This window comes from Diceros bicornis, chromosome 8, assembly GCF_020826845.1.
Source record: "Diceros bicornis minor isolate mBicDic1 chromosome 8, mDicBic1.mat.cur, whole genome shotgun sequence".
NCBI classification, from domain to species: domain Eukaryota; kingdom Metazoa; phylum Chordata; class Mammalia; order Perissodactyla; family Rhinocerotidae; genus Diceros; species Diceros bicornis.
The window spans coordinates 81822974-81967152 of record NC_080747.1 but is presented as its reverse complement, the minus strand read 5'-3'; the positions used below and the strand labels follow the sequence as shown (position 1 = coordinate 81967152).

Genomic DNA, 144179 nt, shown 5'->3' with positions numbered 1-144179 from the left:
CTGCAGTTCAGCTGACCAGACTGAGTGACCAGGGCAGATCACAGGCAGGTGGCCCGTGGCTGCGGGGCAGCCAGGGCAGAGCACAGGGGTCTCAGATTACACAGCCCTTAACCCCCAAATGGTGGCGACAGGTGGAAACAGCAACCAGATAATTCCAGAACGAGAAAAAACAAAGCGAATAGAGGAAGCACAATGCAAAGGTACATTAAATTGCCAGACCAGAAGGAAAATGACAAGCACCCAGAAGTCAACCCTGAAGGCACAGAAATCCATAACCTAAATGACAGAGAATTCAAAATAGCTATCATAAAAACGCTAAACTAAATATAAGAAAACACAGATAAACAATTGAACGAGATAAGGAGTTTCTTCACAAAAGAAATTGAAATCATAAAGAAAAACCAATCAGTACTGATGGAGATGAAGAACACAATGGGGGAGATAAAGGAGAATCTGGAATTGTTAAAGAACAGAGCTGACAATATGGAGGAAAGAATTAGCATTATAGAGGATAGGAATACAGATATGCTCCAGATGGAGGAGGAGAGAGAACTAAGACTAAAAAGAAATGAAGAAAGTCTCCGAGAAATATCTGACTCAATTAGGAAATGTATCATAAGAATTATAGGTATTCCTGAGGGAAAAGAGAGGGAAAGAGGAACAGAGAGCCTATTCAAGGAAATAATAGCTGAGAACTTCCCAAATCTGGGGAAGGAGCAGGAAATACCAGTAAGTGAAGCCAATAGGTCACCTAAATATGTCAACAGACAAAGGCCCACTGCACGGCATATACTGGTAAGGCTGGCCAAAGTCAATGACAAAGAAACAATATTAAGGGCAGCTAGACAAAAACTAAAAATAAGATACAAAGGATCTCCCATCAGGCTCTCAGCAGATTTCTCAACAGAAACTTTACAGGCTAGGAGAGACTGGAATGATATATTCAAAATACTGAAAGACAAAAAGTTTCAGCCACGAATACTCTGTCCAGCAAAAATATCCTTCAAATATGATGGAGAAATAATAACATTCTCAGATAAACAAAAGCTAAGGGAGTTCATGGCCACGAGAACCCCACTACAAGAAATGCTTAAGAAGGCCCTCATTCCTGAAAAAAAGAAGAGAAAAGGAATACAAAGCTTGGAGCAAGGAGAAAAATAGGTAGACAAAATCAGAAAAATAGTAGATCTTTACCGGAATAGGTTAGCAATCACTTAAATACCAAAATCAAAGATCAAAGGAAGGAAAACACCAAAAATAAATACAACCTCATCACTCTAAACACACACTCATAACACAAGATAGAATAAGTTGTAACAAGAATAAGTTAGAAGGGGAAGAGGAAAGAGATCGAATTGACTTAGTATAAGGAAATAAGAGGCCATCAGATAATGGACTATCTCATGTAAAAGACTTTTTCTACAAACCTCAAGGTAACCACTAAACAAATAATCAAAACAAAATCACATATGATAAATAAAGAGAAAACTAGAAGAGTCATAAGACAGAAAACCAAACTGAATTGGCAGTCCAAAACACATGGGACAAGAAACAAAGGAAATGCAAAAGAACCAGAAAATAAGTGACAAAACAGCAACATTAAGCCTCATATATCAATAATTACTCTAAATGTAAACAGATTGAACTCTCCAATCAAAAGATATAGAGTGGCAGGATGGATTAAAAAGTAAGACCCAAAAATATGCTGCCTCCAGGAAACACATCTCAGCTCTAAATACAAGCACAGCTCAGAGTGAAAGGATGGAAGACAGTACTCCAAGCTAATGGCAAACAAGAGAAAACAGGTGTTGCCATACTCATATCAGACAAAGCAGATTTCAAGATAAAACAGGTTAGGAGAGACAAACAAGGGCAATATATAATGATAAAAGGGACACTCCACCAAGAAGACATATCAATTATAAATATATATGCACCCAACATAGGAGCACCAAAGTACATAAAGCAACTATTAACAAACCTACAAGGAGATATTAACAACAACACAATAATAGTAGAGGATCTTAATACCCCACTTACCTCAATGGATAGATCATCCAGACAAAACGTCAATAAAGAAACAGTAGACTTAAATGAAAAACTGGACGAGATGGACCTAGTAGACATATACAGAGCACTCCATCCAAAAACAGCTGACCACACATTCTTCTCAAGTGCGCATGGAACATTCTCAAAGATAAACCATATGTTGGGAAATAAAGCAAACCTCAACAAATTTAAGAAGATTGAAATCATAACAAGCATCTTTTCAGACCATAATGCTATGAAACTGGAAATCAACTATGAGAAAAAAACAGGGAAAGTGACAAAGATGTGGAGAATAAACAACATGCTACTGAACAACCAATGGATCATTGAAGAAATTAAAGGAGAAATCAAAAAATATCTGGAAACAAACCAAAATGAAAATATGCCATACCAAATCATATAGGATGCAGCAAAAGCGGTCCTGAGAGGGAAACTCATAGTGATACAAGCCCACCTTAACAAACAAGAAAAAGCCCAAATAAGCAACCTTAAATTACACCTAACAGAACTAGAAAAAGAACAAACAAAGCCCAAAGTCAGCAGAAGGAGAGAAATAATAAAAATCAGAGCAGAAATAAATGAAATTGAGACCAAAAAAACAGTAGAAAGGATTCATGAAACAAACAGTTGGTTCTTTGAGAAGATAAACAAAATTGACAAACCCTTAGCCAGACTTACTAAGAAAAAAAGAGAAAAAGCTCAAATAAATAAAATCAGAAATGAAAGAGGAGAAATTACAACAGATACCACAGAAATACAAAGGATTATAAGAGAATACTATGAAAAACTATATGCCAACAAATTGGACAATCTAGAAGAAATGGATAAATTCTTAGACTCATACAACCTCCCAAAACTGAACCAAGAAGAAATGGATAATCTGAATAGACCAATCACAAGTAAAGAGATTGAAATAGTAATCAAAAACCTCCCAAAAAATAGAAGTCCAGGACCAGATGGCTTCTCCGGTGAATTTTACGAAACATTCAAAGAATCCTTCTCAAACTATTCCAAAAATAGAGGAAGATGGAACACTTCCTAACTCATTCTATGAGGCCAACATCACCCTGATACCAAAGCCAGACAAAGACAATACAAAGAAGGAAAATTACAGGCCAATATCGCTGATGAACATAGATGCAAAAATCCTCAACAAAATATTGGCAAACCGAATACAGCAACACATTAAAAAGATCATACACCATGATCAAGCAGGATGTATACCAGGGATGCAGGGATGGTTCAACATCTGCAAATCAATCAACGTGATACACCATATCAACAAAACGAAGAATAAAAACCACATGGTCATATCAATAGATGCAGAGAAGGCATTTGACAAGATCCAACATCCATTTATGATAATAACTCTTAACAAAATGGGTATAGAAGGAAAGTACCTCAACATAATAAAGGCTATTTATGGCAAACCCACAGCCAACATCATACTCAATGGGGAAAGGCCGAAAGCCATTCCTCTGAGAACAGGAACGAGACAAGGCTGCCCATTCTCACCACTCTTATTCAACATAGTACTGGAGGTTTTGGCCAGAGCAATTAAGCAAGAAAAAGGAATAAAGGAATCCAAATAGGCAATAAAAAAGTGAAACTCTCACTATTTGCAGATGACATGATTTTATATATAGAAAACCCTAAAGAATCCTTTGGAAAACTATAAGAAATAATCAACTACTACACCAAAGTCACAGGGTATAAAATCAGTCTACAAAAATCAGTTGCATTTATGTATGCTAATAACGAACTAACAGAAAGAGAGCTCAAAAAAACAATACCATTTACATTTGCATCAAAAAGAATAAAATATCTAGGAATAAATCTTACCGAGGAGGTGAAAGACCTATACAATGAAAACTACAAGACATTATTGAAAGAAATCGATGATGACATAAAGAAATGGAAAGACATCCCATGCACATGGATTGGAATAACAAACATAGTTAAAATGTCTATATTACCTAAAGCAATCTACAGATTCAATGCAATCCCAATCAGAATCCCAATGACATTCTTCACGGAAATAGAACAAAGAATACTAAAATTCATATGGGGCAACAAAAGACCCCGAATTGATAAAGCAATCCTGAGAAAAAAGAACAAAGCTGGAGGCATCAGAATCTCTGACTTCAAAACATACTACAAAGCAATAGTAATCAAAACAGAGTGATACTGGTACAAAAACAGACACACAGATCAATGGAACAGAATTGAAAGCCCAGAAATAAAACCACACATATACGGACAGCTAATTTTCGACAAAGGAGCTAAGAACATACAATGGAGAAAGGAAAGTCTCTTCAATAAATGGTGTTGGGAAAACTGGACAGCCACATGCAAAAGAATGAAAGGGGACCATCTGCTATCCCCACTCACAAAAATTAACTCAAAATGGATCAAAGACCTGAAGGTGAGACCTGAAACTATAAAACTCATAGAAGAAAATATAGGTAACACACTATTTGACATTGGTCATAAAGGAATCTATTCAGATGCCATGCCTACTCAGACTAGGGAAACTAAAGAAAAAATAAGCAAGTGGGACTTCATCAGATTAAAGAGCTTCTACAAGACAAATGAAACCAGGATCAAAATGAACAGACAACCCACCAGCTGGGAGAAAATATTTGCAAAACATATATCTGACAAGAGGTTAATCTCCATAATATATAAAGAACTCACACAACTGAACAACAAATAAACAAACAACCTGGTCAAAAAATGGGCAGAGGAAATGAACAGATACTTCTCCAAAGAAGATATACAGATGGCCAATAGGCACATGAAAAGATGTTCAACATCACTAATCATCAGGGAAATGCAAATCAAAACAACACTAAGATATCACCTCACGCCTGTTAGAATGGCAATAATCACCAAGACAAAAAGCAACAAACATTGGAGAGGATGTGGAGAAACAGGAACACTGATACACAGCTGGTGGGAATGCAAACTGGTGCAGCCTTTATGGAAAACAGTATGGAGATTCCTCAAAAAATTAAAAATAGAAATACCCTATGATCCAGCTATCCCACTACTGGGAGTCTATCCAACAAACCTGAAATCAACAATCCAAAGAGGCTGAGTCACCCCCATGTTCATTGCAGCATTATTCACTATAGCCAAGAGGTGGAAGCAACCTAAATGTCCCTCGACTGATGATTGGATCAAGAAGATGTGGTGTATATATATACAATGGAATACTACTCAGCCATAAAAAAAGACAAAATTGTCCCATTTGCAACAACATGGATGGACCTGGAGGGTATTATGTTAAGTGAAATACGCCAGAAAGAGAAAGACAAACACCGTATGATCTCACTCATATGTGGAATATAAACCAACACATGGACAGAGAAAGCTGTATTGTGGTTACCAGGAACAATGGGGGTAGGGGGTGGGCACAAGGGCTGAAGGGAGACGTGTATATGGTGATGGACAAACAAAAATGTACAAGCAAAATTTCACAATGTTATAAACTATTAAGACATCAATAAAAATAAATTAAAAAGAAAAAAAAGAGACTTAAGAGGCCGAATGCAATGTGTGGACCTAAAAGAATCTTTATATTTTTGAGATACATACTAAAATTTCTGCAGATGAAATAGTAATGTCTGGAATTTACTTCCAAACAGTCCAATGACAGTAGAATAGCTGCTGGTGTAGGGAGGCGGGCAATAGATGAAACTAGATCAGCCATGAGTTAATAGCTGCTGAAGCTGGGAGATGGCTACATGGAGATTCACTATGTTACTCTTTCTACTTTTATGTGTGTTTGAGTTTTCCATAATAAAATTTTTTTGAGAACTAATACATGTAAAGCCCTTAAAAGAGTTTTTGGCACATAAAAAGTATTCATTAAAAAGTTTATTATTGGGGCCGGCCCCATGACTTAGCAGTTAAGTGTGTGTGCTCCGCTACTGGCGGCCTGGGTTTGGACCCCAGGGGCGCACCGACGCACCGCTTGTCCGGCCATGCTGAGGCGGTGTCCCACATACAGCAACTAGCAGGATGTGCAACTACGACATACAACTGTCTACTGGGGCTTTGGGGAGAAAAGGGGGAAGACAAAAGGAGGAAGATTGGCAAAAGATGTTAGCTCAGGGCCAGTCTTCCTCAGCAAAAAGAGGACGATTGGCATGGACGTTAGCTCAGGGCTGATCTTCCTCACAAAAAAAAAAAAAGTTTACTATTATCATTATTATTTTTAGACCACTTCTGACTACATATTTAGGTGAAGAGTCTCAAGTCATTTTCTCAATTTTTCCATCTCATAGAATTGTCACAACAAATATATAATGCCTAACATTTTTTTCAGGAAAGTAATCAGTGGTCCATTTATTTTCTGTTTCTAGTATCTTTTTTTTTTTTCCTAGTCTAGACAAAAGTCCTGTTGTTGATCAAGAACTAATGGAAGACAAAACTAGCAGGTTTACCTGCAAAGGAAAATCAATTTACCATTTCATGGGGATCAGTGCTTTCTCTCAGTACACTGTAGTGTCAGATAAAAATCTTGCCAAAATCGATGATGATGCAAATTTAGAAAGAGTTTGTCTGCTTGGATGTGGGTTTTCAACTGGCTATGGAGCTGCACTCAACAACGCCAAGGTAAAATGCTTAATCACTATGCTGTGGAGAAGAGAAGTTACTAGGAGGCAGTGTGATAAAACAGAGAAGAGTTATCTTCAAACCCCGGCTCTGTCATTTATTACCCCTGTAATTTTAGGCAAGTTATTTAACCTCTCTACTCCTACCTCTTTATGATAATATCCACTACAAATAGTTGTGGGGATCACTAAATCATAAGTAAGACATCTGGCCCAGTGGCTGGCACCCAGTTCAGGTTAATTTCTTTTCCTACACTAGATTATAGTATAGTTATACTATACTATAACACTATTATACTATATATTATTATACTATAATCTAATTATAGGACAGTTAGATTATAGACCATCTCTGATTTAAAAATAGCCTGCTTAAATATGTCCCCTAATTATGAACACTCATCAGGGGTTGCAGACCCAGGCAAGAGACAAGAGAAGCTAGAGCAATTCCCACCCGTCTCCATACAGCCACCCCTCCTTTCTCCCTGAGGCTGCAGATTCCTCTCCCTCAAACTGTACTAATTCATCTCTGCTTCTCATCCTATCCCTTTGCGGCTTCAAAAGAGGGTCTCAGGGGCCGGCCCCGTGGCTTAGTGGTTAGGTGCGCGCGCTCCGCTGCTGGCGGCCCAGGTTCTGATCCCGGGCGCGCACCGACGCACCGCTTCACTGGCCACGCTGAGGCCGTGTCCCACATACAGCAACTAGAAGGATGTGCAGCTATGACATACAACTATCTGTTGGGGCTTTGGGGGTAAAATAAATAAATAAAATCTTTAAAAAAAAAAAAAAAAAGAGGGTCTCAGATGGCAGCCCTGATGGGCAAGATGAGTCCCTGGAATCCCATGTTAGCATTATATGCTTTTACAAAGCTGTTTAACTGAGAGGCTAGAGAAATGTCGATACCACTTGGATGCCTCAAACCACCTCCTTATTTAAACTTCCTTGACATTAGTCTTCGTCCTTTGACTCCACACAGTAAAATGCAACCAGAGTGGTCTCTCCAAACAACAAATCTGAAGATTTCACCCCATTTTCATTATTAACCTTTTCTGTCAGTATGCTACAGTATTTGTCACTTCCTGTTGGAAACCTGCTCCAGCCTCGGGCATGCAATCGGTACCCCTCCAGTTTTTCCCAAAGTGTTTATGTTTATCCCTGTCTTCCGTCTTATCACGCTATTGAGAAATTTTCTATTTATTTATCCTTCCTATTAGACTATTTTCTCCTTGAGGGCAAGAACTCTGTCTTGTTCATAATGGTATCTCCAGAGCCTAGCCCTGTGCCTGGCACATAGTAGGAGCTTGACAATTTTTCAGTGAATGAATAAATAAAGCTAGGTTCCTATGCAACCCTTAAGACATCTTGGTGAGGCTTGGTCCTCGATTTTGCAATACAAAAATTCCTTTTTATCAGGTTACCTAGAGATGTTCAATGTCAAGGAAACAAAGTCACCCTAACGAAGATAAGAGGCTCACCTAGTAGCCAGAATATCAAGGTACGACGTTTTTTTGAGAATTACACTGGCCAAGCAGACAGAAGTGCTACTCTTGGCCATCAGCATATTATCTCCCTCTAAAAATTCATTTATTCATTCATTCATTCATCAATAAAAATTAAGAAACTGTATGAGAAGCCAAACTACAATCTACAGGCTCCCGGAGGAAGGGTGTTGTTAGTTGGGTGGAGTTAACAGTTGATGTGACCTTGGCAGTCAAGGCACAGTCTCCTCTAGATAGCATTGGAGACTCAGGGAAGAATTATTACTCTTTGGGCCACACATACACCCCTTTTCTGGACTCCATGCAGACTATCATCTTCTACTACTATAATCTTTCTTCAGAGATATTAACACTAAAGATTCAGCTGTAATTTTCTTTTAAATCTAGTCAAAGTTGACCTAAATTCCCAGAACCTGTTCTTCCCACTATGAGGAACAGCTAAAGCCCTATGAGATGCTCAGAGATGAGAAATGAATCTGACAGGAACAAGTTAGGGGAAGCGAAGTATCAGTAATTCTAGCCAAAGGGCAAGAGCCTTAATATAGAGCCTGAGAATCCAGCTACTGTGAACAACATTGCTGCAATGGGCAAATGCATTTCCACTTTCAAGGAGACTTAGAGGCAAACTTTTTAACACAGTCTCAGGAGAAGTATGTTTGGAAATATAGTAAATATATGCTACGACATTATAGTAAATAGTACATAGTGTATATAGAACAATATTCTGAGTATTTACAAAATATATTTTTTATTTCCCCTGAGCAGCAGAAGCCAGTATATGCATGCCTAATACCATGTATAAATTAAAGTAAGAGGTGTGCATTCTCTCTCTTCCTTAGTAATTTTGCTTCCAATTTAGAATGTATCAATATTTCTCTTGGGCAGATTTTCTCTTTCCCTTTTGTTTATGCTTTAATTCTAACTGTTTCCCATCATCATTAGAAAATATTGATTAAGCATCTCTCTGTGTGTAGTTTTTGCCACTATACCACTCTACAGAATCACATATTCCTGTTACAGCAGCTTTCCTTACTATCTTGTATATTAAGTTTCTACTTAATTCGATGCAATGAACATTTAGTAAAGACCCAACATACAGAAGACTCCTTGATAGCAATGTGGAAGATGAAAAGTCTCTGCCTTAAAGAACTTACACTCTTTTAAAGAAACACACACACACAAAATCAAACAATCAAGGAGATTAAAAATTACGTGATATAGAGAAAGCAAAAATGGTGGGCACTAATTTCTGATTAAAAAATCAAGAAAAGTTTCATGGGGAGAGTGACATTTCAGTCAGGCCTAGAAGTATAGGTAATATTTTAATTAAAGGAAACTGGTGAAAATTACACCAGGCTGAGGGAACAGCATGAACTAAGGCACGAGGAAAGGAAAGTGCAACAGTTTGTTGCAGCTGTAGTATCAGGAATACTGTGGAGATGACATTGGAAGGTAATGGGAGCCAAATAATAAAAACCCTCCAATGCCATGCAAAGAAATTTGGACTTCATTCCATTTAAATGAATTGATGATTTGGGATGATGAAGTAAGTTAATTCACGTTTAGAGTAATACTAGTGGACATTCAAAATCGACTACTGTATTAACGTAACCAAATAAGGCCTATTAGAAATATAGATATCAAATATCTATTAAATTCTATCTATAAAAAAAGGAAATCAATAAACTCTTTAAAATGTGTGGGCTTTAGGGGCCAGCCCGGTGGCGCAAGCGGTTAAGTGCGCGCGCTCCGCTGCAGCGGCCGGGGGTTCGCTGGTTCGGATCCCGGGCGCGCACCGACGCACTGCTTGGCAAGCCATGCTGTGGCGGCGTCCCATATAAAGTGGAGGAAGATGGGCACAGATGTTAGCCCAGGGCCGTCTTCCTCAGCAAAAAAAGAGGAGGATTGGCGGATGTTAGCACAGGGCTGATCTCCTCACAAAAAAAAAAAAAAAAAAATGTGTAGGCTTTAGAATTTTGTTCTGATAACACTCAAGGGAAAGAGAAAACAAGGGAATGATTTTCATTTGGGTTTGCTCCTCAGGAACGAGTCTCCAAATTTAGTGACTTAGCCATCCACCTTGGCAGATTTCCCCCAATGGCTATATCATTTAGTTTTATGATAGGCAGTCTTATTTATATGTTCCTGCCCACACCTTGCTCTGTCCCTTAAAAAAAAAAAAAAAAAAAGTGCTACTGGCTGCTTTAAAAGTTAATTTATGACTTTCCTGCCTGCAGGTCACCCCTGGTTCTACTTGCGCGATCTTCGGCTTAGGAGGCGTCGGTCTCTCTGCTATAACGGGTTGTAAAGTGGCAGGAGCTTCCAGAATCATAGCTATTGACATCAACAGTGAGAAGTTTACAAAGGCCAAAGCCCTTGGAGCCACTGACTGCCTCAATCCTAGAGACCTAGATAAACCCGTCCAGAAGGTCATCATTGAAATGACCAAAGGAGGAGTGGATTTTGCCCTTGACTGTGCGGGTGGATCTGAAACCATGGTATGTACATTTTTTATAAGAGTATATAATAAATAATATTTACTAACATTAATAAACATTGACAATATGTATATAAATGTATTTTTATGTTATATTTAATAATATATTTATATATGTATATAAATTATATATTTCGATAATAAGCAATATTTAATAACATAGTAGATATTATACATCATATAGTATATTGTAGTTAATCATTTATTAATAAAGATTACTGATTCCTACTTAATATTAATGTTGTTAATATTTCTGCAGTTTTCAGTATGTTAAAAAACATACACACACACTGCAAAATTAAAAAGTCAATCTCTTTTTCCTAAGCACTGCAATTGTATATCACTCAGATTTCTCCTTGTCTCAGGACAGCTGCATAATTTGCAGGGCCCTTCTGAGCATGGCCCTGAGCCACCCCCTGCTTGCTGCCCTCGAAGCAGCCCATCTATTCTACTCCAGACTGTGGGGCAAGTTACTTGCCGGAGTGCCCAGCCTTATACGCCAGCCAATATTCACCTAACGCACATTTGCTCAAAGACACTAAGTAGTGTTTTGTTTTGCTTTTTAATGAAATAACCAAAGAATTCATCAACTAATGGTGTGTCTGTGGATTCCTCTTATTTCCTCAGTGCGAGCTGTGAAGTAGCTATGGCACTATTCCCTTCTATTTACACCTTCACTCAGCCTGGCTCCTAAAACCCTCCTCTAGGGAAGGTATAAAGAATAAAATTCTGTATTCAGCCATGAGCAGGCTTCGCTGGTTCTTGCCCTTGGTTCTCACCTGACTGATTCATTCCCCAGAAGAGTATAGAGACCAGGAAGAGCTGCTGAGAGCAGCAGGCTGCAGTTCCTGGGTCTCTCCCCCTCAGAATGACTTCCTTGTAATACGTAGAACTGTGTAAAAGAGGATCTGGCAGGTAATGAGCACTCGATAAATGTTAGCTGTTACTGCAAGTTCACGCGTGGGCCACCCCTTGTCCTGCACGGCTTGCCTGTGTTCACAGCTGCAGGCCCTGCCTTCTCAATGGTCGGGGGCACTTGCAGCCTGCAAAGTGCCACACCCATTCCTCCACTTCCCACAGCTCAAATTTTTTACAAACATCAAAATTCAGCCTATTTATCTTACTTTTCTAGTACAGAGATTCTCAAAACTGGCCACGCTTGAGAAGTACCTGGGGAGCTGTTATTGTTTAGTACCAATGAAGGGGCCATACCCCAGGATATTCTCATGAGTTGGGGCCTGGGTACCAATATTTTTTACAAGTTTCTCAAGTTGAGAACCGCTGATCTAAAACTTGGCAGGTTCTGTTATTAACTGATTTATTATACCCAGAAATGCACTTTAAATTATGGAATAGAATTACCCTAGAGAATCCAAATAAAAAGAAGGAATTTATTTGATCACAAAAAAATGAGCTACCTACACTTCCACCAAAAGTTTCCATCATTAGAGAGAGCTAAATTTCTGGGCAGTAGAGAAGATTCCAGTAATGGGTATAAATTTGATTTCAGTGACCTCTAATGCTCTAAGGCAGCCTAAAGAACCCAACGGAACAATTAGAAAGTTACGATAATTGACAATTGTATAAGGTGTTCAGAATTAAAAGTAATTCTCATCAAAAGTTATCAGAGGCTTCTAAATAAAACCCTGTATTTGTAACCATTTTAACTAAGTCATCATTATGTAAGCTAATTCCTTGCTTGGAGCAAAGCTCAGAAATGTAGAAAAGGCAACAAGAAAAACATTTAAAAAAAAAAACAAGAGTTAATATAAGCAGCTACCTTAAGGTGACAAGTAGCACCTGTGGTCTTTCCCCCTCTCCATGGATCTCTCTATACAGTATAAATAAAAATGTTTCTGCCATATAAAAAGTGCAGAAAGTAGAACAGTTTCTATTTAGAAACATTAGGAGTTCTCAAAACAATAAACACATATTCAAATAAAAAATTCAAAACACACTCTAAAAGTTCTAGGTCATTGCATCTTCCATCACTTTTAAGACAGAGAGAGAAGAGGGAGAGAATTTACTGTACTTCACATTGCTCCTTTCATACAGTGATCAGTGATGAAAAGGAGCCACGCTTCCTATTTGCGACTTTTGTAAAAGGAAAAATTGCCCCAACAGGTCAGAACCAAGTTGACCGCTGACAGTGATATGGGACAAAGTTTACACTTTTTTTCTATAATATTAGTCTCAAAAGATTTTAAATATTCATCTATGTACCACAGGACTTCAGTGTGGAATTACCATCCATAAGTTTATATCTTTCTCAAACTTATTTACATTTTCAATCCTTGGCATTTTTATATTAATCCTAAACTTGCAGTAGGTTAACATAACAATGTTTTCTCTTTCTCTCATGCAAAGAAGTGAAAATGAAAAAAATGAAACTCCCCTGCACCACTGTCTTCCATGCGGTGACTCAGCAATCAAGGAAGTTCAAACTTGTGGCTTCACAATCTCAACATGAGGTCAACTTGGTTGTTACAGCAGAAGGGACAGCTGGCCGGTTGTTCACTGGTTCTTCTGTTTTGGCTAGGAGATGACACACATCACTTCTGCCCGTAGTCCATTGGCCAGAATCAGTCACATGACTCTACCTAACTGCAAGAGAGCTCGGAAACGTAGGGAAGCAGATCAAATATTTGATGAGCAGCAGTCAGTGTCATTTTCTGTTTAACAGTATTGCCCTCTGTTTTAAACAGCATTTCCTTTTATTTATCCTACGTTGAGATCTACTAAGTTTACAGTGTGTACCTCATTTCCTAGGATACAGTGAATACTTATTCACCCTTTCTTCATGACTTTAAAGATTGTGACCGTATGCCCCTGGAATTGCAAATATTTTAGTATATACCCATGGTAGATCATTGAAAACTTGTTGATTAGAGTTTAAAATGTCCTCCATAAATATTTACTGACTTCACATATTTTTATGTTTCTTGATATACAATGATATACATTCTAGGTTCAGCATAACTATGGTATTAAACAGGGTAAAATAATATGTTTTGTTTCTTTTCAATATCTTTTTTGAGGAAGCTGAAATATTTATTGAATGTTCTATCTGAAACAAAACACTGGAGCCTCAAGTCTCAATCTACAATACTATGACCTCATTAGCTTGAATCTCATTATCTTATATGCAGAGTTGTATAAATTTTCCCTAAAGCATTGTTACATACCCACACTAGAATTCATATTCTACTTTTCTACTTGCCCAGCTAGTCTTTTTTGTTTGACCTTCCAGAGAGCAGCCCTGGACTGCACAAAAGTAGGTGGGGGATCATGTACTTTCATTGGAGTAGCCGTTGGTGACAAAGGATTGACTATTTCTCCACTGGAGCTAATAATGGGCCGTACTATAAATGGAACAACCTTTGGTGGTCAGTTTTTTTTTCTTTTAATTTTCTCCATAATACAGTCATGTGTCACTTAATGACAGGGGTACATTCTTGGAAGTGTGTCGTTAGGCGATTTCATCATTGTGCAAACATCATAGAGTGTACTTTCACAAACCTAGATTGTACAGCCTACTACACACCCAGGCTACATGATACTAATCTTATGGGACCACCACTTATGCAGTCCATTGTTGACTGAAACATGGTTATGTGGGGCATGACTATAGTACTCAAATTCTTATAATGAAGATTATTGAAAGGAAAGGAATATAATTTGTTGTTTAAATATTGAGTGTCTAGAACACCTCTAAAGACTACATAAAAGCTATTCTATTAAGTACTTGAAAGTAAACAGAGTTTGTAGAGAAGGATAACTACAATTTGCAAATTGAAATTCAATTTGCATTAAAATTAACTAACACAGAGGAACAAAGTTAAACTTTGACCAAATTGAGATAATTCCTTATTTAGAAATAGAAAATAATCTTGAATTTCTTTCATGAGGAAAAATTTTTAAATAGACTAAAAGTACAGAAAATTAAAGATGGGAGGGGTAATCTATTTGAAGCAACCCAAATCTGACCTAATAATTTCATTCATTCAACAAACACTGATTAAACTACCTGTTCATGCACCTTGTCTTTATTAGGCATTTTGATTAAATTGCAGGTTGGAAAGGTGTCGATTCTGTCCCAAAGCTGGTTACTGACTACAAGAATAAGAAATTTGATCTGGATGTATTGGTGACCCACACCCTGCCTTTTGACAAAATCAACGAGGCATTTGACCTTATGCACCAAGGAAAAAGGTAAATTACCAAACAGATGAGTGAGTGGTTTGAAAAACCTTTATGATGATTCTATTCTTATTTGCTGTTAAGAAATAACTAGTTTGTCTTTTATGATGCTTTCCACATTATTAGAGGTACTAGACATGCTTAAAAGATTAAATAATGGCCATTTGGAAAAAAAGAAAAGCTTCTACTCTATTTCCATAATGTACACTGCCATTCACTGTTCCAACATAGAGTGGTGGTATAAACTGACACATTTTCTCTTCAACAAACAATTGTTAACTCAGTTGGGGCTGCTCCCTAGAAAGAGAGGTTTCTATAGTATAATGTCAGGTCCCTCTCGTACAATATAGCCCTGGGTCTGGAATCATTATGCTCTGCGATTGACCCAGAGTGTCCACTCCAGGCTGTTCATTATCAGAACCAGGTGAAAACCATGGAGAAGGGAGCAGGAGTGGCAGGTGTCAGATCTAAAAGTATGCCCCAACTCTCTTCTCTTGCTTTGTCGTGTGTCTGCTATAAGATACATTCTATCCACAATTTAGCTATATCATGCTGCCTTGGCATAGACCCTGAGAACTGACTTACAGAAACGTCCCAATTAAGGGATTTCTAGCGGTTGAGGAGTGGGTAAGACTAGGATCAATGATTTTGGTTAAGATGATCAAGCACAGCCTTGGTCAATAGAAGCAAAGGGCAAAAACATCAGCAACAATGTTGCACAGAAAAGATGCAGGACAAAAAAGCAACAACAACAAAAAAGAAGACCACAAAAGAGAGGGGGAAAAACCTAAAGTTAAATGACAGGAGTTTGAAGCAGAGAATAAATGTTGCAAAAGAAGAAAATAGGTCCACTGTGTGAGGACCCAGGCTATTTCATGGGGAGGAAATCTAAGAAAACATCCCTACTGAAATGAACTCCATAATTTGCAAACATGTTAGCTACAACATATCAAAAAGAAGTTCAATAAAGAAATAAGCTATTCTTTAAGCTACACTATCTCCTAAGTAGTATATAACCCCCACAATATCTTGCACGATCTCAATGTCCCCATAAGCAGTAGTCCTCAAGTTAGGAGTTGGGTTGGGGTTTGGGGCCTCAGATTGGCGCTCGTAGCCTCTCCACCACTACCCCCTTTCCCCTAGAGTTCTCAGTCATGGAATATACTCACAAGGAGTACAAAGTGGCAGCCAAACGGCAAATGTTGCATTACTTTATTAATAGCTGGGCAAGTCTCCCATGCTCTTTAAGTAGGCCTGGTAATCAGTGGTAGAATGGAGGCCGAGGACTGGACACCGGAATGAGGCCTCCTACTCCCTTTCTGGCCCGCTGAGAAAACCACCTGACTGCGCACACAGATGGAAAGGTGGACAACAGAGAAGGCAGAGGATGGGCCTCCCTGGGGGTGCTTACCATATGGGTACAGGAAGCACAGCTGAGAATAGGCCCTCCTACCAGACCGACTGCATAGAAGCAACTAAGTGGAGGCTGGGGATGGGACACAATGACCAGCTGGCTTATTAAGGTACAGTGACCCTGACTCACGGTGAGGAAAAGACACAGGGTCTCCCTGCACAGTCCCTGGTGAAGAATAGAATTGTGCATGGCAACCTATTGATGCCAGGGATTCCACGACTCCAGCAGTAAGGCCTGAAATAAGGAATTCTCTGTCCTTGAGGCCCATCCCCTCTTTGCTTCTCCTTGTTGAAGGAGTTATCCAGGAGTAGGAATATTTGGGTTCTCAGAAAGTAGCATCCCAGGACACCAACCCTCTTTGGAAGCCCCGTTTGCCCTTGGCTACAGGAGAGCCAAGAGCAATGACTAGTCCATGGTGGAAACTTTGCTACAACCCTGGCATGCTTACTTCTCCACAGAACCGCTGGGCAACAAGGACCTCGCCCAGGGTCAAGTGAGGGTCCCCAATTTTCCCCCAGCTCACTAGAACTATATGGAAAGTATTATTAATGCCATGAATGAAAGAGGATGACAAGATAAAAGAAATTAGGCTTACCAAAGTGGGCATCTATAAAAAAAGATTAAAACAAATCCTGAAACAAAAAAACAAAAATTATTTGTGGGTTTTGGTTAAATTGATCATGAAAATTATACTGATTATTGTTTTATTATTATTAACAGCATTCGGACAGTCCTGATCTTTTGAAGACACCAGGAACAATTTGGAATACTATCTGACTGACTCTGAACCTGTCTGGTTAATTTGATACGATGAAGCAAGGATCACCCAGAGTTTAAACAAATATCTACAGTTAACATCTCAAAATCAAATAGCTATAAAGATTACAGCACTTGTATCCATAAAATACATTTAACATTAATATGCCCTATGTTAAATAACTATGATAACTGATATGTTTATGAATAGAATCATATGATGTTTCAGAATTGTTTAAAACTAGTTCTGTAGAGATGGGTGTGGGGAATGAAGGGTAATAAATAAAACTAGATTCGTTATATGTGTATAATTTTTAAGGTTGGGTGAGAAACATATGGGATTTCATTATACTGTTCTCTCTACTTTTGTATGCGTTTAAAATTTTCCATAATAAAAAGATTTTTACTAGAAAAAATCACTATTATATATATGTACATAAGATACATATCTTTAAACTATACATATCGTTTATGTACATAATGATACTATGTAATTTCTAAATTTCAATAAGCTACAACCTACTCCTTTAAAAAGCTGCTAAATAATTTCCTTTTTAACATCTGTTAATTTCTTTTCTCTTAGCCCCACTTGACCACTGTGAACAATAATCATAAGAAGTGGAATATCAGAAGCTATATAAATGAATATATATATAAAGATTTTTTAAAAATCTATATATTCTCAAATTTTGATCTTTATTAAATAATTGCCTTTTTCACCTTTGATAATTATCACAACATATAATGTTTATAGCTTTACAGAGTTTAATGATCTGTAATTTGCACTGAATAATCTATTTTTCATAGTCCACTAAAAGTGACAAAGAGCAATGTACTTATAAAAGTAATGTGGTAAGTAAAAATGTTTATAGTTACAAGATTTAACAGATAATAAGATTTATATGAAAAGAAAAATGAGAGTTTTCAAACTATTATACTCATCGATGCTACAATGGACATTTTAAGGATAAGACAGATAATTATTTGGATCAGAGTAACAAAGACTAGCTCTCAGCATAATTTCTGAAACCCACCAGTTTTTTAAAAAAATGTTTACCACATGTTGAACTCTGAGAGAAGATAAACTTCTCTGCCGCTTTGGCTGAGGGAGGCAGTGATATCTCAAAGTAGAAACTTATATTTCTTTTTACTTAAGATTCTCTTTCATTAGAAACGGAAGCCAGTTGATTGTCTGTAAATGCTCCCTTTGTCGGCACTGCAGGGAACAGGATGCACTCCACAGGTGGCTGGCCTTCCTCCTGCCGTTCCCTGCATCAGTTTCTCCTCATCCCCTCCCCTCTTCTCCTCAGCTTCCTCGAACTTCCCCAGGTCAGCTTGCGACCCCCTCCTTTTCAGATCCTGGCAGCCACAAAGCTGTTCTTCTTCCTGAACAGCTTAATGTCTTTATTGAGATTTTAACACATGCTGCTGCCACTTAGTTTTCCAAGTATATGTTTGTAACTCCTAGAAGACAGAACAATCTTTGAATCTATCCCTCCATCTATTAAAGATGTCCCATAAATATGTTGCTGGATATCAAGGTTTATCCTAAGTATCCAAATAGTTTATATTAGCCCTTTTTTTATATATATATAATTTTTTTTCCCCCCAAAGCCCCAGTAGCTAGTTGTATGTCATAGTTGCACATCCTTCTAGGTGATGTATGTGGGATGTGGCCTCAGCATGGCTGGACAAGCAGTGCGCCGGTGCGCGCCTGGGATCTGAACCCAGGCCGCCAGCAGCAGAGCGTGCACACTTAACCGCTAAGCCACGGGGCCGACCCTATATTAGCCCTTTTGAATGAAATGTTTCCCAAACATTTTCTATGCTCTCTTGTTTCCTAGAGAATTGCAAATCTAATCCTAATAACTCAGATAGTTATTCTGGGCATTCATTTTGATGCTAAACTGTGAACCAGTAATTTCTCTCTCTCTCCCTCCCTCCCTCCCTCTCTCTCTCTCTAATCACTGCTGCAGTCAGTGTCCCTGCCTCTAACAGTCTTCTAATTTTCCATGTCTGGTTCTGTGATTTGGGGGAAAAAAAAAAACATCAACTCATTATTCTTAACAAGGCTGTTAGAATTATTTATAAAATCAGTGAAAACCCAGAATGATGTGTATGGGTTTTTTTTTTTTTTTTTTTTTGGTTTGGTTTTTTTGTGTTTTGTTTTTTAGTGTATGGGGTTTAAAGCTTAACCTTGATCATTCCTTCAGCAGGAGAGGGCTTTTTTCTCATCCATGCATCCAGTTGAAACGCCTAATAAATGTAATTACAGTATAAATTTTCAAAATGTACACTTAATGCCTAAGTTACCCAGATATATCTCTCTTAAAATGAGAAATGAATGCAGAATCTTTATACAATACTCCAGAAACAAAATCATGTACCAATAACACATTTGGCAACATGTAGAAAACTTCCACTTAAAAACTATACTCTAAAGACATAAAAAAAAAAAATCTGCGAACTACTGACAGTTGTCTGCTTTCCCCAAAGGCTCTCACATTCATTCATTTTTAAAATGTTACTTTTTGAAACACTCAAGGCAACACAAGTTAAAGTATTTCTAGGGCGTCAAGCCACTGAAACAAAACTGGAATGGAAATTGACCCCTCCAAAGGAAAAAAAATTATTTGAAAGGTTTGGAGTCTCTAACATAAGATATATAAGTCTTTTCTTTTTAATTTTTTAATAATTTTTTGGTCTGAAATTATTAAAAATATTTAAAGAATGCCAAATAATAGCATGAACAATACTTGAATTTAGAAGGCAATACAATCTGAGAAGGAAAAAAACTGCAGTTTTAAGATACATTCACTGTCTCCTCAAAAGTCTTAGACTGTCATTGTTTTCTAAATGTTACTGCAGCGCCCTCTGGTGGGTTTTTTTTTAACATTTTCCATCTCTTAGATCCTATTTTCTTTTTTTTCCTCTCTCTTTTTTTCTCTTCTTTTTTTTCTTTTTTTTTAATTGCAGTAACTTTGGTGTATAACATTATATACATTTCGGTGTACATCACTGTATTTTTATTTCTGTCTAGATTACATCATGTTCACCACCCAAAGATAAATTAGAATCCATCACCACACACCTATGCCTAATCATCCTTTTCTCCCTGCTCCCTCCCTCCTTCCCCTCTGGTAACGACCAATCCAATCTCTGTCTCTATGTGATTGTTTGTTGTTGTTTTTATCTCCTATTTATGAGTGAGATCATATGGTACTTGACTTTCTCCCTCTGACTTATTTCACGTAGCGTAATACCCTCAATGTCCATCCATGTTGTCACAAATGGCTGGATTTCATCTTTTTTATGGCTGAGTAGTATTTCATTGTGTATATATACCACAGCTTCTTTATCCATTCATCCCTGTTGGGCACTTAGATTGTTTCCAAGTCTTGCCTATTGTGAATAATGCCGCAATGAACAGAGGGGTGCATGTATCTTTACGCATTCATGTTTTCATGTTCTTTGGATAAATACCCAGCAGTGGAATAGCTGGATCATATGGTAGTTCTATTCTTAATTTTGTGTGTGTGTGTGTGTGAGGAAGATCAGCCCTGAGCTAACATCTGCCAATCCTCCTCTTTTTTTGTTGAGGAAGACTGGCCCTGGGCTAACATCTGTGCCCATCTTCCTCCACTTTATATGGGATGCCGCCACATCATGGATTGACAAGCAGTGCGTCAGTGCACGCCCGGGATCTGAACCTCAGGCCTCTGCAGCAGAGCATGCGCACTTAACCACTATGGCACCGGGCCAGCCCCTCTATTCTTAATTTTTTTGAGGATTCTCCATATTGTTTCCCATAGTGGCTGCACCAGTTTGCATTCCCACTAGCAGTGTATGAGAGTTCCCTTTTCTCCATATCCTCTCCAACACTTGCTGTTTCCTGTCTTGTTTATTATAGCCATTCTGACAGGCATGATGTGATATCTCATTGTAGTTTTGATTTGCATTTCCCTAATAACTAGTGATGTTGAACATCTTTTCATGTGTCTGTTGGCCATCTGTATATCTTCTTTGGAGAAATGTCTGTTCAGAGCTTTTGCCCATTTTTTTAATTGGGTTGTTAGTTTTTTTGTTGTTGAGATGTATGAGTTCTTTATATATTTTGGAGATTAAGCCCTTATCAGATGTATGGTTTGCAAATATCTTCACCCAGTTGTTAGATTGTCTTCTTGTTTTTTTGATGGTTTCCTTTGCTGTGCAGAAGCTTTTTAGTTTGGTGTAGTCCCATTTGTTTATTTTTTCTATTGTTTCCCTTGACAGGTCAGACGTGGTACATGAAAATATGTTGCTAAGACTGATGTCGAAGAGCGTGCTGCCTATGTTTTCTTCTAGAAGTTTCATGGTTTCAGGTCTTACATTCAAGTCTTTAATCCATTTCCAGTCAATTTTTGTGTATGGAGTAAGATAATGGTCTACTTTTGTTCTTTTGCATGTGGCTGTCCAGTTTTCCCAACACCATTCATTGAAGAGAATTTCCTTTCTCCATTGTATGTTCTTGGCTCCCTTTTCAAAGATTAGCTGTCCATAGATGTGTGGGTTTATTTCTGTGCTTTTGATTCTGTTCCATTGATCTGTGTGTCTATTTTTGTGCCAGTACCATGCTGTTTTGGTTACTATAGCTTTGTAGTATATTTTGAAATCAGGAAGTGTGATACCTCCAGCTTTGCTCTTCTTTTTTCTCAGGATTGCTTTGGCTATTTGGGGTCTTTTGTTGTTCCATAAATAAACAGTTCCATAAATAAAAATCCATAAAGTTTAGGATTCTTTGTTCCATTTCTGTGAAAATTGTTGTTGGGACTTTGATAGGGATTGCATTGAATCTATAGATTGCTGTAGAAGTATGGACATTTTAACTATGTTAATTCCTCCAATCCAAGAGCATGAAATATCTTTCCATTTCTTTGTGTCTTCTTCAATTTCTTTCAACAATGTTTTATAGTTTTCAGTGTACAGATCTTTCACTTCTTTCATTAAGTTTATTCCTAGGTATTTTATTCTTTTTGTTGCAATTGTAAATGAGATTGTATTCTTAATTTCTGTTTCTGCTACTTCATTGTTAGTGTATAGAAATGCAACTGATTTTTGTATGTTGATTTTGTATCCTGCAACTTTACTGTATTCATTTATCATTTCTAAAAGGTTTTGGTGGATTCTTTAAGGTTTACTATATATAAAATTATGCCATCTGCAAATAATGACAGTTTCACTTCTTCCTTTCCAATTTGGATCCCTTTTATTTCTTTTTCTTGCCTGATTGCTCTGGCTAGGACTGCCAATACTATGTTAAATAGGAGTGGTGACAGTGGGCATCCTTGTCTGGTTCCTGTTCTTAGAGGGATAGCTTTTAGTTTTTCACAAATGAGAATGATATTAGCTGTGGGTTTGTCATATATGGCCTTTATTATGTTGAGGTACTTTCCTTCTATACACACTTTATTCAGAGTTTTTATCATAAATGGATGCTGTATCTTGTCAAATGCTTTCTCTGCATCTATTGAGATGATCATGTGATTTTTTTATTCTTCATTCTGTTAATGTGATGTATCACATTGATTGATTTGCGGATGTTGAGCCATCCCTGCATCCTTGGGATAAATCCCATTTGATCACAGTGTATGAGCTTTTTAATGTACTGTTGTATTTGATTTGCTAGTATTTTGTTGAGGATTTTTGCAATGATGTTCATCAGTGATATTGGCCTGTAATTTTCTTTTTTTGTGTGTTGTCCTTCTCTGGCTTTGGTATCAGGATAATGTTGGCCTTGTAGAGTGAGTTGGGAAGCTTCCCCTCCTCTTCAATTTTTTGGAAGAGTTTGAGAAGGACAGGTATTAAGTCTTCTTTGAAGGTTTGGTAGAATTATCCAGGGAAGCCATCTGGTCCCGGACTTCTATTTTGGGGGAGGTTTTTGATTACTGTTTCGATCTCCCTACTGGTGATTGATCTACTCAAATTCTCTACTTCTTCTTAATTCAGTTTTGGAAGGTTGTATGATTCTAAGAATTTATCCACTTCTTCTAGATTATCCAATTTGTTGGCACATAGCTTTTCGTAGTATTGTCCTATAGTCTTGTATTTCTGAGGTGTCCGTAGTAATTTCTCCTCTTTCACTTCTGGTTTTATTTATTTGAGCCTTCTCTCTTTTTTTCTTGGTGAGTCTAGCTAAAGGTTTGTCAATTTTGTTTATCCTTTCAAAGAACCAGCTCTTCATTTCATTGATTTTTTTTCTATTATCTTTTTAGACTCTATTTTATTTATTTCCACTCTGATTTTTATTATTTCCTTCCTTATACTGATTTGGGGCTTTGCTTTTTCTTCTTATTCCAGTTCCTTTAGGTGCACTGTTAGGTTGTTTATTTCAGATTTCCCTTGTTTGTTGAGGTAGGCCTATATTGCTATAAACTTCCCTCTTAGAACCACTTTTGCTGTATGCCATAAATTTTGGCATGTCGTATTTTCATTTTCATTCATCTCCAGGTATTTTTTATTCCTTCCTTGAATTCTTCATTGACCCAATCATTTTTCAATAGCATTTTGTTTAACCTCCACATATTTGTAGCTGTTCCGATTTTCTTCTCCTGTAGTTGATTTCTGGTTTCACACCATTCTGGTCAGAAAAGATGCCTGGTTTTATTTGAATCTTCTTAAATTTATTGTGACTTGTTTGGGGGCCTAATGTGTGATCTATCCTGGAGAATGTTCCATGTGGATTTGAAAAGAATATGTATTCTGCAGTTTTTGGATGGAATGTTCTGTATATATCTACTAAGTCCATCTGGTCTAATGTGTCATTTTAAGGCCAATGTTTCCTTACTTATCTTCTCTTGGGATGATCTATCTACTGGTGTAAGTGGACTGTTAAAGTCTGCTATTATTGTGTTGCCATCTCTTTCTCCTTTCATGTCTGTTAATAATTGTTTTATATATTTAGGTGCTCCTATGTTGGGTGCATAGATATTTACAAGTGTTATATGCTCTTGTTGAATTGTTCCCTTTATCATTATGTAGTGCCCTTCTTTGTTCCCTTGTTACAATTTTTGTTTTAAAGTCTCCTTTGTCTGATATAAGTGTTGCTACCCCAGCTTTCTTTTCATTGCCAATTGCATGTAGTATCTTTTTCCATCCCTTCACTTTCAGTTTGTGAGTGTCTTTAGGTCTGAAGTGTGTCTCTTGTAAGCAGCATATATATGGGTCTTGTTTTTTTATCCAATCGGCCACCCTAAGCCTTTTTATTGGAACATTTAGTCCGTTGACATTTAAAGTAGTTATTGATAGTGTGTACTTATTGCCATTTTGTTACTTTTTTTCTGGGTATTTTAGTAGTTCTTCTCTGTTCCTTTCTTCTTCTCTTGTCTCTTCCCTTGTGGTTTGATAATTTTCTTTAGTATTATGTTTGGGTTCCTTTCTCTTAATTTTTTGTGTATTTATTATAGGTTTCTGGTTTGTGATTACCATGACGTTCATATATAATAACCTACATATATAGAAATCTATATTAAGTTGATGGTCTCTTGCTAAAAGCTCTATTCTTTTACTCCCTTCCTCCCACATTTTATGTTTTTGATATCACATCTAACTTCTTTTTTGGGCATGTGTATCCATTACCCTCTTATCATGGAAATAGATAATTTTAGTACTTTTGTCTTTTGACTTTCATATTAGCTTCATAGGTGGTTGATCATCTACCTTTACTGTATATTGGCCTTTACCAGAGATTTTGCTTTTGTTTTTGTTGTTGTTGTTTTGGAGGGTTTTTTTGGATAATTTTCTTATTCCTATTTGTGATCTTTTCTTTTCCACTTAATTCCCTTTAGCATTTCTTGTAAGGCTAGTTTGTTGGTAATAAAACTCCTTGAGTTTTTGCTTGTTGGGAAAATCTTTATCTCTCCTTCCATTCTGAATGATAACCTTGCCGGATAGGGTATTCTTGGCTGTAGGTTTTTTCCTTTCATCATTTTAAATATATCATGCCACTCCCTTCTAGCCTGTAAGATTTTTGCTGAGAAGTCAGCTGATGGCCTTAGGGAGTTTCCTTCGTATGTAACTTGCCTTTCTCTTTCGGTTTTTAGGATTCTCTCTTCATCTTTAATTCTTGACATTTAATTATAACATGTCTTGGTGTGGGACTCTTTGGGTTTATCTTGTTTGGTGCTCTCTGTGCTTCCTGTACCTGGATGTCTGTTTCCTTCCTTAGGTTAGGGTAGTTTTCAGCTATTATTTCGTCAAATATGTTCTCTGCTCCTTTGTCTCTCTCTTCTCCTTCTGGGACACCTATAATATGGTTGTTAGTGAGCTTGATGTTGTCCCAGAGGTCCCTTAGACTGTCCTCGTTCTTTTTAATTCCTTTTTCTTTTATCTGTTCAGCTTGGGTGATTTTCTCTAGTTGTGTCTCTGGCTCACTGATCCATTCTTCTGTATCATCCACTCTGCTGTTGATTGCCTCTAGTGAATTTCTCATTTCCATTACTGTGTTCTTCATTTCTGGTTTGTTCTTTTTTATATTTTCCAATTCTTTGTTGAAGTTCTCACTGAGTTCATCCATTCTTCTCCCAAGATCAGTGAGCATCCTTATCAATATTATTTGTATTCTTTGTCAGGTAGATTGTTTACCTCTGTTTCATTTAGTTCTTTTTCTAAGGATTTGTCCTGTCCCCTTATTTGGAACATATTCTTTTGTCTCCTAATTTTGCCTCTTTCTCTGTGCTTATATCTATGTATTAAGTAGATCAGCTACATCTCCCGATCTTAGAGAGGTGGCCTTATGTGAGAGACGCCTTATGAGGCCCAGCAGTGTGCTTCCCTCTCGTCGCCAGTTCCAATTGTTTCAGGATTGTTCCCTGTGTGGGCTACGTGTGTCCTTCTGTTGTGGCAGGGCTGTTCTTGCTGCAGGTGCCTGGGGAGGCTAGGCTGCTCCCCTGGCTGTCTGGTTGTAATACTCAGCTGTGTGTGGCTCTATGGTCCCTTCAGTCACTTATCGGGCATGGGGAGCCCCAGCACAGTTAGCTGCGAGGTCTAATAGCACATTCCTATTGCAGTTTTTCTGTTAAGTGAGTAGGCCACCAGCATGGCTGGTTGCTAAGCTCAGGGGATTACAATTGCTGTTGGCCTCCAGCCTGCAAGGCTATCGTCAGCTCTCTCAGGCATGCAGGTGAATGGGGCCAGCCCCAGGCATGGGAGCACCCAATGGTTTTAGGCATTGGAAGATAGGGTCCAATCCCTATGTGGCTGTTTGAGACGCACAAGTCTGCTGCAGCTGACAAGCCCCACCACCTGCAGGCTCACACACCCCATCAATGTAGTCCTGCCCCATGAGCACACCCTTACCCACTGAAGCAGACCCAGTTGCCCCACTGCAGAGGCCCCACACACTCCACCAATGCAGGCCCGCCCTTTGCATGTGTCCTGCCCCACAGAGGTGGACTCACTTGCCTGGCTGCAGAGGTTCCAGACACCCCACCTAAGCAAGCTGACAAGTAGCCCGAGGGCCTGCTGGTGAGCAGGGCCAGTCCCTACAGAGGGCTGCCTGCCCTGGCTGAGCTGGATTAAATCAGTGCTCTAGTGCAGGGGGTAGATCCCTGCACTAACAGGCCAGGGAAAGAACTCCAATGGTGTCTGCCAGCATCTGTCAGCATGTCTGTACTAGGTCACAATAATGACTGTCACCAATGTCTCAGGCCCTGGGGAGGTGGTCCCAGCCTAGGCAGGTCTCACCTCTCACCGAAATGCACCCAGAGCCTATCATGTGAGTGTCCTTTCACCAAAGGACTGTGCACTTCTCTTTCTGGTGATATTAGGTTGCTTTCCAAAACGTGTAAATTTGTGTGTGGGCCCTTTAAGAGCAGGCTCGTTTTCCCCCTTATGTCCAGCAGCTTTCTGGGGTATTCCCCCTTGTTGTTAATAGCCAACAAAGACAGATATTATGATACTTGTCTCAGTTGTGCTGAGTCCAAAAGCTGCTTATTTTGGTAAAGCTCTCCTGCTCAGATCCCCCACTCCTCCAGGAAAGGCTTCATACCTTAAGATTGCTCCCAGCTCGCCGTGGAGCACCATGGCTAGAAGGTGGCTTTTTCCTCTCTATAAAGGAATTTCTGCCTCTTCCACCTCAGTCAGCACTGTCCCTTGTTGTAGGAGTTCTTTTTATCCACTTTTCAGTTCTCTCTCAGGGGTAATTGTTCCAAAAGTAGTTGTAAATTTGTTGTGTCAATCGGAGGAGGTGAGTTCAGAGTCCACCTACACCACCATCTTGACATCAGATCATATTGTTTGAATTTTAAATATCTAACTTTTTAATCAATTAGAATTTACTTTTGCATGTGGAATAAAGTGACAAATCAATTTAGTTTTCATATTTCTAGACACTTGTCCCAACATCACTTATTGAATAATTCATCCATGCTCAATAGCTGAATAGGCTTCCTTAGGGCACAATAGATTCTTATATGAAATAGGATCAATTTATGAGTATCAAAAGCAAAATTTCTTAGACAAATTTTTCTCAAGCTTGTGCTACATTTTATTAACTTTCTACAAGGGCACCAGCAAGGTGACCCAAACAAGTGTGTCCGTATAAAAATGGAGGGGTTATATGGCAGAAGACAGAACGCTTACATAAGCAAATCGCTTATTTTTAAGAAAGATTTCATTCATTTTACAAGGTCATAAAAACATCATGTCTGTATCAGCTGTTACAAAAGTATGTAGTGGGATGGTCCATTATCCTAGGTGCTAGCATTAAGCTTTTCTGGTATGTTTTAGAATGATTTTGTCAGTTAATAAATCATTGATATTTTGATGAGAGTTATATTAAACCATTTATTTGGCTTCTGAGACTCCAAATGCTCCCAGGGTCTCTCCTATTTTACTAGCTGCCTCCTTTCAGTCTTCTCTGCTGGATCTTCTTCCTTGTCCCAAACTCTAAATGTTGGTGAGCCCCAGGGATCTCTAGCCTCCATAGATGAGCTCATCCAATCCACTGGCTTTACATTCCATCTATCTGCTGATGGCCTGAGAAGTTGAGTTTTAGATTCATAGCAACTGCCTGCTCAACATCTCCACTTGGAGTCTGATAGACATTTCAAACTTAACATGTTCAAAACACAGCTCTGGATTTCAATCCCGCAACTCCTGCTCCTTTCCCAGTCTTCCCTACGTCAGTAACTAACACTGTGATCCAACCAGTTGCTTCAACACAAAACCTAGGGGCCAATCTTGATTCTTCTCTTTCTTTCTACCTCTTACCCAACCCATCAGCAAATCTTTTAGGTATATCTCCAAAATATATCTGGAATCCACTTCTGATTCCTCTACCCCTACTACCCTAGTACAAGCCTATTTTTTCCAGTCTCAATTATTGAAATAGCCTCCTAACTACTCTTACAATTTTCCCCCCACTTCTACCCTGTCTATTCTCAGCACTGAGACAAGACAAATCTTTTTAAAAATGTAATTAGTGGGGCCAACCCGGTGGCATAGTGATTAAGTTCACGTGCTACACTTCGGCAGCCCGGGGTTCACAGTTTCAGATCCCAGACGCAGACCGACACACCGCTCATCAAGCCATGCTGTGGCGGCATCCCACATACAAAATAGAGGAGGATTGGCACAGATGTTAGCTCAGGGACAATCTTCCTCAAGCAAAAAGAGGGAGATTGGCAACAGGTGTTAGGTCAGGGCCAACCTTCCTTACCAAAAAAAAAACAATGTCATTAGATCACATCCTCACCTGATCAAAATCTTCCAATGGCTACCATCAGACTTAGGACAAAACTTGAAACCCAAAGTCTTTATATGGTCTACAAGGCCCTATATGATCAGCCCACATTACCTCTGTCCTCATCTCCTACTGTCCTCAGTCTCCACTTCACTCACTCTGCTTCAGCAACACCAAATTACTTGTTGTTCCTAGAACGCATCAAGCATGTTTCCATGTCTAGGTCTTTGCATTTGCTGCTCCCTCTGCAAGAAACACTATTCCTGCAGACAGCCACGTGGCTCTGTGTTACACTTTATTCAAATATCTGCCCAAATGTTACTTCCTCAGAAGCCTTTCCTGATCACCCTATTCTAAACAGCATCCCCTCCTTTCATTCTCTAGCTCTTAACCCTGTTTTATTTTTATTCAAAGCACATACCAGTACCTGACATTATAGTATAGTAAGGTTTTATTTGTCTGGTGTGTCAACTCCATAAGAATCTAAACACCATGTGGGCAGAGTCTTTGTGGTATTCACTGCCCATATGGTTATCCTAGTACCTAGAATTTTGGTAGGCATATAGTAAGTGCTCCATAAATACTCATTGAATGTCTTGATTAAACCTATGTTATTTTGAAAATATTTAAGTACTTATATTTCTTTCTGCTCAGGAAGACAGTATATTTTTCCATTTTCTTAAACTTTAATGAATATATCTCAATAAAATTTTGCTCTTTTCTTTGAATAGATGAAAGACATTATGCATTAAGGCTACTTCTAAGATGTTTTATATTTTTTCTTGCTACTGTGTGTGGGCTGTCTGTATTCATTTTTTCTCACAACTCTCTCAAATCTTTTTTAGACCATTTCAAAGCTTTTCAAAATCTTTATAAACTATTTCAAATGTTTATACATATTTATATACATTTATATTTATTACATATATTTATATATATTACATATTTATATTGAAAAGTTTCTAGCTGATTATTTCAATTATATTGGAACGCTTTTAATTTCTGTTTATCTTACATTCATCCCATTGTGTTTAATCAATTTTTAAATTATATCTTTGGACTTATATGATTTCATCCCAAAATAAATATCACTTTATCTCTTTATTATTAATAATATACCTTCAATTTTGTTTCACATCTTATTGCATTAGCCATAACTTTCAGAACAATATTAAATAATATTCCTTCTTTTGTACATATTCTTAATGGGGATATAACTAATGTTTTACTATTAAATATAATGCTGGCTGCTAGTTTTAATCTTAAACTTTTTCTTACATTAAGGAAATATTTTCTTCTATTTCTACTCTTAAAATAATGTTATTAGGCATTGATGTTGAATCTTATCAAATAAATTTTAAGCATCTATACAAGCAATTTTTTTTTTGTATTTGATGTAATAATTTGATGTATTATATTAATAGCTCTCCTATTATTTAATGATTCCTACCTCCCTAAAATAAATTAGCTGACTATGGTGGCTTATTCCTTTATATACTGCATAATGCAACTTGTTTTGCAAAGTTGTTGTCATTTTCTGTCTCTCGATATGTACTGCTGGGTATTTTAATTCAGAGTGTTCTTGCTGCTCTTTCTTCCCTGTCCTGTCTACCTGCCCTTTCACTATTACTACCAACCCTTATTATTACTGGCCAGTAGATAATAGGAAGGAAGCCATTACTTCTGCTTCAGTCTTGCCTCAAAAACGAAAATAGCCCTGTCATCTTCTTAATGAGTAAAAAGGACCAAGTGGTGACCATCTACAGAGGAGGGGCCCCATCCAGCTGGGTTAGCAGGACGTCACCTTCTCTTATAGAGAAAAGCCGGTCGAGCCTCCCCTCGACATTTGCTAATGGGAGCTGCCATGTGTGGAGAGCCTTTTCTTGTGTCAGGCACCTTGCATGTTTCATCTCATCAGACTTCACACTAATCCTAGGAACTGGATAGTAATATTCATTTTACAGGTGGGGAAACTAAAGCAGGGAAGGGTTAAATAATCTGAACCAGCTCCAACAGCTATTGGGCGGCAGAGCTGGAATTTAAACAGGGCTCTCTGACTCCCAAGTCCACTCTCTTTCCAGACAGTGACAAGGCTCACAGGGCAGCAGAGCTCTGAAGGAGCAACAGCTCAGTAAAGGGGATAAGATATTGCCATAGACCACCACCCTACAAGACAGGATATAATGACTGCCATAAAAGAGGTCAAGTACAATGTTTTCCATTGTGCTTCAGAGTCACTTGGAGAGCTCTGGAGAGCCTTTAGGAAGGAGGTGGCATAGAATGGGGAGGGGGTCTTCTAGGCCGAGAGAGCAGCAAGGGTGAAGGCACATAATCAGGAAAGCACAGGACATGATTACAAAAGAAAGAGCAATGCTCTTTGGTGGGTGGATTGTGTTCATGCCGCTGTGTAATTGAAGATGAGCCTGGAAACTTAGATTGGGTTCCTATTGTGGAACCTAAATGATAGATGAAGGGATTTGTTTTGAAAGGGTAGGCAGCAGGAACCATGGCAGTTATTCAAACAAGGGGCTATCAAACTCAGATTAGTGTGGATCAAAGAGGGTAAGGATGGGAGAATGAGACCCCTGTAGGCGGCTATAAACAACACAGACAAGAAATCAAGGGAGCCTGGTTTGAAGAGTAGCAGTAGGAAGGGAAAGCTGGGACCTGATTTAGGATCAGAGACAGGGGTAGGTTTGTCAAATCTGCGCAGATAGGATGCTGGGAGCACAGGGAGTGGCAGAATCAAAGATGCCTTCAGGTCACTGGGAGCCTGAGACCCTGGGAGAAGGTTTGTGTGGCTACCAGATGGAGTGATATTGGAGGCAAGGCTGGCAGGTGGCCAAAGAGCTGCTGAGACACCCAGATGGAAGGCAGTTGCTTCTAGAGAGTTTGATTTGTAGTTATCCGCCTAAAAATGATAACTGATATTGTCAGAGGTCATTAACGTCTTTTAAGAGGATGGAGAAAAAGAGAGAGAATAACAACTTTCATTTTTATCATAGTTAACATTTTACAAAGTACTTTCCTATGCATTATTCCATCTGATTCTCCAACGTTTTCACTGAAGCATAGCTTCTTGAGGGCAGGGCCGTTTTTCACACTCTTTGAGTGCCTTGCAGATAGCAGGCCTTCCAGCAACGCACTCTGTTAGGCAGGCAGGGAAGAATTTATTACCTCATTGAAAGAATCACGTGTTATAGATACTATTTTTCTGACTTGCTTATGAGAATCTTCATAAGATTCATCTTCATAAGCAAGTCAGAAAAATCTTGAAGAGTCATAGAATCTTCAAGCTGAACATTATCTTAAGGATGGATGGTAACAGGCAGAGGAATGTCCTTATTCTTAGCAGATACTTGCTGAAGTCAGGGGTGAATTTCATGAGACATGCAACTTCCTTTAAAATGGCTCATCAAAAAGTGTGTGTGTGCACTCACGCGCGAGACAGAAAGTAAACATGACAAAAAATATTAATTGGTACATCTAGGTGAAGGACATAGAGGTGTTCATTGTCCTGTTTTTCAAATTTTGAAATTGAGAAAGTTTTCAAAATAAAAAGTTGGGTCAAGAAAGATGGATGGTTTCCGATTCCAAATTCAATAAGTAAATTACTTTTTAAAAATATGCCTAAGAGCTGGTCAGTCAAACATGGGTTAAACACCCTCACAGGCCAATTTTTTTCCTTATAATTAAAGCCAAGGTCTGCCTCCCTAGTCCTGCTCTCTGGAGCATCACAGAGTAACCTCAGGCCCTGTGACAGTTGAAAACAGCTGACATAACCCCTTCTCCCCTACCACCGTGGCCTCTTTATTCCTAATTAAATATCTCTAAGCATACTTTAATTCAATATTCCACATGCATTCTGAAGAATACACTTATTCTGAATAATATACCAGTAAATGCAAGCTGTTTTATATACTCTTTAGTCAGTCATCTCCATTGTTGACAAATATTGAGCTTTATAAAATCCCAAAATATTTCCTTTCTGGAATGCTATTAAACCAGATTACTCTTATTCTACCACTCTAAACCCAAGGACAGACCGTGTATCTTTTCTGAAGTTTCAAGGTCTCTTTAGAAGGAAATTATAAGTAAATAAGGCATTTAATAATATAGAAAAAATTATATCCTTATTTTATTATTATTAAATAACATTTATAACCCCTTTCTCCATTTCTGCCAATAAAATTCTGTTCTATAGGCCTGCTTATAATGTAGCTAATAAAATTTTAGAACCTGACCTTAAAAATGAAAGTCCTTATAATTAACCAAAGGAGTTTGAGAAAGAGATGTCCCTTCTTGTAGCTATGAAAAGAGAAACTCAATTCTGCATCATAAGCTGCTTCAAAAAACCTGGCTTGATAAGGTATTAAGAGTGTTTCCAAGGATATAAATTTGTGCTCCTTAGCAATATGCAGACATGTGAATATTCCTAACTGTTCCTAGAATGTCTTCTGTTTTTTGTTAAAAAGAAATTCATTGTGTGTTAATATAAATGTTATTTGAACCACAAGGTCTTATAAGACTCCAAAGGCTTTAGAAAGTGTTGCCTTGTCCTGTGAAAATAACCTCCAAGAGGAATCTGCAATTCTGATGGTCTTACTGATAAGGTTTCAATCTGGTAATAATATTGTAATTGACATCTCTATATTTCTAAGCAGTCTTTTAATTTTTCTTCCAAATTAGAATTATTAGCACTTTCCTTTTCTTCCACATACATAACATGGAATTAACTATTCTATAATAATGTAATAATTAAAAGCCTATGCCATTGCTATATTTAATTTTTTTAATCTGAGAGTCTGAATCTATGTTTCATTTATATTAATAAATCCATGGATGATGATACAAGGAAAAGCATATCAGATAGGGAAAACCACACTAGATCCTGAATAAGGGTGGATCCCAATGACAACAAATTTCTGCCTCCTCCATGAAGAAAGGGACCCAATGTAATCAATCTGTCACAGAGTGGCTGCCTAGTCTCCCTTAGGTATTGTACCATATTGGGGACCCAGGGTTGGTAGGTGCTGCTATCAATCTGGGCATTCAGCAGTGGCAGAGCCAGAATAGTCTTGATAAGGAATGTCTCTGCTGTTGGGCCCATGGTCACCCTATGGCCATTACATTTATAAGCCCACTGAGTAAGCACTTGGGTGGCCTACTGAACAACATCCCCAGGATGGATCACCTTGTTCACCTGATTATTGTCAATCTTTTCAAAAATCAGACCTTGTGGTGAGATTCACTTGGAATATAAGTATCCTCACACTCAGTGCCCATCATGTAAGGTCCATCCACATTTATCTCTTTTCCTTACTACCAATCTTACAACCTCATTCCTTCAAAGTCCCTGATCATCTGACCAAATCATTAATTACTGTCTATTAATGGCTGTAGATCCATACCTCAGGCCATTTCATTCCTGTCAAAGAGGACTCAAAGAGATATAATGCTTGAAGTTCTGTACTTCAGCAAGATTTACCAAGTCTACCCCTACCAACTGCCAGAATATTGTGCAAAGCATTGGAAACCAAGCTGAAATTCTCTTCCTCCTCTATGAGCTGATCATAGGAAATCTCCCCAAGGGATGGAAGTGCATTAGGAGTGTGAGACAATTGCTCAGGCAATTTACTGTGCCTTCAGGATCTGCTTTGGTCCAGTCCTACATACATCACTTCCACTTGATAATGCCATCTTCCTGGGCATGTCTAGCCTTATAATTCTGTGGATCAAATAATACCCAGTTCATGGTGAGAAACTCAGATGGCGTGATCACCTAGTGTCCCATGGTCAGGCATTTTTAATCAGAACAAGGACTGAAGAGAGCATGACTTTGCTCTAAAACTCCAGGTTCTCCACCATGATTCTACTATTGGAGCTTGCCACAGGCTCCAGACAACATCCTGCCATGACACTTAAAAAACATTCTGTCCATAAAAGGAAAGTATGCAAGTCACCCCACAGTAGTCTAGACCAGCTGGGGAGACTCCTGCTTTAGGCTCTACTCAAAACTGGCAGTTTTTCAGGTCACACTATAAACGAGAGATGGAGTTGCCCACACTGGTTGCCTACTCAGTAGCCATTCCTCAGTTCTCTCTTACAAACAGAACCCCAATTTTATTCAAGAATCAGGCAATAATGAGCTCAGGGAAGGTGGGACTCTCCCTCAGCTCCAGGAGTTAAACCATAACTGGTCTAATCCCATTCCCCTTTGCTAGTGACTGATTTGGGTAGACACATGATTCCATTCTGGTGAGTGAGACATGGGGGGGAAGTCTGCTGTGGGACTCTGGGGAGAAATTTCCCTCTTGATTTAAAAAAAAGAGGGTGGGGAGGGTAAAGAGAAGACCTTTTCCTTCCTGCCTTTGGATGTTGTCATGTAAGGACATGACAGGCTGGAGCTGGCATCTTGCAACCACGATGGAAAAGACAAGGGAATGGCAGAGACGCTGAACTCTAGGTTAGAGCCCTGACATTACTGAGCAGCAGAATTTACCCACCCCCCTCTAGACTTTTGGTTATATGAGATAATATCATGTGATATTAATATAATCATAATTACAATTAATCATTTCTTTTAATTAATATAATAAACCAAATTAAGATAACTGGGTTATGTTAGATATTTATTATTTTTCTTAAAGATTTCTTTTTTTTTTTTGCTGGAGCTAACACCTACACCAATCTTCCTCTGAGCTAACATCTGTGCCAATCTTCCTCTGTTTTTTAGTATGTGGGCCATCAGCACAATATGGCTGCTAACAGAGCAGTGTAGGCCCATGTGGGGAACCAAACCTGGCCCGCAGAAACAAACCACGCCGAACTTAACCACCTAGGCCACTGGGCCAGCCCTAGCCTTAAATTTTTTATTTATTTTTTATTAAATTTTTATTTCCAGATTCCAAAGAAAGCATTTTAAGCTTTTTGAGTGGTTTTCTTCTCTTGGCTTCAGATGAGGGGGAGGTGCTTCCATCACTTTTACCAGGAGGTGGGAAGGGCATTTATGGCACACCGACAACTCTCTCCAAAGAAATTCTCCCTCCCAACCATTTCCACCCTTCCCCATGAATTCTTTGCCCTCTCTTATGAAGTTCAGAGATAGGAGATGAGCTAATGCTGGCAGAAGAAATTTTCTTAGCATGCCCTACATAAGGTAGTCGAGTACCTTGCCTTATAAAGTGGTGATAATTTTGGGATCTATATTGCTTGGCCTTGGAGTTCTTAGCCAAAATTGAGACAATATAAAAAGTCCCATCTTAATTTCCCGTTACATTTAATCATGAAATTATATCTTGTACTTCTCCAGCCTGTCAGGTTTTCCAGAGTCCCAGAGTCTCCAAAGTTCCTGTCAGGAAAAGATATGCTCAGGTTACTTACAATAACGGATAACTTACAATAAAATTACTACAATAAAATTACTACAAAAAAATAAGGAAAATTTACTTCTTCAGGATCAAAGAGACACCCTGAAGAGTCTCCGACCTCCCAATTCTGTGATATGTGTTGGTCTTGAAAAGTAACAGGAAAAATTGCACAATTCAGATCTGCAGCTGCAAACTAGATGTCCATCTCTTCTGTATGCCATGTGTATGTGTGCTTTCCCAAGAGAAAGGGTTTGATAGTTTCAATACCTCTCAGTACAAAACCTCAGTATTTAATAGAATTAGTACCAACCACTTCTGGCTCCCTCATGTTCAACCTATCTGTGGCTGCTTTCAGCTCAGACAGTTTCCTGTTCCAATTCACGGGGACTACAGCAGTGGCCCTCTCTACCTCTCTAATGGAGTATGTACCCAAGCAATGTCAAATAGCGCTGGAAAAAAACAAAAGCCAGTTCTGCTCAAAACGTAGCAGACATTTTTGGCTTCATGAACTTTTCCTTCAATTCATTCAGTACTTGTGAGTTCTGTGAAATATGCTTCAACTTTCTGAAATCTATATGATTATGTCTAGTGTATACATACTTGTCTGTTACAAAGTCTAAAACACCAAGTCATTTTCACCTAATGAGTCCTTCAGTTCAAAATAAGCTATTGATATGATCAAATGATTTTTCTTCTTTAGCCTGTTGATATGATGGATCACATTAATTGATTTTCAAATGTTGAACCAGCATTGCATACCTGGGATAAACCCCACTTGGTCATGTTGGATTCAATTTGCTAATATTTTGTTGAGGACTTCTGCATCTAGGTTCATTAGAGATATTGGTCTGTAGTTTTCTTATAATGGCTTGTCTGATTTTGGTATTAGGGTAAGCTGGCCTCATGGGATGAATTAGTAAGTATCTATCTCCCTTGGCTTCTATTTTCTGGAAAAGACTGTAGATAATTGGTATTAATTTCTTCCTTAAATTGTTGGTAGATTTCGTCAGTGAACCCATCTGAGCCCAGTGCTTTTCGTTTTGGAAGGCTATTAACTGCTGAGTCAATTTCTTTAATACATATAGGCCTATTCAAATGGTCTATTTTTTCTTGTGTGAGTTTTGGACAGATTGTATATTTCAAGAAATTGTCCATTTGATCTGGGTTATCAAATTTGTGGGCATAAAGATGTTCACAGTATTACTTTATCATCCTTTGGATGTCCATGGGATCTGCAGTGATGTCCTTTTTTTATTTCTGATTAGCAATTGCATTCCTCTCTTTTTTTCTTAATTAGCCTGGCTAGAGGCTTATCAACTTCATTGATCTTTTCAAAGAACCAGCTTGTGGTTTTGTTGATTTTCTCTACTGATTTCCTTCTTTCAATTTCATTGATTTGTATTTTAAATTTTATCACTTCTTTCTTCTGCTTACTTTGGATTCAACGTGCTCTTCTTTTTCTACTTTCCTAATGTATAAGATTAGATGATTGATTTTAGATCTTTCTTCTTTTCCAACATATGCATTCAATGCTATAAATTTCCCTCTAAGCACTCCTTTTGCTACATCCCACAAATTTTGTTGTGTTTTCAATTTCATTAGGTTCCAATATTTTTTAATTTCTTTTGAGATTTCTTCTTTGACCTATGTGTTATTTAGAAGTGTGTGGTTTAATCTCATAAATTTTCAGATTTCCCAGCTATCGTTCTGCTATTGATTTCTAGTTTAATTCCATTGTGGTCAGAGAGCATACATTATATGACTTTTATTCTTTTAAATTTGTTAAGGTGTGTTTTGTAGCCCAGAATGTGGTCTATCTTGCTAGATGGTCCATGTGAACTTGAAAAGAAAATGCATTCTGCTGTTGTTGGATGAAATAGCCTATAGACATCAATTATATCCAGTTGATTGATGGTGCTGTTGAGTTCAACTATGTCCTTACTGATTTTCTGCCTGCTGGATCTGTCCATTTCCGATAGAGGGGTGTTGAAGTCTCCAACTGTTATAATGGATTTATCTATTTCTCCTTGCAGTTCTACCAGTTTTTGCCTCATGTATTTTGAAGCTCTGTTGTGAGGCACACACACAGTAAGGATTGTTACGTCTTCTTGGAGAATTGACCCTTTTATCATTATGTAACGCCTCTGTTTATCCCTCATAATAGTGCCTGCTTTGAAGTCTGCTCTGTCTGAAATTCACATAGCTACTCTAGCTTTCTTTTGATTAGTGTCATCATGGTAAATCTTTCTCCATTCCTTCACTTTTAATCTGTGTCTTTATATTTAAAGTGGGTTTATTGTAGACAACATATATTTGGGTCTTATTTTTTGATCTGTACTGACAATCTGTCTTCTAATTGGTACATTTAGACTATTGATATTTAAAGTGATCATTGATATAGCTGGATTACTATCATATTTGCTACTGTTTTCTATTTGTTGACCTTGTTCTTTGTTATTAATATGTCTTCCCCGCTTTTTCTGCCTTCTCTGGTGTTAATGCAGCATTTTATATGATTCCATTTTTTCTCCTTTCTTAGTATATCAATTATACTTCTTTTTATACTTCTTTTTAGTGGTTGCCCTAGAGTTTGCAACATATATTTACAATTAATCCAAGTTCACTTTCAAATAGCACTATACTGCTTCATTGGTAGTGCTAGCACCATACAAGTAACAAAATAATCCTAATTCCTCCCTCCTGTCCCTTGTATCATTGCTGTCATTCATTTCACTTTTACATAACTATAATTATCAAATAGATTTTTGCTATTATTTTGAACAAATTGTTACCACATCAATTAAAAATAAGAAAAATAAAAGTTTTTATTTTACCTTCACTTATTTATTCTCCAGTGCTCTTCCCTTCTTTATGTAGATCTGAGTTTCTGACCTATATCATCTTCCTTCTCCCTGAAGAACTTCTTTTTTAACATTTCCTGTTAGGCAGGTCTACTGGCAACAAATTTCATCAGTTTTTATCTGTCTGAGAAAGTTTTCATTTCTCTTCCACTTGTGAAAGATAAAGTCACCAGATATGGAATTCTAGGCTGGACATTTTTTTCCCCCTGAGGAAGATTGGCTTGAGCTAACATCTGTTGCCAATCTTCCTCATTTTTTTTTTTTTTTGCTTGAGGAAGATTTGCGCTGAGCTAACACCTGTGCCAATCTTCCTCTATTTTGTATGTGGGTCACTGCCACAGGCTGGCCACTGACAAGTAGTGTAGGTCCGTGCCCGGGAACCAAACCTAGGCTGCCAAAGTGGAGCATGTCAAACTTAACCACCAGGCCACAGGGCCAGGCCCCAGGTTGGACATTTCTTTCTCTCAACCCTTTAAGTATTTCACTCCACTATTTTTTTGTTTACATGGTTTCTGAGGAGAAATCAAATGTAATTCTTATCTTTGCTCCTTTATCCATAAGGTGTTTTTTCCCTCTGGCTTCTTTCAAGATTTTTTTTCTTTATCTTTGATTTTCTGTAGTTTAAATATGTTATGCCTAGGTGTAGTTTTTTTGTTTTTTTTGGGGGGGGGGGTTGGCATTTAGCCTTCTTGGTGTTCTCTGAGCTTCCTGTGCCTGTACCTGATATTAGTTAGGGGAACTACTCAGTCATTATTGCTCCAAATATTGCTTCTGTTCTTTTCTTTCTTCTCCTTCTGGTATTCCCATTATGTGTATGCTACATCTTTTGTAGTCATTCCACAGTTCCTGGATATTCTTTTCCATTTATTTTAGTCTTTTTTGTCTTTGCTTTTCAGTTTTAGAAGTTTCTATTGACATATCTTAAAGCTCATAGATCCTTTCCTCAGCTATGCATAGTCTACTAATAAGCCCATCAAAGGCATTCTTCATTTCCATTAAGGTGGTTTTTATCTCTAGCAATTCTTTTTGTTTCTTCCTTAGAATTTCCATCTCTCTGCTTACATTATTCATCTGCTCTTGCATGTTATCTGCTTTTTCCATTAGAGCCCTCAGCATATTAATCATAGTTGTTTTAAATTCATGATCTGATCATGCTAACATCCCTGCCATATCAGAGACTGGTTCTGATGCTAGCTCTGTCTCTTCACACTGTGTTTTTTGCCTTTTAGTATGCCTTATAATTTTTTGTTGGAAGGAAGACATGATACACTTACCAGGTAAAAAAGGATTAAATAGGTCTTTACTAACATAGTGGTAAGATGTGGGAGAAGGGGAAGTGTTCTATAGTCCTGATTAGATCTCAGTCTTTTAGTGAGCCTGTGCCCCTGGTTGTGAACTTCACAATTTCTTCTCAGTTTTTTTTTTCCACCATCTCAAGTGGTACAAGATCTCTAGAGGGTGCTGAAGTTGGGTATTTCCCTTCCCCAATATCAGTTAAACTCCGATAATACCTCAGTAAGTTAGGCTCTGGTAAAATAGTCTCTCTTAAGAGCAGGCCTTATTAAGAAGAATAGAATGCTCTGGCATATTTCAAAATGGTTCTTTTTCCCCTTCCCCTAGCAGAAGCATGAGGGACTTTTCTCCAGTCTTCACTGTGAGAAACTGGTAGAGCTCCTAGAGGTAAAAGTCACAGAACTGTGGGAGCCCCTCTATGACTGTATCCCTCCGGAGTTTTTAACTTTCAGACTTGTCCACAATGAGCCTCGAGCAATTCATCAATTACCCTTCAGGTTTGCTATCCCCAATACTGGGTCCCATGGAGGTGGGTTTCTGCTCTGGTAAGTTGTGCTTCTCTGGATCCATCTGTCTGTCTCTCCAATTCTGGGGGTCATTGGTTCGCCCTGTGATCTCACTTCTCTAATGGATCTAAGAAGAGTTGTTGATTTTTCAGTTTGTTTAGCTTTTTACTTGTTGCTAGGATAGAGTAATAACTTCCAATTTTGTTACATGTCAGACTTTTAGTTTCCAGTCTGACATGTAACAAGATTGGAAGTTATGTTCCAACAAGCAAGGCACCATAAAAACTCAAGTGTTTCTTCCCAGCAGATAGACAATATATCTGCAACAGGGAAAAGGAAATTAACTCTATGCTAAAAGGTCTTTTTTTCACTAGAAAAATGCTTGCTGCATTCCAAGCAGAAGTTCTATCATATACAAAGGTCTGGAATCAAGAAAGAGGACAGTCCTTTTAAGGAACTGAAAATGTTCCATAAAGTTGGTGTGAAACTTGTGTGACAGAATAGTAGAAAATAAGGATGGAGATGGGCCAGCCCCGTGGCTTAGCGGTTAAGTGCGCGCGCTCCGCTACTGGCAGCCCAGGTTCAGATCCTGGGCGCGCACCGACGCACCACTTCTCCAGCCATGCTGAGGCCGTGTCTCACATACAGCAACTAGAAGGATGTGCAACTATGACATACAACTATCTACTGGGGCTTTGGGGGGAGAAAAAAGGAGGAGGATTGGCAATAGATAGCTCAGAGCTGGTCTTCCTCAGCAAAAAGAGAAGGATTAGCATGGATGTTAGCTCAGGGCTGATCTTCCTCACAAAAAAAAAAAAGAAAAGAAGGATGGAGAGACAAGCAGGAACAAGGTTATGTGGGGCATGGCTGGCCCAGCTAAAGTTTGGATTTTATCCCTCTCTCAACCCTTGAAGATTCTTAAATAGAAGAATTTTTTTTTCTCATGAAGTCTAACTACTTATCTCAATGCCACAATCTGATGACAAACAGAACAAATTCCTATTCTTTCACGTGAGTGTTCTTAAACTGTTTGACAACAACTATTAGTTTCTTGGATCTTCCCTCCCTCTAAGCAAAGTATTCTGAATTTTTTCTAACCTTCCTTGTGTCTGTCATTTCCTGTTGGCTATTAGCACTATATTCTTTATGTTAACATACAATGGCTTTATTATTGCTATTTCAAAAAAATTCTATAAATAAATATCTTTAAAATTTGTGTTTTAATTTCTAATCTGGTAAATATCAATAGATACAACCCACATAAACAAAAGCTTTTTGGAGTGCTCAATAACTTTTTTTTTTTTTTTAGATTTTTTATTTATTTATTTATTTTTCCCCCCAAAGCCCCAGTAGATAGTTGTATGTCATAGCTGCATATCCTTCTAGTTGCTGTATGTGGGACGCGCCTCAGCATGGCTGGAGAAGCGGTGCGTCGGTGCGCGCCCGGGATCCGAACTCGGGCTGCCAGCATCGGAGCGCCCGCACTTAACCGCTAAGCCATGGGGCCGGCCCCCTCAATAACTTTTAACAGAATAAAGAGCTTTTGAAACCAAAGTGTTGGAGAACCACCGAGCTATATTCTTCTGGTTCCCTATGTCAACCTATGGTCAACTCTCTCTCTACTTTTATATTACACTTTTCCGGAGAAAATTGCAAAGCTACACATAGGTATAGATAATAGCATATTTTTTTATATAATTTTATTTATTTATATTTATTTTTCCCCCCAAAGCCCCAGTAGATAGTTGTATGTCATAGTTGCACATCCTTCTAGTTGCTGTATGTGGGATGCGGCCTCAGCATGGCCGGACAAGTGGTGCGTTGGTGGGCACCCGGGATCCCAACCCGGGCTGCCAGCAGTGGAGCGCTTGCACTTAACCGCTAAGCCACAGGGCGGGCCCAATAGCATAATAAATTATTATATGCTCATAGCCAGCTTCAACAATTATGAACATTTTGCCAATCTTGTTTCAACTATTTCTCCTTAATATTATTATTTTATTTGGCTTATTATTTTATTTTGAGGTATGATTAACATATAACATTATATTAGTTTCAAGGGAACATAATGTTCCATATTTCTATATATTGTGAAATGATCACCAAAATAAGTCTAGCTAACATCCATCACCATAGATAATTACAAAAAATTTTTTTCTTGTGATGAGGACTTATAAGATTTACCCTCTTAGCAACTTGCCAATATGCAATACAGTATTATTAACTATAGTCACCATGTTGTACACTATATCCCCATGACTTACTTATTTTATAACTGGAAGTTTGTACTTTTTGACCCCTTTCACCCATTATAACCCACATCATTCAAAAATTATTAGAGGTGAAAGGAAATGGCTTAGATTGATGTATGTTTTGGAAAGATCACTAAGGGGGCATTAGTTTAGAAGTACATTAGATTCAGGGGTCTAGCAACAAGAAAACCAGATGGGAGGCTTTTTCAGAAGCCCAGTAAGAAATGATGAGAGCCTGAACTAAGACAGCAGCAACCGGGGGAGAGAGGAGGCACAAGATGTGAGAGTTATTCAGGGTTTGGTGACAGATTGAATACAGGAGAAAGACAGGGAGAGGGAGAAGTTGTGATTCCCGGGTTTCTGGCTGGGGCATTAGGTGGATGGTGGTACCCCACATAAACACAGAAAGAGTACCTTTAGGGAGAAAGGATGACAAGATGAGTTTTGGAAGAGTTTGAGGTTACTGTGAAATATCCTAAGGGAGACAGACGTCTACAAAGCAATTGTGCGTCTAAGCCTGGAGTTTATGGGAGCCATCCTGATTGGAGATAATAATCTAGAAGTCGTCCTTATACAGAGAGAAGTTAAAAAGCCATGGTGTAGATGAGACAGTGAAGGGAGAGAAAGAACAGAATTTTTGACATCGCCAATCCGTCAGGCATGTACTGAGGAAAAGGAGCCATGACAAAGACCGAGAAGCAGAGAGAGGGGTCTGTCTGGCAGAGCTATCTAATAAAATTCAGAGTCCACAACAGTCAGAGTTGTGGGGTACACTGGCAAATACTCCACCTTCCCACTCCCTACACTCTAGCACACTCTTAAAACACATGCAAGGCGTCCGCGTTCCACAGACGTTTCGCGCGCCTCTTCCCCTCCTTGCAAAGTTTTCTCCCCAAAAATCCTCCTCACCCTTCAGAAGCATAGGAGCCTGGGAAGTTTGCCGAATGGGGCCCCCTTTCCGTGTGTCCCCTTTATCATTCTTCTCACAGCTCAGTGTCCCCTGTGGATGGAGAGTCCCTTGGAGGGCTCTGGTTTACTCATCTGTGTCCTCAAGACGCAGCGCACACAAAGTGTACAGCGCACGGGGAGGGTGCAGTCCCCCTGTCGCTCGCGTGCTTCCAGTGAAATTCCTGGGCCCCCTTCCACACCTCTCCTTTGTAAGCATCATCTGCGCCGCCCGGGCTAAAGCCACGCGGAAAACCCTTGCCTGACACAGATGTTTTGCAGCAAGCCTGCCGACTTAGCCACGAGGCGCCGCCATCCACCATCACGGAACCCCCTCCAGCCTTCCGAGCGAGACCACCAGCGCGCCGGCTGGGGCGCGCGCCTGGCCACACCCCCAGACCCCGCTTCCGGCCCACGCCCCGCCCTGCCGCAGCGCGCCGCGCCCCTGCGCCGGCGCGCGCCCCGCCCACACCCCGGGCCCCGCGCGCCCCGCCGACGGGAACCCGCGGACATGGCGAACCAGGTAGCGCGGGCCGCGCTGCCGGCCCAGTGCGAGCGAGGGAGGGAGGGAAAGCGCGCGGTGGAACCGGGCGGCTGGCCTCGGGGGGCGCGCGGGGCTCCGCGCTGAAACGGGGCCTCGGGCGGGCAGGAAGGGGGGAAGCTTTGACCTGAGCGAGCTGTGCTGCTTCAGGCAGCCGTAGGCGGGGGCGAACCGAAGGCGGGGGCGGTTGGCATCCGGGTGGAAACGGCTTAGGGGCGGCCACGCGTTGGGTCCGCAAAACTAAGTAACTAGCCCGGGGCCACACTTCCAGGTGGCAGAGCTGCGGCGAGAGCCCGTGCTCCTGACCTCTAGATTGCTTGTTTGGTGACTGTGATTCATAATTGAGCAATTATTGCGCCACCAAGAAATGTATTTAGGGAAGACTCCTGGGTCTCTTTCAGTAACATTTTTGAGCACTTAGGCACCAGAGCTTTATATCCTTTAATCCTCATGTTAGAACTCTGCGAAGTGTTGTCCCCGTTTTACAGGCCCAAAACTGAGGCTGGTCGTCCTTAGTGATCACGCTAAGGATAGGGAGCCAGGATTCCGATCCAGGTCTGTCCCTGACAAACCTGGCCATTCCAGGTTCCTGAAATACACATTAGACAATAAAGAAAGGCAGAAATACACGAATAATATAAATAATCGGTCTAAGGTTATTGATTGTTTTAATGCTTTGCAAACTTTAGAAATTTTCTGGAAAGATTTATAATCTTAAGTGTTGGCGTTGAAAACAAATGGTAAACTCTAAACAATTTTTCAGACTTAATAGATTGGCAGTTTTTTCTTACTACTAAGTGTCTTTATTCAGAGAAGGTGAAAATTTATAATTCCTGTAGTAATTTGAAAGCTGAAGTAGGGCAGTTGCCTGTGGATTTAGAGTGGGGCTTTATTTTCCTTAGAATTGTCATTGAAAGGAAAAGGTTAAACTCCTTTCAAACATTCTTCAAGGAGGCAGTGCATAAAACTTAGATATGGATGTATTATTTTTTCATGTTGCTTCAGATCTCAAGGATACATGACTTCATTGTTAGTATTCTGAATTTGACCTTTGGAATTTTGTTTTGAGGTTTATGGTACATTGAGGTGAAAAAACATTCTAATGCAGCATCTGAATTCTTTGTACCATCAGTTTTAATATCTACATTTTAATTTACCAGGAATAATTTCCAGCCTCACCAATTTTACACAAACCACTCATCTCTCCATATAGGTCCACTCTCCTTTTCCTCCACTCTTTGTTCTTCTGCTGCTAGTAACTGTTGACTTCCATTTGCAAAGCTACACTGTGCCAAGGACTGTATAAGGGGCTTCGTATACCTTCTCATTCACTCTTCAGTCACCGTATATGTAGGTGTTTTATCACCATTTGTAACTAACTCTTCCTTATCCTTTGGTATCCTAGTTAAAAGTGAAGTTTTCCCAAACCCACCAACCAAAGTTATACTCTTTCTCCACTTTTTGCCATCTCTAGCACTTTGTGCCTCTGCCTTTTTTTATTATTATTATTATTATTATTATTTTGCTGAGGAAGATTTGCCCTGAGCTAATATCTGCTGCTAATCCTCCTCTTTTTTGCTTGAGGAAGATTCACCCTGAGCTAACATCTGTGCCGATCTTCCTCTATTTTGTATGTGGGTTGCTGCCACAGCATGGCCCCCACCAAGTGGTGTAGGTCCACGCCTGGGAACCAAACCCTAGCTGCCAAAGCTGAGTGCACCAAACTTAACCACTAGGGCATGGGGCCAGCGCCGTGCCTCTCCCTTTAAATCCCACTTTTTGTAATTATTGACTTTCAAGTCTGTCTCCTATAAACCCAGTGGTTTTCAACCTTTATTCTGTCAACATTTCATAAGCATGATGTGAACTGATCAAAACCCTCCTCATTACACTTGAGTCTCTGGTAGCAGAGGGTTGTACTGACTGGAAACTCTAAGGCAGCACTGTTCTATAGAAATACAGTATGAGTTGCATATGTAATTTTAACTTCTATAGTAGCCACATTAAAATGGGATTAAGGTTTAATCCCATATATTCAAAATACTATCTCAACATGTAATCAATATTTTTAAAATATTATTGAAATATTTTTACTTTCTTTGTGCTAACTCTTCAAAATCGAGGTATATTTTACACTTACAGCTTATCTCAGTTCAGACTGGCCGTTTTTAAGTGCCCATAAGCCACCTGTGACAAGTGGCTGCAGAACTGGATCGCATAGTTAAAAGGGATAGAGATCGTTTTTTAAGTTCCCCTGTTCTGATACTCCTTACACTTCTTCCCACCCTGCAGTTTTACACTATACCGGTGTTACACCAGCCTGAGCAAAAGAATTTCATAGAGCACATGTTAAGCGTTCACATTCCTTGGACCCTGTGCCAGACCTACTGAATCAGAGTCTCTTGCAACCTGTATTCTTAATCTACTCCTGCTTCTTTATTGTAGAGGGTCATTAAATATTTGATGAATAAAACTTCCTAACTAACAGAGGCTTTTATATCTGACCATGTGGTCATCTCAAATCTTATTTTTAATGAGTATTATTTATATGAAATCTAAAAACATGTAGAACAATTCTCCGTATCACTTAGAGGTATATGTTTCTTTATGAATCTGTGATATACTTTCTAAGATTTGCATTCATTGGTGTCTGAATTAACTGAGAGGTGGTTTATTATTAGTTCAGGAGGACAAACCAACTTGCTCTCTTTTTTCTTTTTTCCCCTTTTCAGGTTATCAAGTGCAAGGCTGCAGTTGCCTGGGAGGCTGGAAAGCCTCTCTCCATCGAGGAGGTAGAAGTGGCACCCCCAAAGGCTCACGAAGTTCGAATTAAGGTAATGATACACCTAAGGCCCTGGAAGGGACTTGGGATTAGGTCTCTGGATAGATGAGTCCTCTGTGGTCTGCAGAGGATAAATCCCAAAAGACAGTGTCAAGGAGAAGGTATTGAAAGTCATCCAACCTTGGAGTCACAACATCCTCCTCTTATTTTATCCCTCTCACCTTTGTAGCTTTCGTCTCCATCTTTTTAGCTTTGATATTCAGCTGAACAGCCTTCCCCAGGGATCACTGGATTACTGCAATTTATCTTCTGTAGGCTGGGTTTAGGGTGATTTTGTAGGATGCTCCCCTTAGTACTGATCCCATAATTTAAAATGTGTGGTGAGAGGTTAGAAACAAAAGAAGAAAGGGTCTTCAGTTTTGTTAGAAGAGACTTCAAATAAGATTCGGGAAGAGGTTCCTGATCGACTGGAGCAACAAGAAAGTGAAGTCAGCTTGCTTAGAGAGCTTTAAAATGTACTGACTGTTGCAGACAAGGCCAGAGTTCAGGGGATTCATTATTCCAGTGCTGCTCAACCTCTGCTGTGCCAAGAAGTGAAGTTATCCCTGGAGAGAGGCACAGTGCACAAGGCAGCCAGCTGAGTGTTTTTCAACATTCTACTCTGTGCTTGTTTTGAAATAAAATTAATGCTTTAAAGTAGTGACCATTGAATAAAACTAACATTCCAGAAAAATCAGCTGTTTTTGCTGTGAGTTGGAGTATACTTCCCACTTCCTACCCCCAGATACACAGCAAATGTACTGGGTCATGCCCCAGGGATCACACATATCAAGTCAAGAAGCTCAGGGCCAAATAACTTTTTAAGGTCCTTTTCAACCCAGACCCAGGAATCTGAAATCTTATAATAGTTTGTATGTTTTTCAGTTCAGAAGTTAACATGATTGTGATTTTCCCAGTGAAAAAGAAAATGTTTGTCTTGGATGTACATAAGATGAGCTGTATGGGGCACACTGAGTTCAGCTGTCTTCCCTAGGAAGCAGCTAACAAATAGCAAAGAATGTTATATTAGAAGTGGGTATACAAGTGAGAAGCACAAATATAAACACTCTGAGGCTTTTGCTTTCTGTGCTTTTGGCAGTTTGGAAAGATAAGAGATATTTGAAAGCAAGAGAGATAAGGATAAAGGGCTTATTTAAGTAGAAATTGTGCGTGGCTGCTAAAAAGGGAAGTTGGTTCCACTAAAAGCTTTGAGTTTTGGCCCAGACCAAGCAGGCTGGCATGTTTCAGAAATAGTCTGAGCACCTTTTGAGAAATCACATTTCCTAACAGTCAGAAGGCAGCCAGCATCTGCTTTGCACACAGGTGCTATTCCTGCCACACCTGAAGGCACTGAGCCTGAAAGGTCACCTTGTTTACCTTCTCTTGCTACCAGGCACTGGAAAGAATAGACACACCGTATTTCATTGCACATAAATGCACCATTATTTTTATCTGCCACTAAAAAAAATGCTGCCAGGTCTAATTAAGATGCCATAGATTGTAAGCGCATGCTGATTTTAGTGGTTAAAATATGAAAGAAATGTTATCTTAGAATCAATGAAATACGGTATTAAAGTAAAAGTGCCTTTCCTTTGACCTATACTTCACTCCAAATTGCCTGCACACACACTTAACTGCTCTTTATTGTAATATCCTGATAGATTATTGCCACTGCGGTTTGCCACACTGACGCCTATACCCTGAGTGGGGCTGATCCTGAAGGGAGTTTTCCAGTGATCTTGGGACACGAAGGTGCTGGAATTGTGGAAAGTGTTGGTGAAGGAGTTACTAAGCTGAAGGCAGGTAAGGAGGGTATTTGAACCACTTATTTTACAGTTTTGGCTTATTTCTATAGGGAAATTATATTTCTGATAAATTACACATTATTTATGAACAAGTTATTGCCTAAGTAAGTTGTTGAGATTGATTTTATTCCTCATCTGGGAAGCACAAATATTTGAGGGTTTTTCTCTCTGATTTTGCAGACTGCTGTTCATCTGAAACTTTAAGTACCTTTCCAAAGCCAATTTTGTCCAATTAAGCAAGAATTTTTAAAGATGCATCAACGAGTCAGTATTTTGAAGCACATAACCTTGTTCTCCCGTTATTGTTTTCAGGATTTCATTTAGATAATTTTGAAACTTGTATTTTTTGCATGGGAAGGCAGTATCTGAATGATGCTATGTAGGTGAGATTCTAAGCCTTGAGGTTGTGAACTTTTCGAAGGCGCACATGTTGACAGGAATGGGAAGTTGCAGGGTATTCATTTAGAAACAGATGCTGCCTATTGAGGATAATGTCTTCGAATTTGTTTTCCAGGTGATACTGTCATCCCACTTTACATCCCACAGTGTGGAGAATGCAAATTTTGTCTAAATCCTAAAACAAACCTTTGCCAAAAGATAAGGTTAGTATCTTTTTATTTTATTCTTAAAACAAGAGGTCATATTAATAATGATAATAGTAAGTAATTGTGTGGCAGTTTATACAGAGCATTCTAGATGAATTATTCCATCTTTATAGTAACCTCACCATCATCATTAGTATCCCTATTTTCATAAATGAGAAAATTAAGACTCAGAAATAAAGTGGTTTGCCCAGTATCATCAACTATTAAGAGAGAAAACAGAATTTTCTGAACCCATTCTCCCTCCATAACACTAGGCTAAATGTGCTAAAATATGCAGTAAAGAGGGACACGCTTACGAAATTAAATGAAATCATTTTTATGAGCCTGCTTATTGTCCATGAAATTGAAGTAATAAAACTTACCTCGTAAGGTTACTGGGGAAGACCACAAGAAATAACATAACCCTCTGACACAGAAAAGGTACTTCCTTTATTGTAGTGAGGTAACAGCACTTAAAGAGCTACTTCCTTGAGGCAGTTTAAGATCTCCTTGTGTTTGTCTCCTTTTTTTCTTTCCTTTTTTATTGAGGTAGAACATACATACATATATGTAGTATTTAAAGAATACAATTCTTATGTGTACAGGTCAATGAATTTGTATGTATATACACACCTGATAGTTATAACCATCACTTAGATCAAGATAGAGAACCCTTCCAGCGCCCCACCCAGTCCTTCATGTCCCTTCCAGGTCAACACCTGCCTCCCTCAAAGGTAACCACTATTGTGATTTCTTTCACTATAGAACTTCATATAAATAGAATTATGCAACATTTGCTCTTTTGTCTGGTTTCTTTCATTCATAACGTCTCCTGTTGATGGACATTAATGTTGCTTCCAGTTTGGGGCTGTTGTGATTAATGCTGCTGTGAGCATTCTTATATGTGTCTCTTGGTAGATAAATACACTACTTTCTCTGGGTGTTTTCCTAGGATCAGAATTGCTGAGTCATAGGATACACACCAGCACTGTGTGGAAGCTACGTTTGTTCTCGCCATTTGTTTTCTAATGCCATTGACAAAATTAGTTTATATTTTTGGAAAACAAAGTTCCATTTATTTTATAATGTAAATACAGTTACTTTTGGCAAAGCTAGAACCTAAAACAAATCTAGTTGTTTTGAAAGGGAATTTCAAACAGTCTGAAAAATGTTGTGACACATCAAATATAATAAGGGTAATGTGTTTTTTGTGGCTGTTGCTAACCTTTTAGAGGGACAGGTCATTTCAAAGCTTAAACTGTATCCCACATAACCTTTTGTTTATGAAACTCCTCTGGGACAGAAGTGATTCCTCACATTAAGGAGGGCTAAAGAAATTTACCTTGCTCTCATGGAGATGAAACAGTTATTTGTGGCAGAGCTTTGTCACCTATTTGTTCTTTGTTTCTGGTCATATTTTTGTTTTTCTCGCAAAGGAAATGTATTTACCCTTGAACCCAGAGGCAATCCTTTTTCTCTTTATCTGTATATTTGTTTATCCATATATATTCCCAAGGATTTATCTAAGAATGTACATCAAATTATAGTGGGTTTTTTTGGGTTTTTTTTTGTGAGGAAGATCAGCTCTGAGCTAACATCCAATGCCAATCGTCCTCTTTTTGCTGAGGAAGATTGGCCCTGGGCTAACATCCATGCCCATCTTCCTCTTCTTTATATGGGACACCACCACAGCATGGCTTAACAAGCAGTGCGTAGGTCCACGCCCAGGATCTGAACCTGCAAACCCCAGGCTGCCGCAGCAGAGCGCGCGAACTTAACCACTACGCCACCAGGCCGGCCCCATAGTGGTTTTTTTATTATTATTAAAAATAAGAAATATTTATTAAGCACTCTGTGCCAGGCACAATGCTAATGCTTTACATAACATCTCACTTGATTTTTATAGCAATCTTAAGAAAGATACGATTGTTTCTCTGCATTTTCTAGTGAGGAAACTAAGGCACAGAGGTTAATTAACTTGCCCAAGATCACACAGGGTTTGAACCTAAGTGTGTGGGACTTTAGGGCATATCCTCCTATGCAAGACACTACATCACCTATCTATTTAGAATATCAAAAATAATTTTTGTTACCACATACATTGGTTGCCTTTGTGAATTTGTTTCCTTTTATTGGTGTAACCAACTACACAGACAGAAAAACTAAATGAAGGGAAAACGTAACTTGAATCCTTGAGGACAGTTACACTTTTGAAGAAGGCCTGAAAGAGCTGAAATAGCCAGTTTGGCAATCTCTTTTCATCTTCTGATCTGGATAAATGCTAGTGATCACTGCTTGTGTACATGCTGGTTTTGGCTTTATGCTTTATGAAGTTACATTTGCTCACTGAGTTTTATGATGGAATTTTAAAATAATTTCATCTGATCCATAAGTCATACCTGTTAAAATTATTTTGATACTCTGACAGTAAGACCCAGAAGAGAAGGATACTGAATGTTGGAAAAGATAGGTTAAGATTATAAATCTCTTGGGGCCGGTCCCGTGGCTTAGTGGTTAGGTGCGCGCGCTCCACTACTGGCGGCCCAGCTTCAGATCCTGGGCGCGCACCGATGCACCGCTTCTCCGGCCATGCTGAGGCCGCGTCCCACATACAGCAACTAGAAGGATGTGCAGCTATGACACACAACTATCTACTGGGGCTTTGGGGAGAAAAAGGGGAAAAAAAAAGGAGGAGGAGGATTGGCAATAGATGTTAGCTCAGGGCTGGTCTTCCTCACAAAAAAAAAATAATAAAATAAAAAAGATTATAAATCTCTTATAAGTTTCCCTAATAAGGCATTGCTGAAAGATGCTAAATTATTAATAAATACATTAGAAATTAGACTTTTGATCTTAGCACACTTTTCTAACTGTTTACTGGTCATTAGTTTTTAAACTGATTTCTTTCTCTTAGGGGTGTTAAGAAACATGATTCTACCCTGCCTTTTTCTTTTTTCTTTTCTTTAGAGTGACTCAAGGGAAAGGATTAATGCCAGACGGTACTAGTAGGTTTACATGCAAAGGAAAGACAATTTTACATTACATGGGAACCAGCACATTCTCTGAATACACAGTTGTGGCTGATATCTCTGTTGCTAAAATTGATCCTTTAGCACCTTTGGATAAAGTCTGCCTTCTGGGTTGTGGCATTTCAACTGGTTATGGTGCTGCTGTGAATACTGCCAAGGTAAGTGTTGGCCTGGGTTCTGGCTTCTGCCTTCTAATTTGATAGAACAAAGCTTTACTGGAATAGTGAAATCGGCCCCATCTATTATAAGAAACCTAGTGATTTCCTTGACTCTTGTGGAATGAGTACCTTATAGACTGTGTTTACCATTAGGTGGAGCCTGGCTCTACTTGTGCCGTCTTTGGCCTGGGAGGAGTTGGATTGGCGGCTATCATGGGCTGTAAGGTAGCTGGTGCATCGCAGATCATTGGTGTGGACATCAATAAAGATAAATTCGCAAGGGCCAAGGAGTTTGGAGCCTCTAAATGTATTAACCCCCAGGATTTCAGTAAACCCATCCAGGAAGTGCTCATTGAGATGACTGATGGTGGAGTGGACTATTCCTTTGAGTGTATTGGTAATGTGAAGGTCATGGTAAGTATGTTTGACTTCATTCCTTTTTTTGTGTGGAACTGCTTTTTTTAAATGCAGTTTCCTTAATTAAGATTAAAAATTGTTTTGTTCTTACAAAGGAAAAGTTTCTTGAAAAGACTTATTTTAATAGAAGAAGGGAAATATAACTATTTGAACTGTGTATGGGAAATGATTCAGGAATGGCTCGGGGAAAGATGAAGAAAAATGTTCTTTGCCTTTCAGTGTACGCTTAATTGTCAGGTTTTGTGAAATGAAAAGGCAGGATGATGCAGTGGTAGAGAGCATAGGCTTTGGAAGTAGGTGTACACCCACATGCTCACTCGGGGACCTTGAGCAACAACTTAGCTTCTCTAAACCTCAGTGTCCTCCTGTGTCAGGTGTTCATAGTAATAGCACCTACTTGACACAAAGTAGACACTAAGCAAAAGTGTTACTCTTCTCCACCTGCTGCTTTTTTTGTGTGTGTGTGTGTGAGGAGATCAGCCCTGTGCTAACATCTGCCAATTCTCCTCTTTTTGCTGAGGAAGACTGGCCCTGGGCCAACATCCGTGCCCATCTTCCTCCACTTCACATGGGACGCCGCCGCAGCATGGCTTGCCAAGCAGTGCGTCAGTGCGTGCCCGGGTCGGCCCGGGATCCAAACCGGCGAACCCCGGGCCGCCACAGCGAGTGCGCGCACTTAACTGCTTGCGCCACCGGCCGGCCCCTAACCTGCTTCTTCTATTAAAATCTTTACAATTTTGATCTAGGATTTACTTTTAAAAATAGACAGCAAATAAAAGCTTTCACGTCTTTCAATTTGTGTTAATATTTAGCCAAGTTAGTAATTTTTTTAAATACCTGTTAAAATTGTTCAGTAAAATTAAATTTACTAAACATTCAGTTTGATCATTTTGTTGCCATATTTTTTAAAAGCTCTGTCACCACCCTCTTCCCCCTGAAGTTTCTGGGGAAGCAGATATTCTCAACAGAATGCACTGACTTCTTTGATTTGGTCACATCTCTGCCTGCAGAGAGCAGCGCTGGAGGCCTGCCACAAAGGCTGGGGCCTCAGCGTGGTGGTTGGAGTGGCTGCTTCAGGTGAAGAAATCGCCACTCGTCCATTCCAGCTGGTAACAGGCCGCACGTGGAAAGGCACTGCCTTTGGAGGTAAATTGGTGGATGAGATGAGTACATTTTCTCTTTTGTTCTTTCCACTGGCAGAATTTTAATGCCAGGCTACCTTTCTTAACAAGAATTTTAAGAATAGAATGGACTATTCCTGTTCATGGACTGCCTGCTCATCATAAGATGTTACATGCAAAGTTATTTTAATAGAAGAGTTGCACACTCAATTATTACTTACCTCTGGGGCTGGAGAGGTGCTCAGCTTCTCCTGAAGCACAAGGCCACTTTTTACACACTCAGGAAAAAAAAACACTATTCTGTTCATGAGGAAAAAGTTGGGAGTAGGGCAAGAGAAGCTGGTTGCAGGATAAGCCAACAGTAGTGTCAGCCACACTGTGTCATTTTGTGGACTTCAGTAGGTTATTGGCATTTTTACTCACTTTTCCAGAGAGTGCAGTGATCACTGGATGTGACCACACCTCTGTCTGAAGAGTACTGACTTCATCAGTAACCAACACTAAGTCTTAAACTGAAACTATTAAATTAGACAAAACGTTGCAACGAAATTGAAAAGCTGCCAGACTGATCACTGTTCCCTTGTGTGATTCTAAAAGAACATAGTTGTTTAGGGTTGCCTCCCTACCAGTAGAATGCTGAGAAACAGTTTCCATCTTTTTCATGGTTGCTCAGCTAGGGAAGAGAAAAACATCAAAACATGTTTGTGATGTTTTGTGAACGACTGTGAACTACTGTGAACGAATAGGTTTTTTAAAAAATATATATATATTCTCATCATCCTCTTAGGAAAAATCACATGGCGTGAGTTTTGAATGATCTGTTTAACAAGGTGTCTGTTAGGATCCTCTACCTCATATTATGCCAGCTTTTTATTTTTATTTTTTTTGTGAGGAAGATCAGCCCTGAGCTAACATCTGACAATCCTCCTCTTTTTTTTTTGCTGAACAAGACCAGCCCTGGGCTAACATCCATGCCCATCTTCCTCCACTTTATGTGGGACGCCACCACAGCATGGCTTGCCAAGCGGTGCATCGGTGCATACCCGGGATCCGAACCGGCGAACCCCAGGCCGCCGCAGCAGATTGTGTGCACCCAACCACTTGTGCCACCAGGCTGGCCCCTATGCCAGCTTTTTTGAAGGCCAGGAGAAAAGATTAGGAAAGTGTGCTAAAATGAGGAGTTTGGCCAGGGCTTTTCTTTTTTATACTACAGAATTTGCCATAGAAAATGTCAAGCTGACTAAACCCTCCTCTCCAAAAGCCCTAGATGTATGCCACACTTGAGTGTCTTAGCTCAGACTTTTACTGCCAGACATGCATGTCAGGAGCATCATCTCCAGGTCTCTAGCTGTGTTTCAAAGGGCATGCTAAGCCTGGGAGGCCGAGCGGGGGTTTGGCCTCCTCTGAAGCCTCATCCTAGCACATGCTTATTGGGAAATAAGCTGGAGCACTGGCACCCTATGGGTGTTGCTAACATATGACCCACAGATGTAAAGGGAAGTTTTAGTCTACAGGATAGTGTTGGCTGTAGTTGTCTCAGTTACCAGGAGATTTAAAAGAGCAAGAAAAAGCCCCGCAGTCTATAGGGAAAAAATAATTGGTAGAGGATATAAGGAGGGAGATTTGGAAAAGGCTCAAAAAAGGTTTGAAATATGGTCCAAAGCATCGCTGGTTTAAAAGGTGAGAAAGCTTCTTTGTTGATTTATTGCTGCTTTCAATACAAGTGAAAAATTGAGGCATCTGATGTTTAAAATCTTGTCACGTAGGCAAAGATTTCCTACTTTGCTTTTCAGTTTCATGGTTTTCTATTCTTAGATGCTATCCCTATTTCATTGTTGAATTTAAAACTGAAGAAAGTCATCTGTCACATCAAATTTTTTTTTTTTTTTTTTTTTTGTGAGGAGATCAGCCCTGTGCTAACATCCGCCAATCCTCCTCTTTTTTTGCTGAGGAAGACGGCCCTGGGCTAACATCTGTGCCCATCTTCCTCCACTTTATATGGGACGCCGCCACAGCATGGCTTGCCAAGCAGTGCGTCAGTGCGCGCCCGGGATCCGAACCAGCGAACCCCGGGCCACCGCAGCGGAGCGCGCGCACTTAACCGCTTGCGCCACCGGGCCAGCCCCATGTCGCATCAACTTTTTTATTCATTGAATGTCATCATTATAGAAATCTTTGCGATTGTAGACCTAAATAAGTTTGTTCTAAGACTTCCAGAGTTCTATCCTGGGTAATTTAAAAGTCTTAATTGAGACTTAATGAGATTTTACTACATCTTAATACAGAAAAAGGAAAACACTCAAAAGGCATTTATTTTTTTCTTAACTGAAGATGTGCATTAAATTCTTCCTCCTTTCTATGCTGATTTTGAAATTTTCATTCCTCTTTAATTCATGAAACAATTTATTCTCTTAAATACCTTTGTGTCACCCACTAAGTAATAAGCGTGCTGTAGAGATTTTTTGGAAAAATTAATGAAAAGATGTATGATTTCTTTTAGGATGGAAGAGTGTAGAAAGTGTCCCAAAGTTGGTGACTGAATATATGTCCAAAAAGATAAAAGTTGATGAATTTGTGACTCACAGTTTATCTTTTGACCAAATTAATGAAGCCTTTGAACTGATGCATGCAGGAAAGAGGTAAGCTTCATTCCTCTTAAGCTATATATTATAGAATGTAGTAATGATTTGGGGTTTATGGAAGAAGAAGGGTTAAAAAAATACAATTTTATTGGTCTTAAGAGATATCATTCAAAACCTGTGTTTTTTGCTTCCTTCTCTTACAGCATCCGAACTGTTGTAAAGCTTTAAATTCGAAAGAGAAAAATATGTCCATCCTTGTATGGAAGTCCTGTGGTCTCACTGGAGCCGCCACACAAGCCGCTAGAAGCTTTTTCAAGTTCACAGCCTCTTAGACCTTCAGTAACCTACTCTAGGGAATAATGTTTTGTGTATAATCTCTAATAAATTTTCATAAATCTTTAATCAGGGACAAGGCTAATACAGTCATAAATCTGTCTTCTTCACCTGAATAATTGCTAGCTCATTAAGGAATACTTTAACAAAATAAAAGTAATTTCTGCTTGTGTGTGGAAGTTGTCATCTCTGTTTTATTCTGAATTCATTCTCATTGTTCCTCTCCCCATCATCTTCATTCTTTAAAGGAAAGATGGAGGAAGCAGGGCTATAGTAAGTATCGGAACCTTGTCTTCTGCCATCCTCAGTAACTTTCGCTTAACTTTTAAGAGTCTCAGGCCCATTTACTCAAGAACAGACTTCCCTAGACATCAGTGGCCAAGTTAGTCAGAACCTGAGTCTGCTTCTGTGCCATTATCTTCTTGAGGGCAGGCACCACGCCTTGTTCAGACGGATGGCATCTGGCCCACAGTGGGCACTCAAGTTTACTATTGAAGCTACTTTCTTTGCTTAAGTAGGTGTATGTGTGTGGGTGGTGGCTCTGTGAACTATTTCAAGTGTATGGAAAACAGTTATTTACATAGAGTATCTGACCTCCCAGCACTTACTTTGTTAAGTCCTAACATTTTAGCACTTCCAGACCACATTGCCTTTCCTCTCCAGAGGTAGTCACCGTCCAGAATTTGGCAATGATCATTCTCATGCATGGTATTATACTTTTACTATCATATCCATAAACTCTCTCCTTCAATACTGTTGTGCATATTTTAAACCTGATACTGTCTTATTTTGCAGCTTTCATTTTTCAATCATTGTGATTAATCCATGTTGTGATGCTCTCATTCATTAATTTTAATACTGTGCAGTAGTAGTTATATGAGCTACCATGATTTATATCTTCTCCAACTGACTGCATAAAGTTGTTTCCAAAATTGTTTCTGTATTGCTAACAGTACTGTGATGGAACATTCTTGTACATTAGCTCAGTGTATTAGTTACTTAGGATGTGTATCATAGGCTAAGCACATTTTAAATGCACTAGAAATTGCCAAATTACTCTCCAAAGTGATTGGAAATTTTTGCAAATCGGATGTGAAATGGTATTTCATTGTGACTTTAGTTTGCATTTTCTTCAGTTACTAAAGTTTTTCATTCTCTTGGCCATTTGTATTTCCTTGTGAATTATCTGTTCACGTCCTTTGCCTGTTTTTTTTATTGGATTACTTCTTTTTCTGAGTAATTTTTAAAAGTTCTTTATTCTAGATGCCAATCCTTTGTCAGTTTTGTATTTTAATATATTTTATATTTTTTAAATTTATTTTTAATATGGTCAAATCTATCAGTCTTTTTCTGGACTGTTAAGTAACATTTACGTTTCTTTATCCTGAGCAGTATAAAGAAGCAAACAAAAATATCACAGTCTTAACACTGACATAAAAAATAAACTCCAAGGCAACATATCCAAGAGTTAGAACATTCAAATAGTAGAGAAAATTACATGAGAAAGAAAAGCTACGTTCCCCGCTCCCCTCTCCCCTAAAAACAGGTGACCACTGTTAAGTTTATGTATCTTCCCAGAAGTCTCTCTGCACTCTGTGCACATAATAGCGTTTATACATACGCTTTAAAACTACACAAAGGAATACCATCAAGGCTATTCTGTACCCTTTTTTCCCCCAGCATAGTGTATTTTAGACTGTTTTTGTATCAGCACATTAGATATGCCACGCACATAGGTATCTTTTGATTGAACTGAAACCATGTGGGGTTTGTTCGTTTTAATATTTTTGATTGAGGTTGCTTAATTGCTCCCAAAAGGTTATGTTTCTGAGAGAGCAATGTTCAGTTGATTAAAAAGTGGGAAAGTGGCAGTTATGGTTAGGACTTTTTTTTTTTATCTTTCTTTGGTGCATTTGAAGGGCCAGGCAATGCAACCTCACTTACCTCATTTACCTAGAGGGCAGGAGACACAGGAGGGGCCCAAATGGCCCCGAACTATTGTCCTGAGTGAACTGGAAGAAAGGGGAAATTAAAACCAGCTTCTCCCCCAGCTGTAGGAAATGTGCTTTTAATCTGGTTTGGTTTAGCCCAGCCTTCCAGGAACAAAGTATACTGTTGCCTTCCAGGAACAAAGTATACTGTTGTTTTAGGTAATTGCAATAAAATGGTCACGTAGCATAATAATGGAGGAGAGCTAATACTCCTTTAAAAAGCTTTTTCCCCCCTTATTTTTCTTCTCATACATGAGAGAATGGCAAACATTTTTATATTCACCAATGTGAAAAAGTAAACCAGTTTTAAGATATTAAAATAACGTAACTCCAGAGCATCATGGCGGAGTGAGCTTTCCCGTGAATTCTTCCCCCACAAGATACAACAAAAGTAACAGCCACAGACAAACAACGGAATCCCAGACAGTCAAAAGCTGGAGCGGAGGGATCCACACTGCCGCACATCTGAGAGCGGAACGTGCTGGGCCCCCGGAGGAAGTGGGGAGAGGTAAGGAGAACTCCGCTCCCTCCCCATCAGATCAGCGATCCGGTCCGCGCGGCTCCCAGAGAGGGGGGAGGGGCGGCCCTCGGCGGGAAACTGCAGCTCTTCGGGCGCTCTCAACCAGTGGGAAACTCCCGCACAGATGGCTCAGAGGAGCCACAGGGCTACCATCAACATCTGAGCAACCCAGAGAGCGGATAAAGAGGGGCAAACGAGAAGCCTCCCACGTCAGGGACCCAGAGGGCAAAAGAGAGAGCTCCCCCCTCCCCACAACCCGGAGTCTGCAGCTCGACCAGATCTAGCGGTCCGAGGCAGACCTGAATAAATTGGACTGGACCCGTGGATCGCAGTGGGGAAAAGAAACAAAACAAAACCAAACTGCGGATCGCAGCAGAAAAACTGGGGCAGAGCGCAGGGGGCTTAGACTACACAGCCCTTCACCACCACACAGTGGCGGCAGGTGGAAAGTGCAACCAGAGACTTCCAGGATGAGGAAAACCAAAACCAACACAGGAACCACAATGCAAAAATATATGAAATCACCAGACCAGAAACAAAATGACAAGCAACCAGAAATCAACCCCGAAGACACAGAAATCCATAAACTAAATGACAGAGATTTCAAAATAGCTATCATAAAAACACTCAACGAAATACGAGACAACACAGACAAACAATTCAATGAGATTAGGAGTTTCTTCACAAAAGAGATTGAAATCATAAAGAAAAACCTATCAGGGCTGATGGAGATGAAGAACACAATGGAGGAGATAAAGGAGAATCTGGAATCTTTAAAGAACAGAGCTGACAATATGGAGGAAAGAATTAGTACATTAGAGGATAGGAATACAGATATACTCCAGATGGAAGAAGAGAGAGAACTAAGACTAAAAAGAAATGAAGAAAGACTCCGAGAAATATCGGACTCTATTAGAAAATGTAACATAAGAATTATAGGTATTCCTGAGGGAGAGGAGAGGGAAAGAGGAACAGAGAGCCTATTCAAGGAAATAATAGCTGAAAATTTCCCAAATCTGGGGAAGGAGCAGGAAATACCAGTAAGCGAAGCCAACAGGACTCCTATATATATTAACAGACAAAGGCCTTCACCACGACACCTAGTGGTAAGGCTAGCCAGGGTCAACGACAAAGAAACAATATTAAGGGCAGCTAGACAAAAACAAAAAATAACGTACAAAGGAACTCCCATCAGGCTCTCAGCGGATTTCTCAACAGAAACTTTTCAGGCTAGAAGAGACTGGAATGATATATTCAAAATACTAAAAGACAAAAACTTTCAGCCAAGAATACTCTATCCAGCAAAAATATCCTTCAAATATGATGGAGAAATAGTAACTCTCCCAGATAAACAAAAGCTAAGGGAGTTCATGGCCACGAGACCGCCACTACAAGAAATACTCAAGAAGGCCCTCAGGCCCGAAAACAAGAAGAGAAAGGGAACACAAAGCTTGGAGTAAGGAGAAAAGTAGGCAGACAAAATCAGAGAAATAGTAGATCTTTACCGGAATAGGTTAGCAACCACTTAAATACTAAACTCAAAGATCAAAGGAAGAAATTCACCAAAAATAAATTTAACCTCATCACTGTAAACACACAGCCACAACACAAGATAGAATAAGGTATAACAAGAGCAACTTAGAAGGGGAAGAGGAAAGTGACTGAATTGACTTAGTATAAGGAAATAGGAGGCTATCAGATAATGGACTATCTCATACAGAAGATTTTTTGCCCAAACCTCAAGGTAACCACTAAACAAATAATCAAATTAAAACCACATATGATAAACAAAGAGAAAACTAGAAGAATCATAAGACAGAACAACCAAACTGAATTGGCAGTCCAAAACAAATGGGACAAGAAACAAAGGAAATGCAAAAGAACCAGAAAATAAGTGACAAAACAGCAACATTCAACCCTCATATTTCAATAATTACCCTAAATGTAAATGGATTGAACTCTCCAATCAAAAGATACAGAGTGGCAGGATGGATTAAAAAGCAAGACCCAACAATATGCTGCCTTCAGGAAACACATCTTAGCACTAAAGACAAGCACAGGCTCAGAGTGAAAGGATGGAAGACAATACTCCAAGCTAATGGCAAACAAAAGAAAGCAGGTGTTGCCATACTCATATCAGACAAAGTAGACTTCAAGATAAAACAGGTTAAGAAAGACAAAGAAGGGAAATATATAATGATAAAAGGGACACTCCATCAAGAAGACATATCACTTATAAATATATATGCACCCAACATAGGAGCACCAATGTACATAAAACAACTATTAACAAACCTAAAAGGAGAAATCAACAACAACACAATAATAGTAGGGGATCTTAACACCCCACTTACAGCAATGGATAGATCATCCAGACAAAAAGTTAATAAAGAAATATTAGACTTAAATGAAAAACTGGACGAGATGGACCTAGTAGACATATACAGAGCACTCCACCCAAAAACAGCTGACTACACATTCTTCTCAAGCGCGCATGGAACATTCTCTAGGATAGACCATATGTTGGGAAACAAAGCAAGCCTCAATAAATTTAAGAGGATTGAAATCATAACAAGCATCTTTTCAGACCATAAGGCTATGAAACTGGAAATGAACCAGGAAAAAAAAACTGGGAAAGGGACAAAAATGTGGAGATTAAACAACATGCTACTGAACAACCAATGGATCATTGGAGAAATCAAAAACTATCTGGAAACAAACGAAAATGATAACATGCCATATCAAACCATATGGGATGCAGCAAAAGCGGTCCTGAGAGGGAAACTCATAGCGATACAAGCCCACCTTAACAAACAAGAAAAAGCCCTAATAGGCAACCTTAAATTACACCTAACAGAACTAGAAAAAGAAGAACAAACAAAGCCCAAAGCCAGCAGAAGGAGAGAAATAATAAAAATCAGAGCAGAAATAAATGATATTGAGACCAAAAAAACAGTAGAAAGGATTAATGAAACAAAGAGTTGGTTCTTCGAGAAGATAAACAAAATAGACAAACCCTTAGCCAGGCTAACTAAGAAAAAAAGAGAAAAGGCTCAAGTAAATAAAATTAGAAATGAAAGAGGAGAAATTACAACGGATACCATGGAAATACAGAGGATTATAAGAGAATACTATGAGAAATTATATGCCAACAAATCGGACAATCTAGAAGAAATGGATAAATTCTTAGACTTATACAACCTCCCAAAATTGAACCAAGAAGAAATGGAGAATCTTAATAGACCAATCACAAGTAAAGAGATTGAAATAGTAATCAAAAACCTCCCAAAAAATAAAAGTCCAGGACCAGATGGCTTCTCCAGTGAATTTTACCAAACATTCAAAGAAGATTTAATACCCATCCTCCTCAAACTATTCCAAAAAATAGAGGAAGATGGAACACTTCCTGAATCATTCTACGAGGCCAACATCACCCTGATACCGAAACCAGACAAAGACAATACAAAGAAAGAAAATTACAGGCCAATATCGCTGATGAACATTGATGCAAAAATCCTCAACAAAATATTGGCAAACCGAATACAACAATATATTAAAAAGATCATACACCATGATCAAGTGGGATTTATACCAGAGACGCAGGGATGGTTCAACATCCGCAAATCAATCAACGTGATACATCACATCAACAAAACAAAGAATAAAAACCACATGATCATCTCAATAGACGCAGAGAAGGCATTTGACAAGATACAACATCCATTTATGATAAAAACTCTCAATAAATTGGGAATAGAAGGAAAGTACCTCAACATAATAAAGGCCATATATGACAAACCCACAGCTAACATCATACTCAACGGGGAAAGACTGAAAGCCATTCCTCTGAGAACAGGAACGAGGCAGGGCTGCCCACTCTCACCACTCCTGTTCAACATAGTACTGGAGGTTTTGGCCAGAGCAATTAGGCAAGAAAAAGGAATAAAAGGAATCCAAATAGGTAACGAAGAAGTGAAACTCTCACTATTTGCAGATGACATGATTGTATATATAGAAAACCCTAAAGAATCTGTTGGAAAACTGTTAGAAACAATCAACAACTACAGCAAAGTTGCAGGGTACAAAATCAATCTACAAAAATCAGTTGCATTTCTATATGCTAATAATGAACTAACAGAAAGAGAGCTCAAAAAGATAATACCATTTACAATTGCATCAAAAAGAATAAAATACCTAGGAATAAATCTTACCAAGGAGGTGAAGGACCTATACAATGAGAACTACAAGACATTATTGAGGGAAATCAACGATGACATAAAGAAATGGAAAGATATCCCATGCACGTGGATTGGAAGAATAAACATAGTTAAAATGTCTATATTACCTAAAGCAATCTACAGATTCAATGCAATCCCAATCAGAATCCCAATGACATTCTTCACAGAAATAGAAAAAAGAATACTAAAATTTATATGGGGCAACAAAAGACCCCGAATAGCTAAAGAAATCCTAAAGAAAAAGAACAAAGCAGGAGGCATCACAATTCCTGACTTCAAAACATACTACAAAGCAATAGTAATCAAAACAGCATGGTACTGGTACAAAAACAGACACACAGATCAATGGAACAGAATTGAAAGCCCAGAAATAAAACCACACATATACGGACAGCTAATTTTCGACAAAGGTGCTAAGGACATGCAATGGAGAAAGGAAAGTCTCTTCAATAAATGGTGTTGGGAAAACTGGACATCCACATGCAAAAGAATGAAAGTGGACCATGTGCTATCGCCATACACAAAAATTAACTCAAAATGGATCAAAGACCTGAAGGTGAGACCTGAAACTATAAAACTCATAGAAGAAAATATAGGCAACACACTATTTGACATTGGGTTTAAAGGAATCTTTTCGGATGACATGCCTACCCAGACTAGGGAAACTAAAGAAAAAATAAACAAGTGGGACTTTATCAGACTAAAGAGCTTTTATAAGACAAATGAAATCAGAATCAAGATGAACAAACAACCAACCAGCTGGGAGAGAATATTTGCAAAACATACATCTGACAAGGGGTTGATCTCCATAATATATAAAGAACTCACACAATTGAACAACAAAAAAACAAACAACCCGATCAAAAAATGGGCAGAGGAAATGAACAGACACTTCTCCAAGGAAGATATACAGATGGCCAATAGGCACATGAAAAGATGCTCAACATCACTAATCATCAGGGAAATGCAAATCAAAACAACACTAAGATACCACCTCACGCCCGTTAGAATGGCTATAATCACCAAGACAAAAAACAACAAATGTTGGAGAGGATGTGGAGAAACAGGAACCCTCATACACAGCTGGTGGGAATGCAAATTGGTGCAGCCTCTATGGAAAACGGTATGGGGATTCCTCAAAGAATTAAAAATAGAGATGCCCTATGATCCAGCCATCCCACTACTGGGAATCTATCCAACGCACCTGAAATCAACAATCCAAAGAGGCTTATGCACCCCTATGTTCATTGCAGCATTATTCACCATAGCCAAGAAGTGGAAGCAACCTAAGTGTCCCTCGACTGACGATTGGATTAAGAAAATGTGGTATATATATACAATGGAATACTACTCAGCCATAAAAAAAGACAAAATCGTCCCATTTGCAACAACATGGATGGGCCTGGAGCGTATTATGTTAAGTGAAATAAGCCAGAAAGAGAAAGACAAACACTGTATGATCTCACTCATATGTGGAATATAAACAAACACATGGACAGAGAAAACTGGACTGTGGTTACCCGGGAAGTGGGGGTGGGGGGTGGGGGGTGGGCACAAGGGGTGAAGGGAGTCATATATGGGGTGAAGGACAAACAAAAATGTACAACCCAAAATCTCACAATGTTAGAAACCATTAAAATATCAATAAAAATGTAAAAAAAAAAAAAAAAAACGTAACTCCAAATTCTTGTAACTGGCCAATTAGGGAGTTTACTTTTCATTTCTGTCACAGTTAAGTACATACTCTTAAGCCAGCTAATTCAGTTTAACAAGTGTGAGCATTTCCTGGCTGAAAGCACAATTGTCTCTCTCAAAGAAACAGTATGAAGAACCAATTTTATAAGATCCTTGCCATAAGGATTCTTGGATCATGAGACTATAGTATAGTCTTTCTGGTTAAGATCCTTTTAATACATCCTCTTGGATGGCATCTAGAATGTTATGTATATTACTGAACCAAATAGTTTTTGGAAGAAAGTATAGATACAACACAGCTAAAATCCATTCACTGTGTACGTGTCAGCATCTATCCTGGTTGTTCAAAATTAGGATTCTACCACCTTAGAAGCATTGTCGAGAGTTTTCAGAAAATGTCTTTCAACTGCTTTCTTGGACAAAAGGTATATAATTTTAACACATGGTTATTCCACTTGCTTGAAAGCAAGTAAACAGTATTTTTTTTAAGGATCTAAAATTTTATATTAAGAACTTGAAGCAGCTTTTTATTGAAAAATTTTCATATTCCTAACATTTTTCAAATCTTGCCTGCATTTCCACTTTCAGCATGTTGGGCTATTCTGCTTTCTATTTAACCTACCTAGTGATGTTCACTGGAGAAAAGTCCATATACATGCATGTCTGACATGGAACAAGTTCTTTACTACATGCACAGGGAACTAACATATAAAGGAGAACACGTGGAATAATGGGGTTTTGGGGCATGGAGGTGAGGAAAAAACCACATTACGTCCAAAACTGTCACAGTGGAGCCAGTCAACGTGTGTGTAACATACACCAAACAAAAAAAAATCCAAAAAATATACATAATGCTACTTCCACTTAGTCAATTTGAATGCAAAATTATACATAGCTGCTAATTCTCAAAATGTTTTGCTGATTTGGGGAAGGGGAGACATATTTTACATATATGGAATGCTTTAGAACATATTCTGCTTGGCTACCATCTGCCAAGTCGGCTGGTAATCAAAGTCCTAAAGTAACTGACAATTCTTTGGGCCTAGAGACACTTTACTGACCTGGGAAAAAGACCAACTCTGGATTCAACCAATTTTGTTTCAATTAACATGCAAAATCTGATTGTCAGAAAATACCTTTTAGAAAAAGTACACCACAAACACATTTGGAAATCATTAAGTATATTTAAACAGTTATTTGGATAATAAATGCACAGAACTAAACCAAGGGAATCGTGTCTTTAAAGAAACAACTACAGACTGAACAGGGACATACAAAGTCCTCCATTATACAAATTTTCTTTGGGTGTAACTTTTCTTTATGGGAACAAGGCAGGTGGGATGGGCATTTAAGCAGACTAATTTTTATCAAACTATTTTGTTTCCTCAGAATCACCCAGGGCTCAGATTTACTGAAAAAGTTTTAAAAGTTCTAGCCTGAATTTTCTGTTGACCTCTGGCCTAACTACTGAAATAAAGCAAATTTGCTTTATAGTCACATTACATATAGAATAAAACAGTTGCTAAGTTGTGGTATCACCCCACAAATAGCTCTCCGCAGAGAAGTACGGTGATTCGCCCTGGCCATCCAACCAGCTTAAAAATCAGAGAAATGGGGCCGGCCACGTGCACTGTGGTTAGGTTTGGTGCACTCCACTTCGGCAGCCTGGGTTCGTGGGTTTGGATCCCAGGTGGCGACCCATGTACAAAATAGATGAAGACTGGCACAGACGTTAGCTCAGAGGAAGTATTCCTCAGCAAAAAAAAAAAAAAAAAAAAAAAATCTGAGAAATCAGAGCCCTGGTGTTGTGATGGTTGGTCTTGGGCTCTTCTCATGACACTGTAGTGCAAACGTGCCTAAAAGACTTGGAAAGTAAGTACTGGCATGTGTTTGTTGTTGGGAGTGGGATGAGGAGGCTGGAGTAATAGGAAAAGGGCTAATCACCCAGAGGTGGGAGCAATTACTCTACTAAAAGCCTTACAGTAGGAAAAAGGCTGGACATCCATAGGAAAAATGATTACGATACTTTGAACTATAACAAACATATTAGTGATAATTGAAAATTTTTCCAGGTAGCCTTTCTTGAGTGCTCCACATACTGACTTTGTGGCACATTCTAGTAAGATATACTAGCATTGACACTTTTTTTAATATAACCACAGAATTGCTGTATATAGATTCTGTTGTTATTCATCCACATTCCCCAAAATGAAAAGCATCAGATAACAGGTAGACAATGCCACCTTATTCCTGTTTTCTTTTGCAAAATAACCAAATGCAAACCACTATTATTCTTTTTCATACTTGGCCTCCCAAAAGGAAGAAGCGAGGTGGCGGCCACCAAAGGCTGCTTTGCCCCTCAAATGCAGCGGGGCCAGAGAACTTCCATGCACTGAGCTTGTACTGCTGGGCTACACCTTCCCTAGATGTTCATTAAAATGAAGCAAAATACATAACTTTTAGAATATTAGCATAAAGCAGCCTACATTGTGAGACAATTTGTTCTTAAAACACTAATGTCCAGACGTTTTTTTCTACTACAGTGGAAAATGGCCTACATACCCACATTACAAGTGGTATAATTTGCTCCTCTTGTCACTAGAGAGCTGGGTAGAAGTCAAACACCATCAAATGTAGACAGAATTTTATCACAGTATCTCAAACGATTCCAATATTTCTTTTTTTTTTTCATGAGGAGGATCAGCCCTGAGCTAACATCCATGCTAATCCTCCTCTTTTTGCTGAGGAAGACCGGCTCTGAGCTAACATCTATTGCCAATCCTCCTCCTTTTTTTTTTTCCCCCAAGGCCCCAGTAGATAATTGTATGTCACAGTTGCACATCCTTCTAGTTGCTGTATGTGGGACACGGCCTCAGCATGGCCAGAGAAGCGGTGCGTTGGTGCGCGCCAGGGATCCAAACCCGGGCCGCCAGTAGTGGAGCGCGCACTTAACCACTAAGCCATGGGGCCGGCCTCACGATTCTAATATTTCTAACTCCAGATCACTAAAATATCCTCCCCACCCTACTGTATCTTTTGTCCCCGAGATTCACTGCATTCATTGTTAAAAAGTAGCTCAAGATTTATGAAATTTAGGATACAGTACAATCAAAATTACTTCAAACAATTTTTAAACCAATACTCCGTATGTACTCTTTTAGTGAGATATGTTCCAAGAATAAAAGAATCACAAATTTTGCACTTAAGTTTATTGCTGGTAGTGATTTTGATGTAGTAATTCTAAAATAATTTTTACATGTCTTGTAGAATCAAACAAATAAGTAAATATTGATGTGCAGAACCAAGGTTCTCACCATGGGAGAAGGAAGATAAAAATGTGCAACAGGGAAAGGTGAGGAAGATTAGTGTTAGATTTGAAATGAAAGTATCAGAATGAACTCGTGATTTATAAAAAATGCATTTCCTGGCTCTGTTTCCTGAAAGGGCCTACCCCAGTAGCACCCAGATATTGATTTCCAAATACCATTTCCCTGTGAAAAGAAACTAGGGCTCCCTGGAGAAATAGCCAATTCTCAGTCTGGGGCAGGAAAATTCTATGATAAACCCAGAACATCCTGCTATGGCAAAAAGCAAGCAAGTGCTCCAAAACTGAGAGGCATAGGTCAAAATGACCTATGAATAAGCTTAAAGGTGCTCTTGCAGGCAAAATCTGGAACAATTACAGTAATTAAATGGAATTTTTAAAAAGAATCGATGAATCCACATTGATACTCAAAAAAAGCAGGAAGGGGGAGGAAAAAAAGTGCTTCTTTGTGAAAGAGTGCCAGCTAATAAATGTAGATGGAATACTAGATTCAGAAAGTCCCTATTTAAGCCACCAATGTAATAAAATAATGGATTCTGGCAAGGATTATCAATGAAGGCTAAAACCACTGAGTGAACACAACATCCAAATGGTCTCCAAGTATTTCCTCTCACATTATTTGCTTAAGAAAAGCATATTCTTAAAATGGAAAGATCTGACAGAAAACAAGTGATGAAACTTATCTTGGCAATGACAACATTATGTGCCTCCTGGTGTGATGGGACGAAATGAATGGGACATGCCACGTGCCATCTATGGAGTCTTCTGACAAAATGTTTATCCTGAACCTACCTGTGAGAAACAATCACAGAAATACAGAATTCCACAAGCTAACTGGTCTGCTTTTTCAGGTGTCAATTTCATAAAAGATCAAAAAAGGTGGGAAGATTGTTCTAGGATAAAAGAAGACTAGAGATACACAATAACCACATGTCGTGGGATTGGATCCTGGATTTAAAGAAAGAAGAAATGTTTAAAGAAAATTTAGGGGGAAATTGAGACTCAAGTTTGAATGTGTACTATATACATTAGACAATTCTGTATCACTGCTAAATTCTTTGGGTATGATAATCGTACTATGATCACGTAGGTAACGTCCTTATGTTTTAAGAGAGACAGGATGCAATAGCAATGGGTGAAGTATGACGTCACTTCTTTCAAAAGAAAAGTGTTTATAGCGAGATCGGCGAAATAACAATTGTTGAATACAGGAAAAGGTATATGACTGTTTCATTGTACTACCAACTTTTCTGTAAACTTGAAAATCTTCAAAATAAAAAGTTGGAAGTAAAAAAAAAATAAAATAAAGAAATAGCTTACAGATATGAAGGTGCATTTGAGGCTTTAGCAAAGTGGAGCATCCTACTCTCAATTTTAACCAAACCCAATGAAAAACCAGAAGCGGCTATAGGACAAACCAAGGAATCAAGCTAACATGGCAAACGAATTCCTAAACCTCCTCTTCCTATTAATTCACACATGTGGAGGGCAAATGGTATGAAGGTGTTGGTGAATGGTTCATGTACCTTTATCCATTTTATCACAAAAGACATAAAGTGAAGATAAAAGGCAAACATGTTTCCCTTCTTTTAAATCATAATTCCAAGGGGATAGAGGACTGGTAGGGGCAAAAAAAAAAAGATTCTTTTTAAAAGTTAATATATTGACTTACTTTGAAAAGTTGGCAGAATGATGAAACTAGATGTTTTCTCATCTAAATCTAATAAACATTTGTAATTAGACATATACAATAAGACTTGAGCCCATATTGTTTTAAAATCTCACAAACCGAGAACAGCATCATCACCAATGCTGTAAACGATCCCACCAAGATTTTTTTCCTTGAGCTTATTTTCTGATAGACACTGAATGAGTCTGCACTGTGAATTCCACTATCAGTACATAAAATGCTCCCCTAAACGTTCAGCATTCTCTGTCTTGAAAGCTCTCAAAAATACAGTTGCATCTCAAATGCCGCTGGTAGACTCTGCTGAACTAAACACAGTACTGGAATGTTTATACAGCCATTAAACTTGAAAAAGTATTTTTACTCAAATGGTTATGAGTTTATTTTAGATTATGAAATCAGCCACCCCATTCCCACCACTTCCATCTGAAATCCCAAACAAATTTAGCAAAGTTAATGACTACGTAGCAGGATAATCATTCAAACTTTTTAATCTCCCTTCACTTATTATATTAACATTCATGTTGCAAGGCATTGCATTCACAAATATTACAGTTTGATAAAAAATTTCACACACATACCCCCAAAAGTCTATACCAGATTCAGTCACTTTACTAAATCATTAAAATAATAAAAGTAATGAAAACATTATCATAATTCTTTTAAAGCAATAAAGGTCTGAGGCACTCTGGGAAAGATGTTCTCATACAAGTATAACATGTCAGTGGTATCAAATTATCTTATAAGAAAGGTATCAGATACCCAGTTATCAAGTACACTCTAATGACAATGACTTTGATCTGATATGTCTTCACTGGATACACTCCCATTTGGACTAAACTACTGAAAGGAACATAGATAGATATCGGGCAGCTGAGGTCATTACAAATGAGGTTCCCAAACTATGTAAAGGTGAAGTGTGTTTTCAGGACACCAAGGACACTGCATCTCTACTGCAAGGGACAGTCCAGTCTTCAATGAAAGTCCTTCTCATCACTACCAGGTTTACTCAGAGTCCAGTCTCACAGCCCACCTGACCGCCTCTGCTCACTGTGCGAGATCTCAGAACTGTGTTTCCCCTTCAGCCTCCACGGTGCAACCTCCACCCTTCTCTGAATATCTCCAAGGTATGCCCTGGAAATAAAACAGAGCGGGGAAGAAGGGCAGCTTTTCCCTCCCATTTTGACCAAATAAAGGTCTGAAATACCAACATATTACGAAATTCTCATGCTCTGCAACAGCCAGCAACCACCTGGAGCATTAGCATACGGCTATTTTTGCCACAAACTAGATTTTTTAAAACCTGACCACCTTTTTCCACAGTGAATTTTGCCACGTGCACTCACTGACAAGAGTCCACACTGGAAAGAGTCTCACTGACCCAGGGCTTCCCTACACACAAGTAGAAAGGTGTTTATGAGCGTGAGGCAGGAGGGAGCCAATTCCCCACTGGGAGTTAAATCCCTGCAGACTCTGGGTCCACTCACGACAGTGGAGAACCCTGTCAGAGCAGAAGCCACACAAACCCCAACTCACATAGTGTTTGCTAATTACATATATGGAATTTAAAATGTGTATATATATATTTCCATACATATATAATAAAAAAATCGGGAGCAACGTATGTTGCTAAAGTTTCAAGGCTTCTCATCTTCAACAATCAGCCGGCTCTTGACAGCCCAGTCATGGCAGTGATAGAAACAACCAGAAGCAGGTTTACGTAAAAGTGCTCAAAGGGTAACTGAGAAAACAGGGGCACAGAGATTCGGGGGGGAGAGGGAGGCACTGAAAGGAGTTAAGAAATGTTTACTTTATTCTTCTCAGCTTTTTCAGACCCAAGATAAGTTCTGGAGGACACACATCAAATGCTGTAGTCCTTCCTTATCTACAGTCAAAACAAGTAATAAAAAACGTCCTCTTCCACTCTGTACTCTCCGTGAAATGACAGCACAGCCAGAAGGCATTACTGAGACACACCCTCTCGGAGACGTTAAAACTGGGACATGAAGTGAGGCCGCGTGCTCTCGAGTCGCCGGGTCAGGACCTCACAGCCAGTGTCTGTGACCAGCAGCGTGTGCTCAAACTGAGCAGATCGCTTTCCGTCTCGTGTCACCGCGGTCCAGCCATCCGGCCAGGTCTCATCCTGCCATCCACCTTACACAACAAACAAAAACAATTTCTTAATTCTCAGTGAGCTTTCTAAATAAACTTTCTAGGTAAGTGTATTCGCATGTACTCCTGTATCCGTGGATATTGCAGAAACCAACTAGAAAATTCACCACTAAGATTCCTATTTACACTTCAATTGTTTTAGCTAAATCCTTCCCAACTTCATTTTGGTCTTTAGTCCAATAAAGCAATGATCTTTAAATTTCCTCAGGTGTGTTATAACTTCACATTTTTCATCAAATCCCAAATATCAAATCAGATGGTAGTATTTCCAAAATAAAGGCACATGTTTCCAATAGAAAACAGTGATACTACTCATCACAGAACTGTTGAGTAAAAAACTGAATTAATGAATTAGGCTTTTTCCTGGTATAACTTTGGCATCTGACTAAACTACAGCCAATGTATATTGTAAAGGAAATAAGGTAACTTTTTATACTTTTATTATAGCACTTAATTCCTGATATAATTTTAAAATGGCCAGCACATAAATGGTGAGAACAGATTATACTGTGAAATTTTTGTAGACCACACCCCGGTAACCAGAAAGAGGGGCAAAGAGAAAGGAACAGAGATTGGTGAGAGAATAAAAAAATTATGATGAGGCAGAATGGGCTAGAGAGGGGTTGAAACTAGAGAAAGGAAATGAAGGGACAGTGAAAGAAGCCAGGAGACAATGAAACGCCACATTAGAGAGGGTGGGGAGGAGGGGAGAGGGAGGGGAAGAGAGGGGAGGCCAAGATAGAATGAGCAAGTCATGCAATTCTGGATACTACTATAAAAACATGTGTTTGCAGAGACTTTCTTGTCTCCAAATTAGATGTCAAAATAATCAATACATTCATTTTGAGTAACCTTCATCAAAGATTAGGTCTCACTGACTCAGACAAATCCCAGAACATCAATTCTGCAGTGAAGTAACCTACTTTGCAACATGAAATCCCAGTCTAAAATAAAAATATGAGGTAGCCTAAAGAAAGTTAATTCAGGGCCGGCCCCGTGGCTTGGCGGTTAAGTGCGCACGCTCCGATGCTGGTGGCCCGGGTTCGGATCCCGGGCGCGCACCGAGGGGCCACTTCTCCGGCCACGCTGAGGCCGAGTCTCACATACAGCAACTAGAAGATGTGCAGCTATGACTTACAACTATCTACTGGGGCTTTGGGGGGAAAAAATAAATAAATAAAATCTTTAAAAAAAAAAAAAGGAAAGTTAATTCATGTTTTGTCAAACATCTAAAGATGAGTAAATGGATATTTTTCAGTGTAATGAATGACTTTTTCATAAATGGATTTAAGACATAGTACTTCTTTGATTTTATTGGGATCTGCTAAAACAGGTTCTTTACTAATGTCAAGTCAAACATGTTGGGCTACTATTCTGAGGAAATTCAAATTCCTCTTTGGATTTGAGACTTCCCACTCTGGAGCTGGATTTAGCCTAGCTGAGTTACACTGAAGTATATGTTATAATTTGATTATCTGAACCGGCACTATACAAAGTTACTTGCTTACTCCTGGAAATACCACATTATGTCTCACCAACCAGGTGCCAGTTAATGAAAATAGGTATATAACCAAAACCACACTTTCCCTTCACAGTCTTGCCTTTCTCTGCTTATATACTTACTGCCCTTGGAACTGGTTACACACGATCAGAACTTTCTTATTCCATGAGGATGACAAAAACAATACCTTACAGTTGTACAGCCCTTTAAAGTATACAGGGTACTTCGTGTTAACATACATCATCTCACTTAATTCTTACAGCAGCCCTGGGGAGTCAGCAGGATACACACTGTAATTTTCATTTTACAGAAAAGGCAACAGAGGATCTGGTTCAGAGGCTGTGTCGACAATAACCTCCAACACTCCCCTCATGCTCCCCTTGAGGGTGGGCTGCATTTAGTGACTCACTTCCAAGGAACAGAAGCTGGTGGAGTGATGGGATGCCACTCCCAAGATTAGGTTATAAAAAAGCCTGGAAGGATCCAGAGAGGAGATCTCCATTAAGACACACTAGCCCTACTACTCTTGCCTCAATCTGCAACCCCTAATTCCAATGAAGAGCTGGTGGAAAAGAAAGGTGAAGGCCTCACTAAGCAGCCCCCACTTATGACTCTGACAATCTCAGGGAGGAGCTCTAATCATGGCACCAAGTCTGTCATCACTGCCTGTCACAAGGAGTAACAACAGTGAGGACAGAAAACTTCCAGCACTAAGTGCATCTGTGCTGCACCTTCTCCACACAGCGGTATGACGCCACCCAATGACATGCGTGCAGAGCCTGAAGAGGCAGAACAGCTCGCGAGTTTAGACTCCAAAAAGTTCTGCCACATATCTAACTAGGCGTCTTTCCGCGAGTTACACAACCTCTTCAAAGACCAGTTTGCTATTCTGTACAGTGGGGACAGCACCACCTCATAAGTTGTGGAGAATTAAATCATATAATTGTCTCCCTTAAAGTGAGTGGCTCAACTTCTTTTTCCTTCCTCTCCCCCACACCTCATATCAAGCAAGAATTTTCTAAACAGGTTTGATAGAGGCTCCCAACTACACTGCACCCTTTGACAGATCTCTATGAAAAGGGACCAGGATTCAAGTACTTCAGCATCTACTGACAGCAGAATTACCATGTAGAAAGTACTGTTCATTTCTGCCAACTCTTAGAATTTTCAGTTCTCTACACAACACTGAAACAAGTTCAAGATGGGCCAGGGAGCAGAAAGGAAAACAAAAAGAAAGTAAGTAGAGCAGACTACTAATCTGATCAGGAGTAACCAAAAGTAAATAAAATTTCAATTAAAGAATGTTACAGCATCCTTCTTTCTCACCTTCACAAATCATTGGCTCAATTGTAAATACGTGGCCCGCCTTCATCACTCCAACTGCTTTATTTTCTGAAATTAAAGGAAAAAAGTCTCAAAACACAGCAAAAAACCACAGTGTTGAACAGCTCATTGGGAAGAGCACACAACTTATACTGCCATCAGTGATTCTTAATTACTTTCTCCTCTCCTGATTCCCCTTTCTTAAAGGAGATCACTCAACAAACAGGCATTTTACTGATAACTACTGATTTGTGGGCAGATATTGCCCAAGGCATATTCCATTCTTCCTATGTTTTCTCTAGGAACATACAGAGCTGTCCACAGGCTGGGTTTCAGACGTGGTTATCACTTCTATCAAAGGAAAAGTACCACCGATTGTGTTACAGCAGGATTCAATCGTGGAACCAAGCACAGTGCCAGCACTCATCTAGGCATAACAGTTTACAGGAGGACAACAGATGCTTCAGATTACGCCAGAAGTCTCCTACCTCTTGGGGGTGGGGGGACACAGCCCATAGGAACAACTGCATGATTTTCACAGTTTGTAAGTTGTCTTCATTTTTCTTATCTTCTAAGGGGAACAAAGCCTGTGCACACTAACCTATTTTTTTTTAATGCTGAAAAGACTATTCCTTTTTATTTGAAAACAGAAATTCCATTTCTCCCTCCAAACACTTTTTCAGCTTTTTGTGCAAGATTAATATGAGAGTAATTTTTCAGAACCATCGTAAGAAACACAACCATGAATTAAAGTATCCAGACCTGGCATCCCCCCAAAAAGGCCAGAATTTTAAAATAGAGATAGGCCTTTTTACACAATCTCAGACAGAAATGGAGAACCAGTTTAAATTTCCCATTAAAAAACAAGAACTAGTAAGAGCCTCAGTGAACGAGTGCCTGCATTTGCTCCGCCTGACCACCAGATAGCAGGCTTTCAGTGTTTCCTGGTAAGGTTGCTGGTCTTCCTGACCACAACTTTGGTAACGAATGACACATGGGTCCACTGAGGCTGACTCTGCTAAACGCCCCTCTTTCTGGGTACAACCTAATCACACCCACATGGGTATATTCCTGCACATCTTTCCTGGTGAAGAGCTACGTGCTGCTTTCCACTATCTTAGGTATTGCCAAAATACACTTACTGCAGATTCCAAATCTGGAGTTTCTAAATTGTTATAAAATCTGAGAGGCAAAAATAATTTTGACTTTTTATTTCTAATCTCATGAACTTTCTCTCCAAATGACATCCATTTACTATACATATACAGAATTGGTCATGTTTCCTTGGGGATATCAAAATCTAATGGCAAGAGTGTCAGTGTGATGTCCTGGAAAGAAATAAGGACAGAGGAATGTAGAGCTGCGCTGCCCCATCCAGCAGCACGGGCGCCGGCGCCACTGAGCACCTGGAAAGTGGCTGGTCCAAACAAGCTAGGCTGTAAGTAAAAAACACGCCCATTTCAAAGACAAAAAAGCACATAATATACCTCAATAATTTTTACATTGATTAAATGTTGAAATAATATTTTAAATGTAATGGATTAAATAAAATATACTACTAAAATTACTTTCACCTATTTTTTTTTTACTTTTTGAATATGACCACTAGAAATTTTAAAATTACAAATGTGCCTCATAATATATTTCTATTGGACAGCACTGATACAGAGAATCTAAGTTCCACTCCTGTTTCTGCCACTGATTCATTATTCTAGAAAAGTTACAACTCCCACTCATCTCGACTCATGGTTTCAATTTCTCAACGTATCTCACTCAACAAATATATATTATCTGAGTGACTACACTATTGCAGACACTGTGCTAAGTACTTAAAAAAATTTTTTTAAGTGGTCTACCTCACAGAATTATTGTAATATACATTCTAAATGTACGGTATTATCATCATCTCCCAACCATAATGACTTAAACCAAGAAGCAAATAAATGCTCCTCTAACAAGGATTCCTCTTACATAGATGGGTGGAGGGAAGTTACACAACAACGTCCTGGCTCCACCCTCAGCTGGCTAGGAATATGGAGTTACAAGCCAAAGCAGAGATCATCACTTCCATTTCAAAAGGCCTCTGCGGTACAAAGATTCCCTCAGCAATTTCCTTTAACACTTCCCTAAAGTGATCACCACATATTTTGATTTATATAAACCTGATTTTTCATAAACATATCAAATGTATGAAATGAAGTATACCTGGTCCTTGCTTCTTTTTTCAGAATTGTTTCTTATTTCTAAGGAAATGGTTTAACATGAAACTCAAGTGGCATCTCTTGTATATCAGTGGCACAATATTTCGCTGACACCATCATCATTGACCCATATCCCATTCTCCCATAACAGTCTCTACATAATCCATACCTAAACCTGAGTTTGTCGTCTCTGCAAGTAAGGGGACTTGTTTCATTCCTTCCTCTGCACACACTCTTTTTACACACACGCATGCACGCACAGATCACCGTAATCAGAATAGCTTCTTCCATTCTGTTAGAGGGAATGCACATCAGGTGACTACAGGGCTCACCGGGAAGGAATGAAGTCGGCTAATAATTTTCTGTTGCTAGCTTTTATTTCAAGCACAATTCACAGCTTAAATAAAAAGAACTATGTGGTCTGCTAATAAACACTCATTGATATATGCCAAATGCTGTGCTCTAAAGGACTTCTCCAGCTTCTGCTGAGAGCTTTCTCTCATCTCCCTTTCTCTTCACAACTACCGACGGGCAGGATTTGACCACCTCACACTGGACTAAGGCAACAACCGTGCATCGGGTTGACCAGCCTGGCGAGGCTGTACCTGCAATACATTCTAGACGCCGCTGCCAAATCTGTCTTCCCAAAATAGCAACTTCATCTTGCCATTCTGCTCAAAATTGTTTATGCAAATCCCTATAAATGAAGCCAAATATCCTCAGTCTGGCATTGCCTACTGCTAGTTCTTAACACATAATACTCAGCCCAAGCTTATCTCGTCTCTGTTCAGTCTCAACTCGAAGCACCCATCATGTTTCCCCTGCAACTGGAATGCTCACCCTCATCGCCACGAAACCAAACTCTCAGCCCTTCCTTATTTCTCCACAGGACCCAGCGCCAACCTGCTGCAGTCCTTACTAGGCAATGCAAAGTAAGGAGAAAAGCCTGACTCCAGAAAGCCAGACAGAGCCCAGGCACCGGGCCTAGCCCTGGCATTTATTTACTAGTTAGTGTGAACTTGAGTAAATAAATTACATCTCTAAGCACAGAATCTGCTTTTTAAAATAGAGGTAAGAAATTATTCATAGAGTTATGATGATCAAATGACATAATGTATATCATCGTCATCATCCTAAAAGTTAACATTAAAGTGCTTTCCATGGATTATCTCATTTAATCCTAATAACAGGTCTGGGGCGGGTGCATTCCCCACTATTGTACAGATGGGAAAACTGAAGCACAAGGAGATACATGAAAGTGTCTACACAGCAGTCGCTCATACATATTTGTTAAATTCCTTCTTAGGTCACTTATTGTGGACAGCCTTCATTTCCAGCACTAAATAAGAGACTTATTTCTGCATGCCTTACCTCTCTAAGAGAAAAGTTTTCTGGAAGGCACTAACTGCCCTACACTTCCTTTGTTATTCTACCCGACAGCACTCAACTTGAGGAAAGGTACTTTGTCTATACCCCTCTATTTACACCAAAAAATAATACAGTATCAGACACACACTAAGGACTCAAATCAAACCAAGCTAAACCAATTTCATTTAAGGAATCAGAATACTGATGCCTAGACATGTGGCTGACTGACTGTTGGCTGTTCACCAAATTTGTTTACTTTTCTTCCAGAGTACTCAGCTACATTACATTTTCCAACCTCTGTTGCTTTAGTGTAGCCATGTGACCAAATCTCTGCCAATGTAAAGTAAATGTAAGTGATTTATGCCAATTCCAGGCTGGCTTATTAAAACCTCCAAGCATACCCCTCCATGCTTCTTCTCCTCCTCCCCAGTATCTACAGATAAGGGGGACAACTCCCAAAGCGACCTTCTTGAAAGCTATAGGTTGAAGATGACAGAGGCTAGGTCACAGAATAACTGCCTCACCCCCCACAGTGAACAAACACACATGCTTTAGACTGTTATGTGAGCAAGATATGAATGTGTATTGCGATAAGCAAATATACATTTGGAGGGTCTATTTATAACAGCTAATAGATTAATAAATACAAAATAGGAGGTCCTATTAAAAGTTTAGATAAATATTTGTTGAATAAATGGTTAGCAAATACCAAATCTTTGGATGGTACTTACTGGCATAGTGGGGAACATTGGGGGCTGTATGAAAAAGCTTGTGGATTCCATGTCCACAATAGCTTCGAACAACTGAAAACCCATTTGCTTGGGCATGCTTCTGAATAATGTTTCCCAATTCTCTGTATCGAACGCCAGGTTTCACTGAAAAGAAAACAGAAGGCTCATGACAAAGAGTAATAATACCTAACATTTACTAAGCAATGTACCATCTAACTGCCAGGAACCTTTCTGAATGCTTTATATGCCTACAAGCCGAAACTTGCAGATGACAAAACCGAGTCATAGAGAAGCTACACTGCCGGCAAATGGCAAAGCTGCGATTCAAACCAGTAGCACCTCTACTTCCTCCTTTGATGCAGAAGACACGTGCGCAGTACTAAGGGGCTGGGGGGAGGCACATTTGCTTTCTGAATAAACAAGAGAATGGAAAACACACATCTCTTCCTCTCCTTCCCAGAGCCTGGCCATCTTCTCAAAGAACTGCTTCCCCTGAGCTTCTTTACTCCTATAAAAGTGCTTCTCAAATTATGCACAGTTGCCTCTGCAAAAGGTCCTGGAGGTAGGGTACAGAAAGGTACTTCTCACTAAATATTACCTCCCCTGTTTACTTTTTATGACTTTTACCACTGTTTCAATAAAAACCAAAACAGAAGTGGCTCTCTTTGCTATTATGACTCTCCTAGCACTGAGCCCCCAGGGTCTGGCTGCTGCCCGCCTCCTGCGGACTCCAGTCGTGATTCTGGGGTCCTCCAACTCCCTACCATCTCCTACTCTGCCCATCTGATTTCTAACCTGAGGTTCAGGTACAACATATCTTCTCCAGCCAATCAAACTGCTGGGCAAACAGCTCATGGAATCATTTTAATTAACATTTACTTGCTCTTAACCATACATTCAAGTTTAACTTCTTTGGGGGGTGGGAGGATAACAATTTTGAGGAACCATGTTGACTTCCATACTGATTTTCTTGCATTCCCATCCACGCCTTCCCATTAGCCCGAGGAGGTGGAGAAGAAAGCAAAATTTAACCCAGGTTACACACTATACAATAAAGAAAACCACTGTTCAACGATAATGAGGGAGGGTGAGAAAGGAGATGCCTCCCCAATTCTCAAAGCAGAGGCAATTCTGGTCCCACGAGTGCATTTCGCAATATCTGGGGACATTTTTGGTTGTCACCACTAAGAGTGGTGTTGCAAGTGGCATCTAGTGGGTACAGACCAGGGATGCTAATATGCATCCCACAACACACAGGACAGCCCCCACCACAAAGAATTATCAGACTCAAAATGCCAACAACGTGCAGGAGGAGAAGCCTAATAAGCAGGCTCATTTCAACAACTGGCCAGCCCTCCCGTGCTCTGCACCACAGCGGGCGGCCACATTAGTGCAAGATAAGGGGCCGAAATGACACATACAAAGGTGTATTTTAATAGCACTTTCCAGAGATTAACCAATTTTTGTTCTTTCCTGCCTACTATTATGAAGATTTTGGTTTCTGGTAGTTTCCTGGCAAGTTTTATTCCTGTGTCTTTGTAAAACAACATCCCAGCTGTCTGACTATTTCAATCAACTCACAGAAAAGCAAAAAGGATATAAACATTGAACACATTATTTGGCAAAACCCTAAAAATCATTTAAAACTAAAGCTTCCACAAATGAGAAACTAAACACTAAAGTGTTCATCTGACAATACTACCAAGAATATTAAAGGTTTTAAATAATCAAGAGTAATAAGTAAAATCTCACATATTGATACATGAAAAGATCACATGCTTTCATTTTCCATTCCTCCAACTTTATTAAATTAGTAAATTTCACCTCCCATGCATGTTAAATGGACTAAAAACAACCACAATAATGAATCTACATTATTAGAGATAACTATATGTTTGCCTAAGAACCCTGTCCTGTTCAATACTTTGTTGATGATATAGCAGGTTTATTTGGGGGGGAGGTGCAAATAATACACTGAACAATTAAAGTTGAAATGCTGTGAATTTCAACTGAAAAGTTGTGTGCCCTCAAACTGTCCTTTTAGTAATAGTCTGTTAACATTTGCAACAAGCCTTTCCTTCTCTCTCCTCACAAGATAACAGCAAAAATCAAAAAAATCTGGATGAATTCTGATGTATGGACAAAGATAGCCTGAGAAAAATCCTACAGAAATATGCCTCTACCCAAAGATATTATTCACTACAATATCAAGACACCTGGAAAACACCAAAATCCAGTATGGGAATGGTTGTAGAAAGTTTTAGACTATGGAATATGTAGATCTATGCATGCAGGCACATACACTAATTTGGAAAGATCTCTAAGATATTGTTAGTTTAAAAAGTACCAAATTACAGAATACTACAAATAATATGATTCCATTTAACCTAACTAGCACATACACATAGGTATGTGTGCATGTGTGTGTGTGTTAATGCACAGGGGAGAAAAAACCTAAATGTTAAAAGTGGATACCTCTGGAGAAAAGAAATACGAAAGGGAAAGAGGAGGCACAAGTGTAAAGGAGGATCATTCACTTTTCTCTCATCATCTAGCATCTTGTTTTAATTTTTTACAATGAGAACACAGTACTTACAAAAGAATAAAAAAGTAGAAAAAGGGCCGGCCCAGTGGCGTAGCAGTTAAGTGCGTGCTCCGCTGCGGCAGCCCGGGGTTCACAGGTTCGGATCCTGGGCGTGCACCTACACACTGCTTGTCAAGCCATGCTGTGGCGGCGTCCCACATAAAGTAGAGGAAGATGGGCACAGATGTTAGCCCAGGCCCAATCTTCCTCAGCAGAAAGAGGAGGATGGGCATTGGATGTTAGCTCAGGGCTAATCTTCCTCACCAAAACAAAAAAACAAAAAAAAAAAGTAGAAAAAAAATTGCACTCAAGAACTATCCATACATTCCTCCTCATTTATCAGCCAGAGCAAAAGAAGATAAATCACAGAAGAGACAAAGGCTGATAAGCAATCATCCGGTCCATCCTCATCAAGGGATTCCCAAATCATCCTTAAACCCATTCCTGCTGAAACCCAGGTAGGGAGACACAGAGCTGGCGGGGAAAAGGAGCGCCAGGGCAGTGCAAGTCACCAAGGCCCATCCACACACAGCAGCTCCCGCGGCCCCTGCTCTGAGGCTCACCTGCATCGATGGCTTGCATCAGGCACTCATACGTGGTCTGAACCAGTTTCCGTGCTCCCTCATCCACATCTCCAACAAAAAATGTCTCATTCAGGTCCCCGTGATAACCACTGCGATAAAGAGTGATGTCCACTACAAAAAAAAAAGTGTGAAAATATAAAGATCACTTTGTTTTTATTTCAAATCTGAAGTCGAGTTTCTCCAACATCACAGCATCAAGCAGTTTAACAAGAAAGAAAACTTCTGCATTCTCAAATCAGACACCAGCGGATACAGAGTTATTGCCCAACGAGACGCTCCCTGTCTGTAATGCAACTAAACCCACTGTGGAGAACAGGGACAGGTCATGCAGCACAAACCAGACAGTGGGCTTTTATACCCTTACAGTAGTAATTCGATCATTTATGGCAGAAGAAAAATGAAGCAAGGATACACTCGTGCAAGGTCAATAGCCCGTGTTAATAACACTAAATGCAGGACTTTGCTACATTTTGACATTATAGAGAAAATACTGCTTTCACATATTATCTTTAACGAGTTTTTTTTCCTCCTAGCGAATCAAGAAACAGAAAAATACACTATTTCACACTTATTTTTCAAAAACTCATTTGCCTTTCACTTATTTGTGAATATCCATCCTTCTCTTTGTTCCCATGTTTAAGAATACAGATTTCAATCACACCCCTATAATACACAAAATGTATACTAGAGAGCACACGAAATGAGTATTGTTAAACCAGGAATTTTCAATCAACCTACAGTATTGCAGTATATGTGCTGGCTCTAGCACAACACACACATTCCTGAAAAAACTAATGCATATGCATGTACAAAAATAACAGGGTTTATATGAAAAACAGGGTTGGGCAGACCCCTCAAAACCTATGGAACTTTATAAACAGATACTGTAACTAAAGCAATAAAAATGCAAATAAAAACAGTGTCAGTTAAGTCTCCGCTACCATTCACAGCCAGCAACACGGTCAGCACATTCTCTGCAGCATTTAACACTTGGGCTCATGCTTCCTTGTTTGATATGTAGGTCCTTGAAGGTATCTCATTACTCAAGAGACCAAGTTCACCAATATTAAACATACCACCTAGGGGAGCCTTCTCCATCAATAATTTTTTTTTAATCACAAAGGGAAACGTCTTGGCAGCTTCTTCCTCTGCACATGCAGCTTCCCAAGACAGCTTAACTTAGTGGTCCTTAAAGCCACTTTCCAAATTTCTTACATCAAAGAAAACATTTCTGCAGAATTTTCAGCTTTTTTCTTATGGTCTTCATATATTACTACAGATTTCTCTTTATATGTAAACAAGCCTGCCCTGATCTCTTCAAAACCATTAGTGGAAGGAAAAGAAAAGAAAATCCTACTTGAATTAACATTACTTTCACATGTCACTGACATTTTTCACCTACCTATCACACATGATAATCTGTATTAAAAAAATATATGCTGTACCAAACACATCACAACAGAAGTATCTTAAAAGCAGTATCTTAAAACCATAAAAAAGGTTTCCACAGATTTAAGATTTTAAATTTTAAATATGAAAAAAGATAAGCTAAAGACAGGAAGCAAGTGAAGAAAAACACAAGTCACTATCAGACTCCCAAAACCTTGTTTTCTTTACTCGCGGTGACAAAAGTCACACTTACATATTTCTTACCGTTAACAATATCACCTTCTTGCAAGGGCCGTCTGTCTGGAATCCCATGGCAGATCACTTCATTCACTGAAGTACAACAAGACTTTGGGAAATTATAATAATTCAGGGGAGAAGGATAGCAATTTCTTGCAATGCATGCCTACAATAAATTAAAATACAGAGAAAATAATTTGGAATGTGCAAAAGAAAAAAATTAAGCTGTATGCAGTTAACTAGATTTTAAAATTTGAAAAGTGTAAAAAAATTTGTTGTACAGATGCTCATAATGAAGAACTTATTTAATATGTTATTTTTAAAATAGTAGTAGATATTAAACTGTAGGGTTTGTGCCAGCGAGACAGACTGTAGGCAAACCAGTTTACAAAGGAAAACCAAATTCACATATTACAAATGTTACTATATGAAGATTCTAGTTTAGAATTAACTACTCCTTATGAAAAATATATTAATGAAAACAAAAAGATAATATTTAAACTCAATATTAACATGTGCTTTTAATGTAATTATAACTTCTTGTATACAGATAAGCCTATATCCCTATGACCAAAAAATGAATACTAGTATAATTAAGAGATGGTAAAGTACTTCCAGAGACACTGTAACCACTCTGTGGTTCATGTGGAACAACAAAAGAATCTCTAAGAAAATGGTCCGGTTTTCCATAATAAGTCTTATTTTACTTGGATGTTTGCACAGCAGCAGTCACAGCATACATAATTTCTCTTTCCATTCTGCCACACAGTCTTCAGACTAATAATTTTTAAATAGTTGCACATAATACAATTTGTGCAATATACCATAATTTTACTGGCAATTCCACTATTATTGGAAATTTAAATTAAGTTTCCTCAATTACAAAAACTGTTACAGACAAGAGCTACCTGCCTGTCACTATTCCCTTGTTTAATGATAAACTTCTATACTTCTCACAGTAGTATCAACAGTAGTGAAAAGCACACAGAAGCAGATGGTCTTCACTGAAAATGCCAACACCGTCACTTACAAGCTGTGTAAACTTGTATAAGTTAATTAACCTCCCTCTGCCTCAGTTTCCTTATCTATAAAGTGGAGATGATAGTATCTACCTCATAGAGTTTAAATGAGTTAGTACAAGAAAACGTTAAAAGGGCACCTGGCCCATAGGAGAGCACTCAAAATGCTATCATAGCATACTATATATTTTATAACATATGGAACAATACTCAAAAATCAGGATTTATAAAATTCTGAATACAAAATTTTATAAACATTTTTATAGCTCAAGACACACTGTCCAATTTCCTTTGAAAAGGGTTGTCCCAATTCACAGTACCACCCTCACGTGAAAGAGAACCAGTTTCATCATCTCCACATAGGCAATGGATATAAACCTCTTTAAAATAGTTACTAACATAGTAGGTCTTTATGATTTGCATTTGTCTGATTACCAGAGCAGGTTTAATTAGTCTTCCATATGATTTATTAACTAGTTACTGCTCTTCCTTTGTGATTCATATAATGTGTGTACTCATCTACTACAGGGTTTTAAGGTCTCTCCTCGATAGACAGGTGATCTTTATAAAACGGCATCCCTATATCACGTTCACTACAAATATTTATCTGGTCCGCTTACTGCCTTGTTACTATGGATATGAAAGGGCACCTTTTTTCTACTAATCTAGTTTTAGAAGTTGTATTCTTTTTTATTTCAGAATATTTGATGTATGGTAGTGACAAGATTTATCTAAATCACTAATAAAATTAATCATTTTATAAAAGCTAAACCAAAATGTTATGAAATGTGAGGTTTCAGAAACAAGATATTTCAAGCTCACCTCAGACCTCAATATCATGGATACTTAAAGACAGGGATAATGATTCCTGTTGAATATTTTCTATATTTGAAACAAAGTAAAAATCTGCTTTCAAATTAGCATAGCCATGTTACTTTAGACATTAAGAACTTAAGTTTACTTAATTTTTAGAAGTCTAAAACATCTAATGTTAAAAAAATTTTCAAAGCATAAAAGTAGAAGTTCTTACTAAGTGTACAGCATGATCTATTTCCTCAGTAGTCACACCCGGTTTAATCATCCCAGCAGCGATGTCCAACACTTCCCTAGCAAGCTGTGCAAGACACAACACATCAAGAAGAAATGAAACAGAAATAGAAATATGTACCCTTCATAACTACCTTAGATTTTGTGAGAGATGCATAAAATGGATCTCACCTTGAAAATTGTAATCCTGAATTTTCATTTCAAAACCATTTGTATTTCTAACGCCCATCAGTAAATGTGTGTGTGTGTGTAAATATACAAATAAAATTGGGCTAACCAGCAAATAGCTTAATAAGTAAGCTTGACTGGTTTCTATATGAAAATGCACATCCTAAGTAATCTAAACATCGATCAACTGATGAAGGTTGAGTCATCTCAAATTTCTACAATGGAGAGGGAAGGGAAGGGAGAAAAATAAGAGAATACACAAATGATTTTCCTCGAATCAAAGCAAATAAGTGATAGAAATACAAATTTCTCTAGATTATCAAGGAAAATTAGCATCAAATCACTTTTAAGCACTGAATAAAAACTTTAAGGATCATTTCTAAATGAACAATATCCATGATTTTTCTTTAGAAAAATATAAACATGATTTCACCTAGTAAGTACCAGCCACTACTACCATACTTCATAGGTATTTCCCAACAGGAGCTTTAGCTTAACTTTATTATAGCCTTAAACTTTGCCCTATGTCACGATGACTCATGAAAATAAAATGACAGAGTATTATAAAAACCTGGTTCTTTAAAAAAAATACAAGAGATAAAAGAAATAGACTGTCAACGAAATATAGATTACCTGCCATATTAATTCTCAAATAGGCTCTTTACGTAGAAAACAACTGCTACACAAAACTATGTACTAACAACAGTTTAATGAAAAGTAAGGATGGCTAGTCACAGTCTCACAGGGTAACATCTGCTACCTCTGTAAAGGAGCAAATCACTGACTTCATGTCTAACACCCGCTTAAATGTGTCTTATCCCACAGGGAAAAAATACCTCTTACCCTACACACGACTCGCATCCCTTCTATATCTTCAGACGACAGCAATTTAATTTGAGAAGTGCCTTTAAGAGCCTGTTCAGATTCAGACATTCCTGGAAAGGAAAATCAGTGAGTAAAACCAAAATGAATGGGAAGATGTGTTTATTAGCATAATTATCTCCTTGATGACAAAATAATAGTCAAATCTCACTATTTCACACGATCGTATTTCATAATTTGGGAGGGTCCAGGTCAGATTTTTTGAAAAAATATTTTCAATATGAAAAGTAAATTTGGTAAAAAAAAATTGAAGGAAGAATTCTAAAGAAGAAACTTCCAGATCTAGTAGAAGTCAGTCAATACAGAGTACTTACTATATGACAGGCAATGTGGTAATAAGATCAGTAAATAAACTGCTTTCATGATCATCATCTCATGAAGCAACAATATACCAACAACTGACGAATCAATTACACTCATTTATTTCTTTAAATAGGAACCTAAAGTCAGTATTTTTCAAACTGCAGTTGGTGACCCTTCAGTGGGCTATGACTAACATTTTTTTAAAAGTAGATAAACGGAACAGAAAATATTAGACTACATCATACAGGGTAGGGGTAAGTTGTTGTGAAATGTTTATTAATTTATACACACACATATATACACAAATCACATTATAAAATACATTTCTCACTCTGGGTCATAGTCAAAAAAGTTTGAAAAATATTGCCCTAAGAACCTTCACTAATAAAATTAGCTTAATTTAAGTTATTCATACATTTAAAAGTAATTGAAGCCAGCCAGTATAATAATTATTTCAAAATCTGACAAAAAGAATATAACCATAAACTAATCTTTTTCATAAATACTGATATAAAAATTCCAAATAAAGTATTATCAAACAGAATCCAAAAAATATATTAGCCATAGATTAAGGAAGGACAAATAAATAAATGATCATCTGGGAAGACAACTATCATAGCACGGCCAGCTACCACCTTTACACGGTAATTACAAATCTCAAGTCAAGAAGCAACGTCATGGACGCTCACTATCAATACTATTATTCAACACTGTTCTCAGGGTACTAGCAGATGCAACTAAACAGGAGCAAAAAAAATAAGACATATAAGATTAGAATGAAAAGTACAAAATTCTTGTCCATTTCAGATACAACTATACATACCCCTAGAACAAGGGAATACCCGGTAAATGACGATCAAGAAAAATGCAGCAAGTTAGCAGAGTGTAAGATAAACATATGAAAATCAACAACTTTCCCATATACAACTTTCCCATATACAAACAGCAAGCTAGGAAATACAAAAGAAGATACTAGTCACAAGAATAACTAAAAAAGATAAAATATCCAAGCACAAACTTAACTAAGACCTAATGAAGAAAATTTGAAACCACTACTAAAAGACACAAAAAGAGACTTAAATAAAATAGAAAAACATACCCTGTTCTTGGATAAGAAGACTCAATATTGTAAAGGTGTCAATTCTTCCAAAATTAGTCTATAAATTTAATACTATCCCAATAAAAAATGGCAACAGGATATTTTTGGGAACCAGACAAGCTGATTCTAAATTTCACATGGAAAAACAAACATGCAAGAATGGCCAGGAAAATTCTGAAAAAGAGGAAAGGTGGGGGCAACAAGGCCTACCAAATATTAAACATCATATAGCTACAACAATTAAAGAGTTTGGCAATGGCACATGATTAGACAAATGGGTTAATGAAACAGAATAGAATCCAAAAATAGACCCAAAGACATGTGAGAATTTAATATAATGAAATAGGTTGCATTTCAATCAGTAAGAAAAGGCTTGAATTTTTTAAATAACTAGTGATGTGACAACAACAATAACTAGATATTCTTCTGGGAAAAAAATTAAGTTGCATCCCTATTTTAAGTCCTAATAAGTTTCAGATGGATCAAAAATTTTATCACACACAAAAAAGAGTGAAACCATAAAAATAGTGGAAGAAAGCATGGGAAAATATTTTTATAATCTCTGAACCAAAAAGGTCTTTCTAGATCACAAAGCCATAGACACCTTAAAACACTGATAAGTTTTATTAGAGAAGCATGTTGAAATTTTGTCATACATGTAATGCTATCAACAAAGACAAAACATATATGTTCACTTGGGAAAAAACATTTATAGCAGACACATCAAAGGATTATTTTCCTTAATACAGAAAAAGCACTTATAAGTCAGTATGGAAAAAACTAGTAATCTATCGAAAAAAAAAAAAGCCTTAAGGATATGAATAGACAGCTCAAAGGAAAGAGAATACAAATGACTTTTAACATAAAAAAAGATGCTCAACTACTCATAATTTAAAAATGCAAATTAAAATAACAGCAAACTACCATTTTTCATCTTTCAGATTAGCACAGATCATAAAACTTGATAACACGCTATGCTGGGGAAGAAAGAGGAAAACAGATTCTCATACTTATTTTTTTTTTTTTTTTTTTATTTTCCCCCCCCAAAGCCCCAGTAGATAGTTGTATGTCATAGCTGCACTTCCTTCTAGTTGCTGTATGTGGGACGCGGCCTCAGCATGGCCGGAGAAGCCGCGCGTCAGTGCGCGCCCGGGATCCGAACCCGGGCCACCAGCAGCGGAGCGGGCGCACTTAACCACTAAGCCACGGGGCCGGCCCTCTCATACGTTTTTAATGGGAGTAACAACTGGCAACATCTCTGAAATGTGTAGTATCTCTCAAAATAAAAAATGCATGTATCCTTTGATCCAGCTCTTTTACTTGGGGCAATTAACCTACAGAAATACTCTCACATGTGCACAAAGATGTAATTACAAGAATAGTTACTGTAGTCAAATTGGTAGAAGAGAAAAACCTGGAAATAATCTAAACATACATTAGTAGGAGCCTGGTTTAATAAATTATGATACATCTATACATACTTCAGTCATTAAAAAGGACTGGTTTTATATGGGCTTATACAGAATATTTCCAAGATACAGTAAGAGAATATAACAAGGTGAAAAGCTATATATAGCTTGTTCCTTTTGTGTATAATTGGGGGGGAGGGTGTTAAGGTGTGCACATACATAAAATAAAAGATCTCTGGAAAGTTCCACAAGAAACTTAACAGTGGTTACCTCTGGGGAGTAGGAGTTACTTTTCACTATGTAACATTTTATCCTATCAGAATTTACCTTGTCTATGTATTTGTCAAAAATGCAATTCAAAACTATATTCAAGAATATAAATAGAGAGTAATGAAATTATATATCCTCAACAGTATTGTATTATTCAGACTGTCTTTTCCTTCAATTTATCTGAAATAGTCCAGTTCAACCAAATTTTAAAATTATATTCATAAGAACTTAATGCCATTCCCCACTTAGAGAACAAGGCAAAAGCAGCTTAACTTAGTAGATTAAACCACATGAAAATGCTGACATTCAACCATTTTTGACATCAAAATCAGTAATTTCACATAGTCCAACTTAAGTTACGTGTACAGACCCCTAGGTCAGAGACTGCCCCACTAACCTGGGCTGTAATTACCTATCTTCTCTGGGCATCTCACTATCATTATCTAGAAAATGGAGAAGCCAACAGAACCCACCCCAGGAGGGCTGCAAGTGTTCAATAGAAGGACATATGGAAAGAACTCAGCACAGAACCCAACACACAGTTATGAAAAAATAAATGTCAATTACAGAATCATCACCATTTCTACTACTTCTATTACTGCTACAGCCCAGGGTCTTCAGTTAGGCATGCATTCGAGGCCACCACAATCTGCTTTTATCGACACAGATACTAATTTAATTAAGGTAGGAGGACATGTGAAAATCAAAACTATTTTTGAAATCTAGAATTTGATATAACAACACAAAATACAATATTATGTTGAATGTAGCCTTTAACAGCTACATAAACGATGTTTTCAGAATTGGGTAGATTTCTAATGGGAGGAAAGAATTTTCCAGTGTCTTAAAAAAAACATGTTTACATTTATTAGAAATCCAGCACCGAAAAATTTCTACAAAAAAAGCACTGCTTTGCTTTGCAGTAGTCATCAAGCCCACAAATCGAAAAATGAAGAATCAGCACGGCAGAATTTACCTAAAGGGTGATCAGCATAATCTGGTCTTTGAATATAACTTGGCACTGGCCTTGTTGGCATCTAAAAACATCAAAGAGGTTAATTAAAACCGATTCAAATATGAAAGTAACTTTCATTATTAAAATTTACTAACAAAATTTCCGTGGGGAAAAAAGCACTAACTTTTCTTGTTCATTCATTTCATTTAAATTAAAAAAGAAAGTTTTCAATGACATCTTAAATATCATATCTATTTCATAAAGTTAAGCACTACTTTCCTAGTGCTAATGCAAAATATCTTAGGATATTTAAGATGGTGGGAGAGCGGCCACGGCCATCAAGGATTTAAGACTACACGCAGACAACAAGGTGCCCCTGTTGTTCCAAATAAACTGGCAAACGAGAAACAACAATAAAATACCGTCTTAAAGTAAACACACACTAATATGTTCCTGGTCATTATCTCTGCGAGGTAGGATTAAAGAGACTTTCTTATGTTTTTGACATTTTTCCAAATTTTAAAAATTAAAGAGAATTTAAACATTTAAGGATTACAAATAGTTTTCTTTTTTTTTTTAATAATTTTATTTATTTATTTATTTATTTTACCCCCCAAAGCCCCAGTAGATAGTTGCATGTCATAGCTGCACATCCTTCCAGTTGCTGTATGTGGGACGCAGCCTCAGCATGGCCGGAAAAGCGGTGTGTGGGTGCGCACCTGGGATCCGAACCCGGGCCACCAGCAGTGGAGTGCGTGCACCCAACCGCTAAGCCACGGGGCCAGCCCACAAATAGTTTTCAACTTAAGTAGATTCCTATGTTAAGACGCTGAAGTCCGTATGCCAAGAACACAGGAAGGGGTGGGAGTGGCAGAAAAGCCCTATCTAAATTAAGGCAGAAATATATCACATTAAAAAAAATTTAGAGGGGCCAGCCCGGCGGCGTAGTGGTTAAGTTCGTGCGCTCTGCTTCAGCAGCCCAGGGGTTGGCAGGTTCAGATCCCGGACACAGACCTACACACCACTCATCAAGCAATGTTGTGGTGGCATCCCACATACAAAATAGAGGAAGATGGGCACAGATGTTAGCTCAGGGCTAACCTTCCTCAGCAAAAACAGAAAAAATTTAGAAAAGCAGTAATATATACACTATCATTGTGCCAGCCAGAAAATATCTATTCTACCTCATTCTTTTTTAAGATTAAAGAAGTTTTAATCCTTTCATCTAAATTTTTTCTACTTTGTTCATGATTGCCAATTATCCCTACTAACTTCCAAATAATGTACCATGAAAGCTAAAGAGCTAGAACATAAACTTAATCCTGATTACATGATTCATAATTGGAATACAAATTACAATATCATTTTTAGGAAACTGAAAATTGGTTTAAAAGAATGTTAAATTTTTATTACCTTATTTACTCACCAGTGGATAATGTGGTCTGAGTTTACCAGTATATCGATAACCTGCCCATGGGTCAGTGTTAATATCACCTTCTACCGTCCAGGAAGACACTTCCCGCTTGGCCCGTTCGTCTTCTGGGAGATGGATGGACGGGAGAGAGAGAAAGAAATGCGTCAGCGGTCAAGCTACTGCGCAGCAGCACACCTGAACTATCACTCGTGTGAAAACCACGCCAAAGGGCCTAGGCACAAAATCCAGACAACCTCCACCTCCTCTAAGTCACCAAGGCTACCGCTTCCTTGCTCTGCTGACAACCCTACAACTCCTCCAAGATCTGTCTTGGGAGAAAAAGCCTAAGCTAAACATATTCTAAGTTTTCACATAGTATTCAATAGGAACAGCTCATAGTAGAACACCTTTTGTCAAGTAAATGTTAAAGGTATTCTCTCCACAATGTCAATTTATAGGAAGCATATTTTCTGAAATATAAAATCTGAACCTAGGGCCGCCCGGTGGTGTAGTAGTTAAGTTCACTCGCTCCACTTCAGCTGCCCAGGGTTCAAGGGTTCGGATTCTGGGCACAGACTGACGCACTGCTTGTCAAGTCATGCTGTGGCAGCGTCCCACATAAAGTAGAGGGAGATGGGCACGGATGTTAGATCAGGGCCAATCTTCCTCAGCAAAAAGAGGAGGATTGGCAACAGATGTTAGCTCAGGGCTGATCTTCCTCACAAAAAAAAAAATCTGAACCTAAGCAAAACTTCCCAACCAAGAGAAGATTATTACAAATAGATTCTGTGCTCTTACTTTAGAACAGATTCTAAATAACCCGAAAGCAAATTTAAAGTAAAAAAACAAAAATTTCCCAATTAGCTGATGCGTGGCTTTCAAGTCAATATTTCAGATTGCTTTGAAAACTTTATGAGCATCATTTGTCTTTTTTCAGGAAGTGGGTAACAGAAGGAGGTAGGAAAAGGCAAAGATAAGAGGAGGGAACAATCAACAGAAGGTTAATGAAAACTCATAGAAAAATGAAGAAAAGAATCTCACACACACACACACACCCCCCTACCAGGTTAGTTATTAATACATCATGTTGTATTAATGCACCTGAGATGCACCTAAGAATCCTTCTCACACAGAACAGACCCTCAATGTGCCTGACGTCAGCACACTGACTGCATCTCTTATCCACAAAGTAAAACTACTAACCTCAAACTTGAAACAGCAGAAATTCAAATCCCTCCCATACCAGGTATCAACCTATACACCTCCCAGTGCACACCCATCTTTTCCTGATTACTGTCATGCTATCATAGGTTTTAAAAGTCAGAATTCAGATAATTTTAGAAGTATATAAGAAAAATAAAATTCCCTCTTTAAACAATCTATTTAAAATATGAACTAGAGAAGACATGGAATCATATCATGTTAAGCTAGAGAGGAATGGTAAAATGGGTGCAGGTGGTCAAAAGGTGCAAAGTTCCACTTATAAGATAAATAAGTTCTGGGGGTGTAACGTACAGCATGGTGACTAGAGTTAACAACAACAAAAAGACAACGTAGTCTAATTTTCTCTTTTTCAGATGAGGAAACTGAAGCAATGTGATTCCCACGGCAGAGATGTGGGAATGCTGGTTCCCAGCCCAGTACACTCTCCACAGAACACGTGGTCAACCTGGGATGAAAGGTCCTTGAGGTACAATTGACAAGAATGCAAAAATACAGCCAATCCATTCACATGACTTGAGAAGAGGACACAACCATAATATTACATATAGAGTAAAGGAAGAGAATGGAGTAAGAATAGTAAATCAGCACGAGAACAGAAAAGGAAAAGAAAAGCTCTACTATGCTGCTGAATTTTAAATATCTTTCTCTCCTCTGGAGTTCAAGAAAGCCACCGTGAATGTTAATGTCAACAGGAAAACCGTTTCTCATCCCAGGACAAAAATGGACTCCATTCATTGCATCTAGGGTCAAATATTACAGAAAACAGTTCGAAATGCAGGCCAACTGATGCCTGCTTCAGCTATGAATTGCATCAAGTGCTGTTGCCTGAAAGGTGAACCGCAAGAATAATGTTCACCTGAAACCTAGGACAGACTAGCCATCAAGAGGCAGGCCTTTTGTTTTAACACACTCTGGGGAGCGAGCAGAAAAAAGGAAGGATGTAAAATCTTTCAAAGTCTCCTGCTGATCTGCATTCTGAACCTTCCACAATCTATTTTCAAAAAAGAATTGAAAGCAGACCTCGAACAAATAGTATAACCCAAAAGCTATCTAGACAAGCCAGGCTGAAATATGGTAAATTCTTTTCTAATCTCTGGGTATAACTTACTTAGGGAAATTTACCAAAAGTAACAGTTTACATTTTAGGATCAATTTGATCTAAGCCCTAAATCCTAGACATATAGCAGACACCTAATAAATATGAACTGGACTGGGGTTGGTAACAAAGCTACATACTAACTGTTCTTTTTCAAAGACTGTGAAAGCACAGGACAGTGCAAATAAACACCTGTAAGCTGTCTTTCAAACATCACAGTGCAGCAGGGCCAGGTAAGCTGCAGGTAGTGTCAAATAGTGAAAGGTCTGGCCCCAAGTACATCACACCCAAGCTTCATTCTTCAAAAGGTTCTGTGTGGGCTGCCTCCTCCAGTCAGCTGACACAGAACACTGCACATGTCTAAGGTTCACCTGCGACAGCATTTTCTGATCACAATCCTAACTCTGTTCCTCCAGAGATGATTACTAAATAGTTGTTGAGCAATGACTATGCACTATACATATGCTAAGCACTTTACATGGATTTGTTTCTGTAATCCTCACAACAGACCTACGATTTCAGCACTTCGGAGGTGAGGCTTAAAGTAATCCAGCTCACAATGCTTGGTGAAACTAGTTCTGAAATATTACATAACACCTCCTCTCTGCAATCCAATAATCAAGCACACTGGTTTGGAACGGTAGAGGAGTAGAATAAAAAGTATTATTTAGAATTTTTTTTAACAGTTTTTATATCACATTTTTGGCTATTCAAAAGGTACTTGTCAAATGCTTCCACCTTCTACTTTAGGAAAATGGGAGACAAAGAAACACACTGAATGTATCAGTGATACGTTAAAAGAGTGCAGGATAACATAGTATTGAGATGTGAAGTGCTACATCTTGCACAGTTCAGACTAAAGCAAGTGCTACGACATACACTCTGGCAGGAGATGAGTGTGGAGATACCCACTCAAGCATCTCATCTGCACTATGTGCGTTTAAGGGCTTCACAATCTAACTGGTCTTATTTACTATGACACATAAGAAATAAATTCTGCCCTTGAGTTATTTATGTAACTCATACATGAAATTTTCCTGAGGCCTGATTAGCCTCTGCAATCAAGAAAACTCCAGGTCCAGATGGTTTCACTGGTGAATTCCACCAAACATTTATGGAAGAAATAATACCAGTTCTACATAACCTCTTCCAGAAAATAGAAGAAGAGGAAACATTTCCCATTTTATGAGTCCAGGAATATTCTGACACCAAAACCAGTCAAAGATATTAAAAGCAAGTTACAGACCAATATCCTACACGAACACAAATAAAAATCAGGCATCCTTAGAGATCAGCACACATTACACTTAAAAAAAGACTGAGTATATTATCTTCATGACATGAACTGCTTGCTATCTGTAATCTCACTATTGTTTCTTGGAATAAGGTGCCATCTTTTAAGGTGCCCTGGTTCCTTCCCAGCCCAACATTTGTTTCCCCTAAACCCTCTCCCCATACTTTTCTTAGCTCTGGAGATCAGCCCTCCCCACACCATTCCCCCCTCTAGGACTGTCTTCCACACGCTGTAGTCGGGGTCAATTTATTAGGATGTGGAAGGTACAGGGCTGGCCAGCTGAGGGCTGTCTCCATCCAACACAGTCCAAAGGGATCCAAGAACATGAGTCTCAACCCCTGAAGAAAATCATCCCAAAAGATCCAAGAGGACACCATCCAAAAGACGGCACTAAACACTAGAGGTATAAGTAAAACCAAACAGTCTCAGTCTGATGCAGTAATAATTATGTTCTTTTTACTTAGGAAACATCAACTGTCTAATTCTCTTGTAGTGTAGGTCATAATGAAATACTCTACCCTTAGGAACCCAGTATTGAAGAAAGCAGCACACTTCAACGAGTTAGCGAACGCCTGAGGTAGAGACCCATCCCGAAAACATACTGTTTCACCTCAACCCTTCACTTCCCTATGCTTTAACTTCCTGGCTATAAAATGTTAATAATTGGCTCAAAAAGCTCTAAAAATACCTATCACATTAGAAATAGAGTATTTAAAGTATGAGTAAATAAAGTTAAATGGCATTATTTAAACCATAAATTATCTCTACACTTTGATTTAAGGTAACAAATCCTACCATTTATCCTTTGATAATAACACTTTCATTTGTTCACAATCATTTTTCCTCATCTCTAACGACATTTCCTCTCACAATAGCCTAGCAATTTCCTTAAATGTAGACTTCACTTTACACAACCACAGAAAACACCTTTTTAAATTTTTATTTCCTTTTCCTTCAAACAGTAGTTAACCTGACCTCAATGCAATTTTAAGAAATATATATATAAATAATATATATAAATTATATACATAAAACAGTCTACCAAACTTTATTAAATCAGCAAATTCCTAAAAAATATACAAGTAGATGAATAAAAAATACCAAGATCAACAAGTTGAAACAGAAAACTTATACCAAGAACCATGTGCTGTCTCCCAAGCCTTCACCCATCAGGATGGCAACGCTAAAGAAGAGAAAGCCCTGTCAATTTTCAAGTAATTGTGACAGGTTCTCTTAAGCCAGCCACACTGATGACAACGAGAATTCACAGGATGAGTAGCCGGAGCAGGAAAGGCCATCTGAATCGCTGCTAGACCCGTGGGGCTGACAGAACAGCTAAGCGGCAGCCAATAGTTTCACTTGCGGTGTCTCACAAAGTAACTTCAAAAAGGAAAATTAAACATGAGACTGCAAGTAATAACATTAAAACACCAAAAGTTATTACCAAAAGTAATATAGTTTTGAGTAGAAAAAGCAATCAAAATCGACTAAACAAAAACAAGAGGTCTGGCTAACCGAAGCCAGGCAGCTCCTGTGCCCCTGCCTAGCACAGGAAACTTCCAGCAAAGGAAGGCGGGTGCAGAGATCACGACATTCTCAGCTATTGCTCAAGCAAGTCCCATCCATCCTAGCAACCATCTCATGTTTTCACGTTACATACGTGATACGAGATGAACAAAGACATGACTCAGCCACATTTTATTCACAAGATTACACACCACGAAGAATTAAAAAAATGTCCTAATTCTAGCTTTCGGGATTACACTTTCAGAACATTCAAGTATATACTTTCAGAACTGGAAGAATTCATGTCTCTGCACAAAAACCATTTCTAAGACAAACAAATGGCATACAGATGTATGATTTTACTTACTTGCTTTCTTATGTAGTAACTTGTGAGTAGCCCAACTTCCTTTAAAACATTCCTAGAAGAGCAAGCATGAAAATTAGTGTCAGCCCTTCCTTAATCAGAAACATTTTAAGGAGCATTGTATATAAGAAATAGTAATTGGAAATTTTATTTGCAAAAATCAAATTTTTGACCTCACTACATTTAATATTTGGAAAAGCTTAAGAAATGATTATACCTATTTAAAAATTCATTTCAAAAAGCAATCTAAACTTTAGACTACATCAAATAAGACACATTTGCCTATATTATAAATACTAGTCTTAGTTATATTTCAATTTTATGTCACCAAATTATTTTGAAGTATTTGAAAAAAATCATGAGTCAATTAATCAATCATTCACTAGGGGGAAAAACAAGGAAGATTTTGCAGATTCTTCCACCATTTGTAGTAGTCTGATTCCTAGTTAGTCATATCCACCTTGTTTTCTATGTGCTGACAGCCTGCTAGACTGCGAGCTCCGTGAGGAAGAGACTATGTCAAGTTTACCACCGAATCCCCAGGGCCACACAGAGCCACACACGTGGAGTTTCAGTGAGTACTTGCTGATCCATCACAATGGATGAATGACTAGAAACACCAGACTTTCCACTTCGGAAAATATGTGCATGTGACATATTTCACACCCCAGTAGGAAGTACTGAATTGGGAAAATGAATTCAAGTAATAAATTGAATTCAAGTAATGAACTCGTCATAAATCAGAAAAATGAATTCAACCATAGATCTTATTTATGCTTTGACTTTTATAGGCTCTCCTTTAAAGAATTTAAAATTACTCAAATAAATGATTACAAATATTAAGAAAATTCACAAATTCTTACAAATGTTTTGACTTTGCAAACATAAAAGAGTAAGTCAGGGAGAAGAGAAAAGCCAAGAAAAAAAGAAAAGAAAACATCCCTAGGAGTATGTAGTAATCAAACCACACTACACCAGTGATAAGGCTCCTCTCCATAAAGGTTTAGCCAAGGGCCTGTGAGAGGTCGGTTTCTCCCTCTGGGGCCAGAATCTTCACTGCCCCCCCTTTAGCTCCTTGTATCCTCCACAGCCTGCAACATTAAGTCAAGAAAACCCAGGTCATACCTATTCCCTGCTACTACAACTGCAACAGACTTCAAATGTATAAAAAGGTACCCACAACATTCAATTTTTTTTCACTTTTGAAGCTAAAACTGAGCTCAGTCTTTTGGGGAGAATGAGAGATATGGTAGGCAGAATAACGGTGCCCCAAGGATGTCCATGTCCTAATCCTCGGAACCTGTGCATATGTTAGGTTACACCTAAGGTAAAGGGGAATTCCAGTTGCTAATCCGATGACCTTGAGGTGGGGAGAGTATCCTGTTTCATCCAGATGGGCCCAATGTAATCAATGTAAAGGATCGTTAAAAGGTGGAAAAGGGAGGCAGGAGTCAGAGGAAGATGTAATGATGGAAGAAGGGTTCGAGAGATGTTACATTACTGCCTTTGAAGATGGAGGAAGGGGGCCACGAGCCAAGGAATGCAGGTAGCCTCTAGAAACTGAAAATGGCAAAAGTAGATTCTCCCTGGAGCCTCCAGAAAGGAATGCAGTCCTGCCAACACCTAATTTTAGCCCTGAGACCTAGTCAGACTCCTGAACTACAGAACCGTAGGAAATTTGTGTTGTTTTAAGCCACCAAGTGTGGGGTAACCTGTCATGGCAGCTACAGAACACTAACAGAAGAAGGAGGTAGAGTTATCCCTATCAGCTGCCAAACTGCAAAAACCACTCACAACTGGCAAAAAGATCTGTTTCTCTCCACCCTGGAGTTACAGGAAATTGGCAGAAAAAATTGGTAAAAACATCTGATTCTGCCACAAGAAAGGGATATTACAACTAACTGAAAAGTTCCAAGAACTAAAATAGGAATAATAGATTTCTTCAGTATTACCACACCTATTACAGAACATGAAAAGAAAGGAAAGTCAGTGCTGAGCTACAACATGAAGACAACCATGCTCACAACCGTTAACAGTTACCATTTCTCAAGTAGGTACACTACACGCCTGGCACTATCTCATCTCACCCTCACAAAAACCCCGCAAGGCAGATGGCATTACCCGCAACTTACAAATGACAAAGCTGAAGCACAGACAAGCTAAAGGATTTGTCTGTCACATAACAGAACCTTCCCTGGCAGAACTAGGACTCCAGCCCAGGACCGCCCGACTGGAGGCCACACTTGCTCTCTGCTCTCCAATGTGTGGATGGGCAGGTATGGGAGTGTGTGTACTCAATTCAAAGCATCAATTCAGCACCAAACGTGGAACCAGAAACATGGGTGTGATTAAGCTGTACCATGTACGAGCTATACCATTATAAACTCTAAACTTTTACCTTTAATCTGGAAATGGCAATAATTATTAACCATTTTCATAGATCCTCAGTTGCCTCACCTATCAAGCGAGATTGATACCAACTATAAGGTGGGTTGACATCTCCAGGAGAAGCCAAGAGAGCAGACCAAAGGTGACAATGTAATAACATACAGGAAAGCAGTTCACAGTGTGTGGCACACAGCAGCATCAGTGTACGGAAGCCACTGACATCCCCTCGCAGATCTCTGCGCCTGGCATTGAACAGGTTCTCAATATATGCTGGAGAACGAACCATGATTCATGAGATCATGTACACAAAAGCCTTCTTCTAGTTGTAGACAGAAATGTAAACTGTTTTCATCATTACCCTCTGGGTAAAAACTGCTCAACATTCCCTGCTAGAAACACTCCCAGCCTCCTTGTGATACAGGTGGCCATGTGACCTAGTCTGGCCAACAAAACAGAAGCCCAGTTGTTGGGTGGGGCTTCTGGAAACCTTCTTATAAAAAAGTTCTCATTAGAAAAGCGGCACTATTTTCTACTCTTTGCCCTTTCCTTGCTCCCTGCTTGAAACCCGGATGCTGCCTGAGGTGAAGCAACAGTCTTGTGACTTCAAAGCAACAAGCACACGCCAGGAAGCCTGGGTCCCGGATGATTTAGTGGAGCTGCTGTTCCAGTCTCGAAACGTCCACTTCCAGACTCATCAGAGAAGAAAAATAGTATCAGAGACATCATAAAAAACTATGCACCTTTACTTTTGGAAAATGTATTGGTTAGAAATTGCACTGGATTACGAGAAACAAAAACTCAGACAGTGACATAATCAGACCAATCATTCACCTGTTTAATAACAGACCCAAAAACGGGGGGGAGGGGTGAAGGTGGCAATGGCAAGTGTAGTAGGTTGAATCACGGCCACCCAAAGATATCACATCCTAACCCTGGAACCTGTAAATGTTACCTCATTTGGGAAAAGGCTATTTGCATGGGTGATTAATTAAGAATTTTAGGATACAAGGATTATCCAGGTTGGTGCTAAATGCCATTACGAGTGTCCTTATAAGAGAGGGGCAGAGAGGTTTCACATATGCAGAAAAGGAGGAGGTGAGGTGGCCAGGAGGGTAGAGATTGGAGCGATGCAGCCACAAGTCAAGAAGTGCTGGCTGCCACCAGAAGCTGGAAGAGGCAAGGAATGGATTGTCCCCAAAGAGGCTCTGGAGGGAGCAGACCCTGCCGTCTCCTTGATTTAGGCTCACTAAAACTGATTGTGGACTTCTGGCCTCCAGAACTACAAGAGGACAAATTTCCGTCGTATTAAGCCACTCAGTTTGTGATGATCTGTTACAGCAGCCACAGGAACTAACACAGTAACCAACAACGTCAGGGCACACAGAAATGAATCCGACTACTACACTGACCCAGGTGAAGGACCAACAACAGTCCTTCTGAAGCTTTTTCTGCTTACATGTACTTATTTATGGAGTCAACTCCCAACCATTTACGGTAATGTTTAAATGAGGCAAGCAAAGGTACATGACTTACGTTAAGAAATCTAACTTCTGTCAACAATTTCAACATCTCTTCCTCCCCTTTCCAAACTATTCCTCACCAGAGACATGATTAGCAAAAGCGACAAGACACACTGGAGTTTCACTTGTCTTTCCTTCTTCCAGTCTAGCTGATGGCACTAAGTCTGTCAACAAGGAGAAGATCAGGGAGGGAAAGTCAGGAAGTGAAGACGAAGTTCAGAGTAGGCCCTAGAATCCAGTCCCAGAGTCTGCCAGGCCCAGAGGCAAATCCCAGCATGGCTGCATGTTAGGGGCACCACACCCCTGCTTTTCTTCACTGAGAGGCCTTAAATCCAATGTTTCTTTAACACCAAGTACATCATCTGCACACCAACTACAATTGGTACAATTTTCAATCCATTTTCCTTATGCCAGCTTAGAATAAATCAACTGAATGTCTGCCTAACGAGAACTCTGTATGGCTAGAGTGGCTTTCATGTTTCCTAGGCACTAACGTAGCCAATATTATAGCCCCACTATAAACACTCTTCCTTGAAAAAATTAAAGAAAGATTCTTGGCCCATCATATAAAACCCCCTATCCAAAATCATAAGCTACTCCAATTGTTAGTAAGCACCGGCACAGTTTATACCCTCAACCTGGCCTTTTCCTGCCATCACTGAAATTTGGAAATAAAGAAGCAAAGACCACGAGAAATGAGAAAAAATATGTCAAGAACAATATAGAAGAGATTTCTGGAGAGCGAGGGCCTTCATAGAAAATCTTTTAGATACACTTCTGCTTCACAAGCCTATGATTCTATTTTATAAGTAATTATGGAAGAGATTACAAATCTTAGAAATTTAAAAATATGACAGTAGCAATGAATATGTCAAAATAAAGACAAAGTTAGGGGGCCGGCCCAGTGGCTTAGCGGTTAAGTGCATGCGCTCCGCTGCTGGCGGCCCGGGTTCGGATCCCGCGTGCGCGCCGACGCACTGCTTCTCCGGCCATGCTGGGGCCGAGTCCCACATGCAGCAACTAGAAGGATGTGCAGCTATGGCATACAGCTATCTACTGGGGCTTTGGGGGGAAAATAAATAAATAAAATCTTAAAAAAAAAAAAAAAGATAAAGTTAGGAAAATCTCTCCAAAAAGTAGAGCAAAATGACAGAAAGTTGAAAATAAAGAGATGGTATTTTTGAAACAAAAGATTAAACCAAGTCTAATATCTGAACAATAAGTTTCAGAAAGAAAATGGAGAGATCAAAGAAACAAGAAAGTTTTCCATAACTGAAAGGAGTTTCCAGACTGAAACGGCCCACAAAGGAGAAAAATCCACTTGCCCAAGGCATACAATGTGAGACTTCATAATACTGGGAACTGGAGAAGATCCAACACGCTTCCAGAGAAAAGGGGAAAAAAGATTATGAACCCCAATGGCATCAGACTTTTCAACAACACTGGAAGCTAAAAGAAAATGGAGCAATAACATAAAAATTCTAAGAAAACAACTTCCAAACTAGAATTCTATACCCAGCAAACCTGAAAATCAAGTGTCAGAGGGCAGCAAGACACTCTCAGATATGCAGAACCTCAAAATTTTACCTCCCATACAATCTTTCTCAGGAATCTACTTGAGGAGACAACATGAGAATAAACAAAGAAAGACGAAGATGTGATGCAGACCAGAGAGAAGAGAAAGGAAGGGGATCTCCAGGACGAGGCCTGAAGAGAGGTGTAGGATGGCTGCCACAAAGCAAGCCCAGAGAGCAAAAGCTCCGAGCAGAGGAGGTCAGAGTTCCAAGAGAGAAATTCCCAAGAGAAAACCGATTAAATGCCAAATGCATTTAACAGTAGTGAGAGGAATTCTATACAATTGTGGGAGAGTTTGGGGATGAATCAGTAAACAACCAAAGGAAACTGCTAAAAGAATGGGAAATAGGAAGGGGGGGGTGGGTTTGCAAGTTTGAAGCATTTGACTAGGTGTGTGAAATAATTTGAAATAATTTGAATAACCAACTAAGAAGTTATTTTAGAAAAAATTATTTTATTAATTATGGACTTTTTGTTTCTATGCTGTTGAGACAGTAAACATAAACCCAATCAAAAACATTTAAATTACCTTATTGTGAATTAAGATTAATTATGATATAAAATATTTTTAAAACATATATATATGCCCACTGCTCAAGAAACCCCATTAGGCTGGCCCCGTGGCGTAGCTGTGGCGGCATCCCATATAAAGTGGAGGAAGATGGGCACAGATGTTAGCCCAGGGCCAGTCTTCCTCAGCAAAAAGAGTAGGATTGGCATGGATGTCAGCTCAGGGCTGATCTTCCTCCCACACACAAAAAAAAGAAACGCCGTCAAAGAAGTTTAAAATATGAATGAATTAACATCTAGTAAAAATCAACAGGTAATGTAAAAAAGAAAACAGAATTTTAAAACTAGAAGAAATTTACAATTTTAGAGAAGATGAAATTTGCCAAGTTACCAATCTCCCTCCCACTCAGCAGCAATTCTACTCTGCTGTCATATAGCTTATGTAATAACTGATAGAGATCTTCAAAATGCTATTATATAAATAAAACCTACCACAGATAACCTTTTTTAAAATGAAATTTTATGTTCTATAGACAATGTAATAATTTTAAATGCTTGCTCATGGCTATATAATATTTTATATGTCCAGATATTCAAATGCAGTTTGACACTAGAAACTGAACATCTTTAATGTTTAATGATACCATCAAGGCTGAGTATCCATTTCAGTGTATCAATTCCAGTAGTGCAATGCTCAACATTTTTAGATCACTGAATCCTTCAAGAATCTTGGGAAAGCAATCATTCCCCTTCACAGAAAAAAAAAATACGCATGCACATATAAACACGTGCATACAATTCTGTTCATTCATTCACTCATACAAAAACGAAGTGCACATTATGACTGTGGTAGGTGCTGGGCATTCAGCAGGGAACAACATACACAGGTTCCTGACCATTCTAGACAAATATCACACAATTAACCAGATTGTTTAAGTCTTAAGGGCTGAAAAGAAAAAATACACAGTGCTCTGAGAAGCGGTAGAAGACAAGAGCTAAAGACAGAGGCAGGGGTCAGATCGTACTAAGAATTCTGGTCTATTCTAATAACAACAGAAAGCCATTCAAGGGTTTTAAACCAAGGAACAACCTGATAAAGACGTGAGTTCATGGCATCCCTGATCTCCATCCACAAACCCAAAATTAAAACTCTTTTTTCTAACTAATACACAGAACGGTTTTGAAGAACTTCATAAAACTGGTTTTTAATACAGGCAGTCCTTGCTTTGCACTAGTGAAGAACCATAAAAATGACCACGCAAGCGGTAACTGTACAAAGCAGTCTTCACAATCAATACAGAAAATTACAACTGCTCCACAACCTTTACATTTTTTGTCAAAATATTAAAAACTCTGACAGTTATAAATATACAGGGAGCTGAAAAAACAGTAAAACTAATATTTATTTAGTATGCTGTAATTTAAAACATTAGGAATATTGAAAATTAGAGTGCTTTATTTCTTTTTCTTTTTGTGAGGAAGATCAGCTCTGTGCTAACATTTGCCAATCCTCCACTTTTTGCTGAGGAAGACTGGCCCTGGGCCAACATCCGTGCCCATCCTGCTCCACTGTATATGGGACGCCGCCACAGCATGGCTTGCCAAGTAGTGCATCAGTGCGCGCCCAGGATTCGACCCTGCGAACCCCGGGCCACCGCAGCAGAGCCACACACTTAACCGCTTGCCCCACCAGGCCGGCCCCACAGAATGCTTTATTACTTTATTTAAAAACTTTATCAAGAACAGTTTGAACAATGTTTGCCTTCTTACCATTGTATAACTTAAGTAACGGAGTATCTTGTTTTATGCTGGGCAAACTGTCATACTCCTTTCTAGGTTTGGAACAGCTTCCAAATTTCATCCTTTGCACTTTCGGTACCTCTGAGAGTTCTTTTAATGTAAAGTTTTTTGTTGGTGTCACTTACCCTGAGACACCGTTATCCTTTTCATCACAGCCATTTTCCTCATTTACGTCCAAGTCTGCCTCACAGCGCTCCTCTGGCTGCACGTCTACAGCCCTAGCGGGCCATGTCCACAGCCCCACGGGCAGCTGTTTCTGCTGCAACTCCATTATGCTCCACTTAGATCTCACTTCCAGCATTACCACTTACTGCTCTGCTGCACTTTCATCTTTGTTGGCCAATTTCTTCTTTCAATTATCCATTTTTGTAAAATGTCACGTCAGTTTATCACTGGGAAACAAGAAAGCAACACAACTACAGGCTTTGCTCTCTGCATGACAACTGAGCGACAGATTCACAATGACCACTCACTGAGGCTCTGAAAGCAGTGGACGATCGGTCACTGATCAAGATGCACACCTGCGATTTACCAGTGATCAGAGGACTGAAGAGCCAGCAGTAAAGTCTGTACTTTATGTAATGGCTCTATGTTCTTGGGAGACTGATTTTGTTTAACTAAACTCTGGTAACTAAATTCATGCATATCAGAACTGCAAAAATGAGATCTGCCTGTATATGGTTGGCAACCTGACACAACCTACTTATAAAACTTTTCTAAATAGGTTATGTGAACAAAATACTTCTGCATCATCCAGCATCTTTTTTTATCCTCACAGAAGCTGACACATATTTCCTTAAATAAAATAACATCTCTATCCCAAGTGATTCATTTAGAGAACAAAAGTCTACATATCAATTCAAGCAAGAAGGGGGGATACATACCAATTTAAGTCAAGAAAAGGGAGAGGGAAGGAACCATCAGAGAGAAGAGGTAAAAGAAGCATTTAAAATGTTACAAAAAATGAGCATCTTTGCTTAATTTTTTAATACTACAAAAAAACACACTGCCTACTTATTACTATGGCTTTCTAAGTAGGAACAACTCAAAACCCACATGGTTTTCTAAAATATTCAATCTCAAAACTAAGTTTAGGGCAGTGGCTTAAAACCACAGACTTTGAAGTCAGACAGACTTGTATTCCAGCTTTGTCACTTATTAAGTGTAAGACACTGTGGGAAAAAAAATCTTAGTATCTCTAAGTTCCACCTTCCTCAAGCAGAATGTAGGGAAAACAACTGTGTAAAACGTGTGGCCAATAATAAGTGTGCAATTCTAATTATCATCAATTTTATTTTTAACGGCAATTTAAATTTGAAATTTGAAAAGATGATGCACCCAAATATTTATCTTTGCGCCGGCCCCGTGGCTTAGCGGTTAAGTGCGCATGCTCCGCTGCTGGCGGACTGGGTTCGGATCCCGGGCGCGCACCAACACACCGCTTCTCCGGCCATGCTGAGGCCGCGTGCCACACACAACAACTAGAAGGATGTGCAACTATGACATACAACTATCTACCGGGGCTTTGGGGGAAAAATAAATAAATAAAATTATTTTAAAAAATAAAATAAATAAATAAGTAAATATTTATCTTTAACATGTGTTTGTCAAACCTGGTCCAAATTCTTGGCTTATGAAAACTTATGGCAATGAGGCAGCTATTGATTACTGTGACTTTGTACCTTCCTAGCATCACTGCCCACGGCACCTGGTCTTCGGGAAAGCAGATGCCAGAGCCCACAGAACCTAAAGTTCGCACGCGCTCCTGGCCAACACACAGACCAGCACGGGGGAAAAAAGCCTGCTGGCTCAAGGTGTTTGCGCATAACCTGCGACCAACCTTTGGCAGAATACTAAGATATGCAGAAACAAAGGCAACCCCTAGGAAGCCAGGCGTTTAACAAAAAAATTTTTTAATAAAAAATAAAACACTGAGCAGAGACATCATCAGTAGCCACACCGCAAAGGAGACAAAAGTCCCAGATTCACAGATTTAGTCCAACTATAAAACCTGAACAGAATGCACGCAGCAGCTATGTGAGGACTCCGAAAAGTAAGCAGCAGCAGGCAAACACACTAGGGAAGACCCAAATGTGAGGCACCACCAGACTGGTGACGCGCTTACCATCTGCCCCTGCAAACCACCAGGGGCAACACGGAAGCGACCACACAGGTGCTCCAGGAGAAACCCTCTAATTCTGGGGCAAGAAACAGGAAAGGGAACTCCTGGTGCTCAAAGAGTACAGATATCCACCTTCTTTTCTCTTTTCTGTCCTCTTATACCCCAGACCTCAAGTGATCTTGAGGTGGCACCCACAACATGAGCACAGAGGAGCCAAAATTCTGAGGAAGAGGCACTTTCCTCTCTGATCAGTGAAGCTGTGGTCCAGAGAGGGTGGGGCCAAACCCACTGCTTTTCTCTCTCTCTGTCCTCCTGCCATTTGGCCCCAGACACAGGCACAGTCATGGAAGTATGCAGCAAAGCAGGTAACTAAAACCCCAACTTTCTGGCCAGAGGACAAAAAAAAAAGGATTCCCATTGAACCAGAAAGTACCAGGAAGGAGCTCCAGAAAGTACCAGGAAGGAGCTCCAGAAAGTGACCCCAGAAAGTTGTTCATAATACAAAATAGTGATGCTTGTGAGAACAGAACTAACAGACAGACCATCATCCAGGTCTCAGACCAAGCACTGGACAGATCTGAATAGCCCTGCAAAGGCTCTGAAAACTGAACTGACACTGGAACCACAGCAGGTTACAACTTGCAGCCAGCATCTAACCAGATCAGTAACCTGCTAAAACAAAAATACCAACATTCTCCGTAAGATTCAAACAAGATTCAAGATCTCATAATGTGATATTCAAAATCTCCAGTATACAATCTAAAATTATTCAGCATATAAAAAACCAAGAAAATTTCAACTCTCAAGGGAAATGAGTCAACAGACACCAGTGCTAAGATGACACCATGGTTGGCATTAACTGACAAAGAATTTAAAGCAGCTATTATCAAAATGCTCCAATAAGCAATCAAGAACATTCCTGCAACCAATGGAAAAAGAGAAAATCTTTGCAAAGAAAAGAAGATATAAAGAAAAACCAAATGAAAATTTTAAAATTGAAAAATACAATAGCCAAAATAAAAAACTAACTAGATGGACTCTAGCATAATGGAGATGACAGAAGACAGATTCAGCAAACTAAAAGAGCAAAAGAAATTATCTCATTCAAATACAGGAAAGATTTTTTTTTAATGAACAGAGCCTCAGGGACCTATGTGACAATAACAAAGAAAATTACTAAGGGTAAATAGGAAAATTACATAATGATAAAAAAGGTCAATTAACTAGATGATATAACAGTCTAAATTGTATATATCTAACAACAGAGCTTCAAAGTACATGAAGCAAAAAATGACAGAAGCAAAAGGAGAAACAGAAAAATCCAAAATATAGTTGGAAACAAAAATCAACATCCATTCATGACAAAAACTCTCACTAAACTAGGGGAATTTCCTCAACTAGATAAAGATCATCTACAAAAATATCAAGATTATACCGTATTTAATATGAAAGACACGATGCTTTCTCCCTAAGATCGGGAACCAGACAAGAATGCCCACACTCAGCATTCCTACTTCAACATCACACTGGAAATCTTAGATATAGAAAAGGATGATTCTAAAATTTATATGAAAAGGCAAACAAACTAGAATAGCTAAAATAATTTTGAAAAAGAATAAAACTGGAGGAATCTTACACTTCTTCTTATATTAAGGAAATATTCTTTTCTATTTCTACTCTTAAAAGAATAATTAGGGATTGGTGTTAAATCTTAAATACATTTCAAGCATCTACAGAAGCAATATTTTTTTTGTATTTGACATAATAATTTGATGTATTACATTAATAGCTTTTCATATTATTTAATGATTTCTACCTCCCTGACTATGGTGGCTTATTCCTTAAAATACTGCATAACGCAACTGCATAATGCAATGATATTTGTTTTGCAAAGTTGTTGTCATTTTCTGTCTCTCGATATGTACTGCTGGGTATTTTAATTCAGAGTGTTCTTGCTGCTCTTTCTTCCCTGTCCTGTCTACCTGCCCTTTCACTATTACTACCAACCCTTATTATTACTGGCCAGTAGATAATAGGAAGGAAGCCATTACTTCTGCTTCAGTCTTGCCTCAAAAACGAAAATAGCCCTGTCATCTTCTTAATGAGTAAAAAGGACCAAGTGGTGACCATCTACAGAGGAGGGGCCCCATCCAGCTGGGTTAGCAGGACGTCACCTTCTCTTATAGAGAAAAGCCGGTCGAGCCTCCCCTCGACATTTGCTAATGGGAGCTGCCATGTGTGGAGAGCCTTTTCTTGTGTCAGGCACCTTGCATGTTTCATCTCATCAGACTTCACACTAATCCTAGGAACTGGATAGTAATATTCATTTTACAGGTGGGGAAACTAAAGCAGGGAAGGGTTAAATAATCTGAACCAGCTCCAACAGCTATTGGGCGGCAGAGCTGGAATTTAAACAGGGCTCTCTGACTCCCAAGTCCACTCTCTTTCCAGACAGTGACAAGGCTCACAGGGCAGCAGAGCTCTGAAGGAGCAACAGCTCAGTAAAGGGGATAAGATACAAGGTCCGCACTACCCTCCCAATACCTTGCCCTATGCATCTCTTCCTTTTGGCTGTCCCAGAGCTGTATCCTTTATAATAAACCAGTAATCGTAAAGAAAAACAAAAACAGTCTAGCAGCAAATAGGGTAGAGAGGAAGAAGCAGACAAGATCAAGGTAAAAGGACAGATTTAAAAGAAAAAGCTCAATAAAAATTTTTAACTTAAGATTTTTAAAAACATAAATATGAAAAATAAATAAACATTTCTTAGTATATACTAAGAACTGGCAAAAGGATAAAATCAAAGAAAGAAACATAAGACTGGTCTCAAGTAGAATCATATTTACCACTTAATCAACATTCTACAAAAGATTAAATGTTTCAATCCACAGAGCTTATATTAAGTAAATTAATTCTCTTACCACTAGCAATTATTTCTTTATTAGACACTATAGTAACCCATGTTATCAAGCACAGACAGGAAAATAGAATGTTTCTTACTGAATTCTGTTGAATAATAAGCTGATTAAGAGATGTACCATGTACTTTGAAAACTCCTTGGGAAACATAGCAAACTGTTAACAGTGATCACTCCTGAGAAATCAGAGATAAACTGGGGCTGGGGCGGGGGGGCGGCACTCCACCACATTATTAATCCTTCATATTGGCAAAATGTAACCTCTTAATGATAAAAATAAGCAAACATTGCCAGAAGGTTAGACAGCATGGTTTTTTAAACCCCTTCTGGTGGGCTACAAGCAAGTCCTTTCTTCCTCATTTTCAAATAAAGAAAACAAAATAAAACAAAAACTACCTGCTTATTCTAGAAGACCTACTAGACATAAGGAAGAGATAGGAATAGTGTGACATTAAAAAGTTCAGGAAACTGTCCTTTTTCAAGAAACTACAGGCCTGTCTCGTAAGTTCTAAAGAGACTGCAACTAGCAACCATCGTGCCACACTGTGGTTCCTCTATTTCAAAACTTTCAATAAATAGAAGGTTTAACAGTTGCTAAATCAATCGATTAATATTAAATGAGTGCTCAATTGATAAAAAGCATTCCTGAATGACACTTTACTGCATTTGAAAGTACCTATTTTAGGTCCAAACTAAGGTATTCCATGTAAAATTGCTATTTAATAGCTTTCACCACTATTGACATATGTAACTCTAAAGTAGTACCAAAATTATTTTAACTACAGGCCATAGAAAATAACCCTGCCACCCATATGTGGTTTTAAATTAGAAACAAATGCTTTATAACACTAGAAAGAAAAATATTTTCTCAAAATGTGATTTTTCAAAGAAATTTTCTATGAAATATTGACCAGGATGCAGGAATCAGGGGATACTAAACAAGAGAAGGTAAAGGAAAACCCCAGGATGATGAGAGATGATCCTCTCTTCCTCCCCCGCAAAAAAAAAAAAAGATACAGCAGAGTTAGAGACCAACTCGTACAGGCTGGAGAGGTCAGAAGACTCTGGAAGACACTTCGAGAACATGAAACCAAGTGATAGAATACCAAGTATGTTTAAATATACTAAGAGTTCACCAAGCCAAAGGAAGGATTGGGGTAATTTAAAGATAAGTACACAGAAAGCTAAGTAAAGGAGCTGCACAGAAAAGGAAAAGTAATCACAATGTAAGAAGAATAGATGAACTTACAAAGTGTTTGCTACGTGCTAGTCTATTCTAATTACAGTCATGTACCGTGTAATGCCGTTTCAGTCAATGACTGACCGCATATACGCCAGTGGTCATGTAAGATTAGTACCTTATAGCCTAGGTATGTAGTAGGCTGTACCATCTAGGTTTGGGTAAGTACACTCTGTGATGTTCGCACAACGTAAGTACACTCTGTGATGTTCGCACAACGATGCATTTCTCAGAAGGCATCTCTGCCGTTAAGTGTCACATGACTGTACTTTACATATGTTAACTCTTAACAACCATATGAGGTAGGTCCAATTTGTATACCCATTTTGCAGATGAGAAAACTGAGACCCAAAGATGTTAAATGACTTGTCCAAGGTCAGAAAGCTATTAAGTGGCAAGTAGACTACATGACTCTGTGGTCAAAACCATTTACAAGTCAGAAGACAAGCATATGGCAGGTGAGGGGTGAAATAGCTAAATCCTCTTCTAGTCCAGGAAGCCTAGCAAGAAGGCCTACAACCAAATTATCAAGACATAGCAATATAATCATGTTATTCAGAGATATGGAATTAAATGCCAAAATAATGTTTAAAATGTTGAAATAAAGATAAACGAGTTCTGGGGATATAATGTACAACACGATGACTATAGTTAACAACACTGTATCCTATATTTAAAAGTTGTGAAGAGAGGGCCGGCCCCGTGGCTTAGTGGTTAAGTGAGCGCACTCCACTGCTGGCGACCCGGGTTCGGATCCCGGGCTCGCACCGACGCGCTGCTTCTCTGGCCATGCTGAGGCCGTGTCCCACATACAGCAACTAGAAGGATGTGCAGCTATGACACACAACTATCTACTGGGGCTTTGGGGGGAAAAAATAAATAAATAAAATCTTTAAAAAAAAAAAAAAAAGTTGTGAAGAGAATAAATCTTACAAGTTCTCATCACAAAGAAAAAAAAATTCTATGTGAGGTGACATTAACTAAACTAAATATATTGTGTTAATCATTTCACAATATATACATATATCAAATCATTATGTTGTATACTTTAAACTTAATATGATGTTATATGTCAATTATTCCTCAATAAAACTGGAAAAAAAACGTTGAAAGAGATTACCTGTATGGGGTATGAATTTACAGAATATTTGACTCTAAGCCATGTGCATATCTTTTTAAAAATCAAAACCATATTTAAAAAATAATAATTAGTATAATCTCTAAATGTACAGTGCATTTATATTAAGGTTCATTTCCTACAGCCAGTATTTTAAATTGAAGGCCATTTTCTAGCTGCATGAAGATTCCATCTAAAGATTGCTCTTACTCTGAGTTAAGGCATCTTGTCATTTGAAGCAGACATGAAACCACTTAACACAGCGTTAAGGCAACGTATTTACACTTCCCTGCTCACAGTGTGACTCACCAAGTTCCTCTCCACCCACAAGTGAGTATCCACCTAGTGGCCAAAACACACAGTGCCCCTCTTTCAGCTCTTCCCTGGGGGACGTCACCCTTCTGGTGAACTAGGCTTGACAGACGGGCATCAAGAGGACAATCACATCACTCCTTTCTCACACATCAACCTCACTGCCTTCCTAAGTTGTCCTCAGAGACCCACACCGTACAGTGGGGATGACTACACATTCACCATTATTTGTTGATTGTTCCTCGTTTCTACACTCAGAAGGTAATGTTATTTACAACACAACAACAGCCAGGATCCAATCATCAAATCTTCCTGAATTTTAAATAAACAAATACTTTTCACTTCTAATTGTAAATGCTTGCCATCTGGAATGTATCAGAGTGGGTTCCAAACATTTTTCTTTTTACCCCTCTTGATCACTGACCTCTTGTAAAAGGAAATCTAGAGCGATCTTCAGTATTGAAAACAGAGAAAAGAGTTGCTCTGAGACAAGAGCAGGGAGCTGGTGCCGCCCCACCTGCGCCCAATTCTACATGTATCTTTCTGTCTATCTCCTCCATTCAAACCTTCCCTTCCTTCAAGAGTACAGGAGACAACAATAATTTTAAATACCATCTTCTCTGTGAAATTCCTCCTGTCCCCAGTGGGAAATGACACTTCTAAACTCTTTAGCAGTTACTGCCTCTACAATTCAGTTAATAATCTATTCCAGGGCCGGCCCTGTGGCTCAGTGGTTGAGTGTGCGCACTCCACTGCTGGCGGCCCAGGTTCGGATCCCGGGCGTGCACCGACACACCGCTTCTCCGGCCATGCTGAGGCCACGTCCCACATACAGCAACTAGAAGGATGTGCAGCTATGACATACAACTATCTACTGGGGCTTTGGGGGAAAAATAAATAAATAAAATAAAATCTTTAAAAAATAAAAAAAGAATCTGTTGGAAAACTATTAGAAACAATCAACAACTACAGCAAAGTTGCAGGGTACAAAATCAATCTACAAAAATCAGTTGCATTTCTATATGCTAATAATGAACTAACAGAAAGAGAGCTCAAAAAGATAATACCATTTACAACTGCATCAAAAAGAATAAAATACCTAGGAATAAATCTTACCAAGGAGGTGAAGGACCTATACAATGAGAACTATAAGACATTATTGAAAGAAATCCATAATGACATAAAGAAATGGAAAGATATCCCATGCACGTGGATTGGAAGAATAAACATAGTTAAAATGTCTATCTTACCTAAAGCAATCTACAGATTCAATGCAATCCCAATCAGAATCCCAATGACATTCTTCACAGAAATAGAAAAAAGAATACTAAAATTTATATGGGGCAACAAAAGACCCCGAATAGCTAAAGAAATCCTAAAGAAAAAGAACAAAGCAGGAGGCATCACAATCCCTGACTTTAAAACATACTACAAAGCAATAGTAATCAAAACAGCATGGTACTGGTACAAAAACAGACACACAGATCGATGGAACAGAATTGAAAACTCAGAAATAAAACCACACATATACGGACAGCTAATTTTCGACAAAGGTGCTAAGAACATGCAATGGAGAAAGGAAAGTCTCTTCAATAAATGGTGTTGGGAAAACTGGACAGCCACATGCAAAAGAATGAAAGGGGACCATCTGCTATCGCCATTCACAAAAATTAACTCAAAATGGATCAAAGACCTGAAGGTGAGACCTGAAACTATAAAACTCATAGAAGAAAATATAGGCAACACACTATTTGACATTGGGTTTAAAGCAATCTTTTCGGATGACATGCCTACCCAGACTAGGGAAACTAAAGAAAAAATAAACAAGTGGGACTTTATCAGATTAAAGAGCTTTTATAAGACAAATGAAACCAGAATCAAGATGAACAGACAACCAACCAGCTGGGAGAGAATATTTGCAAAACATACATCTGACAAGGGGTTGATCTCCATAATATATAAAGAACTCACACAATTGAATAACAAAAAAACAAACAACCCGATCAAAAAATGGGCAGAGGAAATGAACAGACACTTCTCCAAGGAAGATATACAGATGGCCAATAGGCACATGAAAAGATGCTCAACATCACTAATCGTCAGGGAAATGCAAATCAAAACAACACTAAGATACCACCTCACGCCCGTTAGAATGGCTATAATCACCAAGACAAAAAACAACAAATGTTGGAGAGGATGTGGAGAAACAGGGACCCTCATACACAGCTGGTGGGAATGCAAATTGGTGCAGCCCCTATGGAAAACGGTATGGAGATTCCTCAAAGAATTAAAAATAGAGATGCCCTATGATCCAGCCATCCCACTACTGGGAATCTATCCAACGCACCTGAAATCAACAATCCAAAGAGGCTTATGCACCCCTATGTTCATTGCAGCATTATTCACCATAGCCAAGAAGTGGAAGCAACCTAAGTGTCCCTCGACTGACGATTGGATTAAGAAAATGTGGTATATATATACAATGGAATACTACTCAGCCACAAAAGACAAAATCGTCCCATTTGCAACAACATGGATAGGCCTGGAGCATATTATGTTAAGTGAAACAAGCCAGAAAGAGAAAGACAAACACTGTATGATCTCACTCATATGTGGAATATAAACCAACACATGGACAGAGAAAACTGGACTGTGGTTACCAGGGGCAGTGGGGGTGGGGGGTGGGGAGTGGGGGGTGGGAGGTGGCCACAAGGGGTGAAGGGAGTCATATATATGGTGATGGACAAACAAAAATGTACAACCCAAAATTTCACAATGTTAGAAACCATTAAAACATCAATAAAAAAAAAAAATCTACCCCATTGTGTTCTCTTCTGTTGACCTGATTCTGAGGTAAACTTTGAATAAACTAAAAGCAGCATAAATTTTATTTTTCCTTTGCTGAGGAAGACTGGCCCTCAGCTAACATCCATGCCCATCTTCCTCTACTTCATATGTGGGGCTCCTGCCACAGCATGGCTTGATGAGTGGTGCATAGGTCCGCGCCCGGGATCTGAACCTGCGAGCCCTGGGCTGCCAAAGCAGAGCCCACGAACTTAACCACTATGCCACCAGGCTGGCCCCAGTATAAATTTTTTAAAGTAACCATATTTTATAACCCTTCTCCTCCATCCTCACTTCATGGCGCGCAGAGTAAAAAACTCAAGATAATGTAATAAAGACCAACACAGGACACACCCTAAGTATTAATGGAAAATTACTTTCTTTTCATATCTATTCTAAAAAGTCATAAGCTATGGAGCAATTATCAAGATTTAAAAATAATCACCCCTGGGGCCGGCCTAGTGATTAAGTTTGATACACTCTGCTTCAGCAGCCTGGGTTTGGTTCCCCAGGCGTGGCCCTACACCACTCGTCAGCGGCCATGCTGTGGCGGCATCCCACATATAAAACAGAGGAAGACTGACACAGGTGTCAGCTCAGGGTGCCTCTTCCTCAGCGAAAAATAAAATAAAATAAATAATCATCCTTGATTCTACTTCAGCAAAGAACACTTTCAAAAGATTATGAACATACTCCTGGAAAAGCAGAACATGCTTTAGATTTTTCAGACTACCTGGTATTCTGAAGAAGCTTACAATGCACTGGATCACCTCTGTCCCACATCAGTTTTTCTCCCAAGTGTATTTTTAACGTAGCCACCACCAACTAACATTTTGAAATTCCACACATTCATTGAAAAGTAGCTATCCAAATACCCCTGTATTTTCCTCAGGGGATTTCAGAGTGCTTTATATGAACCAGAGTGGTTCAAGAAACTTACATCAAACCCCAGCTTTTTAATAAGAGGACTAATGGGATTATTCTCATTAAATAAACTGGGGAACTGTCTCACAAAACAGCTTAATTAGCTAAACGTATTTCAAGATATATGAGGATGCAAGTAAATGAAGGAATCAAATATTCATAATAAACACTTCTCACCTGTACAAGGACACCCACCTTTCTCTTACTTGCCGAGGCCATGGAGCAAGCAGGTCATGGTCTTCAAAATCACTGATCGTGTCAAGAACATTCCCATATCTCCTAATAACTCTCAAAGACTGAACAATTTCCTTCTCTAAACCACAATCTCACTCAGTTTCTTCTCCCATGCATTACCAGACTAGGAGCACTCAAAACCCTGAGTGACTACTATCCATTCCCTAAAGAATCAACCTTTGACTCCTTAACTGGGCAATCTTTCCCTCCTTATCTCTGAAAACTATACCAATGACCTAACTAAACTAGACCTCAAGTTCCCCAAACACCACACTTTCCTTTCCTTTATACAACCCAGTCTATCTGCTCCTGACACTCACCTTTACATCTGTGTCCTCAGAAGCTTTAACTATCCCTTCAGGTCTATTTCATATGCTACCTTCCCCATAAAGTGTCCACACCACTCCCCATCCCATCCCCAAGCCTAACAGGTCACACGTACTTGTTCGGTACTCGTTTGAGAGCATTCTGTCTCACTGCATTATTCTCCACCTATTTAATAGAGGCAAAGCACTGTCTGTTGATTACCTATTATAACTAGTAGGTAAAACTTGAGTTTTCACCCCAAGAGAACACACTTTTTCTTTAGCACCAACAGATATCTACTAGTTTTAGGAGCTGATATGGGGTAGTGTGGTTCTCAGACCTGGCTACATGTTAGAAGCACCTGGAAAGCTTTTCTTTAAAAATGCTCATGCCGGGGGGCCGGCCTGGGTGGCGCAGCAGTTAAGTTTGCATGTTCCACCTCAGCGGCCCAGGGTTTGCCGGTTCAGATCCTGGGCGCAGGCCTGCTCACCACTCATCAGGCCATGCTGAGGTGGCGTCCCATATAGAAGAGCTACAACTCTACATACACAACTATGTACTGGGGCTTTGGGGAGAAAAAGGAAAAAAGAGCAAGACTGGCAACAGATATTAGCGAAGGGCCAATCTTCCTCAAAAAAAAAAAATGGGCAAAGGACTTGAACAGGCATTTCTCCAAAAACGATATACAAGTGACCAACATGCATATGAAAAGGTACTAGCATCACTAATCATCAGAGAAATACAAACAAAACCACAATGAGATATCATATCCCACCCAACAGGATGGCTACCATCAAAAAAAAAAAAACAAAAATAATAAGTATCAGTGGAGATTTGGAGAAGTTAGAACCCTTGTGCACTGTTGGTGGAATTGTAAACCACAGTGAGATGGTGCAACCGCTAATGAAGACAGTATGACAAGTCCTCAAAAAATCAGAACTAGAACTACTTAATGATCCAGCAATCCCACTTCTGGATACATATCCAAAAGAATTGAAAGCAGAGTCAAAGAGATATTTGCAAAGCAATGTTCATAGCAGAGCCATTCACAACAACCAAGAGGTGGAAGCAACCCACATGTCCATCAAAGAATGAACAGATAAACAAAATGTGGTATATACATACAATGGAATACTCCAAAACCTTGAAAAGAAGAAAATCTTGTCACATGCTACAACATGGATGAACCTTGAGGACATTATGTTAAGTGAAACAAGCCAATCACAAAATGACAAATACTGTATGGTTCTACTTGTTTGCGGCATCCAAAACAGTCAAATTCATAGATACAGAAAGTAGAATGGAGTATCAGGAGGGAGCAAAGGAGAGTTGTTGTTTAATGGATAGTTTCAATACTGCAAGATGAAAAAGTTCTGGAGATCTGCTCCACACCAATGTAAATATACTTAACACTACTGAACTGTACAATTAAAAATGGTTAAGACAGTAAAGTTTATATTGTGTTTTTTACCACAATAAGAAAAAAGATACTTTTTTTAAAAGTTACAAAACTGTATACGTGTACATAATATAGAGCAATGATCCCACTTTTGCTTTGAAAAAATAAAAACAGCTAACATTTGAGTGTGTACTACATGCCAAGCACTGATTTAGGCACTTACTATGTATTAATACTGCTAATTCTCACAACAACTCTAAGAGGTAGGTACTATTATTACTATCCCATTTTATAGATGAGAAAACTGAGGCACAGGTTAATTAACATGTCCAAAAAACACAAACCTAGTTAATGGCAAAGCCATGTTTTAAATGCACACCCTCTTGATACAGTATCCATGCTCTTAAACTGGATGTATTACATATATAGAAGTCTGGAAAGATAATAAACCAAACCATTAACATTCTCTTAGGATATGATCATGACGGAGTTTTCACTTTACAGTCATGCGCCACATAACAACATTTCAGTCAATGATGGACCATGTATTCAACAGTGGTCTCATGAAACTAGTACCATGTAACCTAGATGTGTAGTAGGTTACACCATCTAGGTTTGTTTAAGTATACTCTATGATGTTCGCACTATGATGAAATTGCCCCACAATGCACTTCTCAGAATGTATCTCTGTTGTTAAGTGACACGTGACTCTATACACTTCTGTTTTAAATTTATGCAAAAATCACGTACAGCTTTTTGTAATGAAAAACAAAAGGAGATATTTACATTTTGAAAAAAATACACTCAATGGAACAACAAGGTCTCTATTCCTAACAATCATTTTATTTCCTTCTATTTCTACCAGGAGTCCTCAGCACAGTAAAGCTCATCTACTTGCTGTAACGCACAAGCCTCAGCTTGCTCCTACTTCCATAAACACATCCTTTCCCTAGAGAGTGTCCTCTTCTTCATCCTAATACACTCCGTTTTATTTATCTTTTTCATTTTATTTATTTTTTTTTAATTTATTAAAATCCAGTTTTTTTTTGTTTTAATTTTATTTTTATTTTTTTTCCCCCAAAGCCCGAGTAGATAGTTGTATGTCATAGCTGCACATCCTTCTAGTTGCTGTATGTGGGACACGGCCTCAGCATGGCCGGAGAAGCGGTGCATGGGTGCGCGCCCAGGATCCGAACCCGGGCCGCCAGCAGCGGAGCGCACGCACCCAACCGCTAAGCCATGGGGCCGGCCCGAAAAAATCCAGTTCTTAATTCTCCTCCTTCAGGTCTTCTAGGACCTGTCCTTACCTACATCATTTTTTACCTATTTAGTATGCTGCTTTGAAAAATTGCCCTTTGGCAGTTTTATGTGCCTCCTCCACAGAACCATCAGCAAAGTTCCTTGAATATGTCATTACCCTTTCTCCTACAGGCAAGGACACTCTAGTAGTATGCAGCATACTTAGCACCTAGATCTAGATTTCTAAGACATTCCCACCAGAAACAAGGGCTCCTTGGAGACAGGATTGATTCCAGATCGGGGATACGGAAATTACAAAGTAAACCTGATTTGTCTTGTGCCAGACAGCTAGGAAGCAATCAGAGACTAACGGAGAAGGGTCAAAAGGATACAGAAGCCACTCTGAAGATGGTATCACTGACCAAATTTGAGACAATATGAACATCGAAAAGAATAAGGACTGTTGGGGCCAGCCAGGTGGCACGGTGGTTAAGTTTGCGAGTGCTGCTTCGGTGGCCCAGGGTTCACGGGTTCGGATCCTGGGTGCAGACCTACACACCGCTCATCAAGCCATGCTATGGCGGTGTCCCACATACAAAATAGAGGAAGTCTGGCACAGATGTTAGCTCAGGGACAATCTTTCTCAACAGAACAACAACAAAAAAAAGAATAAGGACTATAACTGATTTTCATATTGAATGAAGGAAAAAAGTCCAAAGGTCCCTCAACTGAAAAATTAAGAAAACAACAACAAACATTTTTGACCACGGGAAGTAAACAGTATATTATCATTTCATGTCTTTTCAGTAGGAATATTATACTACCATTTTTAGGTGGAACATAGATTATTGACCAGTTGATTAGGAAAAACTCTTCCTTATGGAAAAAAAAATCAGCTATTAAATATAGAATGGGGGGTGGCGGGACGGTGGGAATCACCATTTGCAGCCCACATTGAAATAATTATCAGGTAAGTATCATCATGGATGCTAAAACCACTTGGAGAAAGATTGCTGAAGAAATGCATATTCTCACAGTGCCAGAGTATCGTCATCCCACAGAGTACATGGTAAATGTAAAGTGAAAAATATATGTTTACAATGGTGATCTGGTAGCAACCTCCTTAACCAAGTGATCAAATTTAGTACCACTAGGAGTGGGATGACCAAGCATTCTGTACCTCCTGCTGTGACACAACAGGAAGTACACAGCATCACCTAGGGGTCTTCTTGTCAAGTTGATGTTAACAGAATCTAATTGGCCTTTGGACCTAATTTCTGGCTTACAGAAAATACAGAGGATGAAAGAACAACTTAAAGACTCTATGAGGAAATAATCAGATAATTGAGGATGTGACATTCTACAGGACAACTGATTAGTCTTTTCAAAAAGTCAGCATCATGAAAATAAAGATGAGAGGACGGTTCTAAATTAAAAGAGACTAAGAGACGTGACAAACAAATGCTAGTTGTGAGCTTTGATAGGATCTTGATTCAAAAACAAAACGAACAAACAAAAAAACAAACAGCTATTAAAGATGCTTGGGGGATAACTGAGAAATTTGAATAGAATTGACTATTAGATATTAGGGATTTCTTGTCAATTTTCTTAAAAGTAATCATGGCATTGCAGTTAAGAAAGAAGAATGTCCCTGTCATTAGAAGATGGATGCTGAATATTTTTAATGGGTGTAGTGTCATGTTGTTTGTAACTTATTCTCAAATGTTTCAACAAATATATACACAAATGCAATAAACACACAAGCACACATGAGGAGAGAGACCTAAGACTCAACAGAAAGGAAGAAAGTCTCCGAGAAATACCTGACTCTATTAGGAAATGTGACATAAGAATTATAGGTATTCCTGAGGAAGAAGAGAAGGAACGAGGAACAGAGAGCCTATTCAAGGAAATAATAGCTCAGAACTTTCCAAATTTGGGGAAGGAGCAGGAAATACCAGTAAGTGAAGCCAACAGGGCACCTAAAAGCATCAACAGGCAAAGGCCCACTCCACGACATGTAGTGGTAGGGCTGGCCAAAGTCAATGACAAAGAAACAATGTTAAGGGCAGCTACAAAAACAAAAAATAACGTACAAAGAACTCCCATCAGGCTCTCAGCAGATTTCTCAACAGAAACTTTACAGGCTAGGAGAGACTGGAATAATATACTCAGAATACAGAAAGACAAAAACTTCCAGCCACGAATACTCTACCCAGCAAAACTATCCTTCAAATATGATGGAGGAATAGTAACTTTCCAAGATAAACAAAAGCTAAGGGAGTTCATGGCCACGAGACCCCCACTACAAGAAATACTCAAGAAGGCCCTCCGGCCTGAAAAAAAGAAGAGAAAGGGAATACAAAGCTTGGAGCAAGGAGAAAAACAGGTAGACAAACTCAGAAAAATATTAGATCTTTACCAGAATAGGTTAGCAACCACTTAAATACCAAAATCAAAGATCAAAGAAAAGAATTCACCAAAAATAAATATAACCTCATCACTGTAAACACACACCCACAACACAAGATAGAATAAGGTGTAACAAGAACGACTTAGAAGGGGAAGAGGAAAGTGATTGAATTGACTTTGTATAAGGAAATTAGAGGCCATCAGATAATGGACTATCTCATACATGAGATTTTTTATACAAACCTCAAGGTAACCACTAAACAAATAATCAGAATAAAATCACATATGATAAACAAAGAAAAAACTAGAAGAGTCATAAGACAGAACAACCAAACTGAATTGGCAGTCTGAAACAAATGGGACAAGAAACACAGGAAATGCAAAAGAACCGGAAAATAAGTGACAAAACAGCAACATTAAGCCCTCATATATCAATAATCACCCTAAATGTAAATGGATTGAACTATTCAATCAAAAGATAGAGAGTGGCAGGATGGATTAAAAAGCAAGACCCAACAATATGCTGCCTCCAGGAAACACATCTCAGCTCTAAAGACAAGCACAGGCTCAGAGTGAAAGGATGGAAGATGATACTCCAAGCTAATGGCAAACAAAAGAAAGCAGGTGTTGCCGTACTCGTTATCAGACAAAGCAGACTACAAGATAAAACAGGTTAAGAGAGACAAAGAAGGGCAATATATAATGATAAAAGGGACATTCCACCAAGAAGACATATCAATTATAAATATATATGCAGCCAACATAGGAGCACCACAGTACATAAAGCAACTATTAACAAACTTAAAATGAGATATTAACAACAACACAATAATAGTAGGGGATCTTAATACCCTACTTCCATCGATGGATAGATCATCCAGACAAAAAGTCAATAAAGAAACAGTAGACTTAGGGCCGGCCCTGTGGCTTAGGGGTTAAGTGCGCACGCTCCACTACGGGTGGCCCGGGTTCAGATCCCGGACACGCACAGAGCCACCGCTTCTCCGACCATGCTGAGGCCGGGTCCCACATACACCAACTAGAAGGATATGCAACTATGACATACAACTACCTACTGGGGCTTTGGGGGACAAAAAAAAAAAAGGAGGAGGATTGGAAATAGATGTTAGCTCAGAGCCGGTCTTCCTCAGCAAAAAGAGGAGGATTAGCATGGATGTTAGCTCAAGGCTGATCTTCCTCACAAAAAAAAAAAAAACAGTCGACTTAAACGAAAAACTGGACGAGACGGAACTAGTAGACATATACAGAGCACTCCACCCAAAAACAGCTGACTACACATTCTTCTCAAGCGCGCATGGAACATTCTCAAGGATAAACCATATGTTGGGAAACAAAGCAAGCCTCAATAAATTTAAAAAGATTGAAATCACAACAAGCATCTTTTCAGACCATAATGCTATGAAACTGGAAATCAACCACGAAAAAAAAACTGGGAAAGTGACAAAAACGTGGAGATTAAACAACATGCTACTGAACAACCAATGGATCATTGAAGAAATTAAAGGAGAAATCAAAAACTATCTGGAAACAAACGAAAACGAAAATATGCCATACCAAACCATACGGGATGCAGCAAAAGCGGTCCTGGGAGGGAAACTCATAGTGATACAAGCCCACCTTAACAAACAAGAAGCCCAAATAAGCAACCTTAAACTACACCTAACAGAACTAGAAAAAGAAGAACAAAGCCCAAAGTCAGCAGAAGAAGAGAAATAATAAAAATCAGAGCAGAAATAAATGAAATTGAGACCAAAAAAACAGTAGAAAGGATTAACGAAACAAACAGCTGGTTCTTTGAGAAGATAAACAAAATTGACAAACCCTTAGCCAGACTTACTAAGAAAAAAAGAGAAAAGGCTCAAGCAAATAAAATTAGAAATGAAAGAGGAGAAATTACAACGGATACCACGGAAATACAAAGGATTATAAAAGAACACTATGAGAAATTATATGCCAACAAATTGGACAATCTAGAAGAAATGGATAAATTCTTAGACTCATACAACCTCCCAAAACTGAACCAAGAAGAAATGGATAATCTGAATAGACCAATCACAAGTAAAGAGATTGAAATAGTAATCAAAAACCTCCCCAAAAATAAAAGTCCAGGACCAGATGGCTTCTCCGATGAATTTTACCAAACATTCAAAGAAGATTTAACACCCATCTTTCTCAAACTATTCCAAAAAGCAGAGGAAGATGGAACACTTCCTATTTCATTCTATGAGGCCAACATCACCCTGATACCAAAGCCAGACAAAGACAATACAAAGAAGGAAAATTACAGGCCAATATCGCTGATGAACATAGATGCAAAAATCCTCAACAAAATATTGGCAAACCAAATACAGCAATACATTAAAAAGATCATACACCATGATCAAGTGGGATTTATACCAGGAACGCAGAGATGGTTCAACATCTGCAAATCAATCAACATGATACACCACATCAACAAAACCAAGAATAAAAACCGCATGGTCATCTCAACAGATGGAGAGAAGGCATCTGACAAGATCCAACATCCATTTATGATAAAAACTCGCAACAAAATGGGTATAGAAGGAAAGTACCTCAACATAATAAAGGCTATTTATGGCAAACCCACAGCCAATATCATACTCAACAGGGAAAGACTGAAAGCCATTCCTCTGAGAACAGGAACGAGGCAGGGCTGCCCACTCTCACCACTCTTATTCAACATAGTACTGGAGGTTTTGGCCAGAGCAATTAAGCAAGAAAAAGGAATAAAAGGAATCCAAATAGGCAAGGAAGAAGTGAAACTTTCACTATTTGCAGATGACATGATTTTAAATATAGAAAACCCTAAACAATCCATTGGAAAACTGTTAAATATGATCAACAACTACAGCAAAGTTGCAGGGTACAAAATCAATCTACAAAAATCAGTTGCATTTCTGTATGCTAATAACGAACTAACAGAAAGAGAGCTCAAAAAGATACCATTTACAATTGCATCAAAAAGAATAAAATATCTAGGAATAAATCTTACCCAGGAGGTGAAAGACCTATACAATGAAAACTATAAGACATTATTGAAAGAAATTGATGATGACATAAAGAAATGGAAAGACATCCCATGCACATGGATTGGAAGAATAAACATAGTTAAAATGTCTATATTACCTAAAGCAATCTAGAGATCCAATGCAATCCCAATCAGAATCCCAATGACATTCTTCACGGAAATAGAACAAAGAATACTAAAATTCATATGGGGCAACAAAAGACCCCGAATAGCTAAAGCAATCCTGAGAAAAAAGAACAAAGCTGGAGACATCACAATCCCTGACTTCAAAACATACTACAAAGCAATAGTAATCAAAACAGAGTGGTACTGGTACAAAAACAGACACACAGATCAATGGAACAGAATTGAAAGCCCAGAAATAAAACCACACATATACGGACAGCTAATTTTCGACAAAGGAGCTAAGAACATACAATGGAGAAAGGAAAGTCTCTTCAATAAATGGTGTTGGGAAAACTGGACAGCCACATGCAAAAGAATGAAAGGGGACCATCTGCTATCCCCATTCACAAAAATCAACTCAAAATGGATCAAAGACCTGAAGGTGAGACCTGAAACTATAAAACTCATAGAAGAAAATACAGGCAACACACTATTTGACATTGGTGATAAAGGAATCTTTTCAGATGACATGCCTACTCAGACTAGGGAAACCAAATAAAAAATAAGCAAGTGGGACTTCATCACATTAAAGAGCTTCTACAAGACAAATGAAACCAGGACCAAAATGACTAGACAACCCACCAGCTGGGAGAAAATATTTGCAAAACATATATCTGACAAGGGGTTGATCTCCATAATATATAAAGAACTCACACAACTGAACAACAAAAAAACAAACAACCCAATCAAAAAATGGGCAGAGGAAATGAAAAGGCACTTCTCCTAAGAAGATATACAGATAGCCAATAGGCACATGAACAGATGTTCAACATCACTAATCATCAGGGAAATGCAAATCAAAACAACACTAAGATATCACCTCACGCCCCTGAGAATGGCTATAATCACCAAGACAAAAAACAACAAATGTTGGAGAGGATGTGGAAAAACAGGGACCCTCACACACAGCTGGTGGGAATGCAAACTGGTGCAGCCTCTATAGAAAACGGCATGGAGATTCCTCAAAAAATTAAAAATAGAGATGCCCTATGATCCAGCCATCCCACTACTGGGAATCTATCCAATGAACCTGAAATCAACAATCCAAAGAAGCTTATGCACCCCTATGTTCATTGCAGCATTATTCACTATAGCCAAGAAGTGGAAGCAACACAAGTGTCCTTCAACTGACGATTGGATCAAAAAGATGTGGTATATATATACAATGGAATACTACTCAGCCATAAAAAAAGACAAAATCGTCCCATTTGCAACAACATGGATGGACCTGGAGGGTATTATGTTAAGTGAGGTAAGCCAGAAAGAGAAAGACAAACACTGTATGATCTCACTCATACATGGAATATAAACCAACACATGGACAGAGAAACCTGTATTGTGGTTACCAGGGGCAATGGGGGTGGGGGGTGGGCACAAGGGGTAAAGGGAGACATATGGTGATGGACAAACAAAAATGTACAACCCAAAATTTCACATTATAAACTATTAAAACATCAAAAAAAATCGCTAGGGAAACAATACAGTTATAAAATAATTAAGAAAAAATATAACTTTCACTTAGCACCTCCTTGTCATTTACCTTTTTTTAAGTACTGCCTGCCTGTACAAGTAACCATAAGGGTCTTGAGGACAGTTAAATTTTTGTACGTTTACAGATACGAAAATAGCCCAATGAATGTTGTTATTCTTAAGTAACACAAAAGACCAGATTGGCAAAAATCAAAATGTCTGTTAATATCAAGTCCTAGCTAGGATACAGAACAACATAATTTTCTGATGATGAGAGTGTAAGTATAACCATGTCGGGGGAACAATTTGGCACCATCAAAACAAAGCTGAACATATACATAGACTATAACCCAAGAATTTTTCTCCTAGGTGTGAATCTAAGAGAAACTCTTGCACACAGGCACCAGAAGTTAGGTACAAGAATGTTCAGAGCAGCCCTGTTTATAATAGCAAAAACCTGGAACAACCCAAATTTCCATTAACAAAGGAATGAATCAACTGTGATATATTAATTCACTGGAATACCATACAGCAATGAAAATGAATGAACTAGAGCTACATGCAACACGGATGAATCTCAGGAACATAATGTTAACAAAGGAAGCAAGTTACAGAAGAATACTTGCAGTGATTTCATTTATAAAAACTTCAAAAGTAAACAATACATTATCTAAGGAATCAAACATAGGGAAAAACAAATGAATAATGAACACAAAATTCAGGATAGGGAGTATCTCTTAGGTGAGGGACACATAGGAGCCTTCTGGTTTTTTTTTTTTAATGAATACCTTCTGGTTTTTTTTTTTTTTTTTTTTTTTATTTACTTATTTTTTGGTGAGGAATGTTGGCCATGAGCTAACATCCATCCCCATCTTCCTCTATTTTATATGTGGGATGCCACCACAGCATGGCTTGATAAGCGGTGCACAGGTCCGTGCCTGGGACTCAAACCTGGGAACCCTCGGGTGCCAAAACGGAGTGCACGAACTTAACCACTACGCCACCAGGCCAGGCCCCAAGGAGCCTTCTGGTTTTATCTGTCTTTCTAGCAATGTACTTTTCAATAAATTAGGCGATAAGCATACAGGTAATTTCTGTACCATTTCTTTAGATCCAATGGATGATCTACTAATTGTTTTTTATTCTACTCAACATCTAATAAAAACAATTCAGTAAAGAAAAATAATACGTATTTATATAGATCCTGACTTTAACATAAACTTCAACTCAAAAGCTTCACTAAATTATTCACATTAATAACTGCATTTATATTCTCCTCTATATTTGTTTAGTAGTGAAGAATGCAAAATTATCAGTATTCAAATACGCAAACCAATTAGCAAAATAATCAGGAATAAAATAAATCCCAATTCAGGGGGGAAAAAAAGCCATGCTATATCTAAACCCTAATAGCACTCACATCTAATATTTTACTGAATAAGTTATGCTCAAAGTCTGATGGATGAAACAGGGTAAGCCCCAGAATCTGATGCAGAGGGTTACCTTTTACACCTTCTATCAAGGCAGAACCATGAAATACAGGTTCACAAGATAGAGAAGTCTCTGTTGCCTCCCACTTTATGATGACAAGGAAACTGCTGAAGTCATAACTTCACTTACTATTTATACTCTAACCACTCTTTCGAGGCCTGAGCCTATGACCCAGATAAATACCACACTAACAGACCCCAGCTGACAGGGTTTTCAGGAATGCGTTCCAAGAGACACGGCACAGTCTGGTATGGCAGGAAGAAGTCCCTACTAGACCTAGCAATAAAACAGGTAAGTTACTAGAGACAAAAACAGGAAAGAACTTTTTTTTTTGGTAAGAACGTGTTAACATGAGACCTACTCTCTTAACAAATTCTAAGCAGCAATACAATTTTCATTGTTGTAGGTACAATGTTGAATAGCAGATCTCTAGAGCTTATTCGTCTTGCCTGACTGAAACTTCACGCCTGTTGATTAGTTAACTCCCCATTTCCCCCTCCTCCCAGCCCCAGGAAAACGCCATTCCAGGAAAACGCCATTCCACCCTAATTCTATGAAGCTGACTATTTTAGATACTTTGTATAAATGGAATCATGCAATATTTGTCTTTCTGGCTTATTTCACTTAGCATCATGCCCTCAAACTTCATCCATGTTATGGCATATGACAGGATTTCCTTCTTTTTAAGGCTGAATAATATTCCACTGTATGAATATACCACATTTTGTTTATTCATTCATCTGTCCATGGACATTTAGGTTGTTTCCACAACTTAGCTACTGTGAACAGTGGTGCAAGAAGAGAACTTATGTGCAATGTGTAATTCAGGGGAAGTTTCACAGGGTCCTTTCTCCTGGGTTCAAACACACATGTTGAGAAGGCAGGCCTGGCTTACAGAGTGTGTTGAACTGTTCTTTATCCAAAGCAAGATACAGACTCATACCAATCAAAGAAATCAAAATAAAAAGACTTACAACTTTTGAGCTGGGTGCACTACTTGCCCAAGCATAAATAAGAGAATGCTTTGTGTTAAAACTGTGAGGTCAGGAGAGATTCAGGACCAAGCAGAAGGGGTTATAATTACATTATACTCCATTACATTAAAACTTTAATATGGAGAGAATCCCAGTGGTTGCTCTATGGAGTATTCCTGCCTATATTACATCTACTAAATGGGTCTGCTACTGACACCAAAGACAATTCCTCGTTAATACAGAAGGAGTTACCATGCTACTGCTTCTCCCTCCTAACATCTAGAGCCGGGTAAGTGCTTAGCTACGTGCGATGTGTCTGTCACCGCCATCAAATTTACTAAGACCAAACTAAAAATTCTGCAAGTATGCCAAACATGAAAAAGACACACACACGCACAAAGAAATCGACTAAAACTTCTATCCACAAACCATATGAACAGTATAAGATCACACCTGTTTCCATTAGCACTTCAAGCTCTACAAAAGTAAGAGTTGAAGACTTGTTCAACTTTTGATTACCTACCAACCAAAGGATGCTTGCTTTTACAGGTTCTACTGGAATATAAGTGTAATTCATGCCAAACCCCAACATAAATATTTACAACATAAGCATGTCAATAAAAGGAGATCCCCAGTGACCACAGAAAGCCCTCAAACCACTAATGATTCACTGACTACACTGTGAGAACAACTAGCAGCTTGGGATGGTTGAATCCTGGGTTCATGTACCAGTCCTATCATTATTTTATGTCCCTGAGCAAATCAAAATGATTTACATTTTACAGGAGCATTTACTGAAGAGTAGTTAACACCAACTAAAACACTGAAAAGAAACTAAATTCAACCTAAGTAAAGGATAGTACATCTATAACACAGTATACTATTCAGCCATTACAAAGGATAATGTAAATGTAGTCATGACAGACACTCCCAATTTATTGGTTAAAACATAAGGATGGACAAATTCCCTAAGATTATGCAGATTATGGTGCCATTTTTATAAAAACATATACAAGTATCTGCACATAAATGTATATAAGAATACATAAATGTTTGTAAGAACACGACAAAAATTTTACAGAAATTATCACTAGGTAACTTTTCACTTGTATTTTCTAATTTTTCTAGAATAAATATATTAGTGAAGTTATTTTTGTTTAAAACAAAATCACAACCTCTCTATACCTTCATCCTATCCTTTGTTTATAAGAAGCTACGACAGTTGTAGCCAATCACTAACTTACAGCAATATCTAGGGGTGGTCGGAGGTAATGAGAGGGACTGAAAGAACATTCCTATAAATAAAAAGTATAATATGGTAACATCTCCATTAATAATGAAGATGAGTTCCAAAAACACTCCACATTGTCAAGAACTCTGTTACCGAAGGGGAGTTTCAGAGGGCAGGGTTGCATTTCAAAGATGTTGCATGCTGGAAGGGCAATTCCTTCCTCACTTTCCAACTCCAACCTATGAGAAGCCTAGCCACTCCCTTTCTTCCTGGAGACCCAGTCAGTGAATTACCTTACCATGCCACTGCTTCTTTGAAAGAAGCAGTTGCAAGAATTTGCTCAAAATGTTCATAAACAAATGATACTTCTTAAACATTCGTAAACCTTCCTAACAACTGATTGTAATAGTACTACACACGAGGCTACATGCATAATAAAACCGCTTCCTGAAGACTGAGCCAGGCACTCTGCGCGCTCTCTTATTCACCTTTCCCTCAACTCCACAAAGAGGGTGTGCCATTAGCCCTCTCTTACAAAATTAAGAGATGACTTACCCAAGAACAAGGTAGCAAAGATTTACACCCAGGGCTGCCTCCAAACCCAGTCTCCTTCCACTTACACTATTCTACCTTTAAGTTCAGGTCCCTCTCAGCTGATCCTTTAAGGACAAGCGAGTATCTGCCCTGGGTGTTCACTCAGGGCTTGACTGTGCCTTGCTTGTCAGGCCCATCGACTTCTTTTCTTTCATGTAACGCACTGAGTGCCCACGGTGTGCAAGGGCACTCGGAGAAAGACAAAAACGAGTAAAGCACAGCCTCCATCCTCAGAAAACTCTTACAAACTCCTAGGAAAGATAAGACATATATAAACTACCATTAAATTAGAATGAACACTTCTATAAAGCAATACAATCAAACTTCAGGAACTCGTGAAAAGCTCAATTTTCAAGTAAAACAGTTTTACTCACTTAAAGGAACAAAACTTTTCCTAAAATTAAGCATCTTAGATAAAAATATTCTTACCTTCCCAAGAATAAAACACAGTATAACAACTAAAAAAATTAACATTGATTCAACTTACTAATGTGCTAAGTGTTTTATATACACTTAATATCTTGTTTTCACCAAAACCCTGAGGTAGATACTATTAATGGCCCCATTTTAAAAGCACATAACAGAAAACAGGTTGTTATTTGCCCAAAGTCACACAGCTAGTAAATGATGGAGTACTGATTCAAATCCAGCAGTCTACCTCTCTATTCTGCCTTTTGATACATTTATTCATTGATTCAAACATTTATTGACCACCTACTGCATACAGAGCATTATGTTGAGAAATGAGGATAGGGCAGTGAACAAGAAAGCTTATTCATGAAGCTCCCCTTCTGACTGAAAGACAGATGAATAAGAAAACAAATGAGCCAGCCCTGATGCCCTAGAGGTTAAAGTTCAGCATGCATAACTTCTGCGGCCCAGGTTCACTGCCCAGTTGAAGAGCCACACCAACAGTCTATCAGTTGCCACGCTGTGGCGGCAGCTCATATAGAAGAACTAGAACGACTTACAATTAGGATATACAACTATGAACGGCAGCTTTGGGGAAGAAAAAAAAAAGAAGGAAGATTGGCAACAGGTGTTAGCTCAGGGCGAATCTTTCCCTGCAAAAAAAGAAGGGAAAAAAATGAGTTAATTATAGATTGTATAAAATGTTATAAAGGAAATAAGCAAAGTAGTGTGACAGAGCGACTGAGAAAGGCTTACTTCTGTTATGGCCTCTTGTAGTTTTGTTTTCAGTTTGTTCCCAAAGACAAGCTGGCCAGACAGCCAGGCTGGGGACCAGAGGAGCAAGGAGTAGAGAGAAAACAGACCACACTCCTGGTGAAGATGATCACAGAAGCGGCAAAGAGAAGCCCTAGGTTCACCACAGATGTGGAAACGGGCTTAGGACAAGTTTGTGATTTGGTCCAAGTCTCAAGCTGGGACTGAAAGAACAGCTGCGATTTCAGAAGACAGGTGACATTTTGGGTGAAGGAAAGAGTATCAATATAGCCTCTAGTTAGTGCAAGAGAATAAAGCTGGACTCAGAAGTGGTCCTATGGGGCTAGAATCCTGCAAGCAACGGTAACTCTACATGTCATGGGTGGGGAATAAGCATAAGCAGACAGTGCTACGCTAGGGGAAAAATAACTTTAGACAAAAAGTTTTGTTTGGTTGGTTTTTTGTGGGTGTTTGCAAGGTGGGGAACTATAGCAGCAAAATTAATTAAGAGATCACTACAACTGACTTAGTGAGAAATTTAAAAAACGGATCATAGGAGGTGGTAATAAGAATGAGGAGAGACAGCTGTGAGAGCCACTTGGGATATGTTTGACTACAGGTACAGCAATGGTACCAGAAATATATCCACAGAATTCAACATGAAATACCCCCAATCCTACCATACTGAATAAACCCTACAAATTTTCACAAATGTGTCGGAATTTTCCCACAAACTCCAATGAGTCAACGTTCTTTCTACTGAATAATACCATGCCTAAGAGAATATCACTTATGCTTGATGAATATGGTTTCACCGGATCTCTTCAAAACCTCAACAGGTAAGTGGCTGTACATATTAACTCATTTAGCATTACAAAATGCCCCCTGACTTTAAACATAGCATAAAACCACATTATGCTACTCAGATGGGTCACAACTTCCAAAAGCAAACTGATGTTTTTTTGTTTGAAGTCCAGGTCCCACAGAGTCCTCAACAAATTAGAATTTGAAAATTATTTCAAAAAAAACAAAGGGACTCATACAGGTCTAGCATGTTGAGTAGTCCCAATGCTATTTTTAGAACAAGCAACACCACTTCACGTCCAACTTTTTCCAAATACTAACAAGGTCAAGGATCGAATCCTATCTAAAAACAAGACCTATACCACATAGCAAGGATCTCTTACAATGGCTTATCTACAAGTGTTGTGACCTTAAGCGTTTTATTTATGTTTATTTTACATGCACCTTTACGTTTATATATTTTATATTTAAAATATTTATATTATTTGTATTTATTGTTCTTATACATTTGTTTCCATTCTATTCATTTATATTTTTATACATGGCAGTGTTAACTGTACTGGCAGCATTATTTAAAAAAAAAAAAATGCCTTAGGTTTTACCAACATTTCACATTCATTGGATAATTCGGGCCTCAGAACCACCTTGTGAAATACGTAAGGAAAAGTATCATCTTCCTCTCCGTACAGTGTGGTGGGATTGGAGCTCAGAAAGGTTAGGTGACTTGACTAGTTCAAGTTCGCACAGTAATCGGCAAGTGCAGGGCCCTAACCAGGCCTTCGGACTCTTTGTTGATGCTCTTCTCCCTCCGGACACTACTAATTTAATACCTGAATATTCACGTGTCTCTCTTCAACAAAGCGGACTGTAGCTGAGAGCCAGACCACCGCCGCCTGCCAACAATCGGCGCAGAGCAGAGCAGCCGCAACACCAGTGCTCCTCAAAGCCAACACTAGCACACGCTCAGTCAGGACCCCGTTCAAGGCCGGGTTTGCTCCAGCGCACAAAACTACGGCCTTGAAGCATAACCCTTAATGGGACTGTCCTTTTCACTCAGTGGGAAATTCAGTAAAAGAGAGATGACATACTGTTCACTTATGGTTTTCTAAATTAATAATTTTGGATGCCAAAAGAAAAGAACGCATTACATAGACCCTCTTCCATCCTCACCCTCAAAGTTGCTTAAGTGTCAAGCGCGGAAGGACAGACGTGGGGCTGGAGTCACCCGTCCTCCTCTCTGCGACTCCCACTGCCCCCAGGCAACCCACTCTTCAAAGCCCGGAGGGTCTCTGCCGACCCCCAATCCCGCCGGGACGAGTGACTAGCCAGCCCCGCAGCTCCCCGCGACCGAGACCAGAGCTGCCGGGAGCTGCGGCTGTGGCGACTCGCACGGCTGGCGCTGCCCCCTTCCCCCAGCGTCCCCACCTGTCCCGGTAGCCCGCACACCTGGCGGCCCCTGGCCGGGATGCGCGGCGGGAACCGGCCCCCAAACGCGGCGCCCTTAGCGCTGCCGGGCGATTCGGGGCAAGTCCGCTTCCGCCCCCGGCCCACATGGCCGCGGCCGACCGCGCCCCCGCCCCGCGTGCGCCCCGCGCCGCCCCGTTCCGAGGGGCCCAGGATCGCCGGAGGCGGGAGGGGGCGGCAGGCTGCGGACGCGGGAGGAGGAAGCGCGGCCCGCGCGCCCGCCCGCCCGGGGAAGAGGAGGAGCGCCGCGACCCGCCGCGAGGGCAGGCGGAGAAGGGAGGGGGTCCGCCGGCGGCGGCGCGGGGAGCGGGCGTCTACCTGCGAGCAGAAGTACGAGCCCTGGATGCCCAGCTTGATGCAGGTGGGACACTGGAGCTTGGCCTCGCTGCTGCAGCCGTCCGTCTCACACACTCGCGTCTCCACGGCCGCCATGCTGCCTGGCTGCTGGAGGAGCGCCGCACCGAGGAAGAGGTGGAGGAAGGAGGGCAGGGGAGGGAAGGGAGGCCGAGCCGGGGGAGGAGCTCGGCCCGCCCGGCCTGGGCGCGAAAGGAGGCGGGGCGCCGGGACGGCCGGGACCACGCTGCGCGCCCCCGCCCCGCGCGCGCCGCTGGCGCCCCGCCCCGCGGCCCTCGCCCCGCCTCCCGGCCGCCGGCGCGCACGTGGGGCAGCGGGCGAGCAGCTCCGCCGAGACCTCCGCCTCCGGGCGCCGTCCCGTCTCTGCTCCCGCGGGCGCGACCTCCGGCGCCGGGCAGAGAAAGCCAGGTGCGGCCGGCGCGGAGAAGCCCTGCCCAGTCGTCCCTTGCTCACTGGACCCCAGGGTCCTGAATGTCCCCCACACACCCAGGCGGTTGGAAAGGGTTCTCCACTCCTCTGCGTTGGTCTACCCTTGGGAAAGGGAGCTAATTCCCTTTTTTAAGTTCTGTTGCTCACTGATAGCGTCTGCTCTGAGGCCTCGGGACCCCCCCACTCACACACCCCCGCTCATTCACAAAAAAAGGGAGCCAGCCAGAGAGCTGTCATTGAGGAGGTGGGCTGGAATTTGCATCGGCCCTCCCTCGTGCCCAAATTTTTTTCCACACTGCCCCCCTGCATTCACAATCTACAGTGCTAGTAATGGTAAAACAACAGCTACTAGATATTCAATACAAACAATTTTTTGTATTATTCTCAGTTGATTGTTTAAGAAGTAGATGGGGGAGAATTGTATTAATCATGAAATGTCAGAGTTGAAAGGAGCTTTAGAGGTCATCTGATGCAAACCTAGTGCCTAAATCTGTGCAACTACATCCCAGATCTGCCATTTTGTAACCTGTGCTTAAATATCTACTGTCACTAGGCAGAAGAGAGGAACTCCTATTTATTGATCATCAACTAAGTGCTGTCAACTTTTTGTGTTAAAAAATATATAATCCATATATTTTTTAAAAACTTTCCGTATTTAATAGATGAGAAAACCTCATATTTTATTTTTAAATAACTTTGTTTTGCTATATATAAGCGATACAAATAGTCATAAAATCAAGTAATAAATTTAAGTGTTATATACACATAAGCAAAAAGAAATCAACCACCAAATATATGTATATGTGTATGTATATATGTAATGTGTATATATATGTATATATAAAATATTTTTTAACAAAAACGGGACTATATCATGCAGAGTATTTAGTTACCTGCTTTCCTCAGTTATTATGTTGTAAACTTCCTTTACTATCATTAAATATACTTTTACCACATAATTTTAATGTCTGCATAATGTTCTATTGTATGGCTAATTTACTGAACCAAATTCACTAATAATAGACATTTAGGTTATTTTTCATTGTTATATATTATAAACAAGGCTTCTGTGAATACTCTTTTAGCTAGAACTTTGCATATATCCTTATTTACTTAGGGTATATTCTTAAAAGTGGAATTGCTGGGGTCCCCGTGGCGCAGCGGTGAAGTGCACGTGCTCCGCTGCGGTGGCCCGGGGTTAGCAGGTTCCGATCCCAGGCGTGCACCGACGCACCACTTGGCAAGCCATGCTGTGGCGGCATCCCATATAAAGTGGAGGAAGATGGGTACGAATGTTAGCCCAGGGCCAGTCTTCCTCAAGAAAAAAGGGGAGGATTGGCCCCAGATGTTAGCTCAGGGCTAGTCCTCCTCACAAAAAAAAAAGAAAAAGTGGAATTGCTGCATCAAAGGGTTGTCACTGTTTATTGTTTTTTTATAGTTTGACAAATTTTTCTTCAGAAAGTGTATACAAATTTACACTCTGGTCAGAATTATACTAGAGATCTTATTTTCTGAGACCTTACTAGTGCTGGGTATTATCTATTTTTAAGGCTTGTCATTTTGATAAATGGAAAATGATATCTTTTTTTATTTTTTATTAGATAATGTGGCTGAACATTTTTCTGATTATAGCATTTGTATTTCTTCTTTTATGTGTTTGCTTTATTTGTTGAAATTTCTTTTCTGCAGAACAATACTAAAAAAAAATCAAAGCCAAGACACAAATTGGCCACAATACAACAACCAACATGTTGTCCTTGTTACCTTCAATCCTTATGCACGTGCATATTCAATGTTTACTTATTTGCAGTTATTGATAGAATTTTTTATTCTACATTTTCACATAGCGCTATGCCATAAATTACTCAGATTTAGAAAAAAACAGTAAGTCCTATTCCTTTTCTATATGATGACTCTTAATATATTTGACACTATCATGTCTTATGGTTTTGTCAGTTCTTACAGTAGTCCTTTGTAGTGTATAGTATGTTTAGATCCCTTGCAATGTTTGTCCTTCTACTCAGGGGGAATTCCAGTTGTGTCCAGGATTGGGCTAATCAAACAGAGGAACAGGAATTCCTTAAAATTCTAGTCCAGAAAACCCTCAGGGTTCTTCTCGGGCACAGGGAGACTGGAAACTCACCTGCTCTTGCTGGCGGTCTGCTCTGGAGGCTGCTGCTTCCTTGTTTAGGAAAGCAGTGCTGTGGGCAGTTAAGAGCACAGATGTTGCATTAACATAGGCAGACCTGAGTTGAAACCTCTGCCTGCAACCGCTCTTCCTTAGTCATGTTTCCTTGAGTAACTTGTTTAACCTCATTTTTCATGTCTGAAAAATACAGGTTAGAGTACCTACCTCATAGAGTTTTATGTTAATTAAATGAGATGGACTTTGTGAAGTGCTTTAGAACTTAGTAAGTGGTACTTATTATCATTATTAGTTAGCCTTGCCAGCAGCTCCTTCTTCCTTGGTCCTCTTCACCCCCACAAGACAAGCTGCTGAGTGAGATCAACTTCCTAAGACCAGCTTTCTGGCTGTTCTTAAGATCATTACCTATATCCCTTTTGTTTAAGCATAAAAAAGGTGACAAAACGTAAGAGATTTTTACTAACTTCTGTCAGTCGTAGTCCCTGTTTTATTCTTCTCTTTATTCTGAGATTTTACCAAGTCCCCATTGGACATCCAATTTCTGTTTTAATTTTTGTGGGCAAAGTTCAGCCAGCCCACTTCCAGGAGGAAAAATGGACTTCAAGAGTCTCAGATGAGAATTTGGCGTTTCTAAAGGGTCCTTTGGCCCTGAGGCACTAGTTTCCCTGGAATTTTGCACAGAGAAGAGCAGTTTTGAGATAGTGTTTAATCACAAGCGCAAAGCCATCTGCCCAACTAGCTACTACACTGCCAGTGTCCATGGACGATTCAAATTCAACATGGCCAAAAAGAAACAGTTCTCTTCTATGTACCCACTTTCACCACCCCTTTTAAATCTGCTTTTTCTCCTGAATTCCCTATCTTGCTTAGCGACATCCTCTATCTACTCTTATCTCTCAAGTTGAAATTTAAGCTCTTCCCCCTTCCTCATTCCCCCACATCAATCACTCAGTTCTGTAGATTTTATCTTCTAAATATATCTTTTACATGTTCTCTCTATTCTTTGGCTGCAGCTTTAGTTTAGGACATTTTAAGCCTTTGCTAGGACCATGACAGTAGCCTCTTAACTGCTTCCAATCCATTGAATTTACCCTGCCATCAAACTGACAGTTCTAAGAGACAAATCTGATCATGCCTTTCCCCTGTTTAAAATCCTTCATTAATGTGGGGCCTGTGGAGCTGGAGACAGGGTCAAAGAAGTGACCGGAGCCTGCAGAGTTGGGGCCAATTAAACAGAGCTAATGGCATCTGTGGGACCACCAAGGCCAAAGATAAGGAGACAGTCAAGGAGATCAGGGTCTTGGTACATAAAGGGGAAATCAAATAAGTAACTAAATTAAGGATATTGAGAACCAAATTTTCACTGTCTGAGGAGGGAATTACAAATATGGAAAGGATGAAGGCTAGAATGAATCATGTGGTATTGTATTGGAAGTAGAAGTACCCATGTGAACTCAAAGTTTTGATTGATAGAGAACATAGACTCTGTGTGTGTGTGTGTGTGTGTGTGTGTGTGTGTGTCTGTATGTGTAAAGCTCTGACCACTAATGGGGCCTAATGGCAATGAGCACACCTAATTTCCAGATCTTGGTTTCTAAAGACCATTTTCCACTAAAAGGAATCAGAGCTCCTTGGAGAACTGGCTCATTCCAGGGCCAGAGCAGGGAAAGTACAAGATAAGTCTAGAAAGTCTCATTGTACCAGAATATAAGGTAGCGCTCAAAAATGATGGAGACTATGAAAAGAATACAGAAGCCAATTTGAAGGTGCTCCCACTGGCCAAACTAGAGACAATTTGAGCATCAGAATAAATAATGATAGTGTCAGATTATAACCCATTGAAGAAAATAGTAATCCATGAGCCCATACTGATAAAAATACACTAATAAAAAAAAAATGTGGGACAAAAGTAAGCTCTTCTTTACAATAGAATGTCAACTAATAAATGTGGGAGGAATGATGGCATTAGAAAATCACCATTTGGCAGCCATTATAGTAATAGTTTATTCAGGCAAGAATCATCAATAGATGCTAAAACATTGGATGAAAGTTTGTTAAGGAACAAGATATTTACATAGTTTCAGGATAACTGCCTACAAAATATTTATCACTTAAAAAGGCAAAATAGTCGGGGCCGGCCCGGTGGTGCAAGAGGTTGGGTGCGCGCACTTCGCTGGGGCAGCCCGGGGTTTGCCGGTTCAGATCCCGGGTGCACACCGACACACTGCTTGGCAAGCCATGCTGTAGTGGCGTCCCATATAAAGTGGAGGAAGATGGGCACAGATGTTAGCCCAGGGCCAGCCTTCCTCAGCAAAACAAGAGGAGGATTGGCATTGGATGTTAGCTCAGGGCTGATCCTCCTCACACAAATAAATAAATAAATAAATAAATAAATAAATAAATAAAAAGGCAAAATAGTAACTTCACGATGGAGAAACCTTGAAGATACTCTCTTAACTAGGTTATCAAAGTTAAAATCATCAGTAATGGGACAAAATCGACTGTGCACCTCCTGATGTGAGACACTGAGACCACAGTGTATCTTTTGTGGTGTTCCTGCCAAAAATGTATGACTGATTCTAATCATGAGGAAATGCCAGACAGACCCAAAGTGAAGACAATCTATGGTATAACTGACCTGTACTCTTCAAAATGCCAGTGTCCCAAAGACAGAGAAAGAGTCGAGAAACTGTTCCATATAGAAAGAGACTATAGAGACGTGATGTGGCTAAAGAGACATGACAACTTGAATCTGGGTTGGATTTTGGACCAAAAGAAAAAATGTTTTTGCTATAAAGGAAGTTGGTTGTACTGTATCCTTAAGAATCCCCTGATTTTGACAGTTACACTGTAGTCATACCATTGGTTCAGAGTATATATATAGAAAGAGAGAGAAAATGAATGATAAGGCATTTGTGGTAGAATGTTAACAATTGAGGAACCTGGGTATACCAGAGGTTTTTCTTTTTACAATTCTTGCAACTTTTCTGTAAGTTTGAAATTATTTCAAAATAAAAGAAAGTTTTGGGGCCGGCCCGGTGGCATAGCGGTTAAGTTCGCGCACTCCGCTCCAGTGGCCCAGGGTTCACTGGTTCGGATCCTGGGCACGGACGTACTTGCCACTCATCAAGCCATGCTGAGGCGGCGTCCCACATAGCAGAGCTACAACTCTACAACTATGATACAACTACGTATTGGGGCTTTGGAGAGAAAAAAGGAAAAAGAGGAAGATTGGCAACAGATGTTAGCAAAGGGCCAATCTCCCTGAAAAAAAAAAAAAGAAGAAACTTTAAAAAAAAAAAGAAAGTTTTAAAAATCCTTCCTAGATGCTCCTGACCTGCAGAATCAAGTCCAAACCAGGCTCTTTGTCTATACCCCTTGCTTAACTCATTAGCCTCATCTCTAACTATTCTTCATGCCTTGGCCTTGAGCCTCCAGCAATAGCAAACTGCTCATTGTGCCCTGAACACACAATACTATTTCATTCTTCCAGGTTCTTATACGTGCTGTTCCCTCTGCCTTTCCCTATTTGATCTCTTGGTGAAATTACTGTTTCTTCAAGATCTAGCATAGACATCACTTCCCCTATTAAACTTTTGCTTGACCTCCTCAGCTCTAGCCAGTCAGTGCCTCCTAGGTGCTGCCTCTAAACCAGGTACAAAATGCTACTGTTGCAATTAACAACAATTCTAAGTAACATTTATTAAGAACTTACTCTATACTAAGCATATGGAAATATGTACAAGTATAGGTGCTAATGGATTTACTTTTAATCCTCACAAGGACCCTGTGAGGAAGATACTAGAACTAATCCCCTTTTAACCTCTCTAGCTTATGATCACAATCAGGCACCAGTAGGTGGCTGAGCCTGGACTTGAGCTCAAGTCTATCTGACTACAAATCCCGTGCTCTTAACCACTGTGCTTCATTGCCTTTACTTGTTCACCTGTCTCTCCTACCAGACATGGCTTCCTTGTGACAGGAGGATTTATGTCTTGTTTCTCTCTCTATTCCCAACCCTTAACCCTATCCCAATGCTTGACATATAATAAATGCTCAATAAATGTTTTTCCTTCTTAAGTTTTTTGTAAACATGAGTTATTTCAAATATACAAAAAAGATAAAAAGGTGCGTGTGTGTGTGTGTGTGTGTGTGTGTAGACCGAGAGAGAGAGACAGAGAGACAGAAAAAGAATACCTAGTCTATCAGTCAGAACCCACCAAGAAGCAGATGACACTCTCAAGCTGGTAATTGAGAAGAGTAAAGAGTTTAATAAAGGGACCATGTACTAAGGCGTGGGCAGTGTCTTGGAAAACCAAAAGGAATGGTACAATAGCTGAAAGTTAACACTGGGGCAACGTTTCCATTCCTGGGCCTGAAGGAGTAAGGAGACTGGACAAATACCAAAAACCAGAATGAGCTGGAAGGAGAGGGCCTCTAACGGAGTTGTGACTTTTGGTCAAGAGACCAAGCCAGCCCAAGGCTACCCTGAAGTCAGGAATCTGGGACCTCATCCTCTTCCCTCCTTCCAGTCCTCTAAAGCTAGAAAGATAAGGAGACTCATTGATCTACAATAGACCATAAAAGTCAGCCTCCCAGAACAGAGGGCCAGACTGAGAAGGGCAGAAAATGGATCTGGTGGGGCAAATGGAAGAGAATCCAGAATCATGTTGTACCTACCACCTATCTTAAGAAATGGAATATGGCCAAGACAGTCCAAGTCCTCAGTGTACCCCTCCCCAATCACATCCCCCTACTTCTTCTCCTGCAGGGGAGTCATTATCCTAAAATTGGTGTTTATTGTTCCCAAGAATGTCTTAAAACTTTATAATGGCATTATACTGTGTGTAGTCTTCATCTTACCTTCATCATTCTTCATTATAATTGGAAATTCATCCTCGTTAATACTTGCAGCTCACTCAGTTTGTTTATATTCTCTACCATATAGTATTCTGTTCTCTGAATATACTACAATATATGCCTTCTCCCGATGA

General features: G+C 39.2%; 3 protein-coding genes across 4 annotated transcripts in view; 2 read left to right on the top strand and 1 right to left on the bottom strand.

Moving 5' to 3' along the window:
* The window catches only part of ADH4 (alcohol dehydrogenase 4 (class II), pi polypeptide), a 23602-nt gene extending 6497 nt beyond the window's left edge, over positions 1-17105 (top strand). The window contains exons 5-9 of the mRNA XM_058547557.1: positions 6441-6672; positions 10408-10668; positions 13918-14053; positions 14741-14879; positions 17002-17105. Coding sequence (XP_058403540.1) covers positions 6441-6672; positions 10408-10668; positions 13918-14053; positions 14741-14879; positions 17002-17026 — 793 coding nt within the window. The 3' untranslated portion in view covers positions 17027-17105. The remainder of the gene's footprint in view (positions 1-6440; positions 6673-10407; positions 10669-13917; positions 14054-14740; positions 14880-17001) is intronic.
* Positions 17106-35846: 18741 nt separating this feature from the next.
* METAP1 (methionyl aminopeptidase 1) lies at positions 35847-136731 on the bottom strand. Of its 2 annotated transcripts, none has more exons than XM_058547554.1 (11): positions 136575-136731; positions 98974-99025; positions 93499-93611; positions 92094-92154; positions 87998-88089; positions 86970-87053; positions 84948-85086; positions 83274-83405; positions 80127-80270; positions 75830-75895; positions 35847-36107 (listed from the first exon to the last, which is right to left on the bottom strand). In XM_058547554.1, exons 1-11 carry the CDS (start codon positions 136686-136688, stop codon positions 36073-36075), a joined length of 1032 nt encoding a protein of 343 aa, XP_058403537.1. In that variant the 5' UTR covers positions 136689-136731; the 3' UTR covers positions 35847-36072. The 2 variants fall into 2 exon arrangements, with proteins under 2 accessions (XP_058403537.1, XP_058403536.1); XM_058547553.1 differs by lacking the exon at positions 35847-36107 and adding an exon at positions 71306-72984 and having other exon boundaries at positions 136575-136730.
* On the top strand, positions 44450-57546 carry ADH5 (alcohol dehydrogenase 5 (class III), chi polypeptide). Its single transcript, XM_058547556.1, has 9 exons — positions 44450-44506; positions 47257-47358; positions 49007-49148; positions 49665-49752; positions 52702-52921; positions 53075-53335; positions 54349-54484; positions 56960-57098; positions 57245-57546. Exons 1-9 carry the CDS (start codon positions 44495-44497, stop codon positions 57267-57269), a joined length of 1125 nt encoding a protein of 374 aa, XP_058403539.1. The 5' UTR covers positions 44450-44494; the 3' UTR covers positions 57270-57546.
* Positions 136732-144179: the final 7448 nt, after the last annotated feature.

What these genes read in the sequence shown, in the direction of transcription:
- ADH5 (XM_058547556.1), top strand. An exon ending in CTCACGAAGTTCGAATTAAG is followed by an intron (nt 47,359 to 49,006) that starts GTAATGATACAC and finishes ATATCCTGATAG; the next exon opens with ATTATTGCCACTGCGGTTTG. An exon ending in CTGCTGTGAATACTGCCAAG is followed by an intron (nt 52,922 to 53,074) that starts GTAAGTGTTGGC and finishes GTTTACCATTAG; the next exon opens with GTGGAGCCTGGCTCTACTTG.
- METAP1 (XM_058547553.1), bottom strand. Translation starts at nt 136,688, where the DNA reads ATGGCGGCCGTGGAGACGCGAGTGTGTGAGACGGACGGCTGCAGCAGC. An exon ending in AGAAGGTGATATTGTTAACG is followed by an intron (nt 83,406 to 84,947) that starts GTAAGAAATATG and finishes TTTTTTTTGTAG; the next exon opens with TGGACATCACTCTTTATCGC. An exon ending in CAATGTTCCCCACTATGCCA is followed by an intron (nt 75,896 to 80,126) that starts GTAAGTACCATC and finishes CTTTAATTTCAG; the next exon opens with AAAATAAAGCAGTTGGAGTG.